Source organism: Paramisgurnus dabryanus, chromosome 3 (genome assembly GCF_030506205.2).
Source record: "Paramisgurnus dabryanus chromosome 3, PD_genome_1.1, whole genome shotgun sequence".
Lineage (NCBI taxonomy): Eukaryota > Metazoa > Chordata > Actinopteri > Cypriniformes > Cobitidae > Paramisgurnus > Paramisgurnus dabryanus.
This window is the reverse complement of record NC_133339.1, coordinates 17,857,124-18,001,302: the sequence shown is the minus strand read 5'-3', so window position 1 is coordinate 18,001,302 and position 144,179 is coordinate 17,857,124. Positions and strand designations below refer to the sequence as shown.

General features: G+C 37.5%; 4 protein-coding genes and 1 non-coding gene across 7 annotated transcripts; 2 read left to right on the top strand and 3 right to left on the bottom strand.

The window, feature by feature from the left end:
* Nucleotides 1-34,395: 34,395 nt before the first annotated feature.
* tmem104 (transmembrane protein 104) lies at nucleotides 34,396-80,476 on the bottom strand. Its single transcript, XM_065277943.2, has 10 exons — nucleotides 80,213-80,476; nucleotides 79,830-79,918; nucleotides 75,676-75,797; nucleotides 73,997-74,078; nucleotides 71,244-71,331; nucleotides 71,068-71,148; nucleotides 65,792-65,891; nucleotides 65,439-65,535; nucleotides 49,662-49,755; nucleotides 34,396-37,235 (listed from the first exon to the last, which is right to left on the bottom strand). Exons 2-10 carry the CDS (start codon nucleotides 79,872-79,874, stop codon nucleotides 36,472-36,474), a joined length of 1,473 nt encoding a protein of 490 aa, XP_065134015.1. The 5' UTR covers nucleotides 79,875-79,918; nucleotides 80,213-80,476; the 3' UTR covers nucleotides 34,396-36,471.
* Nucleotides 80,477-81,282: 806 nt separating this feature from the next.
* On the bottom strand, nucleotides 81,283-97,166 carry tnpo2a (transportin 2a). The gene is made up of 25 exons (XM_065277945.2): nucleotides 97,067-97,166; nucleotides 95,980-96,079; nucleotides 95,809-95,884; nucleotides 95,532-95,681; nucleotides 95,277-95,383; nucleotides 94,934-95,067; nucleotides 92,378-92,459; nucleotides 92,160-92,282; nucleotides 91,966-92,084; nucleotides 91,827-91,887; nucleotides 91,449-91,629; nucleotides 91,089-91,241; nucleotides 87,887-88,112; nucleotides 87,616-87,787; nucleotides 87,415-87,501; nucleotides 87,196-87,303; nucleotides 86,956-87,114; nucleotides 86,760-86,847; nucleotides 86,534-86,632; nucleotides 85,459-85,554; nucleotides 85,063-85,138; nucleotides 84,880-84,979; nucleotides 84,689-84,763; nucleotides 83,498-83,640; nucleotides 81,283-83,389 (listed from the first exon to the last, which is right to left on the bottom strand). The coding sequence occupies exons 2-24, from the start codon at nucleotides 96,076-96,078 to the stop codon at nucleotides 83,533-83,535; spliced, it is 2,679 nt and encodes an 892-aa protein (XP_065134017.1). The 5' UTR covers nucleotide 96,079; nucleotides 97,067-97,166; the 3' UTR covers nucleotides 81,283-83,389; nucleotides 83,498-83,532.
* LOC135769220 (small nucleolar RNA SNORD41) lies at nucleotides 91,708-91,777 on the bottom strand. The gene has a single exon (XR_010542382.2). It is a non-coding gene; the product is annotated as a small nucleolar RNA SNORD41 (small nucleolar RNA).
* A 2,079-nt stretch (nucleotides 97,167-99,245) lies between the features above and the next one.
* gaa (alpha glucosidase) lies at nucleotides 99,246-111,533 on the top strand. Of its 3 annotated transcripts, XM_065252931.2 has the most exons (20): nucleotides 99,443-99,571; nucleotides 99,658-99,907; nucleotides 100,104-100,255; nucleotides 100,442-100,607; nucleotides 100,682-100,778; nucleotides 100,868-100,987; nucleotides 101,063-101,181; nucleotides 101,566-101,697; nucleotides 104,319-104,429; nucleotides 104,550-104,663; nucleotides 106,559-106,643; nucleotides 106,728-106,845; nucleotides 106,946-107,079; nucleotides 107,219-107,370; nucleotides 108,104-108,252; nucleotides 108,333-108,474; nucleotides 109,700-109,798; nucleotides 110,306-110,470; nucleotides 110,562-110,714; nucleotides 110,930-111,533. In XM_065252931.2, exons 2-20 carry the CDS (start codon nucleotides 99,773-99,775, stop codon nucleotides 110,990-110,992), a joined length of 2,406 nt encoding a protein of 801 aa, XP_065109003.1. In that variant the 5' UTR covers nucleotides 99,443-99,571; nucleotides 99,658-99,772; the 3' UTR covers nucleotides 110,993-111,533. The 3 variants fall into 3 exon arrangements, with proteins under 3 accessions (XP_065109002.1, XP_073669957.1, XP_065109003.1); XM_065252930.1 differs by having other exon boundaries at nucleotides 99,246-99,907; XM_073813856.1 differs by lacking the exons at nucleotides 110,562-110,714; nucleotides 110,930-111,533 and having other exon boundaries at nucleotides 99,246-99,907; nucleotides 108,333-108,458; nucleotides 110,306-110,445.
* A 2,437-nt stretch (nucleotides 111,534-113,970) lies between these two features.
* tbc1d16 (TBC1 domain family, member 16) lies at nucleotides 113,971-142,161 on the top strand. The gene is made up of 12 exons (XM_065252933.2): nucleotides 113,971-114,098; nucleotides 117,971-118,177; nucleotides 119,045-119,450; nucleotides 125,773-125,961; nucleotides 126,571-126,718; nucleotides 126,938-127,102; nucleotides 127,762-127,910; nucleotides 132,212-132,346; nucleotides 133,773-133,959; nucleotides 134,888-135,067; nucleotides 138,309-138,455; nucleotides 141,357-142,161. The coding sequence occupies exons 2-12, from the start codon at nucleotides 118,003-118,005 to the stop codon at nucleotides 141,621-141,623; spliced, it is 2,148 nt and encodes a 715-aa protein (XP_065109005.1). The 5' UTR covers nucleotides 113,971-114,098; nucleotides 117,971-118,002; the 3' UTR covers nucleotides 141,624-142,161.
* The last annotated feature ends 2,018 nt before the right edge of the window (nucleotides 142,162-144,179 follow it).

Below are 144,179 nucleotides of genomic sequence, written 5' to 3'. Positions count from 1 at the left end.
CGGCAGGCAGAAACACAGACCGGCAGGCATACTGACAGGCAGGCAGACAGACAGACAGACATGCAGGCCCAGCAGGCAGACACGCCTACCGGCAGGCAGACACACAGAAAGACATGCAGACCGGCATGCGGACACGCAGACAGACCGGCATACACGCAGACAGACCGGCATACACACAAACAGACTGGCAGGCAGACACGCACGCAGACACACCGGCAGGCATACAGGCAGACAGACAGGCAGGCAGGCAGACACACAGAAAGACAGGCAGAAAGACAGGCAGACACGCAGAAAGACAGGTAGGCAGGCAGACACGCAAACAGGCAGGCAGGCAGACACGCAAACAGGCAGGCAGGCAGACACGCAAACAGGCAGGCAGACAGACACGCAAACAGGCAGACACGCAGACCGGCAGGTAGACATGCAGACAGAGCAGCAGGCAGACAAACACGCAGACCAGCAGGCAGAAAAACAGACTGGCAGCCATACACGCAGACAGACACACAGACAGACACGCAGACCAGCAGGCAGACACGCAGACAGACCAGCAGGCAGACACGCAGACAGACCAGCATGCGGACACGCAGACAGACAGGCAGGTAGACACGCAGAAAGACAGGCAGACACGCAGAAATACAGGCAGACACGCACGCAGACAGACCGGCAGGCATACACGCAGACAGACCGGCAGGCATACACGCAGAAAGACAGGCAGACAGACAGGCAGGAAGACACGCAGACAGGCAGGCAGACATGCAGAAAGACAGGCAGACACGCAGAAAGACAGGCAGACAGACAGACAGGTAGACACGCAGACAGGCAGGCAGACACGCAGAAAGACAGGCAGACACGCAGAAAGACAGGCAGACAGACAGGCAGGTAGACACGCAGACAGGCAGGCAGACACGCAGAAAGACAGGCAGACATGCAGAAAGACAGGCAGACAGACAGGCAGGTAGACACGCAGACAGGCAGGCAGACACGCAGAAAGACAGGCAGACACGCAGAAAGACAGGCAGACAGACAGGCAGGCAGACACGCAGACAGGCAGGCAGACACGCAGAAAGACAGGCAGACACGCAGAAAGACAGGCAGACAGACAGGCAGGCAGACAGGCAGGCAGACACGCAGAAAGACAGGCAGACACGCAGAAAAACAGGCAGACAGACAGGCAGGTAGACACGCAGACAGGCAGGCAGACACGCAGAAAGACAGGCAGACACGCAGAAAGACAGGCAGACACGCAGAAAGACAGGCAGACACGCAGAAAGACAGGCAGACACGCAGAAAGACAGGCAGACACGCAGACAGGCAGGCAGACACGCAGAAAGACAGGCAGACACGCAGAAAGACAGGCAGACAGACAGGCAGGCAGACAGGCAGGCAGACACGCAGAAAGACAGGCAGACACGCAGAAAAACAGGCAGACAGACAGGCAGGTAGACACGCAGACAGGCAGGCAGACACGCAGAAAGACAGGCAGACACGCAGAAAGACAGGCAGACACGCAGAAAGACAGGCAGACACGCAGAAAGACAGGCAGACACGCAGAAAGACAGGCAGACACGCAGAAAGACAGGCAGACACGCAGAAAGACAGGCAGACACGCAGAAAGACAGGCAGACACGCAGAAAGACAGGCAGACAGACAGGCAGGCAGACACGCAGAAAGACTGGCAGACACGCAGAAAGACAGGTAGGCAGGCAGACTCGCAAACAGGCAGGCAGTCAGTCACACACACAGGCAGGCACACAGACAGACAGACAGACAGGAAGCAGATAGGCAGATAAACAGGCAGGCAGGCAGACACGTAGACTGGCAGGTAGACAAACACACACACACACACACACACACACACACACACACACACACACACACACACACACACACACACACACACACACACACACAGGCAGGCACACAGGCAGACAGACCCACAAAGACAGACAAACAGCAGGCAGGCAGACACACAGACTGGCAGGCAGACAAACAGACACACACACACACACACACACACACACACACACAGGCAGGCACACAGACAGACAAACAGACAGACAGACACAAAGACAGACAAATAGCAGGCAGGCAGACACACAGACCTGCAGGCAGACACACATACAGACACACAAAGACAGAAAAGCATACAGACAGACAGGAATCAGGTAGGCAGACACACAGAAAGACACGCAGACTGGCAGGCAGAGCGGCAGACACGCAGAACGGCAGACAGAGAGACAGGCATGACACGCAGGCAGACACACAGAATGACAGGCAGACACACAGGCAGGCAAACAGACAGACACACAAAGACATACAGAAAGCAGGTAGGCAGATATACAGGCAGGCAGGCAGGCAGACACACAGACATACACACAGGCCGGCACAAAGACCGAAAGATGGACAGGGATGATAGATAGACAGACAGTCAGAAAAACAGACAGACAGGCAGGCTCGAACATAAATAAAACACTGCATATGCACACAACTACAGATGTATTTTATTAGTTGCATTAAGCATTGTATTTCTTCCTAGAGTGGTTTTCTAGACAGACAGACAGATTTAAAGCAACAAGCATCCATTATTACTGACAAGTATGCCGCATATGGTGAAGGTCAAAATGAAAGCACAACAAGATGCCACCTTTCCAACTAATAAATTATTGGCCTGTTACAGCAGTCTCAGTCAACCTGACGTACAGTACTGCTGATATACAGACTGAGGAAACATCTCAGAGCAACAAACAGTTCAGCTGTAAAGAAGGTCAGTAATATAAAGTAGCAGAACGTGACCACTGTGTGCCGAAGCGTAAACACAGGTGCAAAAACATTGCATCATCTATTATAAGTGATGCATAATGCACAATAAAACAATCAGTCATGGGCTTCAACGCTTCTGATTCAGCCTCTGCACAAATCAGTATCATTACAGCAGGTCAAGAGATTTAAAAAGAGGCTTTTCTTGGCTATGAAGCAGCACCATGGCCTGAGAGACCACACGTATACTGGCCAGTACTGGCACATCAAATGAGTCAAGTAAAACCCATTACCAGTAGATTCGTGCAAACATAAAACCTAAAGTGATAAATTACACTTCACCATCTGGCACTACAGCAGATGAATGTAGAGTGGCAAACCTTACCTCCCTGAATTCATTGAATCTGTTCCAAAGTTGCACTGGATGGACTTGTGGTCTTTTGGCTTTCATTTGCACATGGCTACAGGGTCGCTCATTTGTCATCTTATGGTTCAGTGGGGTCTTAAAAGTATTCAGTGCAGTTCCTCAAGAGATGCAATCCTGATGAAATACACCTGAGACTTTTAATGTAGGAATGCAGGATTACACACAGGGCACATTTCCAATCGGAAGTAATCATCCTAAAGACCTATTCCCTTCGAAGATCACTCTTGGGGTGGTTTCCCGGACAGGGCTTATCTTTGTCCTAGACTAAAATTTATGTTTAAGCGTACATAATAAAAAAAACGTGCACTGACATATCTTAGGGTGACCATACGTGCCATTCTTCCCAGACCCGTCCTGTCCAGGATTTCGGGTCCGTCTTTTGGAACTCGTATTTGTCGACCGCATACGTCATAGAGGATTATTATTATTATTACAGAAAAACAACCGTTACATTTTAAGGTAAGAATGAAACAATTGTAAATCTTATGTTTTTAACTGAATATGCGGTCAACAAATACGACTTTCGGAAGACACACCGAAATCCTGGACGGGATGCGTCCGGGAAGAATGGCACGTATGGTCACCCTAACATATCTTAACATACACTCACCTAAAGGATTATTAGGAACACCATACTAGAAATGCTGCCCCATATTGATAGGATAGCATCTTGTAGTTCATGGAGATTTGTGGGATGCACATCCAGGACATGAAGCTTCTACCACATCCCAAGGATGCTCTATTGGGTTGAGATCTGCTGACTGTGGGGGGCATTTTAGTACAGTGAATTCATTGTCATGTTCAAGAAACCAATTGAAATGATTCAAGCTTTGTGACATGGTGCATTATCCTGCTGGAAGTAACCATCAGAGGATGGGTACATGGTGGTCATAAAGGGATGGACATGGTCAGAAACAATGCTCAGGTAGGTCGTGGCATTTAAATGATGCCCAATTGGCACTACGGAGCCTAAAGTGTGCCAAGAAAACATCCCCCAAACCATTACACCATTGCATTAATGAGAAATTTAACAGGTGTTCCTAATAATCCTTTAGGTGAGTGTATATCAGTGCCATAGCTTTATCTCAAGATGGACACCAGTATAGTTTTTTGTAAGGTTTGTTTATAAAAACTACTTAAATTTCCTAAAATAACTAAGGCCTAGTCCTGGTTTATTCTAAACCCTGTCCAGAAAATCGCCCCACAATGATTGGCTACTACTTCAAATATATCCATGCAACTTATGACCAATTTTGTGGTCCAGAGACGCATATTTTATCATGGCATCCTGCTATGGAAAATGATACCAAACGTAGTTATATAACTAAGGCCTATTCCTGGATTAATCTAAATGTTGTCTGAGAAACACTATTGTGTCTCATAATGTGGCCGATTAAAATACACTAGGTGAGCAATAATCCGGAGCGAACCCTGTGGCACCTCCTTCCCAAAGTGCTCTTCAGAGGGGGTAATATCCTGTTTTGAACGTACCCAAAGACAAACAGACAGGATTTATCTAAGGCAAATATGAGGCAAATGTCAACAATATAAGGTTACAAAATTAATTGTGAAAATCTAGACGTGTACATTTTAACTAAGGTCTGCGTTTTCAGAATGGGGCAAGTTGTCACACCAAATCAGTATAAATAACCTAAAATAGTAGCTGGCCAAAATGTGCGGGTTTGATACAGTTGTACATTTCACTTGATTTTGTTTCATAATTCCCCCCCATTTTTTGCTGTAAAGGCAAAACATTGTGACGACTTACCCTATACTAACTGCCCTACAAAGGCAAAGCGCATTAACTATGCATTTGGTCAACATTGAGTTAAGTATTGAAATTGGCTTTGTGAGATCTGATGTAACTTGTGACAAAATCTCCTGGTTCAATTTTGATGTCCCATTTCAGAGAAACGTGTGCTAAAATTGCAGTAACATGTTTGACTGGCTGGTGTAAAAACATTTTTCTCGGTTTCAGTGTTTGCGTAGCTACTGCACTTAGCTTTTGGAGGGCAAAATGATAACTGATAAATTTTTTTTATTGAACTATATTTTCATTGTAGAACAACTATGGTGAAAAGTGTTTTTATTTCTTCCCCAGTCTTGGATCTAATGCAACTCCTTCAGTCTCAGTGTCTATGAGCATCACTCAGTGGTCCAGTGCAGTGACAGAGATGGAACAGAGCGCTTTTGGGAGACTGCATGGCTTCATCTTGTATGCAGGACACACACATGCAGCAGACCTCTGAGAGACAATGCAGTGTTGCTGACAGAAGAGTTTTATCACCAAGATCACATTCAGCTCTCTCTCTCTCTTTCTCTCTCTCTGATCCTTCAGTCCTTATGTTGTTGTGTGTGTGGACAAGTGCTAATGGCTGCAATGTCATGACAAATAATTATTAATTTACTTCAACACAGGCTACATATACAGTACACACAGACGACAAAACAGACTGAAATTTACATTTTTTACAAACTGTGACCACAAGGTAATGTCAGGACATTTTGTCTGTGACTTTGTTGGACTTTGTGTCTTCATACCTCTGTATTGTATAGTGCCAGAATGTTTCAGGATTGAGACACAGCCTGTGTAATTAATGCTGCATGTGTGACCCTGGATCACAAAACCAGTCATAAGGGCCATGGTATTTATATAAATTTTATATAAATAACTAAGCTTTCTGTTGATGTATTGTTTGTTAGGATACACTGTAAAAAGTTTGATCAATCTAAAAAAATATTTTAGTTTGTAACACCAAAAAGTTTTAATTCGCTGTAGGTGAATTTTTTAGGTTTTACCAATTGAAGTAATTTTTTAAAGGTGCAGTTTGTAAATTTTAGCGGCATCCAGTGGTGAGGTTGCAAATTGCAACCAACGGCTCAGTCCACTGCTCACCCCTCGTTTTGAAACGCATAAAGAAGCTATGGTACCTTTTTTTAGTAAAAAAAAGTTTGTCCGTTAAGGGCTTCTGTAGAAACATGGCGGCACAAAATGGTGACTTCCACGTAAGGGGACCCTCTGTGTATGTAGATAAGAATGTCTCATTCTAAGGTAATAAAAACATAACAGTTCATTATAAAAAGGTCTTTATACACCCATAGTTTTTTTATATTATTTAGCGTTTATATCAAGAGACACTTCAAAAAATTACACACTGCACCTTTAAGTTGAACCAACTTTTTACAGTGTATGACAATATTTGGCAAAGATTATTTAAAGGAACAGTTTGTAAGAAATGTATATCAATTAATCATGAAATGGCTCTGATATGTTACTAGACATTAAGAAATCATTTTCATTTCAAATAGTTTTATCACTGACAACAGTGGTCTGGCCAGGATATTGTCATTTAAAAAGTGGAGTTGCAGCCCTCAACTGATGTTTATGTTGTCATGTTGTGTATTGGCCACCAGTTGTGTGATTGCAATACCAGTTTTGGCCACAATCCTACATACTGTTCCTTTAAAAATCTGGAATTTGAGGGTGCAAAAATGTCTAAATTTAGCAAAAATCGCTTTTAAATTCGTCCAAATAAAATCCATAGCTACACTGTAAAAAAGCAGCATGACGTTAAAACAACTTGGTTTAGCAAGTCAATTCAACTATTTTTTGACCTGTGATAAATTTACATAACTTAGAAAAACAAATCAAAATTGTTTTACTTAATTTGTTACATAATAACATAATAATATATGTTGATTTGACAAAAATGCTGTATTGTTTTTATAAGTTTTTATATATTTACGTTATATATTTACAAAATATCTACTAAATATTCTGATGATTTTTGGCATAAAAGAAAAATCTATACAAAGTATTGTTGGTTCGGACCTTTGTCCACACTGAAACGCAGTATGACGTCATTGAAACTGAACATTCTTTAAAACCCCTGCCAGGGTGAGTATTTTAAGAAACACTGCTTGTGGTGTTGTCATGTAGACAGTAAAACTGGGGGTTTTGCCCTGCGACTGTAAGGATTTAACAAGGAATGAACCCAAATGCAGACGTAACAAAAATAGAGATTTATTGCACAAAAACAGGGAAAACAAAACCCACGATGCGATGGGGCAAAACAAGACAGGGAAAAACCAACACTAAACTAAGACTAAACTAGACATTAAACAAACAATAAATATACACTACAAATAACAGGCTAGACTACACTTGATTACTCTTGATACTCACAGATATAAACACAGGAATACATCAAGACGAATGCGCACAGTACATCAAACACAAGGACAATAAATAGGGAGAACTAATGAGGGACACAGCTGAAATCAATGACAAGTAAGGGAGCGGGTAAAAAGTGACGAGACCCGGGAAATGCGTGGTCAGAATAATTCAATACTAAAACCACGCATCTCCCACATAGAACATGGTACTGCAAGGACCCCGAACACAAAGACTAGATATAAATTAACACATGACTCTGACGGGTCCTGACAGCTACGTCACTTTTGTTAGGCTTCTGATTGGCCAAGGTGGCTTTACGATTTAAGTTATATCACTGCCTGCTGGTGTGGCATGCTCTTGACAGCGCGTGATCACGTGTTTTTGCATGTTCATGTATGCAGAGATTTTTTTTAAACCGAGCATGTGTGGAGGGGATTTTTTTAAACCGCAGGAATTTGTTACACAATTTTGTTACACAAATTTGACGCTGTGAGAATGAAAGGGACATGTTTTTATATTGACCAAATTAAATGTGTTAATGTATCTTTCGCACTCTATGGCAGGCAGGGTGGACAGATAATTACTCAACATGTTTAATCTGAAGTTAAGTTATTTACGCTTGCCGGCTGTGTACAAACGTTGCTTTGTTCCGCTATTTTGTATGGAAGTCTATGAGAAGTCTAGTTTGTTTTCCCCCAAAAAGGGGAGGTGACAAAATGTACAGTCAAATTCCCGGATGTGCCAGTAGTCTGTATTCACTCATTACCTCTTGTTTGTTGTCTTAGTGATTCGTTGTCTCTGCTTTGTGAATGGTTCTTGTCATGTATATATACCCTGTTAGTTCATTTCCTGTTTGTCAGTCAATGTTGGATATTACCTCTGTGTTTGCCTGCCTTGTGTTCCTGTTACCCTTTTTGGATTTATTAAAGACTTTAAAAACTGCGTTTGGATCTGCATCTTGCCCTGTCTCCAACCGTAACAATGGCATCCTGCCACGGAAAATGATGGCAAATAGTTTTGTTGCACAACCAGTTACATGAATTTTGTTATCTGGCAAACTTACTTTTCTTCATCAACAGCACAAAAACTACATCTAAAGTAAACAGTATAAACAACACATAAAATTAAAGCAAAATTATGGGCAAAACCAATTACTTTCTGGCATGATACATTTCCAGCTCGGAATGTTTTCCACAATATTATGGTGGAGTTCACGGGCACTGATCCCACACTGTAAAAATTTTTTTGCTGCCTTAATTTTTTTTTTGAATCAACTCAGATTAATAAGTCATTTCAACTTACTTTTATTTATCTTGAGATGAGTTGTTATAACTTATACATATCTTGTGAATCTGAGTTGATTAAACAAAAAACGTAAGGCTGCAAATATTCTTTGTAGTTCATAAATGTGATGCGACACAAGTTAAGGGCAGTTTAACTGTGTTACAGATGCGCTTCATGTGTGCGTGTATCTCATCTGACAGCACAAGGCTGGTTAAACTGTCTGGAATAAATACGACAGTCTTTTATAGCAGACTCATAACATTTATCAGCCGAGAAAGAGACGGTGCATAAGTTCACTGAACTCAGCGCAATAAATTTGAATAAAACTCAATATCAATCAATAAAAACCTTGCAGCTGTTATGTATAATAACAAAAATAAATCTGCTTATCTAATCTCTCACTGTGTTGTACAGTTTAGCTACTATTGATTGAAATAGTCAGCTAATGGAAAAATAAAATGCCACATTAGGCATCAATCATGTGATTTACAATGTTTTTCTTTATTGGATAAACCATATAAACTATTGCTTCTGCTACTGTACAAATTATACAGAAACATTTTCATCACTGCTTATTTATGATCAGCACCCCAGGACGTTGCAGGGAAGCATAGCTCCAGGTGGGGAAATTTTAGTCATTCATTTTTTAATCATCATTTATCTGTATTGCATTCTGTGGGGCACAGACAGAATATTATACTAGGCACTCCAAAGAAAGTCAATGAGGACTGGGTCTGTCAAGTTCCAAAACTACATCAAAGGCATCATTAAAACGCACCAAAGTACCATTAAAGTGGCCCAAATGAGTCATAAGGTATGAAATGCATTAATTTTTAAATGAATCATTAGACCACGAATAATTGAAACAAATCTGTATTATATTTTAGAAGCAAATAACAATTAGCCAGAACATTCTTCAATCATTTACCTTTTAGGTGCCATGAAAGAAAGTCATGCATGTTTGAAAAGACATGAGAAACAATTCAGGCAAACATGACAATTTTGGGATCAACTATTCCCTTAAAATGAACTTTTTACACATGCTTTATCCAAAGCAAAGGAGGTAAAAAAATGGTCCATAGCTGTCACTGGTACATATTGGTACCAAAGAGTGCCTATAAGTACCTCAAAGACTTCATATTAGCACCTCAAATCTACATATTGGTACAAAATAGTGCCTATAGTACCTCAAAGACTTAATATTAGCACCTCAAAGGTACATATTAGTCCTGAAAAACTTCTTATTAGTACCTCCAAGGTACATATTGGTACCAAAGAGTGCCCATTATTAGTATATCAAAGACAAATGTTAGCACCTCAAAGGTACATATTGGTACCAAAGAGTGCATATTAATACCTCAAAGACAAATATTAGCACCTCAAAGGTACATATTGGTACCAAATAGTGCCTATTAATACCTCAAAGACAAATATTAGCACCTCAAAGGTACATATTGGTACCAAATAGTGCCTATTAATACCTCAAAGACTTATTATTAGCACCTCAAAGGTACATATTGGTACCAAAGAGTGCCGATTAATACCTCAGAGACAAATATTAGCACCTCAAAGGTACATATTGGTACCAAATAGTGCCTATTAGTACCTCAAAGACTTATTATTAGCACCTCAAAGGTACATATTAGTCCTGAAAAACTTCTTATTAGTACCTCCAAGGTACATATTGGTACAAAAGAGTGCCCATTATTAGTATATCAAAGACAAATGTTAGCACCTCAAAGGTACATATTGGTACCAAAGAGTGCATATTAATACCTCAAAGACTTATTATTAGCACCTCAAAGGTACATATTGGTACCAAATAGTGCCTATTAATACCTCAAAGACAAATATTAGCACCTCAAAGGTACATATTGGTACCAAATAGTGCCTATTAATACCTCAAAGACTTATTATTAGCACCTCAAAGGTACATATTGGTACCAAAGAGTGCCGATTAATACCTCAGAGACAAATATTAGCACCTCAAAGGTACATATTGGTACCAAATAGTGCCTATTAGTACCTCAAAGACTTATTATTAGCACCTCAAAGGTACATATTAGTCCTGAAAAACTTCTTATTAGTACCTCCAAGGTACATATTGGTACAAAAGAGTGCCCATTATTAGTATATCAAAGACAAATGTTAGCACCTCAAAGGTACATATTGGTACCAAAGAGTGCATATTAATACCTCAAAGACAAATATTAGCACCTCAAAGGTACATATTGGTACCAAATAGTGCCTATTAATACCTCAAAGACAAATATTAGCACCTCAAAGGTACATATTGGTACCAAATAGTGCCTATTAATACCTCAAAGACAAATATTAGCACCTCAAAGGTACATATTGGCAGGGTTTAAATTGGGCCGGGGCCGTCCGGGGCTAAGCCCCGGCACATAGGCTGAAGGTCGCGCTCTGCTCTTGCCAGTGTACTCGCTGCGCTGGTGCGTGTGCACTGACGCGAAGGGAATAATGTGTTTTCATTCATTATGGGGCATACTTACCAACGCAAGTTCAACGATTTGCGCGAGCAGATTACATACAAAGTCAATGCAAAGACGCAACCAGGCGCATCCTCGCACGGGCGATGAAAATGACGCAAATTGGGCGCCGCAATTGCCGCGAAAACACACGCTTTTCCCTTTAAATGCGTCTTCGCGCAAGTTATGCAACTCAAGCAAAAAAACTCAGAACTTCAAGAACGCGCTCTCACGCAGAATCATTTGACGAGAGAGAGAGAGAGAGAGAGAGAGACAGAGAGAGAGAGACAGAGAGAGAGAGGTAATAATGGTGCCCACGTCGAGAAAACTTCATAGAAGACTAGAAACGTGTAAAGGATTAAAGTATGTATTTCACTCATCTAAGTAATTACATTATGTTAAGGATAACACTGGATATAACTATTGTATAGTTTAATAAAATAATGTATTTTGATTACACAAATCAAACCTAACTATATGATTGTTTTAGCTGCTGACCAGCATAGGGAATCTCTATGGCTAATTTCTAAGACATGTTGCTGATACAGTACTGTGTGTTGTACCTTTTCTTGTTAATTGAGTCTTTTGGGGTATCTTATGCCTAGAATTATTCAAGGAGGTTGATTCTTTTAACTTCCTTTAAAGTTTGATCAGTTGTGCATAATGACATGTGCAACAAATGGATATAGGGTGTCAAACTCATAGATTTGCATCATTTAAAATTCAGATGCTCTTTTTAAAATATTTTGGGTCAACCTCTGGCACAGCTTTAAAGCTGAAACTTATCAAATCCTATCAGAGGTCCAGAATGTCATTGAAACACACCAGTGGCTTTGCTATCATCAGTATTAAACATGTTACCCCTTGAAGTACCCCTCCCCGCAGAGCCCCCCCACATAACAAATCCCAATTTAACCCCTGCATATTGGTACCAAATAGTGCCTATTAATACCTCAAAGACTTATTATTAGCACCTCAAAGGTACATATTGGTACCAAAGAGTGCCGATTAATACCTCAGAGACAAATATTAGCACCTCAAAGGTACATATTGGTACCAAATAGTGCCTATTAGTACCTCAAAGACTTATTATTAGCACCTCAAAGGTACATATTGGTACCAAAGAGTGCATATTAATACCTCAAAGACAAATATTAGCACCTCAAAGGTACATATTGGTACCAAATAGTGCCTATTAATACCTCAAAGACTTATTATTAGCACCTCAAAGGTACATATTGGTACCAAAGAGTGCCTATTAATACCTCAGAGACAAATATTAGCACCTCAAAGGTACATATTGGTACCAAATAGTGCCTATTAATACCTCAAAGACAAATATTAGCACCTCAAAGGTACATATTGGTACCAAATATTGCCTATTAATACCTCAAAGACTTATTATTAGCACCTCAAAGGTACATATTGGTACCAAAGAGTGCCGATTAATACCTCAGAGACAAATATTAGCACCTCAAAGGTACATATTGGTACCAAATAGTGCCTATTAGTACCTCAAAGACTTATTATTAGCACCTCAAAGGTACATATTGGTACCAAAGAGTGCATATTAATACCTCAAAGACAAATAATAGCACCTCAAAGGTACATATTGGTACCAAAGAGTGCATATTAATACCTCAAAGACAAATATTAGCACCTCAAAGGTACATATTGGTACCAAATAGTGCCTATTAATACCTCAAAGACAAATATTAGCACCTCAAAGGTACATATTGGTACCAAATAGTGCATATTAATACCTCAAAGACTTATTATTAGCACCTCAAAGGTACATATTGGTACCAAAGAGTGCCGATTAATACCTCAGAGACAAATATTAGCACCTCAAAGGTACATATTGGTACCAAATAGTGCCTATTAGTACCTCAAAGACTTATTATTAGCACCTCAAAGGTACATATTGGTACCAAAGAGTGCCTATTAATACCTCAAAGACAAATATTAGCACCTCAAAGGTACATATTGGTACCAAAGAGTGCCTATTAATACCTCAAAGACAAATATTAGCACCTCAAAGGTACATATTGGTACCAAATAGTGCCTATTAATACCTCAAAGACTTATTATTAGCACCTCAAAGGTACATATTGGTACCAAAGAGTGCCGATTAATACCTCAGAGACAAATATTAGCACCTCAAAGGTACATATTGGTACCAAATAGTGCCTATTAGTACCTCAAAGACTTATTATTAGCACCTCAAAGGTACATATTGGTACCAAAGAGTGCCGATTAATACCTCAGAGACAAATATTAGCACCTCAAAGGTACATATTGGTACCAAATAGTGCCTATTAGTACCTCAAAGACAAATATTAGCACCTCAAAGGTACATATTGGTACCAAATAGTGCCTATTAGTACCTCAAAGACTTATTATTAGCACCTCAAAGGTACATATTGGTACCAAAGAGTGCATATTAATACCTCAGAGACAAATATTAGCACCTCAAAGGTACATATTGGTACCAAATAGTGCCTATTAATACCTCAAAGACTTATTATTAGCACCTCAAAGGTACATATTGGTACCAAAGAGTGCCTATTAGTACCTCAAAGACTTATTATTAGCACCTCAAAGGTACATATTGGTACCAAAGAGTGCATATTAATACCTCAGAGACAAATATTAGCACCTCAAAGGTACATATTGGTACCAAATAGTGCCTATTAGTACCTCAAAGACTTATTATTAGCACCTCAAAGGTACATATTGGTACCAAAGAGTGCCGATTAATACCTCAGAGACAAATATTAGCACCTCAAAGGTACATATTGGTACCAAATAGTGCCTATTAGTACCTCAAAGACTTATTATTAGCACCTCAAAGGTACATATTGGTACCAAATAGTGCCTATTAATACCTCAAAGACTTATTATTAGCACCTCAAAGGTACATATTGGTACCAAATAGTGCCTATTAGTACCTCAAAGACTTATTATTAGCACCTCAAAGGTACATATTGGTACCAAATAGTGCCTATTAGTACCTCAAAGACAAATATTAGCACCTCAAAGGTACATATTGGTACCAAATAGTGCCTATTAGTACCTCAAAGACTTATTATTAGCACCTCAAAGGTACATATTGGTACCAAAGAGTGCATATTAATACCTCAAAGACAAATATTAGCACCTCAAAGGTACATATTGGTACCAAAGAGTGCCTATTAATACCTCAAAGACAAATATTAGCACCTCAAAGGTACATATTGGTACCAAATAGTGCCTATTAATACCTCAAAGACTTATTATTAGCACCTCAAAGGTACATATTGGTACCAAAGAGTGCCAATTAATACCTCAGAGACAAATATTAGCACCTCAAAGGTACATATTGGTACCAAATAGTGCCTATTAGTACCTCAAAGACTTATTATTAGCACCTCAAAGGTACATATTGGTACCAAAGAGTGCATATTAATACCTCAAAGACAAATTTTAGCACCTCAAAGGTACATATTGGTACCAAAGAGTGCCTATTAATACCTCAAAGACAAATATTAGCACCTCAAAGGTACATATTGGTACCAAATAGTGCCTATTAATACCTCAAAGACTTATTATTAGCACCTCAAAGGTACATATTGGTACCAAAGAGTGCCGATTAATACCTCAGAGACAAATATTAGCACCTCAAAGGTACATATTGGTACCAAATAGTGCCTATTAGTACCTCAAAGACAAATATTAGCACCTCAAAGGTACATATTGGTACCAAAGAGTGCATATTAATACCTCAGAGACAAATATTAGCACCTCAAAGGTACATATTGGTACCAAATAGTGCCTATTAGTACCTCAAAGACTTATTATTAGCACCTCAAAGGTACATATTGGTACCAAAGAGTGCCGATTAATACCTCAGAGACAAATATTAGCACCTCAAAGGTACATATTGGTACCAAATAGTGCCTATTAGTACCTCAAAGACTTATTATTAGCACCTCAAAGGTACATATTGGTACCAAATAGTGCCGATTAATACCTCAGAGACAAATATTAGCACCTCAAAGGTACATATTGGTACCAAATAGTGCCTATTAGTACCTCAAAGACTTATTATTAGCACCTCAAAGGTACATATTGGTACCAAATAGTGCCTATTAATACCTCAAAGACAAATATTAGCACCTCAAAGGTACATATTGGTACCAAATAGTGCCTATTAATACCTCAAAGACTTATTATTAGCACCTCAAAGGTACATATTGGTACCAAAGAGTGCCGATTAATACCTCAGAGACAAATATTAGCACCTCAAAGGTACATATTGGTACCAAATAGTGCCTATTAGTACCTCAAAGACAAATATTAGCACCTCAAAGGTACATATTGGTACCAAATAGTGCCTATTAGTACCTCAAAGACTTATTATTAGCACCTCAAAGGTACATATTGGTACCAAATAGTGCCTATTAGTACCTCAAAGACTTATTATTAGCACCTCAAAGGTACATATTAGTACCAAAGAGTGCATATTAATACCTCAAAGACAAATATTAGCACCTCAAAGGTACATATTGGTACCAAAGAGTGCCTATTAATACCTCAAAGACAAATATTAGCACCTCAAAGGTACATATTGGTACCAAATAGTGCCTATTAATACCTCAAAGACCTATTATTAGCACCTCAAAGGTACATATTGGTACCAAAGAGTGCCGATTAATACCTCAGAGACAAATATTAGCACCTCAAAGGTACATATTGGTACCAAATAGTGCCTATTAGTACCTCAAAGACAAATATTAGCACCTCAAAGGTACATATTGGTACCAAATAGTGCCTATTAGTACCTCAAAGACTTATTATTAGCACCTCAAAGGTACATATTAGTACCAAAGAGTGCATATTAATACCTCAAAGACAAATATTAGCACCTCAAAGGTACATATTGGTACCAAAGAGTGCCTATTAATACCTCAAAGACTTATTATTAGCACCTCAAAGGTACATATTGGTACCAAAGAGTGCCGATTAATACCTCAGAGACAAATATTAGCACCTCAAAGGTACATATTGGTACCAAATAGTGCCTATTAGTACCTCAAAGACAAATATTAGCACCTCAAAGGTACATATTGGTACCAAATAGTGCCTATTAGTACCTCAAAGACTTATTATTAGCACCTCAAAGGTACATATTGGTACCAAATAGTGCCTATTAATACCTCAAAGACTTATTGTTAGCACCTCAAAGGTACATATTGGTACCAAAGAGTGCCGATTAATACCTCAGAGACAAATATTAGCACCTCAAAGGTACATATTGGTACCAAATAGTGCCTATTAGTACCTCAAAGACTTATTATTAGCACCTCAAAGGTACATATTGGTACCAAAGAGTGCATATTAATACCTCAAAGACAAATATTAGCACCTCAAAGGTACATATTGGTACCAAAGAGTGCCTATTAATACCTCAAAGACAAATATTAGCACCTCAAAGGTACATATTGGTACCAAATAGTGCCTATTAATACCTCAAAGACTTATTATTAGCACCTCAAAGGTACATATTGGTACCAAAGAGTGCCGATTAATACCTCAGAGACAAATATTAGCACCTCAAAGGTACATATTGGTACCAAATAGTGCCTATTAGTACCTCAAAGACAAATATTAGCACCTCAAAGGTACATATTGGTACCAAATAGTGCCTATTAATACCTCAAAGACTTATTATTAGCACCTCAAAGGTACATATTGGTACCAAAGAGGGCCTATTAATACCTCAGAGACAAATATTAGCACCTCAAAGGTACATATTGGTACCAAATAGTGCCTATTAGTACCTCAAAGACTTATTATTAGCACCTCAAAGGTACATATTGGTACCAAAGAGTGCCGATTAATACCTCAGAGACAAATATTAGCACCTCAAAGGTACATATTGGTACCAAATAGTGCCTATTAGTACCTCAAAGACTTATTATTAGCACCTCAAAGGTACATATTGGTACCAAAGAGTGCCGATTAATACCTCAGAGACAAATATTAGCACCTCAAAGGTACATATTGGTACCAAATAGTGCCTATTAGTACCTCAAAGACTTATTATTAGCACCTGAAAGGTACATATTGGTACCAAAGAGTGCATATTAATACCTCAAAGACTTATTATTAGCACCTCAAAGGTACATATTGGTACCAAAGAGTGCCGATTAATACCTCAGAGACAAATATTAGCACCTCAAAGGTACATATTGGTACCAAATAGTGCCTATTAGTACCTCAAAGACTTATTATTAGCACCTGAAAGGTACATATTGGTACCAAAGAGTGCATATTAATACCTCAAAGACAAATATTAGCACCTCAAAGGTACATATTGGTACCAAATAGTGCCTATTAGTACCTCAAAGACTTATTATTAGCACCTCAAAGGTACATATTGGTACCAAATAGTGCCTATTAATACCTCAAAGACTTATTATTAGCACCTCAAAGGTACATATTGGTACCAAAGAGTGCCGATTAATACCTCAGAGACAAATATTAGCACCTCAAAGGTACATATTGGTACCAAATAGTGCCTATTAGTACCTCAAAGACTTATTATTAGCACCTGAAAGGTACATATTGGTACCAAAGAGTGCATATTAATACCTCAAAGACAAATATTAGCACCTCAAAGGTACATATTGGTATGAAATAGTGCCTATTAGTACCTCAAAGACTTATTATTAGCACCTCAAAGGTACATATTGGTACCAAAAAGTGCCGATTAATACCTCAGAGACAAATATTAGCACCTCAAAGGTACATATTGGTACCAAATAGTGCCTATTAATACCTCAAAGACTTATTATTAGCACCTCAAAGGTACATATTGGTACCAAAGAGTGCCGATTAATACCTCAGAGACAAATATTAGCACCTCAAAGGTACATATTGGTACCAAATAGTGCCTATTAGTACCTCAAATACTTATTATTAGCACCTCAAAGGTACATATTGGTACCAAAGAGTGCATATTAATACCTCAAAGACTTATTATTAGCACCTCAAAGGTACATATTGGTACCAAATAGTGCCTATTAATACCTCAAAGACTTATTATTAGCACCTCAAAGGTACATATTGGTACCAAAGAGTGCCGATTAATACCTCAGAGACAAATATTAGCACCTCAAAGGTACATATTGGTACCAAATAGTGCCTATTAGTACCTCAAAGACTTATTATTAGCACCTCAAAGGTACATATTGGTACCAAAGAGTGCATATTAATACCTCAAAGACAAATATTAGCACCTCAAAGGTACATATTGGTACCAAATAGTGCCTATTAGTACCTCAAAGACTTATTATTAGCACCTCAAAGGTACATACTGGTACCAAAGAGTGCCGATAAATACCTCAGAGACTTAATATTTGCACCTCAAAGGTACATATTGGTACCAAAGAGTGCCGATTAATACCTCAGAGACTGAGGGCCCTATTTTAATGATCTAAGCGCATTGTCTAAAGCGCACAGCGCAACGTCTAAATCGGCGTGTCCGAATCCACTTTTGCTAATTTAACGACGGGAAAAATGGTTTTTGCGCCGAGCGCATGGTCGAAAAGGGTTGGTCCTATTGTAATGGGAGTATTTTGGGCGTAACGTGCAGTAAACCAATGAGTCACAGCTCTCATCCCCTTTAAAAGCCAGTTGCGCTGGCGTTATGTCTAATCCCTATTTAGATGACGGACTTTGTAAACTGAAAAACTAAGTGGAGGAAGAAGATCCCCAGTTTAAGATTAATGTTAAATAATTGTGTTGTTTTTCACTTGTATTGAAATTGTTATTTTTTTATTAAAACCTTTAAAACCCGTTTTCTTTTAGTCATGGAAGTAAAAAGCAGGCTTGTAATTGCTTTAAATGTATGGCTATCCAATATCATCAAAACATAATTTACAAGTATGTAAGATAAGGTTTGTACTCTAAAAAAACTTTATTTGTAACAAACAGGAGATAAAGAATTTACAAACGGCTCTCCTCACGTTTCAGCACTATGCACAGCGTTTTTTTAGCAAAGAGTTTTTTTAAGCATTACTTAAAAATGTTTCTCATCTCACCATATCCACAGGTACAGAGTCATCATATACAATAAATCCGTGAGGTAGCATTAAAAAAACATTTAAAAACAGATGCATTTGTTTAAAGCAAAGCATTTATTTACTTACCAGGCTGCAGGTGAAGCAGCTCTTTTTGTCTTCTAACGTCTCATAATTAGTCCTCATTTATGTCCAAGAGACTCAATAATAATCTTTTACATTCAATCCTTTAATCTTTCATATTTAAAAGCATTTTTGTGCTGCTGCGCATTCATGTACCTTGTGATAAGCAAACCCGCGTTGTCCATTGTGTATAGGCGCATTTTACTAATGCGCTCTTTAAATAACTTAAAACACATTGCGCCATTGACTTTAGACTTTAGACCAGGTTTTTGTTGGTCAATGGCGTAGACTACGTACCTCAAAACAAATATAAGTACCTCAAAGGTACATATTGGTACCAAATAGTGCCTATTAGTACCTCAAAGACTTATTATTAACACCTGAAAGGTACATATTAGTACCAAAGAGTGCATATTAATACCTCAAAGACAAATATTAGCACCTCAAAGGTACATATTGGTACCAAATAGTGCCTATTAGTACCTCAAAGACTTATTATTAGCACCTGAAAGGTACATATTGGTACCAAAGAGTGCATATTAATACCTCAAAGACAAATATTAGCACCTCAAAGGTACATATTGGTACCAAATAGTGCCTATTAGTACCTCAAAGACTTATTATTAGCACCTCAAAGGTACATATTGGTACCAAATAGTGCCTATTAATACCTCAAAGACTTATTATTAGCACCTCAAAGGTACATATTGGTACCAAAGAGTGCCGATTAATACCTCAGAGACAAATATTAGCACCTCAAAGGTACATATTGGTACCAAATAGTGCCTATTAGTACCTCAAAGACTTATTATTAGCACCTGAAAGGTACATATTGGTACCAAAGAGTGCATATTAATACCTCAAAGACAAATATTAGCACCTCAAAGGTACATATTGGTACCAAATAGTGCCTATTAGTACCTCAAAGACTTATTATTAGCACCTCAAAGGTACATATTGGTACCAAAGAGTGCCGATTAATACCTCAGAGACAAATATTAGCACCTCAAAGGTACATATTGGTACCAAATAGTGCCTATTAATACCTCAAAGACTTATTATTAGCACCTCAAAGGTACATATTGGTACCAAAGAGTGCCGATTAATACCTCAGAGACAAATATTAGCACCTCAAAGGTACATATTGGTACCAAATAGTGCCTATTAGTACCTCAAAGACTTATTATTAGCACCTCAAAGGTACATATTGGTACCAAAGAGTGCATATTAATACCTCAAAGACTTATTATTAGCACCTCAAAGGTACATATTGGTACCAAATAGTGCCTATTAATACCTCAAAGACTTATTATTAGCACCTCAAAGGTACATATTGGTACCAAAGAGTGCCGATTAATACCTCAGAGACAAATATTAGCACCTCAAAGGTACATATTGGTACCAAAGAGTGCCTATTAGTACCTCAAAGACTTATTATTAGCACCTCAAAGGTACATATTGGTACCAAAGAGTGCATATTAATACCTCAGAGACAAATATTAGCACCTCAAAGGTACATATTGGTACCAAATAGTGCCTATTAGTACCTCAAAGACTTATTATTAGCACCTCAAAGGTACATATTGGTACCAAAGAGTGCCGATTAATACCTCAGAGACAAATATTAGCACCTCAAAGGTACATATTGGTACCAAATAGTGCCTATTAGTACCTCAAAGACTTATTTTTAGCACCTCAAAGGTACATATTGGTACCAAATAGTGCCTATTAATACCTCAAAGACTTATTATTAGCACCTCAAAGGTACATATTGGTACCAAATAGTGCCTATTAGTACCTCAAAGACAAATATTAGCACCTCAAAGGTACATATTGGTACCAAATAGTGCCTATTAGTACCTCAAAGACAAATATTAGCACCTCAAAGGTACATATTGGTACCAAAGAGTGCCTATTAATACCTCAAAGACAAATATTAGCACCTCAAAGGTACATATTGGTACCAAATAGTGCCTATTAATACCTCAAAGACTTATTATTAGCACCTCAAAGGTACATATTGGTACCAAAGAGTGCCAATTAATACCTCAGAGACAAATATTAGCACCTCAAAGGTACATATTGGTACCAAATAGTGCCTATTAGTACCTCAAAGACTTATTATTAGCACCTCAAAGGTACATATTGGTACCAAAGAGTGCATATTAATACCTCAAAGACAAATATTAGCACCTCAAAGGTACATATTGGTACCAAAGAGTGCCTATTAATACCTCAAAGACAAATATTAGCACCTCAAAGGTACATATTGGTACCAAATAGTGCCTATTAATACCTCAAAGACTTATTATTAGCACCTCAAAGGTACATATTGGTACCAAAGAGTGCCGATTAATACCTCAGAGACAAATATTAGCACCTCAAAGGTACATATTGGTACCAAATAGTGCCTATTAGTACCTCAAAGACAAATATTAGCACCTCAAAGGTACATATTGGTACCAAAGAGTGCATATTAATACCTCAGAGACAAATATTAGCACCTCAAAGGTACATATTGGTACCAAATAGTGCCTATTAGTACCTCAAAGACTTATTATTAGCACCTCAAAGGTACATATTGGTACCAAAGAGTGCCGATTAATACCTCAGAGACAAATATTAGCACCTCAAAGGTACATATTGGTACCAAATAGTGCCTATTAGTACCTCAAAGACTTATTATTAGCACCTCAAAGGTACATATTGGTACCAAATAGTGCCGATTAATACCTCAGAGACAAATATTAGCACCTCAAAGGTACATATTGGTACCAAATAGTGCCTATTAGTACCTCAAAGACTTATTATTAGCACCTCAAAGGTACATATTGGTACCAAATAGTGCCTATTAATACCTCAAAGACAAATATTAGCACCTCAAAGGTACATATTGGTACCAAATAGTGCCTATTAATACCTCAAAGACTTATTATTAGCACCTCAAAGGTACATATTGGTACCAAAGAGTGCCGATTAATACCTCAGAGACAAATATTAGCACCTCAAAGGTACATATTGGTACCAAATAGTGCCTATTAGTACCTCAAAGACAAATATTAGCACCTCAAAGGTACATATTGGTACCAAATAGTGCCTATTAGTACCTCAAAGACTTATTATTAGCACCTCAAAGGTACATATTGGTACCAAATAGTGCCTATTAGTACCTCAAAGACTTATTATTAGCACCTCAAAGGTACATATTAGTACCAAAGAGTGCATATTAATACCTCAAAGACAAATATTAGCACCTCAAAGGTACATATTGGTACCAAAGAGTGCCTATTAATACCTCAAAGACAAATATTAGCACCTCAAAGGTACATATTGGTACCAAATAGTGCCTATTAATACCTCAAAGACCTATTATTAGCACCTCAAAGGTACATATTGGTACCAAAGAGTGCCGATTAATACCTCAGAGACAAATATTAGCACCTCAAAGGTACATATTGGTACCAAATAGTGCCTATTAGTACCTCAAAGACAAATATTAGCACCTCAAAGGTACATATTGGTACCAAATAGTGCCTATTAGTACCTCAAAGACTTATTATTAGCACCTCAAAGGTACATATTAGTACCAAAGAGTGCATATTAATACCTCAAAGACAAATATTAGCACCTCAAAGGTACATATTGGTACCAAAGAGTGCCTATTAATACCTCAAAGACTTATTATTAGCACCTCAAAGGTACATATTGGTACCAAAGAGTGCCGATTAATACCTCAGAGACAAATATTAGCACCTCAAAGGTACATATTGGTACCAAATAGTGCCTATTAGTACCTCAAAGACAAATATTAGCACCTCAAAGGTACATATTGGTACCAAATAGTGCCTATTAGTACCTCAAAGACTTATTATTAGCACCTCAAAGGTACATATTGGTACCAAATAGTGCCTATTAATACCTCAAAGACTTATTATTAGCACCTCAAAGGTACATATTGGTACCAAAGAGTGCCGATTAATACCTCAGAGACAAATATTAGCACCTCAAAGGTACATATTGGTACCAAATAGTGCCTATTAGTACCTCAAAGACTTATTATTAGCACCTCAAAGGTACATATTGGTACCAAAGAGTGCATATTAATACCTCAAAGACAAATATTAGCACCTCAAAGGTACATATTGGTACCAAAGAGTGCCTATTAATACCTCAAAGACAAATATTAGCACCTCAAAGGTACATATTGGTACCAAATAGTGCCTATTAATACCTCAAAGACTTATTATTAGCACCTCAAAGGTACATATTGGTACCAAAGAGTGCCGATTAATACCTCAGAGACAAATATTAGCACCTCAAAGGTACATATTGGTACCAAATAGTGCCTATTAGTACCTCAAAGACAAATATTAGCACCTCAAAGGTACATATTGGTACCAAATAGTGCCTATTAATACCTCAAAGACTTATTATTAGCACCTCAAAGGTACATATTGGTACCAAAGAGGGCCTATTAATACCTCAGAGACAAATATTAGCACCTCAAAGGTACATATTGGTACCAAATAGTGCCTATTAGTACCTCAAAGACTTATTATTAGCACCTCAAAGGTACATATTGGTACCAAAGAGTGCCGATTAATACCTCAGAGACAAATATTAGCACCTCAAAGGTACATATTGGTACCAAATAGTGCCTATTAGTACCTCAAAGACTTATTATTAGCACCTCAAAGGTACATATTGGTACCAAATAGTGCCTATTAATACCTCAAAGACTTATTATTAGCACCTCAAAGGTACATATTGGTACCAAAGAGTGCCGATTAATACCTCAGAGACAAATATTAGCACCTCAAAGGTACATATTGGTACCAAATAGTGCCTATTAGTACCTCAAAGACTTATTATTAGCACCTGAAAGGTACATATTGGTACCAAAGAGTGCATATTAATACCTCAAAGACAAATATTAGCACCTCAAAGGTACATATTGGTACCAAATAGTGCCTATTAGTACCTCAAAGACTTATTATTAGCACCTCAAAGGTACATATTGGTACCAAATAGTGCCTATTAATACCTCAAAGACTTATTATTAGCACCTCAAAGGTACATATTGGTACCAAAGAGTGCCGATTAATACCTCAGAGACAAATATTAGCACCTCAAAGGTACATATTGGTACCAAATAGTGCCTATTAGTACCTCAAAGACTTATTATTAGCACCTGAAAGGTACATATTGGTACCAAAGAGTGCATATTAATACCTCAAAGACAAATATTAGCACCTCAAAGGTACATATTGGTACCAAATAGTGCCTATTAGTACCTCAAAGACTTATTATTAGCACCTGAAAGGTACATATTGGTACCAAAGAGTGCATATTAATACCTCAAAGACAAATATTAGCACCTCAAAGGTACATATTGGTACCAAATAGTGCCTATTAGTACCTCAAAGACTTATTATTAGCACCTCAAAGGTACATATTGGTACCAAAGAGTGCCGATTAATACCTCAGAGACAAATATTAGCACCTCAAAGGTACATATTGGTACCAAATAGTGCCTATTAATACCTCAAAGACTTATTATTAGCACCTCAAAGGTACATATTGGTACCAAAGAGTGCCGATTAATACCTCAGAGACAAATATTAGCACCTCAAAGGTACATATTGGTACCAAATAGTGCCTATTAGTACCTCAAAGACTTATTATTAGCACCTCAAAGGTACATATTGGTACCAAAGAGTGCATATTAATACCTCAAAGACTTATTATTAGCACCTCAAAGGTACATATTGGTACCAAATAGTGCCTATTAATACCTCAAAGACTTATTATTAGCACCTCAAAGGTACATATTGGTACCAAAGAGTGCCGATTAATACCTCAGAGACAAATATTAGCACCTCAAAGGTACATATTGGTACCAAATAGTGCCTATTAGTACCTCAAAGACTTATTATTAGCACCTCAAAGGTACATATTGGTACCAAAGAGTGCATATTAATACCTCAAAGACAAATATTAGCACCTCAAAGGTACATATTGGTACCAAATAGTGCCTATTAGTACCTCAAAGACTTATTATTAGCACCTCAAAGGTACATACTGGTACCAAAGAGTGCCGATAAATACCTCAGAGACTTAATATTTGCACCTCAAAGGTACATATTGGTACCAAAGAGTGCCGATTAATACCTCAGAGACTGAGGGCCCTATTTTAATGATCTAAGCGCATTGTCTAAAGCGCACAGCGCAACGTCTAAATCGGCGTGTCCGAATCCACTTTTGCTAATTTAACGACGGGAAAAATGGTTTTTGCGCCGAGCGCATGGTCGAAAAGGGTTGGTCCTATTGTAATGGGAGTATTTTGGGCGTAACGTGCAGTAAACCAATGAGTCACAGCTCTCATCCCCTTTAAAAGCCAGTTGCGCTGGCGTTATGTCTAATCCCTATTTAGATGACGGACTTTGTAAACTGAAAAACTAAGTGGAGGAAGAAGATCCCCAGTTTAAGATTAATGTTAAATAATTGTGTTGTTTTTCACTTGTATTGAAATTGTTATTTTTTTATTAAAACCTTTAAAACCCGTTTTCTTTTAGTCATGGAAGTAAAAAGCAGGCTTGTAATTGCTTTAAATGTATGGCTATCCAATATCATCAAAACATAATTTACAAGTATGTAAGATAAGGTTTGTACTCTAAAAAAACTTTATTTGTAACAAACAGGAGATAAAGAATTTACAAACGGCTCTCCTCACGTTTCAGCACTATGCACAGCGTTTTTTTAGCAAAGAGTTTTTTTAAGCATTACTTAAAAATGTTTCTCATCTCACCATATCCACAGGTACAGAGTCATCATATACAATAAATCCGTGAGGTAGCATTAAAAAAACATTTAAAAACAGATGCATTTGTTTAAAGCAAAGCATTTATTTACTTACCAGGCTGCAGGTGAAGCAGCTCTTTTTGTCTTCTAACGTCTCATAATTAGTCCTCATTTATGTCCAAGAGACTCAATAATAATCTTTTACATTCAATCCTTTAATCTTTCATATTTAAAAGCATTTTTGTGCTGCTGCGCATTCATGTACCTTGTGATAAGCAAACCCGCGTTGTCCATTGTGTATAGGCGCATTTTACTAATGCGCTCTTTAAATAACTTAAAACACATTGCGCCATTGACTTTAGACTTTAGACCAGGTTTTTGTTGGTCAATGGCGTAGACTACGTACCTCAAAACAAATATAAGTACCTCAAAGGTACATATTGGTACCAAATAGTGCCTATTAGTACCTCAAAGACTTATTATTAACACCTGAAAGGTACATATTAGTACCAAAGAGTGCATATTAATACCTCAAAGACAAATATTAGCACCTCAAAGGTACATATTGGTACCAAATAGTGCCTATTAGTACCTCAAAGACTTATTATTAGCACCTGAAAGGTACATATTGGTACCAAAGAGTGCATATTAATACCTCAAAGACAAATATTAGCACCTCAAAGGTACATATTGGTACCAAATAGTGCCTATTAGTACCTCAAAGACTTATTATTAGCACCTCAAAGGTACATATTGGTACCAAATAGTGCCTATTAATACCTCAAAGACTTATTATTAGCACCTCAAAGGTACATATTGGTACCAAAGAGTGCCGATTAATACCTCAGAGACAAATATTAGCACCTCAAAGGTACATATTGGTACCAAATAGTGCCTATTAGTACCTCAAAGACTTATTATTAGCACCTGAAAGGTACATATTGGTACCAAAGAGTGCATATTAATACCTCAAAGACAAATATTAGCACCTCAAAGGTACATATTGGTACCAAATAGTGCCTATTAGTACCTCAAAGACTTATTATTAGCACCTCAAAGGTACATATTGGTACCAAAGAGTGCCGATTAATACCTCAGAGACAAATATTAGCACCTCAAAGGTACATATTGGTACCAAATAGTGCCTATTAATACCTCAAAGACTTATTATTAGCACCTCAAAGGTACATATTGGTACCAAAGAGTGCCGATTAATACCTCAGAGACAAATATTAGCACCTCAAAGGTACATATTGGTACCAAATAGTGCCTATTAGTACCTCAAAGACTTATTATTAGCACCTCAAAGGTACATATTGGTACCAAAGAGTGCATATTAATACCTCAAAGACTTATTATTAGCACCTCAAAGGTACATATTGGTACCAAATAGTGCCTATTAATACCTCAAAGACTTATTATTAGCACCTCAAAGGTACATATTGGTACCAAAGAGTGCCGATTAATACCTCAGAGACAAATATTAGCACCTCAAAGGTACATATTGGTACCAAATAGTGCCTATTAGTACCTCAAAGACTTATTATTAGCACCTCAAAGGTACATATTGGTACCAAAGAGTGCATATTAATACCTCAAAGACAAATATTAGCACCTCAAAGGTACATATTGGTACCAAATAGTGCCTATTAGTACCTCAAAGACTTATTATTAGCACCTCAAAGGTACATACTGGTACCAAAGAGTGCCGATAAATACCTCAGAGACTTAATATTTGCACCTCAAAGGTACATATTGGTACCAAAGAGTGCCGATTAATACCTCAGAGACTGAGGGCCCTATTTTAATGATCTAAGCGCATTGTCTAAAGCGCACAGCGCAACGTCTAAATCGGCGTGTCCGAATCCACTTTTGCTAATTTAACGACGGGAAAAATGGTTTTTGCGCCGAGCGCATGGTCGAAAAGGGTTGGTCCTATTGTAATGGGAGTATTTTGGGCGTAACGTGCAGTAAACCAATGAGTCACAGCTCTCATCCCCTTTAAAAGCCAGTTGCGCTGGCGTTATGTCTAATCCCTATTTAGATGACGGACTTTGTAAACTGAAAAACTAAGTGGAGGAAGAAGATCCCCAGTTTAAGATTAATGTTAAATAATTGTGTTGTTTTTCACTTGTATTGAAATTGTTATTTTTTTATTAAAACCTTTAAAACCCGTTTTCTTTTAGTCATGGAAGTAAAAAGCAGGCTTGTAATTGCTTTAAATGTATGGCTATCCAATATCATCAAAACATAATTTACAAGTATGTAAGATAAGGTTTGTACTCTAAAAAAACTTTATTTGTAACAAACAGGAGATAAAGAATTTACAAACGGCTCTCCTCACGTTTCAGCACTATGCACAGCGTTTTTTTAGCAAAGAGTTTTTTTAAGCATTACTTAAAAATGTTTCTCATCTCACCATATCCACAGGTACAGAGTCATCATATACAATAAATCCGTGAGGTAGCATTAAAAAAACATTTAAAAACAGATGCATTTGTTTAAAGCAAAGCATTTATTTACTTACCAGGCTGCAGGTGAAGCAGCTCTTTTTGTCTTCTAACGTCTCATAATTAGTCCTCATTTATGTCCAAGAGACTCAATAATAATCTTTTACATTCAATCCTTTAATCTTTCATATTTAAAAGCATTTTTGTGCTGCTGCGCATTCATGTACCTTGTGATAAGCAAACCCGCGTTGTCCATTGTGTATAGGCGCATTTTACTAATGCGCTCTTTAAATAACTTAAAACACATTGCGCCATTGACTTTAGACTTTAGACCAGGTTTTTGTTGGTCAATGGCGTAGACTACGTACCTCAAAACAAATATAAGTACCTCAAAAGGTACATATTGGTACCAAAGAGTGCCTATTAGTACCTCAAAGACAGATATTAGCACCCCAAAGGTACATATTGGTACCAAAGAGTGCCGATTAATACCTCAGAGACTTAATATTTGCACCTCAAAGGTACATATTGGTACCAAAGAGTGCATATTAGTACCTCAATACAAATATTAGCACCTCAAATTTACATTTTGGTACCAAAAAGTGCATATTAGGACCTCAAAGACTTAATATTAGTACATCAAAAGTACATATTAGTTCTGAAAAACTTCATATTAGTACCTCCAAAGTACATATTGGTACCAAAGAGTGCCTTTTGGAACTTCAAAGTCAAATCAATGCAGTTGGCACCAAAGCATGCATATTAGTAACTTAAAGGTACATAAATGGTACATATAGGGTACTGCTCCGGTGACGGCTTGGGACGATTTTTTACCATTTTTTCTGACAGTGTGTAGGAACAATGTTTTGTTTTTTCAGTGATTGTGAAGAACAATTTTCAAAGCAGACTGATGTAAAAAGTGGTTTGGTGCCCTGTTGTGATGAGACTTCCCAGCGCTGCCCGCTTGTGGCACAAAACTTTTTACAGTATGCGGCTGAAGTAAATGTTTCAGAGCAGATTGTGTAAACAGGAACCTACAACAAAGTCCGTACTAAAAAGCTAATTCTACTTGGGCCAGTCGGGTCACTGCCTATGTTTATAAACTCTTTCTGATAAAAAAGCAGCATTAGAACTATGCAGAATATGATTAAGATGGTTTTAATACAGTGTCACGTAAGAAAGCACAGCCATAAATCAAACGGTGACACGTTATTCCGGCTCTCGCCCTTGGAATACTCCAGTGGCAGCTGTCCCACTGTTGATCAATAGACAGTCAGATGCTTGGCATTAAAAAGCGCTCTATATTTATCTTCACCTTAGCTTTCAATACGGCAAGAGCTGAAGTCCTTGTGAACCTTTATTAAACATGATGAAATGCCCATCTTTCCATATGTTAAGCAAGAGTTTTACATTTTCTGAAGAAAATGGGAGTGGGCGTGCTTGTGCGAATATCGCTGCTGGGTGGTCTCTTTGCAAACTTTCCGTGATTAGTTTGGTCCCAAGATACAGTACGGTTCAGACCTCTACTTTTACCCGATTTTTCACCTGCCAAAAAACAATATGTTGCATGATTTTCCTGTGGCTTAACATGTAGATCATTGCATAACAGTACAAAGGTCATTCGATTTTCAAGGAACACATGTACAGTACTGATTAGAAAATGGACCTGGAAAGCAAAGTAAATTACTATGGATAAAAGCATCTGCCAAATGCATAAATGCAAATGTAAATATAAGCAATGACAGTGTTATTTGCCATAACAAGCATTACTAGCTCAAACTCTCAGAAATAATTGTACAAAAGCTGCCTAAAAGGTACATATTAGTATCATTTTGGTACCAAATGTAAACATATTGCATCTAAATGATTTTTAAAGGGTACTGCCTTAGTGACAGAGTTTAATAAGGTAACTGTTTAGAAACTCATTACTTGTCAGTGTTAAACATGGATTGGCTCTATGTTCTTGGCACATGCTGTTTTCTATTAGGTCTTGTTTGTGCAGCAGGTATGAATCAATATTCTTCTGTCCAATCAAGCGAGGAGCTCAACAGACAGGACTTCAATGAATGCAGGTAAGATTGCATGTACACGGCTGTATCGAAGAGATCGATTAGCTTGACCGTTTAAAGAAAGCACCATGCTATTATGGCCAAGACTGAAAGACCTTCACCCATGATTATCTTTAATGACCGAATCTCAGATATACAGCATCATGAAGACGTGAAAGTTCCTGTCATTCATGTCATAGTTAATGATGAGGAAGATACCTGACAGGTTGATCTTCATCACTAAAGTGCCGAAACACATAAAAATGGCACATTTCATGGTAGCGGGGTGCAAGCAGCAACCCGTTTGTCTTTCGCGAGCCTCTGTAAAAGTGGAATACATCAATGCAAATTAAATCAAAAGTGAAGGAATTAAATGGGACAGCTTTTGATTTACAATAACATATCGTGGCTCTTCACAGACTTACTGTAAGTGGACAGCGGTGCACTCAGCGAGTTTTGGAAAAGCTACTAAACAATCTAGTGTGAGTTGATCAAGACTCCACAACTCTTGTACGAGACTTAATAAATATTCAGGGTTCTGATATCAAAATGAGTTATTTGGAGTGTTAAATATAACCATCACAGAAGTTTGGACATATCTGAAAATATAAGCTGTTCACCATGAAATTAAAATTAAACACTTTATTGGAAAATTGTTTCTTATAAATTACTTTTTTATTTATGTGGCATCATAATCTCTAATAAAAATGTTTGAATCTCCTCCCCTCTTCGAAACAACCCCTCTTCACTTCCTGTCATGAGGGTGGGGCTATCGGAGACATGTTTCTGTCCAGAAGAAAGAGGGGGCCTTTTCAAACTTTTTCCACCTCTTTGTCTGATTTGCTCAAATTGAGTGGCCGATTTTTTCAAGAAGGAGGTTTCTCCAAGTACAGGTCTCTGCGGAACAAAAAAGGGGGGTTTCCCAATTTTGGGGTGTTTTCAGACAGAGATCAGTCACTCCAGAAAAACGCGATTATGCAACAAATCAACATGATTAAATTTTTTTCAAATATGCTGCACTTTCACAGCATAAATTGCAGATTTCCGTGCGCAAAATATGCGGGGCTTGCATGATTTTATATTCCCCGCATTTTCATAGCAAAAATCACATATATCTTAGCAGAAAGTTAAAAAATGTTGCATTTACTTCACACAAGCGAGCCATGTCCCCTGTTGCCATGGGAACATTATGAAGTAACGTGATTATGTGATGTGAACATCACTGAAAAGCTGCAAACAGGGTTTGCAAATTCTAGAAATTTTTGCAAGTTCCCGCAATTTCATCGCATAAATATCCCTCATATTCCATTGATTTTTTTAAAAGAAAACGAGTCGCAAGATCAATGATTTTTGCCCGAAACAATCACAAAAAACTCAGCATTTTTCCCTGAAAAGCCATGCACAATTATTTTTTCTCTTGATCAATGATTTATGTAAAAAAAATAAAGAAATCAAAAAAGAATGCAGCATGTCACTTTTTCTGATGCCTAAGTGCACCCTTACGAAAATTAACCATGGTTTTACTACAATTTAAAAAAACATGGTTACTGTTGTAAAACTCAAAATTGTAACCATAAAATAGTCATGGTTTTGACATCCATGGTTTTTAAAAACTATAGTTAAACCATGGTAAGTGTAGTAAAACCATGGGTTTGCTGATAGTGATCAATACACCAAAAAAACATGGATACTACACTTTTACCACAATAAAACCATGGTTAATTTTCTTAAGGGCAGACGTATAGAAACATTTTCTTTATGAATACGCCTAAAGGAAACGTGTGACATAATTTTAAGTTGCTAAAAGTATGGAGCTAGAAGAGTCTCAATAAAGATAAATGCACACATTACATTCACATATGCACACACAGGATTCATACATACACACGCAGGATACACAAATGCACACAAAATTCACAAATGCACACACAAAATTTAAGAAGCACAGAAGATTCAGAAATGCACACAAAATTCAGAAATGCACGCAAAATTCATAAATACACAACCAATTCAGAAATGCAAACAACATTTACAAATGCACTCAAGATTCACAAATGCACAGGACAAGATTCAGAAATGTATTTCTGATGCACACAAATATATCTTGATTTACAAACTGTTTTTGGTCTGTGAACTTTACTGCATTTGATGCCTTTTTTTAAACAGAGAATGATCTGCAACCAATTAGATATCTCCCTTGTTTTAGCCAATCACAAGAACGCACCCTACGTGGGGGATTGTTTACTTATAAGCCAATCACATGACCTTTAAGCTGGTTTGCCAACCGCCAATTAAACCGAAGAAGAAGAAGTTTACACAGCGTGATATGCACGTGGTGCGGGCGCGAGCTCACGTTAGCGCGGTGAAGTTCTGCCTGTCAGTTGGTTGGCATTTGTGTGTCGAGCCAAGTCAGGGGAGTCTCAAAATTCACACACAAATGCAGTAAAGTTCACAGACCAAAACAGTTTGTAAATCAAGATATATTTGTGTGTGCATCAGAAATACATTTCTGAATCTTGTCCTGTGCATTTGTAAATGTTGTTTGCATTTCTGAATTGGTTGTGTATTTATGAATTTTGTGTGCATTTCTGAATTTTGTGTACATTTGTGAATCTTCTGTGCTTTTTAAATTTTGTGTGTGCATTTGTGAATTTTGTGCGCATTTGTGTATCCTGTGTGTGTATTTATGAATCCTGTGTGTGCATATGTGAATGTAGTGTGTGCATTTATCTTTATTGAGACTCTTCTAGCTCCATATAAAAGGGAAGACAACTAAATATGAATAATGTCAGAAAAAATAACTTTATTGTGCCAAAATTACAAAAGAAGAAAGATCATTCGGTGTAATCTATAAAAAACTATGAAGTACTCTTGAATCATTCATAAACCATTTTATACCATGCCATAACAGTATTATGTTGTTGCGCTTCAAAATATGTAAATAACACAGAAAATGAGCAACAGAGCGCGAGAGGACTGTGTATTTTATTTATATAAGGCACTTAATTTGAGCCAATCAGACAAAGAGGTGGAAAAACACCTATTTCAGTTTGAAGACGCCCCAAAATTGGGAAAAACCACTTTTTGTTCCGCAGAGACCTGCTTTTCTAAAAAAATTATGATGTATGGCTTCTCAGGGCTACCGTACTTATTTGCTTGGATGGTTAAAAATGCCTAATCCCACCCCAAAATTGAGAAATGCCCCCTTTTTGGAGATCTATACTTCCCAGGAGAAGATCGCAGCGAGTAGCAATAAGCATCACTTCCAATGATCCAATAACTTCTGCATGGACAAAATCAAGTCCCGCCCCACATTTTTTCTAATTTCAGAAGATCTTTCACTCAGATATTCGTCACGATGCAGAAAAGACCTATGGTTACTTTAACATTGGTCAATGTATATATACATGCTTCCATCGCTTTGCTGTTGTCCTGCTTTAAAAATATTGCAAAGAACAGAATGAATTGTTTTTAAAAATACAACTAAATCTTTAATACACTTTCAGAGATAAAGGTCAAATGTTCAAAGCTGTGATTGGAACAGTACCCTTTAAAGAGGTTCTAATTTAGGTACTTATACATTTCATACTAATATGAACCTTTGCAGTACTAATAAACACTCTTTGTTACACAAAAGTACCTCTGGGGTAGGTGTACCCCACAAAAGTACCTTCAGGTAGGTGTACATTGGACCATTTTGACCATTTTTGTGTATACACTTGGGAAATCCGTGAGTTATTACATATTAGAAAAATACAAGACAATCCAAAAAATTATAAACAGCATTCCATCTTTATTTAAGTGAGACAATGATAGACATTATTATTAATTTAATAATGTGATTGTCAAGTATCTGAATTGACTTGAGAGAGTCATTTTTCAATGAGAGATTTAGGTGAGAGCAGGAAGATCCCCGGCAAAAGGCACATTTGTTTAGTTGACAAACAGACATGGACACAAAACAACGAGCATCATTTGTTAACATTATAACTACCTCACAGACGTGAAATCATTTATTTTTGTGCTCGAGGCAGACATGAACTCCAGTGCATGTCCTGCTGTATTAAACAATTACTTACAGTTTAAAATGGTAAAAATTGAATAAGCAGCCATTTGTTTTGTCCACACATCAAGCTCATGCAGACATATATTTCTTCAAAATCTAAACCCAAATCCAAAGCGGACGGCGTCATTTAAAATCAAGAAGCGGTGCTGAGCAGCGATCAGTTTACAACATCAAAGATGTCACTGAAGATCAAACACTGACAAAAACACAAAAGGAATGCGCTGTGATGCGCTGAAGGATGGAAACATAAAATAAAACTAGATTAAACTAAAATCGACACACAAAACCAAAACCCCCCCACCAAAAAACCCATACACAATGCAAGGCAGGGTGCCAAAAAATCTGCATTTAAATTCAAGCCAAACCACATGAAATACTTTACACTGATAACTACGCTCATAAAAATAAAGGTGCTTAGATGGTTCTTCACAGCAATACCATTTCTTTCAAACGTTTTTTTATGATCTAAATAACATTTATTCACTACAAACAACCTTTATTGAAGCAGAAAGGTTTCTTTATGGAACCTGGTGGGCTCTTCTATGCCATCGTGAAGCACCTTCATATTTTAAAGTGTATACTGCTCACTGTAATAACAAAGTTGGTTCAACTTAAAAAATTAAGTTAGATGGTTGCCTTAAAATTTTAAGGCATCCAGGTAAATTACTTTAAGTTAAACCAACAAATCTTTTTTTACAATGGCTTGTACAGAAAATCATACTAATAGTGTTCTGCTGAGCATGATAAGGTGCTCTGCATTTATGGTAAACATGTGTATATTACAAGACAAATTGTATCCACACAATATTAGGTTAATCTTTCTCTCCTACCTTAAAGGAAAACACCACCGTTTTTCAATATTTTACTATGTTCTTACCTCAACTTAGATGAATTAATACATACCAATCTTTTTCAATGCGTGCACTTAATCTTTGTACAGCGCGTAGTGAATGTGTTAGCATTTAGCCTAGCCCCATTCATTCCTTAGGATCCAAACAGGAATGAATTTAGAAGCCACCAAACACTTACATGTTTTCCCTATTTAAAGACTGTTACATGAATAGTTACACGAGTAAGTATGGGGGCACAAAATAAAACTTTAGTTTGGAGCCATAGGAATGAATGGGGCTAGGCTAACACATTCAAGAAGCGCTGTACAAAGATTAAAAGTGCACACATTATACAAAGATAGGAATGTATTAATTCATCTAAATTGAGGTAAGAACATAGTAAAAAATTGAAAACTGTGGTGTTTTCCTTTAAGGGTCTTTCAAAAATCCTGTACATGGAGAACATTTGGAAAGTTTCAATGCCTTGATGAATTTGCAGCTGAACTGAGACTGAACTCCAGGCACATCATTCACTCGTGTCAACATCATTCACGGCAGGAGACACTGTGAGGTGCCAGACGTGAATTAGGGATGCTGAAATGCCAAATGTGAGGTGCTACGATCTGAGCTGATCTCAGGCTGAGATTTGGAAGACTAAAATAAGGAAGATTTATTGTCCACTTGTCTTGCTTGATGAATATTACTACTGTGAATAATAAAATATTTGCTGTACATTTGTTTTTTTCCAAACTACAGTATAAGATCCCCAATCTGTATGTAACGACTATCACATTAGCATTCAACCTTAACAGCAGCAATTCTTTTGAAGTAATGCCAAAACTATATTTGGTCCCTTTTAGACACAAAATTAAATTAACTTCAATTACAGCTAATATCATTGTTTTCCCAATTAAAACAAAAACATGGCTTGACGAAGAAAATCGCATTTGTATTCAGTTCTTGGTTTCATTGAGGACAATATTAGCCGTGACAAACATCAGACAGAACGTTGCCCACACTACAACAAACCAAACCCAGAAACTGTGTCTGAAAGGAGATCTGTGCTTATTAATAACATCCCTTCCAAACACAGGTTCGAGATGGCGGCGACTCAAGTACACAAGGAAGGCCGGGATGATGTACTGAATGCCCGTGCCGGCGTACGCCCCGGTGATGCCCACCAGTGACTCCAGATCATGGGTACAGAAAGCCACGATAATGGGTGGAACTATAGTGATGAGAGGAAAAACGATACGATCCACCACCCATGGATATGTACCTCCATCCCGGTGAAAAAGAGTTTTCCAGTTATTGCGCAGCGTGACGGCTATTATGGGAAAGTTGGTGCTGATAGTGAAGACGGGGAACAGGCCCAGGAAATAGCGCAAAAAAGGAATGCCCAGAACGTCACAGTTATCGGTGAAGTTTAACGTGTACATGTCACGTAACAACGAGCTGTCGAAGCAAAATATAGCGGTGAAGGACAGCAGGCTGTAAAAGCACAGAATAAGGATGTAGTCGGTGATGACCAAGGCGCTCATTCGCTTTTTGTTAGAGATGGGCGTCACGAGGGAGGGCAGGGAATGCTGGCACATGAACGAGTAGACGCAAACCCCGAAGAGGTTGGGCACGCCTGCGATCTGTGCCACGGGTGGATGGCCTTCACCGTGACCCTTGCCAATGCGGATTAAAGCCAGGATAATCATCATGGTAAACGCTGAAATACACAGAGAAAAAATACATTATAAACATAAATAATTCAGATGAATTATCTTTTTTTAAATAATTCAGATGAATTATCAGATTACAGGTGTATAGTGTTTCATTTGCATGCTCTGAGGTGATTATACATGAAAATGGTTAAAAACAGTGGCTTTAGCGCCACTTAATCAGGAAGTGATGATTTTGCTCTCTTCAGCTCACTTGATGGAAACGCTGCTTTAATTGCAAATGTTTAAGACGATATTCAGATTATGCATAAGTTTAATACAGAACTTCGAATGGAAACAAAGCTAAGTAGACATCTCTAGAGTAGACTACAATAGATTTGCTCATTTATCCAGTCTGGAATAAAAGATATTGACTACACATTAACTCCGCTAACAGAGTAGTTTGTCAGGCCTGTTTTCGATTAAATGTGTGGACAATAGAAATGTGCGCTGTGTTAATTTGTCTAAGACCAGTTGTAAAGCTCTGCTCTGCTGCAGGCCAACACTGTATCAAACAAGAAACATCCATCAGAGGATTTACATTATTATCACTAAACACTGTGTGTAATAGATGTCTGATAGAAACAGCCACAGGACAGAAAGAGTTTCAAGTATTTCTATTAAAGCTGCTAAGTCCTTTTTTAATTATATAACTTGTATAAAAAAAATAAAACGCATGTCTGTCCTCATTTCTAATCTGATCAATGTCTGTGATCAATGCAGAACAGGGTTAGACTGTATAAGATGTAATGGGCTGATAGAAAATGCTGAGCTGGTTAGAATGGACCAATAACTCCTTCAGCTCATGTAAATGCATAGACAACAAGCTGAATGATAGCGAACACAAAGAGCTGATAGCAAAAACCCCAACTGCCTACTTCATCTCAATCAGCTATTGAATGTTTATAGAGAGCAACTTTCCATCTGGTCCAACACAAACATACTTTAGACCATCTGCATTAAAAGAATAGTTGACACAAAAACGATCAGTGTTAAAGGAAAAATTGATTGGATCCTTTTGAATACACAAAAAATGCTGGGTTATTTTTAACCCAGTGTTCGGTGAAAACCGCGGTGGTGCAGCGTCATCACAGTGGTGAAGTGTGACCCGCTGTAGTGTGTCTTCAAAGTTCGTGTGATGGCAAACGGCCAGTAGACTGAAAGTTAATGCACATTTGCAAGGGGGGGGGGGGGGGGGGGGTGCGCAAATGATATCACTGATGGTTTGGGAGCAGAACAATAAGGCAAGATATTCTTTCATGGTCAAGGTTGTGAAAAAGTATCAATGCACGCTACCAGTACACCATTAGAATACATTTTTAGCGTGGCTGGAAACATTATAACCCCAATAATGTTCCTTACTTAAACTGTGTGTTGTGTCACGGATGGATGTGCTACAATAAACAAGCACATAAGCGCAGATCCTGTACATTTTTATATTTCAAAATATATGTATGCATTATATATAAGACTATATGTTTGGTAAAGCACACCAATGGTAATGCACCAATAATATGTCCTACTTGTATGCACTCTTTGGGTACAAAGGTGTTTTTGAAAGGGTACCACGCCAATAACAGCTTTTGCAACCTTTTTTCTGAGGGTGTATATACTGTTCAAACATTGCACAATACTGAAAAGTATCAATACAAATTAAGAGCTTGGTTCCAAAACACGATAAACGCCTTTTTTTTTTATGAGTTACTGCCAAAAGCAGTATTGTATCTGGTCAGTATTAAAAATTAAATTCTTAATTGTACGCAAAATCCAATATCCGCCGTGTTATTTTGTCATCTTTTCTCCCTTTTTCCCAAATAGTGATAAACGGCACTCCTCCTTTTTTGCAGAATGCAATAAATCCGCTCAAAAAATCACAGCGCACCATTCCACGCATTGTAAACAACACAGAATCCTAGTTTTCCTCATCTACTTTGTACTTCGTGATCAACAAACTAACAAAACCAAAATAATACTTTGATGGCATTGATAAACCTGTGGTGGTTTTCTGTGATGGGAAAGAAACGTTATCAAAATCTAATAATTTACGTGAGAGGCACTCGAGAGATGGAAAAATGCCGGACTAATTTTTTTTACAGCTGATCGCTTTAAAAAAGGTTCAGCGATGACGTCCCAAGTATAACAGCAGCAATGAAAGTGTTCTTAATATGACAAAGTAAGTGTTTTGATTAATGTTTATTTTTTAATCAGTGTATACCACTAGTCAACTAAATACATATAACATGGCAAAGATGAATGCACATTTATAGATTGATTCAATAGATTTATAGAAATCTTTGATAATCAAATTATGGATTTTAATTTTTTATATTTTTATAACCTAAAGATGCTACGCAAAAGTTTGTTTAGTATTTTTCATCGTGTCAATTTATTGTCACACATTTTTACCAAAATTAGTCAAATTGGATTTATTGCGTTTTAGAACCAAACTCTTCAAATAATCACCTATACTAACATGCATTTACTGTAAAGTCGCAAAAAAGCTAAATCCATGATGACCACGAATGTATACATAAAGTACATACACATATTCATTCTATTATTTACATTCGCCCCGCGAATGAAAATCTCACCTGTTTTACAAAATCATAACAGCTGAAGTAGAGGACAAACATGGTCATATATATTTATGGAACTGAAATCACTGGAGGAAACTTTAGAGACAGCTAATGTAACCACTAGAAACCGTAGAGGACACAGCCACGAATGGACCGCAGCTGAAGTCGAGATGCTAAGCTACAGTCACAACTATAGAAGTCTTTAAAAGCATCCAACCAAGGAAAAAACTCAAGGGCACACTTAATCCAAATACTCCTGACATCTCACGACACAACTCAAGTCACTGTACAGATGCTTAACCTTCAGCTCAGAGGCCTTTGCTGTTTAGGGATGAGATGTGTTTCCGTCCAAGCACACATGGCAAAACGATTCATCAAACAAGCATCAATTCCCTCAGTGTCTCACTGAGGGCCAAAGAAAATGCCACTGGTACCTCTGTCATACAGTCTAATTCATCTTGATATGAAGAGCTCAGATGCAAAACCCTCCAAGTGCATCTGACATGTTTTCTTGTAAATGCAAATTTTTTACGAGACTCTCAATGGATCCTGCTAACAAACCGCAAGTTTTGAATGAGCATTTGGTTAATATCATCATCTCATTTTTGACCGAAGTGAGGCTTAGCTTTTGCATCTGAGCTTGATGCCAAGCGGGGAAAGGAGGATAAAATGGACCAATTCAAAGCAAACGTTTGGGAAACATAATGACGTACTTTAATATTTTCATTGGTTCTGGAACAACCTTTCTAACAATTAATCAGATATTAGGTTTACTGTATTTTCCAGACTGTAAGTCGCTCTGGAGACTTGAAGACAAAAAAACATATAAGTCGCAGTAGACTATTAGTCGCTAAACAATAACACACACAGGTGTTCGTACATTCACGTAACAAACAGTTATTACACGATACACAATTGCATGCTGAACATACCTGGAAGGTTGAATAGGCTAAATCAGTGGTCACCAACTTTTTTACGCCCAAGATCCCCAACCTAGGCCTTGATGAAAGGCAAGATCTACTAGGGGTGCGACGAGATCTCGCCAGATTAAATGTGTTTCGCGATATTACATGTGTCTCGCGAGATTTCTTGTGAAGGTGCTGGCCGTTTCTCAAATAAAAGACTGCATCCTTCAGAGGTCGCATTTTTAAACTGCATTTACTTTATCACTGTCTTATTAGAGACTATTAACAATTATAAAGTTTACTAATTATTTAGATAATCGCAAATTGTGTAATATGCTCACGACTTGCGAATGTAATGCTCAATTAATGATCTGAAATAAACCTTGATGACGTATGCAGCCTGCATATGTGACCTCCGAAGGATGCAGCTTTCTGTTTGACCCTTTTACAGTGCATGCATTATATTTGTCTTTTACTGCGTTTGCTTTATTGTTTAGGCTTCAAATAATGTTAGTTTGGGAACTCGTGTGAAGTCTGAGACGCGTTGTGTTTGTCTGTTGATCAGTGTCAGATGTGAAGTCTCGGCAGATTAAACCCTCACACAGAGTTTACATGATTTAATGTCTGCATGTTCTTGCACAAAAAATGACAGTGGCTGTATCATTTCTAGTGTAAAGAAATGGACATATTAAATATTAATATGGATTTAAACATTGTTTGACTAAAAATAAGCGTTTCTCTCCGTCTAAAGTGAAAGTGAAGACAGCGTCCGCGAGACGAGTCCTCTATCGCCCCCTGCAGGCATTTGTTATAATACATACATAATGCTTTTTATTTATAGGCCACAAAATGTTGCTTAATGTAACTTGGTTTTAATACTTTATTTGAACCAATTATTATTGCATCTTCGTTATTATGTAATTTTAAATGCTACTGCTCACCTGGGTCTATTTTTATTACCCCAAAATAACAAATTACTTCATTATCAGTTAGCAAAAAAATTGTTAGGGACAGTCCTTGATTAGTTAAAACATTTAAAAATAATGTGATTTCAGTTTCTTATTCATTTATTTTATCATTGAGGGTTTCTTAAAAAGTATAAAAATATCGTCTCGTCTCGTTCTCGTGAACCCAATCTCGTGTTTCGTCTCGTCTCGTGGATTAAGTGTCTCGTCACACCCCTAAGATCTACCCATCAAAGGGCCCAGACTGAACCTCCAACTTGAGGCGTTTTATTTATGCTAATGAATACTCCACCATATGCAAACCTTAGCAAAACTTATTTGTGGCGCGCTATGCTAATCCTTCTAGTCACTGTTTAAGTTCAGAGATAAGAAAAATGGTATCTAGTGGTCGGGATGTAAACTTCAAACAAAACAACGGCCATTAATCTGATTTTTTTTGTAAACTTTCGAATTGGAGTGGGCTCGATACAGTGTTGCCAAACAAAATGACACGATACTTACATCACATGTATCAATTTTTTAATACACGCCAAATATTTTCTTTTGGCAAACAAATGACTGGCTATTCAGAAACAAGAAATCAACAACATTCACCATTATTCATTTCTTTAGTCTTCATCTGATTCAGTTTAAATGAATGGAGCCATGTGAAAGGGAAATATAAAGGGTACACACGTATCCCCAATCAGCCTAAACTTAATTTTCTACCTGATATTTAAAAGAAGTAATTAAAGTTAAGCAAAACTCATTAAGGAGACAAATGTGACCATCAACATTCAGCCTAAGAAAGTGCAAAACAACTTGATCATTCAACGCGATTCACATCCTGAGTAAATCCACACCAGGCACAGCAGCCATGGCTATTATATCCAATGCAGAGCAATTGATGATGTTCTGCAGGCCAAAGCAAATGAGCGAGAGATTTTATGGTCTGTTAAGAAGAGTCGTGTATGACACTTTGAGGCTTGTCCATATTGCAAGCCCTGCTAAATGAGAGGCACCAATGCATTTTCCTTCAGAGCAATTTTCAGGCTCTCTGAGCTGAACCATTGCCCGGGGTATTCATTAAGGCACAGCTATATTTCAGAATACCTTTAAACTAAACTGCGGTGGAATATCCCGAGGCAGTTCTTTTTAAGACCTAACCTCTTTGTATCTGACCTGTAAAAACACCATAAAGTCCAGTTCCCAATAGAGGTTAACAGTGAACGACCCATAACGTTTAAATACTGGTAAAATCCTGAATGGATGCTGGAAGCCTTGTGTTCATCATGGAGGTCTGTTGGTATCTAAACCAAGATGCCTTATCTGTCAAGTATCTTGATTTTGGACACCTGACAATGCCATGTTGTCATCTGAAAAACAAATCATATTCTGAGACTATCAACCAGTCTATGTAGAAGCAACGTGAGATAAAGTCATTAATCTCCTCAGAGTAATCACAAGCTATTTGTTCCTTCCTCAACATTCACGCCAAATTTGAATTAAAGCCACAACCTTACTGATTCACTTCGCTGTTAATGTCAAAAGCTGATAAATGTTCTCTACTTCAACGCTGAGAGAAAAGCAGGTGATATTTTCCATTTAAATTACCCAAGCAATAAAACAGCTTTTAAATAATGCATGTGAAGACCCACGGCTCTGCATACGAGATGCCATGAATGTGTTTCTGGTAAACAAGTCTCGTCATGCATTTCACGCAAGCGAATGTAAAGAGCTGCGGTCTGCGAGACTGCTGAGCTTTTATATTTTTTCCGCAAGAATGAAGGGACAAAGGAGAAAAATGAACGACAAACCAGTAACTATGAACATTAGTCAGTAATAACTTAGCGTCAGGTTATCGTTGTTGTTAAGGTCATTACTGAGTGCCGTTTTCCCAGAATGTAAGGTCTTGGCAAAATGATGGGTAGTGGGTGGCATTGAGGCTGAAACACGGAGTGGCTCCCATGACGCCGACTGAACCGAGCCCCACTTACCACATCTCATTTGACAAAAGAGCGACCACGGTCTCTCCCCTAGTGCATTACAGGTGAATGGAGACACACAAGGGACGTGCCTGCTTGTCCTGCTGTCTGATGTGAGTAATGACTAGGAGCAAAGAGAATCATGGGAAACGGACGCTACTGAAAAGGGTGGATGAAAAACTGTTGATAGGCGACTTGTGTGCTCTGAAACATTTCTTTAAAAATCAGTATAAGATAAAGTAACAGTTCATCCATAAATCACCTTTAGCCAAAAACCTGGTGGATGTCCTCAGAAGACTTGCATATAATATAATAAAGATGGTATGGCAAAGAGCATGATCACTATAATAACCTGTCAACAAAGTTCACCCTTGTACCTAAAGCAGGAGTGCCTAAGCTCGGTCCTGAAAGGGTTAACCCTAATCAAACTCTGCAGTACACTGGCCTGCCAGGACCGAGTTTGGGCACCCCTGAACTAAAGGGTGCAGTACAAATTTTATAATAAATTAATGAATGTCATTAAAGGGGGAGTTCAACGGTATTTCATGCAATCTGACTTATTAACACAGTTTAAGAATCGTTTCCTCAGGCTAAACATAGGCAAAGTTTAAAAAAAGCAGAGTATTCCTGTGCCAAATGCACTTCACCAGGTTTCGTACAAGTTTCAGAATTTTTTCGATTACAGGAACTGCTGACGTTTCAGGGGTACGCTATTGAGAGTGAGTCGTCACGTGTCGATTTGGGCGGGGTCTGAGCCGGTCGGCCATGACGGTAGGAGACGCTATCGGTTGCCAAGGGCAACTTCACAGAGGCGCGACTTCCAGCACTCTTTAATTTATTATTTTGGCAGGACAGAGACGGATCTACAAATACGATAAAGAAAAGGAATAAAGCAATGCAAAAGATAAGGTGAAAGAAAAGGGACCTTATAGGAACACGCTCACATTGCCAACATTCAGAAAGTGGGAGGGGCTTTGTACCATGACAACAATGAGTTGCATGCAGTAAGACCTTTGTATTATTATTCACCTTGATACTGTAATTGCTGGTTAACAGACTGTACATTGAAGTTATGAATGTTTTATAACTTACTGTGAAGCAGCTGCGATGGCGATATGTCTTGCAATATGTCTTTCTTAGAGAAATTCTATTTTTATTTCGTCGCTGCCCAATGAAACTCACGTATGTCCAAAACGGTTACTTTTCAGGAAGTGAAAAAAACACTGTATTTGAAAAGCAGTTGAATGTAGCGTTGTCATACTTGGTACGGCATCTTTACATGTAACCATATTCTTGCCACATTTGACCAAAATTGAGTTTAAATGGACATACGTGCGTATTTTACAGTAACGGCGCATTCACACAGGGCGTAAGCGTTGACGCTTGGTGACGTCAAGCGTTGGCGAACTGAATTGTGGATTCGTCGGCGCCGCGTCAGTGCCGTTGCTTGCGGCAGAAGTTGAACATTTCTCAACTTTTCAAGCGTCAACGCGTGCGTCAGCCAATCATATCGCCTTATGCAAATAACCTAGGCAGAGCCAGCCAAGTACGTTTATAGAAGACCGGAGCTTGTGTTGAGGCCACAGTGATTGGCTGTTGGCCACGCTTCAGACAAGCCTTCCGTTAAGCGTTAACGCTTACGCCCCATGTGAATGTACCGTGATGGCGCATTCACACGGGGCGTCAGCGTTATCGCTTCCAATTCAATTTTAAAGGCGGAGTCCATGATGTTTAAAAGCCAATGTTGATATTTGAAATCACCTAAACAAACACGCCCCTACCCCAATAGAATCTGGACCTTCTGTTGATAGACCCGCCCCACACATATGCAACCCGGCATTTCATTTGATTTGATTGGCTATAAGTGTGTTTTGGTAGTCGGCCCGTCTCCTTTTCCAAAACATTTTTCAAACATCGTGGACTCCGCCTTTAATGGGTGATGTCATGCGTTGCTGAACTGAATTCTGGATCTGTCGGCGCCGCGTCAGTGCCGTTGCTCGCGGAAGAAGTTGAACATTTCTCAACTTTTCAAGCGGCAACGCGTGCGTCAGCCAATCAGATTGCCTTATGCAAATAACCTAGGCAGAGCCAGCCAATTAGGTTTATGGAAGAACGGAGCATGTGTAGCGGCCACTGTGATTGGCCACGCTTCAGACAAGCCTTCCGTTAAGCGATAACGCTTACGCCCCGTGTGAATGCACCGTAACGGTGGTCAATACGCGTTCTTCCGATCATTAATTAGAATGGCCAAGTCATGTTTCATATTGACAGATGAATATGCTTAGTTTATTAAATAGCCTACGTCTTAGTTTATTAAATACGCTTAGTTTATTTAATATTAATTATAAATTTATAAAAATGTCTCTTGCAAACTATGAAGGGACAATGAATCAATACACCAACATGGTAATGCTAGACAGATACTTTGTTTGCACAGTCCTACCGTAATTTTGTCACTCCTAGACGTACGTGGCGAAAGTCATTGTCTCACCAGGCTATGTTTATTTGGCTATCCAGTGCTGAGCCTCGACGAAACTTCACGAGACCGGCGAGATGCTTCCACAGGGTGGGAGATACGCGGCGTGATTGACACCAAATGGATATACGTGAAAATCAGATGACATGATTTCACAAAATTTCATTGGCCATTTAGATATGTGAAGCATACTGTATACGGAAATGAACCTGGACATTCAATCCGTCGAAAAATCTCAAAATCAGCAAAATGGACATACGTGGTTTTCATCGGACAGCGACGATTTGCTTTTATTTTTATCATTTAAATATGTAATGAAAAAAACAAGTAATGCATATTCTAAAGATGTAATTAAATCTAATTCAGGCTAAAAATAAACCTATGCTATACATGTGACAAACGACTAGTAATGTGTGACCATAACCCAGTACTTTGATTTATTAAATATATTTATATTAATTTCATAAATCCAACCACCCCAAACTCTCTTTGCTTTCTCTTTGACATGAACAAAGCTGAATGCACTTAAATATTACATTACTGCAATACTTGTGAAGATGACCCCCTTTAAAAGGGATTTATTAACATTGTGAGAGGTGTAGACTTTATACAATAATATGTATAGTATAATAACGATACATAGTGTAGGTCTTAAGATGATAAAGTTGATAGGTTTGTGTAGAAGCAGTAAAAGTGCCTATCTTTCTATTCCTCTCTTGCAGATTAAAAGAGCTTAATCCGTCATTATTTCAGATTCATATACTCTATATAAAGTATATAGATCCAGCTTACATAATGACTGTTTGACCGTTTGAGCTATAATTGCTCGTTCAGTGAAATGGGCTTGGCATTAACATTGGTTATTTGCTACCATCTTTGTAGCAAACATTTTAGATAGAAAAAGACGGTTCATTAATAATAATATTTTTAAAATGGGAGAAAGAAAGTGCAGCGCGTGGCCATGACCAGTTTTCCTCTGCTACTGTTTTGGTCGGTAAGTTCTCATCAGAAATAAATGCCAGCCTCTCTAACTACCAGTCTATAGTGAGTTAAACTTGGCGTATGTGTTCCATTAACACAGGCAGGGTTGTTTTTTATACTAATTACGAACTGCTAAGCATCAGACTACATCAGGGGCTCATGAATCACTGTGTGCTTTAACAGACACATTTGAAAAGGGCATCTAATGAGAATTACACAAAACAACTACAACCCCTCACTACAACTACAAACCCTCACTACTGCTAGATATTATATTATAAGACGTTTAAATTTATTAATGACTTCAAACCTTCATGTTAAACAAAATTAGGCATATGGACACATTTGTTAAGAGAGGTGGAATGTTACAAACAGTTTCAAGTCATTGGTAAAATTTGAACGTCTCAACGTCTAAAATTCATCAGGAAGCATTATCAAATAATTACTTCAGCCCTCTAGAGGTTCAAAACGCCAGGAGGAAAATGTAAACCGAGAAAAGATAAGATGAGAGCACATCAAGAAGAAAGACTACAGGGCAACCATTTTGATCTATTACTGTAACAAAGACACTGCAATGCAAAAAAGCCTGTGGCAATATGGACCAGTGACGTCTGCTTCATGAGTCACCAGTCACACATAATATATACATTGTACAAACAAGTCCGTATTGATTCTGATGTCTAACAGAGCAAGACCATTCTGGATAAACAGCATGAGAAATAACTGCACTGCTGTGAAGTTCATCCAGCAGGTTGTTGCTGAAGCAGGCAGGTTTCCGGTTATATTGCCATTTAATAGCCTGGTTAGCCAGACCTACATCAAGATGTAAGGTCTGGCAACTCTTCACACAAACGGCTCAATGCAAGGGGCGGGATATAAGGTTGTCCCTCAAAATGCCTCTGCACGCAATAGGATAGCACATCTTTCTTGCTTAAAAAGGACTTCAGTAGGGTTTATTTGCTCTTCTCTCAAAGAAAAACATAAGTCTAAGTCCTCCAGAGTTGCGGCCAAAGCCGCTTCAAAAGAAAGCTGTTCGCCAGCAGCAGCAGCCATTCTCTGTTTTCAAGTAGGAACCGTTGCAGCTCTGTCGTCATCATGTTAAGCCCGCCCCACAGACGCTACACACGATGTGATTGGCCTGACCAAATTTTGGTTTTTGGACCGGTTAAGTGTATTGTGAGTGCCTAGACTAAACCCTGGCAGCAAATATATTTTGCGGCCGCTAGGGTGCGTCTAGATTTCTAGGCTAGCCATTTAATGGAAAGTACATTACGAAACCGATGGCAGAAATCTGAGTGTATGTTCGAACCAGAACATCCACAGACTCTCATCACATTCCTTTATACACTGAGGGCCCTATTTTAAAGATCTAAGCACATGGTCTAAATCGCACAATGCACTGTCTAAAAGGGTGGGTCCGAATCTACTTTTGCTTATTTAACAATGTTGGGGCACCTAGTGCACAGTCTAAAAGAGTTGTTCCTATTCTCATAACGAGTAATGGGTGTGTTTTGGGCGTTACGTGCAATAAACCAATGAAAGTCTCAGCTCTCATCCCCTTTAAAAGCCAGTTGCACTCGTACCATGCCGATTCTCTATTTAGATGGCAGAATTTGTAAACTGAAAAACTAAGCAGAGGAAGAAGACCATCAGTTTAAGACTGATGTTAAGCATTAAGCGTAATATAGTCACTATTGACAGCTTTCTTCTATGAGATGAAGTGTTACATTAATACACAAAGCTTAACATCCGTTTCACTGCCCCATCCAGCTTCAATTCAAGATAAACCCTACGTCTGTGGAGCTTTCAGGAAATAAAACCATTTGCCCGATTCCATTCTGAATGTTTAGCCAATGGAGAGCTTAGGACTACCAAAGCGACATCAATGATTCTCATTCTCCTCTCATCGTGAATAAAAATATTGAAAAAATCCCGAGTTTTTATTGGTGCATTGTTTGTTTACACATGTCCACAGAAGTGGCGATTCACTTGCTTATGGTTTGCACAGCAGGTAAGGATGGGCTATTTTATTTTGGTCGTGTTGTCTGGTAAGTGACTGCCCAATCACGCCTGAGACGGCCTGTCTGGGCTGTCAGGTTGAGGTATGAGAGAGAGAAAAGGCAGAGATGTAGAGCGAGACAGTGTTATGATGAACGGACCCTAGCTACCAAACGAGGGGAACAACGTACTAACAATGATGGTGATCTCATAAGTGGCAGATTTGGAAGAAAAAATAAATACATAAAAAGCAAATTGTCTAATGGGGACACAATGAAAAAAAAACACATCGACAGCATTTTGGCAGGTTATGGTTGAAGAAGACTGTAGTTGTGCCACAGAGTATTATATATTACAAATGCTTTGTTTGTACAAGCTTAAATTCTTTGTGCTCTTGTCATGCACTGACATTTTACGGCTTTTACATTTCAAGCCATTTTACAGCTTTAAACCCGAAAGATGCAATTTGAATTTATAGTCAAAATGTTACGTTTTACTCAATTCTTTAAGCAAAAAGAAAAACACAAACAAGATAGAAAAGAAAGCACAATAAAAATAAGCCTACTTACCAATCCACCTCATAACAGAGGTGAGGATCTGGAGGTATTTGGTCTTCTGTGCATTGAAAAAGGTGAAGGGCCCCATAAGTAAAGTGAAGATGCCCTAAGATAAGGTGAAGACAGAAAGACAAGTCAATGAAATCGTAAAACCTTTCAAAGATGCAGCATTGTACAATGATGAACTTTCTGGAGTACGTTCATCTCCAAAACTGTATGGTATTACACAGTAGATAATTTTACATGAACCCTGAGGATGACAATCCAATTGTAATACTTTATACATTTTATACAGAAAGTTCCCTTCTAGTTAAGTACAGATAATGTGGTTGAAATAATCTGGTGGAGTGTGTACGACAAATTATGTTTTGCTTTACTTCATAATGCTACACATCACACGTAATGTTCTCATCAATATATCACAGCGTCGATCATTCACAAGAACTAGACAGTCTAGAATAAAAACAAGCCGTTTAGATATTAAAATAAAAAAGCATGTATACCTGCATGTAAACCCTTACATTTTGTTTATTTAAGCAGACTGTTTAATCATAGTTATGTTTTATGACAGCACTGTCTATATATTTTTTATATCCCTCAATTATGAGCTCTACAGGACAGCTGGAACAAAAGATGGCCTGTTACATATTTTGACATACTCATTGTGAGAACTAAAAAGTGCACAATGAGACCAGGACCAGACTAGAGCAAAGAAGGTCTAAACTGAATCAATTATAATTTAATGATTAATAAAATCTGATTAATGGTCCAAGACAGAGATTAACGCAGTCAATCACAATGAACTGTCGAACACTAGTCATCTTCCATTAAAGAGTGAATTACACATCGCATGGCCCTAAGTGACATTGGCCATATTTCATCTTGAAAGGTGAGGGGTGTCTGGATTTTTGTATATTCAGATAGGCTGAGTTAACAGTTCATCGTGAAACCTGAACATCTGTCCAGATAAAAGAGCTGACAGAGAGTCTGGCCTACAGCAACACGGAGAGAAAGAACAAAAGAACTGATTCATGTGCTGCTCCGATACCAGAGCTATAATAGGAAATTTAACAATATTTCTGAAAGTCAAAATGAGTACGAAAAGTATAGACGAGGTGTTGTTTTGCACTTGTGTGATAATTGAGAAGTCATGCGGAGATACAGATCTGAGGATAATCCAAATATATTTGATTGTTGAAACACTCTTCTATCCATCAGAAAAATAAATGAATGCAAATTATAAATAGTTGACAAAACAAAACCCTGATACCTTGTAAAAAGTATACAACTCTCAAGGTCACACCAGCAGAACCCTCTAAGAAACCTCTAGGCACCTGTAAAAGAGTCTTTAATATAATTTTAATGTACTACCATACAGGAAACGCTTTGAGGCATTCACATGTGTTGTAAAAATGAAAGACTCTTTTTAAAGATACCAAGCTTCTTTCACAGTGGGACGTTTATTTTCACAACATGAGGTTGATATGACTAGTAATTAAAAGCTAGCGTATTTACTTAAGAATTATGTTTTAAAGAATGTTTGTAATCAAGCAGATCTGGGGCACCACTGACTAAAAATAATACTATGGATACTACAGATCTGTTTGGTTATTAACATTTTTCAAAATATCTTTGTGTTCAGCAGAACAAAGAAATGTATACAAGTTTGGAACAACTTCAGGATAAATTTTTGGGTGAACTATCCCTTTAAAGTAACTGTTTCCCCACCATTGACGAGTTATCCGTCAATGAAGAGAAAACACTTCCCTGCCAATGACGATTATTTACAGGCAATCCATAATACCGCTATTGTCCACCAGGTGCTGCTCTTACGCAATTTATAAAACATGGAAGTATCACCCTAGGGCAAACAGCTGCATGTCCGTGTATGTTTTGAGGATCGCTCTGAATCTGATCTCTATCAAAGGTCTTTCACAAAAATTGAATTACCTCAGCTTTTTGCTCAAAATTTGGTGTTTTTGAAGAAACCTACGCATATTTGAGAGGTGATAAAAGAAAACTAATAAAGGTAGGATGAAACATTTATTTTTTGTTTGAAAGCAGAGAGTCTGTTCTTTAATTTTACATATTGTATGTTTATATATTTAAAGAAGAACATTTTCTGGAATGCATTAAACCAGGGGTGTCCAAAGTCGGTCCTGAGTCCTGCAGAGTTTAGCTAAAACTTCCCTCAATACACCTGCCTCAAAGTATCTTGTCTGCCTAGTAAGACCTTGATTAGCTGGATCAGGTGTGTTTGATTAGGGTTGGAACAAAACTCTGCAGAGACACCGGCCCTCCAGGAGCATGAGTGGACACCCCTGCATTAAACTGTTGTGAAAATAATGAAAAATGCTGGCGCTGGCTGGAAACTAAAAAAAAAAAAAACGCTGGTGGGGAAAGAGTTAAAGTAATTAATTTAAGAAAATATAGAAAATTATTTAAGAAAATTATTTTGTTGTGGTTACTTCCTAAAATAATTAAATCACCATATATAACAGCTGATATAAACCAGGCATTTTTATTTATTAAGGAATTAGCATGTAAGATTTAAAGTGCCCATATTGGGAAAAACTCTTTTCTGGGTTTTGGGGTGTTCTTTTGTGTCTCTGGTGCTTCCACACGCATACAAACTTGAAAGAAAATCCATCCATGCTGTTTTGAGTAAGATACAGGTTTCTGAATGTTCTCTGCCTTGAGTCTCAGATTGCACCGCTTTCAAAATCAGCTCCGTTGTGACGTAACTAGCCTTTTCGTCACATTCTGTTTGAATTTATCCGCCAACCACCCAACTCGCAGGTCTGCACCCACCAGGTAGCTACAGAGGACAGAGCAGTCACTTCGCTGATATATCCTCTATACTGTTATTATGGCTCACGGAAATAACAGTGCTATTTGGATATTATGTATTATACTCCCACCTACTTAAAAAAAAAAAAACGTTTTAACACGTGTTTATGTGTTCACAGGAACCTAAAGTGTAATCTCATATACAGTGTGTTACGACGCAAATAGTCCTCAGATTGTAGGCGATATTATACTATTACAAGACGTTCATGCGAAATCTGATGTAAACAACAGACTATGTATCTATATTTCACGGATTATACGCATTTGTGGACAAAAATGGTCATTGGATGTATTTTAATGGACTTATATAGATTATTCACACTTCTGAAACAGACTGGATTCGATTCGCGATCGTTATATCAACATAAAGGTAAGTTGTTACGTTTATATTTTGCATGTTGTCATCTGGACTTATGTCACAAAGTACAACATTTATGATGCTAGACCAGTGGTTTTCAAACCCTGGGTCGCGACCCTCTGGTGGGTCGCGGAAATTAAAAACTGGGTCGCCACTCGCCAGAAAGATTTCAAAAAAATGTTACTAAAATAATTTATTCAATTTTATTATAAAAACTATAATAATTACAACACACTTGAATAAAAGCACAGTAAAATATCTTTTAAATACACTAAATAAAAAAAATACTCCACCACTGTGTCACATGACCCATGTGCGTGCGCAGCTTACTGTATTAAATTCATAGACAGCAGATTAAATTGCGCGCGGGGTCACAGCCATTTTTTAAATGATGCAAGGGGAAATAAAAACTCCTAAATAAAAATAAAAATGTGTTTGGTCTGATTTAACAAAATATATATTTTGTATGTATTTGATTGGTTTGTCGAAAGTGAGCGCGGAAATGTTTAGTTGTTTGCTAAGCAAAGCGCCACCGTTACGACACGGTTGAGTTTTGCGGTAAGACTGACACGTTATGGTTCTGCTGTTATCTTTGAACTATTTTCGCTGCTGAAACCACAAAAACAGTCAACATTGCGTCTAAAATGTAAGTGGCTTAATATTAATTTTTTGTTTAGTGAACTGTCATGAAATCTGTCACATTTTCAACCGTGATGTGATGCTGCTTAACTGTATCATGTTATTAAAAACTTCACATTTTTACCGCAGTATGTTTAACCCACTTTGTCAGTGTTAACTCACTTTGTGTTTGCTGCACTTATTTGTTTAACTTAGCGTTATTACATTATGCCCTTTTGGTTGTCATTGAGACTAAAGGATGCAGAATAATTAGCGTGTTTTGGTGATTGTTATTGGCGTTTTAATCTAACGTTACTTGTCCCTGATAAGCGGACAAGCATTGATGTCGAGCCCTGCGACGTGTTTTTAGACTGCTTCAGTATAAGCTAGGTCCAATCTTTAAGACTCCTCCGTTGTGTTGCGTATGTCAGTTCTTCCTCGTTTTTTGCCCATTTTCATAATTAATGATATTATGAATTGCAGTGAGTTTGATCTCATTTGTGCCCCCTGAAAAAATGAAATGCCCATCCGTGAATTTGTGTCTGGCGTCGGGTCTGCTCATTAGGTAATACATACAGATGCGCGCGTGCACGTTTCACCGGGCTCACTCCACTATGACGGCTTTCGGCCCCGCCCTGCTTCATGCTACTAAGGGGGGGGGGGTAGAGTGTGGGTCGCATAATTTTTATTTTTTTAAATTAGGGTCGCTCCTAAAAAAGTTTGAAAACCACTGTGCTAGACCATCTGTATCTCAAAACAGAGACCATACATTGATGCTAAATCCGTAAGTTATACCTTTTAAACAATGTATAGTAATGCTAATATTATTCAAGTTTGTAGACAGTAGGCTATAAATTGTTAGCTGAAAAAAAACTGACATCATCCCGCCCACAAATTGATGCACGTCGAGTGGGTGAACTTGTGTGTGTGTTTTAGCAGTCATTTGCCATTGAGAACGACGAGGTGGCTAACCGCTATGCTAGTTAGTTTGCAGCGTGGTTTCTCCTGCAAAGCCAGTGACCAGCTACTGTACTTTTCGTTTTACAATTCTACATGAACTTACTAAGTAATAGTGTTTTGCCAAACTAACCAAGACCGGGCCTTATCGACCCTGCTTTTCTGACGAAGCTAACGTACCCCCAAGTCTCTTATCACTTTCTCAAGATACGGTCCGGACCTCCCGCTAGCTTCTAGCATGCTGTCCACAAGCAGTATACATCCCCCGCCGGGTCTTAATTTCTGTAATTTGCGAAAATAATGCATTTGAAAATGTTTTATAACGGGAATATGTTAGTATTGTCCAGGGAAAACGGGTGTATTGTTGAGACTGCTACATCACAATTTACTCTGGAATCATTATGTTCATGAGTTTCTTCTCCTGGAATGTACTTATTAGTGATACTTTTTTGCTTGATTTGTCTGTTGGCAATACATAAACCGTTAATAATAATATATAATACATAAAAATAATAATACAGTCTGTACTGCTTGCGATATCATGACATTAGTAGTGGGGCGTGATCAAAGGAGCAGCAGCTCATAAATATGTAATGACCATCTCAAAACGGCACAATCTGAAATGCACTGAAACAGAGGCTACTAGAGATGGGTAACAATCTTTTCCTACAAGCTACTGCGAGCAAACAACTTTTGAAACTAGTTTTATGGAACTCATACACCTATTTAACTTGTGGAAAAGCAGTCATAAGATGGGCACTTTAATAAATTATCGATCTTTGGTAAAAACTCCAGCATTAGCTATCTCACTCACACTGTACGTCTTACATCCTCAAATGGCCATAAAATGCCAAACGTAACCCCACATAGAAATTGAAACCAAAAAAGAGATTCTTTATGGGCCTAACGTAACATATCACCCAATCTCATGTCTGATGACCGAGCGTGCTGAAGCACCATATCTAGAGCTTGACTTATAACATATGCTACAGTTTCCGATATGAAATGGGATGCTGGCAGGATGGACACTTGACAGACGCTCCTCTACGCAAGTTTACGCTTATCCATTGCTCTTTTTAAAAAATTGTAGAGAAAATGGTGCAACATTGGCATGTTGGTGATGCATGCAAGCCTGGAAAGCCAAACAGGAAGAATGTTGGGCGTGGATGGCAGTAAAGGGTGAAAAGGAGAGACAGGGCCAGGCAGGAAGAGCAGCAGGGCACTGAGTGACTCAGACATGACATGGAAACAAAGAGAAAGACACTGTAAAACTATCATAAAATCAACCAAATTAAAACATGAAGAAAGAATAAAAACTGCGTCAAGGTCAAGTAAAAAGTATTCTCAACATAGCCCTGCAGGTTTTGTTTTTATTTCTTCTTTCTCAGGCTGTAAGTTGTGGTCAGTGGAGCATTTGGCATCTTTTGGATGACTGTAATCTTTCAAAGCTATATCAGATAACAAATTGAGCAATATGGAGTTCATTCAAATCCAACAACTTACTGAAAATAGAAAATGCAATACAGGTGAATGAGCTTGACGACAGATCAAGACTCGTGCTCACATCAATAAGTGAAATGAAACCACCAATGACAATGACAATGATATTTGCCAGCAGATGATGCGAATATTGTTTCAGCACAACGTGTCAAATTCAGGCTGACAAACATCTAAATGAGTGTGATGTTAACATAACCTATTAAGTTTCCTCATTTATAAACAAATAGCATCCTCACATTTGCAAATATTTTACACTTGAATTCAACAGTGGTGCCATCAACTGCTATTGATTACAATGATGAAAGCATTTAGCAAATGTTCGGCTTTTCAGGATCAACACATTGTGAAAGCAGGCCAGCAGAGACAGTGACAGGGGACAATCAAATTTCAATTTAGACTTTAAATTAGATTAGAAAGCGAAGACAACAGACTCATCGGCTCATTTCCATCCAAGGTTTTTGCAGAAGCTCATGTGGTAGCACAGAATGCAGGATTACAATTCAACTGACATTCACAAGTAAAACTGGGATTATTTTTCTAATCCCCACAGTGTCAAGATCTCATGCCATTTGTCTCCAGTGCTTACAGTGTAATCTATGTTAGGCAGGACATCTCGACAGGATCAAAACAGATAGACAGCTACACCATGAGTCAACACAACTGAAGGATTAAATAATGATATTAAACAATTTCCCCCAACACACAAGACAGTGGGATCCATCCGGTTTATGTGCGTGTCCTGCTTTGGTTTATTTTAATTTAATTGAGAATACCTGTCTGCTGGTATTTATGATATTGCCAAGAAATATGCTTCATCCTCCTACTTCTCAATATTTAAATATTACGCCTGGGTGATTCTCGCCAAATTAGACTTATGAGGTGTCATGAAACATTTTGATAAAAAAGTAAATGCTATCAAAATAAGAAGCATACAGTTACAAACATCTCTTTATGTACTATTTTGCACATGATATTTAAATGAGATCATACAAACCAATTTTGTTGTTTTTTCCACATTTAAGGGGTAAAATTTTCATTACCGCAATGTGTCCATGACTGGATTTGGTTTCTTTGACATGGAAATATTAATAATTAAAAAATCTAAAAAATAAAAAGCTTCAGTGCATGTTATACTATAAACATTTACAGTAAAGAAACATGTGGTATTTGGTGATCATTGGTAAATGTAGAGACAATAATAAGGAATATAAATGTATCCATGACCAATTTTCTCATCCTCTGCAACAATTTTCAATCATTGTTTAAGCCCCCAAGGAACTAACATTTAAAAAAAAAAATTAGTTGGAAGGAACATAATTGACTATGACACTCAAGATGGCTACCAACTAAGCAGTTCTTATTTTTTCTCTCCAGATAGAAGTTGAAATTTTGTTTGTTATCCCTAGACAACTTTTTAGTTCTCATTACCGAAACATGAGGTTGTAAATGCATATATTTCATGTAATATCATGTTGTGGTAATGATCATTTTTAATAATGATAATCTAAAAAATGTAAATATTTTTTAAATCCTGTAAAAATAATGGTTATAGTAAGTTCAGACCTTAATCTTATACGTGCAAAAAAATGTCTTCAAGGGCTTTATAAAAATTCTGATGCTGGACACCTTCTAATCTGGATTTCGTGAGATTCACCCACCTGTGTCCTTCCATAGTCTTTAAAAATATGGACGTTGTGTCCATGAAGCCAATAGTAGGCCATCTTGGCCGTGCATCACCTCGCATCCCTCGCGAATAACCGAAAATGGATAAAGAGGCGGGATGTTGGTGAAGCTGAGGTGGCTGGCTGGTTGCTGAAACCATGCCCGCCTAGATTGACTCTAGTGACAGCAGTGGCTGTTGACGTGTACAGAATTCATTATGAACTAACGTACCTAAAACTCATTGTTGAAAAGGTATACAACAATAGCTAACTTAGACTTTTCCTACCTATTGGCAAAATCTCCCCTTCAAAAGGTGTAAGAGGCAATAAATCACTGTAGAAAATCTTTGTCGTGAGGCGGGCGGCCTTCATTAAGCCTGGACGCTTCCATTACTCCAGCATTCACGGGTCAATGGCTTCCTCATGGAGGCATTTCGTAAAGAATCTCTTATAAAAGGTGCCATTCGTCCATTAGGAGTCATTTACAGCATGATTACACTGGCAACTATAGGTGTGAATCAAACCTAAAAGCTTTGAAAAACAGATGAAGTCACTGAGAAGCACATCAAGATCCCATGACGTGTTAAGGTTAGCAAAGCACCTTGTCCTGTTACCACAAAGCTTAAGGTCTGTTTAACGCAAGCTAAATAAAATTATTTATCACCACAATTGGGTCTGACGTGTCTTTCATGCCATGTCACTACGATTAGTTATCAGGACGGTCCACCTCAGGCAACCTGGGTAATGTGTTTTGGTCAAAGGCACAATGCTAAGAGCTCCTAGACAGTGAACCGGCAACCTATCACAGATCAGCAACCGATATATACAGAATCAAGCAAAAGTAGCTAAAGATGGTTTCATCTATTACGCGTCTGGTCGGTACTTTACTTCCGGTTTCAGTTTTTTTTTAATGGTCTGACTAGTTGCTAAACTGAACTCTTGAACCAATACCTACTAAAAAAAAAAAAGTTTTGGTTTCCTAGGTAATCTATGTGTGGTTTATTGTGGTAGTTATATTAATAAACTACTTTTAAAGGACTTTGATGTTATTTATTCCTAGCAGAGTTTACTGGAAGTTAGGTATTGACCATGAAAGCCGTTTGTTTATGTTGTTACTGCTGAAACAGTCTATATATACCAAAAATACAGTGACAAACTAAACATGAAATATTTGTATTGCAACAGGTTATACAAATGAATCAAATTCTCAGTTTAACTCTCAATGAAAATGAAGACAGTAGGTGTCTTGTTAAATAGTATCTGGTTAAAGTAACATCAGATTACATACAAAGTCAATGCAAAGACACAGATAGACATGAACTCGTGCAGAGCATTGCAAATTTCGCAATGTCGCAAACACACACTATTTGCTCGAAAAGTTAAAAATATTTTTTTTTTTTCATGTTAAAGTGCTATCATTTTGTGCTATCATGCTTCTATAAACCTAGAAAATTGGAAAAAGAAACTCCAGTAACTAAGTTTAGTAAACCATTCTCTGCAAGCATGTGAAAAAATAGGTAATTGAAATTTGGCTCCCCTTGTGATGTCAGAAGGGGATAATACCACCCCTTAATCTGCACTATCCAACTACGGCACTGCCATTTAGTGCAGGAACCAGCTCATTTGCATTTTAAAGGACACACCCATAATGGCACAATTTACAAAGTGGCAATTTTAACATGCTATAATAAATTATATGACATTTTGAGTAGGGATGCACCGATACCGGTATCGGGTATCGGCCTCGATACCACATTTTCTAAAGTACTCGTACTCGTTAAAAGTCCCCCGATACCTGGGATCGATATCACGGTCTGAGAAATGTCTATGTTTGAGCGGCGTGTAAGGGGTTAATGCCTCGTGTTGTCCAAAGAGGCAGAGTATACAACAAACTGGAAAACTAGTCCCTTGTTTTTTTGTTAAATTATATGACTAAAGCTGTTACCTGTAAATTTAAATCATGTTTTTTTATTAAGTACTTGGTATCGGTATCGGCAAGTACTGAAATACAAGTACTCGTATTCCAAAAAAGTGGTATCGGTGCATCCCTAATTTTGAGCTAGAACTTCACATATGTACTCTGGGGACACCAAATATTTATTTGACATCTAAAAAAAAGTCTTGTGAAATGTCCCCTTTAAATGCCCTCAAAATCTAAATATCAAACAATGACCAACTGTATGAAAACCATCAATGTTGGTTGTATGAATGACCTCCAAATCAGAGCAAAACTGAAGTCAACACCACTTTAATTAAGCTTCTACCCTGTCACAACCCCTAACCTTGTAATACAAAGAGGATAGGACCGTTTTTGTATTGAAGATACCAAAAAGGTCCTAACGCAGTTATCTGAAACCCTCCAGGCGTACAAAAGCTACCATCATCACAATGAAGGTCAAACAAATAGCTTCTGACTGTAGACACAGAAGGATGCTATGATAATGAGAGATTGTGCTTGTGGACATCATTTCATGGAAATCACGTACAACTTCATCCTGACACCCACAGAGGAAGACCATTACATCATTCTGCGATGTCCTTGGACCAGATAACCAGCTTTCCAAAACTGAGAACAATATTGTACACAGCAGGTAGCCCCTACTGAACATGCAAGCTGTTCACCATTCAACAGACTGGGGTTAAGCATGCAAGAACTACGCCTAAACTGACTTGAAGGAGTTAGACAGGCAATAATACAGCAGCTAGTTAGCGTAACAGCTAAAAACAATAATTGACAACACTCCAAAAACAAGCCAATAGGCAACCATCACAGTTTATTCCTCTGATATTCTGTCTCCATTTGCAACAAAATAAGTTAGGAAACATTTAGTTAGGTATTATCAGTAAGTGGCTGCTGGTTCCTATATTTGCCTCCTTTCAACAAGAAATATTTTTGCCTCGTAATCCGATTATTTAGCCTTATCCTGACATCCCCAGCACAAGACCATTACATCATTCTGCCATGCCCTTGAAGAAGAAGATAAATGAAATAAATCGTAATTCAAATCATTTACAAAGTGATAGCACACATCTTTACAAGCTGTCTGATTCAAGGCATAATTTATATCCGTAGCACAAAAGCTGTGATGAAAGCTACGCTAAAAAGTTTCAGACTAAAAGAGCATTAGCATAGTTCTTTAATCATAAGCATTAGTGATCGTATCCTCAGCAAGCTAATTACAAAACAAGATGAGAACATGTGACATCTGTGTTTGGAGCTACAGGCAGCGACATCAATTACTGCCACGTTTATAGCATTGTGACAGATGTATCCTTGCATATCCTACAGAGAACATAAAATCTGTCAGGTTTGCTACAGTCGTAACATATATATGGATCTGAGCTCAAGGCTGAGTGTCTTGTATCTGCAGGTGCTGTCTTGTCTTTCTCTTTTTTAAGTATATCCATCACATCGTTCAAGTCTTTGTGACAACACACTCCCTGGTCTGGTAATAATCTCAATCGTGACTGCTGGTCATTTACTCATTTCCCTTTCCATTCGAGTGATGGTTTTGGATTGTACCCCTCGGTATGCCGCTATTTTCTACCCCTGCTGTGCTAATATCCACTAAACCATCTGCGGTGTCTTATTCCAGCAGAGCGATTCACACCTTAGGAGCTTTCTCTGAAAAAGTTTCAACTATATCGTAAACTGGAGCAAAACACAAAACCATGGACCAAGGTATTGGTATATAAATAAAAATATTCAACAAATGTACTTTTTATTTAAAATTTCTCAACCTTGTTTTGCTTTAAGCAATCTATGTGCCACAAGCCTGCATGTACGAGAAAGCATGTGTTCCTAAAGACAAGAAATTGCAGTCTGGCTCTCAATACAGACATACTCTTACATACAAAATACCAAAAGCATTTAGTAAAACAGGTCCCGTTTACACCTGGCATTAAGATGAGATTTGGTTGATTAGATCACAAGCAGAGGATGCTAAATACTTGTGTAAATGGCGTCTTGAACAGTTTTGAACATGTCCACTTTCAACCACATACATAGGTAGTTGAAAATGCATTTGACTGGATTGTGCTTACTCTACCCCTACTGGTTTAGAAAAATTTATATTAAAGCTTTATTTGTAATGGCATAGCAAACTGCATAATGATATATTAGATACTAGCATAATATATACATATTACACTCATAAGGAGACAAATGTCATAGCTGCATACATACTTTTTATTTTTGCACGTTTCTCATCTTTCCCCTTTTCTAACCTGGGCACCTGATGGCTTAAGCCTATTTTCTGATCCGTAATTCAGTTTGTGTTGCATTAAATCTCCCGTTCTCCCTATATGGTGTCACCATTGGAAGCTGTGACTTGATGCGAACGAACCCTGCACATCCTTATCGTACTTCTGATTGACAGCTCTTTTCTGGTAGTGGGAAATAATCTGTTTGTACCATTTGTACCATTTTTGATCTATCATCGTTTGCCAGACGTTCTACAACATCTGCTTTAGTTTGTGTTTATTAACCCTTTAGTTTCACTTCATCACTCAGCTATTCCCATTAGAGGTATCTGTTAAAAACATTTAATTCATTAATAATCTAGTATGTGTTCATTTTCTGTCATAGTTTCTTCAAAATTAAGTTTTATTTGAGGGTTTTAAATAAAAATATTTAAATTTTCATAATGAAAATGATGCCCCTTTGATTGCCACGCCCTCTGTCCCACCCACTCGCCCAACCCTACCACCTTAACTAACAAATTTTTTGCGGGAAACCCTGCAACCAGATTAATTGATCACATGGTGACAATGAAATGATTTGACACGAGGTACAGATAAGCGATTTGAATCCGATAATGCAATCTGTTTTTTTCCTCGCCGTTCTGGAAAGCGTGGCTCATGGTTGCTTAGCTACGAAAGACGCCACGGGAGTGCGTTTTGGAAGAAAGAAACCTTGACTCGCTTTTAACATGCGTTTTTAGACATGACATGTGAACGGCCACAAGGCGTTGTAATGTAAATTGAAATTTCAGAAATCTGTTTAGAAACCATATCACCGTTATAGAAAAACATTTATGGCGAAATATATTGGTTTTGAATTATTGTTTAGCCCTAAAACAATGTTATTCCATCGGTCCTGGCTTATAATGCAAACCCAAAATGTTGGGCACAGCCTTTTGGCTATCATTGTAAAAACAAAAGCTGCTGCTGGTTCAATGAGACGTTATTGCTCATCTACATTTAAATTAGGTAACGAATAGTGTGACCACGTGTCTCAAAGAGTCATATGAAAAAGAGTGTTTGGTACAAAGGTTGCTTCCATCAACATGGTAAAAATAATTAGTTCATTTGTCAAGGACCCATAAGGTCAATAAGAGTGATCATGTACATCCATTAATCCAATTCGCTCTTCAGAGCAATTACAATCTCAATGTGACCAGAATGCCTCCATGTCCTTGTCCTGTCCATATACAGACTTTACATTCTCCCTAGATAGCGTTTTGGTATATAGCTCTTTAAATCAGACACTAAAATGAATTGAAAGCAGTCTAAATCCACTGATCTTCTTGTAAGCTTTGAGTGATCACGATGCATAAAATGCCAGTTTTACACAGTGAGGAATGTTAATGTCTTAGACGCTGTACTATTCTTCAGTGTTTTCTCTTTATTTTATTAAATGTAAAGCTGCTTTGAAATAATTAAACAATTATGAAAAGCGCTATATAAATCAAATTAAACTTGAATCTTATGTGCCAGACAGTATGCATATTCAAATGCCTGTTTTAGACAATCCAACTGGATCTTTAACGATACAGTATTGCTGTGTGACAGCTGTTAAGACAGAGATCGAATATATCTCAATGCTTGCTGTGAAGCTGGGATAAAGATATGACGTAATAAAAAAAAAATTGAATGCTTAAATGTTTGAAAATACTTTTATAATTGTGATTTCTATTATCATGCAAAATCGTGTTCATAATCGTGAACAAATCACCTCTGCTAATGTATGCGATTATGCCAAGCATCTCGGTGAAATACGGCTCTGTGTAGTAAATGCCGCTCCATTTGAAAGCAAGTGATGGTGATTTACTACTAATCACGAAACCGGCTTGCGACCCCTACAATACACATACAATTACTGTAAGGGTAAATCCAATATGCCATATCGCCACACTGAGCTCTTTAATGTGAAAAGCAAGAAATAAAAAAACGTTATACAACGTAAGACTACTGCAACTGGTGTGGAAAGCCATCTAAAGCACAAAAGCAGTCAAAGCTATGGAAGCATAGCAGCACCTGCTGAGGTGTGCAGACTGTTAAGTCCAATACACATTCCTAAAAACTCCTCAACCACAAAACATCCACAATATTCCACTTTGTGTGTCACGGGTCTGCCACTCACTCGGGGATTATAGCAATGTTATGTGAACACATAATATCCCTCTTAATCTTCCCTTTTCTTTAAAAAGCTTGTGCCGTGAGCCTGCACTAATGTAGAAGAGATCAATTCTGAATCCCATGGGGGTACACAACTGACCATTGCTAACAAATACTCAGATCACGTACAGATACAGGTCAAAGTCAAGATGCAACAAAATGCAGCAATGCAACAGCATTACTTTTTATATAACATTATAATCCTTATAATTCACTTTGCCAACTACAGATTTGAGAACGAAGCTTGCATAAAAATACGAGACATCCTAACGGCAAAATCCTGAATGTTCAATGTGATGCCTCAGTGAATTAAGGCCCACTGTAAATATCAAAGTCATTCGAAATACATTTTTCCTTTTAGAAATTCATTTTGACAATGCTTTTGTAATAGATTTTTGCAATGTCTCAGCACTAGATAATTTTGCAAGATCAGCACTAGATAAGAAATTAAGTTGATTCTATGTAGAGATTTTTTTTAAACAAATCAATGAAATGTAAATTTTGTTAGATAAAAATGTAATGCATAAGTAACAAGGACTTCATTCAAGTAAGATGGCATGCTCTCAACAAAACAGATGGTGAAAACAAGTGGATTCACCAGGGACACACAGTCTGATAAAGCTCATAAAGTCGATGGCTCAGACAGTCTTCCCCTTTGGACACGTCTTAAAAACTGGTCAGCTTTCCTCCATCACAACAGGTGAAAAAAGCAGAACGACTTTAGAGACCCTCAGTTCATAAACTGCCTGGATTAATCTTTTATCAAAAAAGAATAATGATTTATTTAAGGGCACGCCCAAACGAAAATTTATGATGGCTTTCTGGTCAAAAGGGGAAAGGTTTGTGAATGAAAACAGTGGGTTGAGTTTCCCAGCATAAAAGCATCAATAGAAAAACGATCTAATAAAGTAAATCCAATTACTCTCAATACGCAATATACATAAGCTAACCATGCATGACCTTATCCTAAAACCAATCGTGAAGGGAATAAATGTGCCTTATCAGTAAGGTAAGCACATATTGGCATAAATTCTAAAATCAGCATAATTTGCCATGGTTAACATGCGGTAAGAGGCTTACCCGAGCAAGAAGATTAAAAAAGCTAAAACAATGCTTGACAACTGGCAAACGGGAAAACCATCATTTCTAGAGAGATGAAGGGGGGAGAGTAAAATGAATCAGCACATCCATCAGCGTTGAAATGCAGAGAAATCAAACTGACGCCTTGTGCTGTACCCTCCATCTCAATTTCAAGGGCACATAAAACATCACCTAAAACACTGAGGATTATGAGATATTCCATGTTTTATCCGTCTTTCTCTGTCTCTTGACCTTAAGGAGAGTTGTTGCACTTTTGGCTGGTATGTGTCCAGCACCCTGCTGGTGTACAAGTACTGCCAATAAGGTGGGCATGTTTGACCATGTAACGGGAACTAATGCGCTCACCAGAAACACTCGGTAGGCGTCTATTCGTCGTACGGGTCCCCAGCACGACTCCGTGTCATTGTATTTCACACTTCCAGCGCTGCATGACTGATTCCCACTGTGAGGAACAAACAGACACTTCTGACCTCTTCTGCAAATTGACTTTAAGAGTTTAAAAGGTATACAATACATTGCATCATCATACAAGGTACACTAAAATTTTAGACTGCTCTCAGTGTGTCAGTGAAGTAGGGATTGACCAATCTATCAGCTTGGGAAAATTTATGGATGATATTTGGCAGTTTTGATAGTATTAAAAAGCTTGCATTAAATCAATTAATGTCAAAAACTAAAAATTGCAAGATGAGACTTACCATGCTACTTCCATCAGAGACACGGGTACAGCTGCCGCGTAAATAGCCAAATCTCCATACAGATATATGATGATGCAGATGTAGAACATGTTGACACCAACTAGGGAAAAAAAAATACATCTTTGTTTTAACCAATAATGTCTAGAAATAAAACAAACACTTAAAAAATGCATGGCTTTGAAATATCACTTTAGGGCGCACTTATATTATACCTAACCCAACTGAACCATGCCCGAGTGCGATTGTCCTCCCTGCCTATTCTCCCAGAGGAACACGCTCACACTGTACTTTTGACCGATCCGAGCCTAGGCATGCTTTTGTCATTAGGATCTGATTGTTTTGAAGAAAACAGGGAGTAAAGTGCTCTCTTAACACTGGAGCCCATCGTAATGTGTCTGTGTTTTTATCATTTGGGGTCATTTGGGGTGCGATGACACACAGCCCCTCTCACATGCCTGACATCATACTGCTTAGTTGATCTGTCGCTTGTGCAACTCAGACATTCACGTAACCCTGCTGCGAGCAAAAAGGTTTTTATGAAGGCGTGTGCGAGCAATTGACGTTTTTCCTTTTGTACCGCGCTTTGGCTCGATTTGTGATCACACTGCACTTCCAAGTGAACCGCGCCCGAGCCCACCTCTGCAAGTGAGCCAGGGTGCAATTAAACAAACGGCACAGAGTGATCACACTACACTCTTAGAACTAATGTGTTAAAAACAACACATTAGTGTTGATTCTGGGACAACACACTAACTGCGTTGTCCCAGAATTCACCCATCTCTGTGTTATTATTGAAACAACACATTTTGTGTTACTTTTAACACAACATGTGTTATATTTTAACACAAAATCAACACAAAATGACACATAATGTGTTAAAAGCTTACCACACAATGATGTGTAAAAAATTAACACATGCTTTCTAAGAGTGTAGTCAAACAAACCAGGCTTTGGGGGTCAAGCGTGCTCGGGCGCGGTTTGGTTTGGATAATGTTGAGTGCGGCTTTAGATACAAACATCTATATAATACAAATATCATACAAAGAAATAGCCAATTGACAGCGGCAAGATTTCCCAGAAGGTTCCTCTGAAGTTCCTCCCTAATGGTCTATAGTCACCAAATGCATCATAACAAAATAAATCATCCTAATTAAAGAAACAAGCACTTCATTATGAACATCCACCCTCTGCTTTTCTCTTCATTAACCCCACACTCCTCTTTACACGTTCCTACATCCATCCATCACTCAATCCTGCCGGTCTGAAATGAGTTTGAGAGCATTCATGATGAAAAAACTCACCACATCATACATTTATCATTCACCAAAGTTCCTATGAGGAACTTTCTCTCAGCTCAATAATAACTTTCAAGTTGACTGCAGCTATTACAACTAAATTTAGAAATAGCTACCGCTATACTCTTTTACAAGCTTAAAGAGTCATCTTCCCCACGATAAAAAAAGTGGGAAATATTGCTGTCAGCTTGCAGAAAACATTGAAAATTATGAACAACGAAGACAGTGGCGGGCTCATTTTACAATTCTTTCAGCACAATTTATGAAGGAGCTTGTTCGAGTTCATTGTGTGATATATGGACATGTTGATTTTTCATGAGAATATAAGCAGTTCTTGATTTAAATGGGAACACAATCTGCTCGCTTTATTATACCACAATTTAACATTTGAATATGTGATGAATGTGAATAAATAGCAACTGTTAAAAGTATGGATTTAACTTAGGGCTCAACACTATGGATTTTTTCTACTGGCCCAGTTGGAGAAATGGTTCAGATTTTTACTTGCCCTGCTAAAAATTTCACTGGCCTTACCACGAAAAAGCACTAAAATAAGAAAATTAAAAATTAAAAATTAAAATTAAAGCATGTAACCTTAAACAATAAGGTTACGACACCAAAAAACTACTGGCCTAAGACAAATAAACAGAAAGTAAAAAAATAATAATTAAATTACTTAAATAATACACAAATGCTATCACTTTATGTGCTAATGCACGATCTGATACTGTTAAGGCTTAAGTATAGTTTTTACGTATAGAGTGTGCGTGTAATGCAATTGTCGTCTTCAGAAGAGTGCGTGCGTACTTGTATGTACACCACCTGATTTTTAAAATCCTGTGTACATTGTATACATTAGTTGCACATGCGCTTACAGGCGATGCACAGCATTTTGTCAAAAAAATTATACTTTGCACGGCTGTGCATTCGACTGTGGGCAAGTACATCCGCGTAAATGTAAAAAAATGACAAAAAACAGCTTACCATCAAGCTTTATTTCTCAACTGTTGCATTTATTTAGGAAATAACAGCATGTTAACGAGGTTAATCGCTGCATTTTAGAACAATTTTGTGTAAACATATCCTTTCAAGAGCAAGAAAATGGGACCACAGGATTTGCATGTTGTCTGAATTATTACACATTGTCTAAACCCTTTATAGGGATAGGACGATTACCAGTTTCACGGTAAACCATGATAAAATGTCCTGACGGTTAGTATTATCGTTTAAAATTTAATTATCATAACAACCGTGTTTGATTACCGTGATTTTTAAAACTCGCAGTAAATCGTGTCTAGCCAGAATCAGTTTGACGCAGGCGTGCACATGCAAAATAGTTTTTGGCACAAGAAGGTGTGGCGGAAGGCAGTGATAGCGCTCGGGAGATTTTTCAGCGAGAAATATCGCTGCAAAAGGGGGAAATACGTCAAATCTGCTAAAAAATATTAATTAGAGATTAAATATTTTATTATCTCACTTGTAATTAACGCAAAGCTTCCACGAAGAAGAGTTTTACAGCAAGATGCTTTGAGCAATGACGAACGAACATGTTCAATTAAGGGTGACATTTAAGGGATAATGTATTGTATTCATTCATGGTTAACTTATTACATAGATTTATTTTTTTTACCACAGGAATAATTTCAGGGAAATGAAATATTAAATTGTGATTTTCAAAAAGAAAACTTGTTTAAATGTTTTCAGTGTGTGTATCAGTTCTTTTTGAACATTTCCATCTCATTTTAACAAAACCATGATCATATTGATAACCGTGATAACTTTGGTCACTATAATCATTATATGAAATTTTCATACCAGGGCTCCAGACTGCTACCAAATTGTCGCATTTTGCCACCAAAATTTGAGAGTGTGCCACTGAATTTTACATCTAGTCGCACATGTGCGACCAGTAAATTTGACCTTTTTTTTGTGATGTGACACTGAATTTAAAACAGCACATTGTACTTTCTGCATCTATCATCAAAGTATTAATACAGTGTATTACTTAGTAGAAAGGTGAATATTTGGTTAGCATGTTGATTTACGGTGTGTGCCCCTAAATTTTCTCGTTGCGCCCCTAAAATTTTCAGTTAGGGGCCACTGTGCTCCTTGTGAAAAAAGTTAGTCTGGAGCCCTGCAAACCATCCAATCCCTTTCCGGGTGCACTCTTTGAATGTTTGTGCACGCACAAAGCTTCTCAAACTGTGTGTGAGCAGTGCATTGATATCTTTTCGCATCTAGTTGTGCTTGAATATAATACAATTTCAAGGCCTAGAAGACAAATGCAAATGATAAACTTTCGTGACGATGAAACACTGGCCCATAATAGTTTTGTCAACGGTCCGAGAATCATTCACATTTGCCCTGGATCAAAAGGCACTCCTTTTCGTTGAGCCCTGTAAATGCAATATAATTTCTCAAAAACATCAGCCATCAATAAAAAATATGTAGTCAGGCAACATTTGTATAGTTGTCAGTCAAAATGCCAAACTCCCCCACATAATCTGACTTGTGGTTTAGAAAGACCCCCAACTTTTAAGTTTATTCAACAGTAATAGCAATGCTTGGCTTTGTTATTATTAAGACTAATCAATCCTCTATATAACACCAACCAAAGTCACCTTGTAATTATCCTGTAAGTGGGAAGTATACAGTATGTAAACTGCCCAGATAAACCAGTGGCCATGAAAGAAACCTTACAATTCCACATGCTGTTTAATTTTAAAATGATGGAAAGGCGACATTGAGACAGCCTTCCTGTTGTTCCTTTCAGGCAATATCTGCTCAACATTTAATTTTTAATTACAAACCCAACACTACACAATACTCGCTATAAATATTCTCTGCAGGAAATAACCTCTCATCTCCATTGACAATCTCAATGTCTATTCATAAACACTGAAGTCTTTACCTTCAGATCATTCTGGAGCATAAAAGCCAGTTGTTAATTTCCTTTATATGGCAGCTCATAGATTGATCAGCCCCATTGCCAAGACTGCAAAAGACAAGAAGCCGACTGAGTTCTTTTATTTTAAAGCTACAGGCGAGGCGAAACTAAAGTCACACTAACAAAACTAATTTCCTTCCTTCACTGTGAATTGCGTCTCATTGCATTTATTTACGATCAGAGTCCCTTACACGGCAGTCATTCATCTTTACCGAGCACACCTGTGTGAGGACAAAGTGACCACTTTGCCTCATCTCACGCTAGGAAAGGTCGGAGACCAACAGGCTATTTTTACACATCACGCTTAATAGAATAACAAATAATGAGCCAACAGAGAGAACCGTAATGTCCGCTCAAAGAAAGCTTGGTACTCTAAAGCTCCAATAGCCTGGTGGACATTGACGAAACATCCACACAGTTCATTAGCACATTGGCGCCTGTGCTGGTTTGTGGGTGGTGTAACAAGTGTGCCCCCTAATGGCTGACGTTTGTCATTACATGCTTTAGAAGTACTGGACATTTCTGATGGGGGTGTTGATGGTTGGAAAGGACGCCAAAAGCAATGCTGTTGAGATATTACATGGCTGCCGGGGTGCTGTTGAGTCAGCCTTTCTGCATTTCTCGTAAAACAATGCTTATGATGGTTTTAACCCTTAATGGAGCAGTAAAAAGTAAATATAGGACCCATTTAAAAAAAACTATATTCTGTCTTGAGTTCAAGGTGAACACTTTGTCATATTCAACAGAAGCAAGACTCTCATTACCCAGATTCAATCGTGCTTTTAATTTATATAATTGCAGATAACAGATTACACTCTACAGTGAGGTAATTACAACCAAAAGCAATTTAACTATTTCTAATTAAGACTCCATTAGCACCCCATGACCTTGCTCTCTGAAACTGACCATTAAAGAAAAATTTGCCGTTTGCCCTTCACAATGCAGCTTTTAAAGAGCTTGTTTAATAGCCTTATAAAATGAAGCGTCCAAACTCAAGTTCGCATTGTAGTGCACAATGACACAAAAGGTCTTACCTTTATTAAAAAACATGGATGCCATTTGTCCCATCTCAACTCTCTCGACAATGTCAAAGTGGTCTACGTTGGCTGCACGTTCTATAGGATTGAATGACAATATACCAACTTTAGTTAAAGAAGCTTTAAGTGCAAACACTTAGAAAAACACATTAATATCCAAAAACATTACTTACGGACAGAGAGAATGGGTCGTTTCTCAATGGGTCCTCGGATAATGCCATCATCATCTGAATAGTTTGAGCTAGAGTCACTGTCATCTGTCTGGAAAAGACATTTATAGTAACAAGACATCAACAAGATGTTTTCCCAACAGGCAGTTACAAAAAATTCTGCACATCCTAAATCCTAAAATATCCACCACTTAAAGTTTTGGGAAGCCTTTGGGAAATCTAAATAAAGTACTTCCTGTGTTTGTTGTATTTTAGTCTGAACTTTTCTATCCAAGTTCATCCTACTTGAAACCCACATTGTTTTAAATACTATAACGTGACCAAATAAATCTGATCATTGTATATTGAATTTGCTGTGGTAGACTGGAAAGGATCTCCCCAAATACTGGTCATGATCTGCTTACTTAAAGGGACACTTCACTTTTTTTGAAAATATGCTCATTTTCCAGCTCCCCTAGAGTTAAACATTTGATTCTTACGATTTTGGAATTCATTCAGCTGAACTCAAGAGTCTGGCGCTACCACTTATAGCATAGCTTAGCATAATCCATTGAATCTGATTAGACCATTAGCATCGCGCTCAAAAATAACCAAAGAGTTTCGATATATTTCCCTTTTAAAACTTGACTCTTCTGTAGTTACATTGTGTACTAAGACAGACGGAAAATTAAAAGCTGCGATTTTCAAGGCAGATATCTCTAGGAATTTTACTTTCATTCTGGCATAATAATCAAGGACTTTGCTGCCGTAACATGGCTGCAGGAGGCGCAATAATATTACGTAGTGCCCGAAAATAGTCCCCTGCTATTGAAAGATACTAAGGGGACAATTTTCGGCTGCTGCGTAATATCATTACGCCAGAATAAAAGTATAGTACCTATTTTTGAGCGCAATGCTAATGGTCTAATCAGATTCTATGGATTGTGCTAAGCTATTCTAAAAGTGGTAGCGCCAGACCCGGAGATCAGAATCAAATGTTTAACTCTATGGGAGTTGGAAAATGACCATATTTTCAAAAAAAATGTGGCGTGTCCCTTTAGCATAACAAAACTGTGTTTTTATTGCAGTTTGTGGAGCCTGGGCTGTCTACAGAGATCGTGTTTTTTTTACAGTTTGATCAGGGAACAGGCAGCAATCAGATAGTGTGGTCATGTCAGTCTTTATTACAAGCACAAATAACTTTTGGTGTGTTGCAAAAAAATTGAGAACATTAAAATCCATATACAATAAAATATTAATTACTTTAAAGACACTAACATTAAACACCTTAAAGGGGTGGGGATAAAAGAATGCCTACTAGTTGGTCTTTAAAGCAACACTATGTAGTTTTTTTTACCTTTAAATAATGTCTCTAAAATTATTTCAGTGATAGAACAACTTTTGACAAATTGTACTGTTGCTGTAACCTGAGCAGCCTCCTAGCTGCTACAAGCACACTCTGAAAGTGGCGGTGGAGGGTAGAGCACACAGCCCCGCCCCTCCCCCTGCCTGCAGAAGAGTGTCTGATACCAGGCACTGTTGCGATTCTCAACCACATGGGGGAGCTATAAGTCATTTTTACATGGAAACTACATAGTGTTGCTTTAAGTCTAAGTATATGGGTGCTTTTAATAAGAAAAATCAATAAAACAGATACAGATGCTTTTTGTTATATTTTGTAGGCCAGAGCTGTATTGTAGCAGTTGTCCACTTTCAATTCGCATAGACTGCAGAGTACTAGAAACAACCAGTGTCCTCATCACTGATCTATATAAATGACTGGATTGCGCATGACGTCACACTTGTGAAGCCACCGCGCCGCCATGTTGGTATACCCAAACGTTCTATTAAATCAATGGACGTTATCGGATTTTAATGATAAAACATCACTTTACTCGTCTTCGTTTTTATATGTGAAGTTACCCTGTACATTATAACAACACAAACGTCCAAAGCATGTAAATAGTTATTTACTGAAAGTTGTACATTTTGCGTTTTAAACAGTTATTATACATTCATCTTTATTACAGTATCAGATCAGCAGACAGACCGCAGCATATTTAGTATTAATGACAATAAACGTGCTCATTCTGAAATCTAAATAAATAATCATGCTTTGTACCGTATGTGCATGCAATAATTTGCTAGTTTTGTAATTATGTTATCTAAACTTACAAGTTACCTAAACTTATTTAGAGATATAACGCTGACCGTCACAGTGTAGCTGAATGTCAAAAAAAACTTTATTTATACCCGTGTCATTAACAAATGCAACAGACACACTCACATTAACGGTTTTTTATAAATCCATTATCCTGCCCGATTAAAACATAAACATTGCAAATAACACCAGAATTAACAAATAATTTACGTACACATATCCTAAAAATTAACCTTGTGTAAATGATACGTGGTAAAGGGGGTAAATTTTGATCATGATTTTGAATGGAAGTCAATGGCGCTCTCTGCCGGTTGGGTATACCAAGATGGCGGCTCGAACTCTGCGCTGGCTTCAAATCACGCAGTTACGTCAAGCGTTCTATGCGCAATCCAGTCATTTATATAGATCAGTGGTCCTCATTCTGAATTTGCTTCTATGAACAGCTTCTATTATGATACAGTATGTCTGCCTTAAAAGGCTCTGACATTGATAGGTCAGTCTCATTTAAAACAACATCGTCCTTCACATTAAAGTAATTTCCATATGAAATGACCTGAAACGGAGTAAGAACACAGCGTTCATGGTGAGTTCTTGTTAAATTGATGACATCACTCACCTCCTCCTGTTCTCTCCTCTTCCACCGCAGCTCAGCATTGGCAGCCGCCATAGCTTCTATTACAAACGTGGTGGTCATAAAACTGAGGACAGAGAGACAGACATAAGAGTTGAAAAAGGAACAAGACACTGCTCCATTTCATCTGTTTATTAAGTTAAAGAGAACAAATGAGATGATAATAAGGATGCACTCACATTACACTTAATAGGACCAAACCGTACCCAAATACGATTGTCCTCTCCCCCACCGATCTTGCACTCACACTACACTTTATGATCCATACCGGAGTATGCTTGTGTCATTAAAAGATGCAAGATATGCACAATGGAGCATGATGCACACTGCACAGATCGAATGGCGTATGACCTTAAAGTATCACGAGGGCAACTGGAATGCAGACTGCTCCTTATATGATTTTAATCTCTTGCGCAGTATATTTAACATCATAAACCGATCGGTCTGCACAGCGTTTATGATGTCAAACAAAACTTTGTTATTTGGGGTTGATTGGGATGCGGTGACACGCACCTGCATGTAATTGTGCTGCGCATATCAGCTTAAGCATACCACACACCCTGGTACGAAGCGATAACACTAGCCAAACGAAACGTACTTTGAGGGTCAAACGAGGTCAAATGTACTCGAGTACGGTACGGCTACCTAAAGCAAGAACTATAAGCAAATTTTAAGCCGGATTTTTGGAACCAAACATACTTTTTACACTTGGGTCAAGTATGCGGTACAGGAGAATGTTGTATGTAGCCTAGGAGATGCTTTGAAATTGTAACAATGTGCATGCTTCCAACGCCTGTGTGCACGTACGAGTCTGTGTACACGTGCTTTGCAAGGCTGTGCATTCAATCCATGCATGTACGTTCATGTACATGTAAAAACTGTACTCCGGGCACCAAAAACAAAATCCTAAAACTTTATGAAATCAAATTTTTATGAAATCAAATCCATTTTTTTTAGCTTCTGTTGTCTTTGTGAAAACAGACCAAAACAATGTATGACTCATACTGCACTACAAATACTTCATCCAATCAAATGCATCTACAATCTATTAGCAATTTGAACAGAAAGCTCTTTCAATGTGTCCTAGCCAGACATGCTATTTTAGTAAATATGTCAACATAGGAAAAAGCACTATATACATAAAAATACAAAATGGCCCTCTCCACTTCTTAATAGGTGTCTGGTTAAGCATGATTCATCAATGCATATTATGCTAAAAAGTGTCATAATATTTATTAAAAAATGTCAGCGCCTCTATAAGGACTTTTCTGTACGTGATACGCATTTCATCAAGCTCATTTGGACATTTCATTTCTCATAACCTCTATTTAAGGCCTGGGGCTGTCTGGTTTCTTCCCTCTGCTGCTTTACTGATAAACAGCTCCATCTAGTTTCATATAAACACTCATAACTCTGCCCACGGCTCTGTCACCGATTCAGACAACTGGCAGGTAAGCAGAGGTGATAAATGATTTTTGATGGCCACAGGACCAGTGGCAACAGTGACAGGGTTGAGAGGTGAGCCCAAGATGAGCAAGTGACAGAGAGAAATTGTCTGCGTGGAGAGCGAGTGAGAAAGAGAGAGTGAGAGATGGATGGATGGATGGATGGACGGACGGACAGACAGATAGACAAAGAGAGTGACAAGGACAAGGAAACCATACCTCATAAAAGCCAAAAAAGAGATAAGAGACACGCTGACAACCCATCCAGCTGCTGCGAAAGCTTTGGGCATCGTCAGAGCTCCAGTGCCAACGATTAGATTGAACATGTACACCAGACCAACCTACACAAAGACAAACAAATATAAGCAATCTGTAGAGGATTAAGAGGTTTTAGTGGACACAGTTACACATGAAATATAAAGGGACATTAAATATCACACAAAGGTCATGTTACTCATCTACCATCTCTGCTAATGCTATCTGTCTACTTCCCTTCAGAGCAGATGGACTTTTATCAGCAGTATGCAATGCATTACATATGATTATCCATTTAAGCAACAATGCATTAAGGTATACATTTTATGTGCAAGTGCTCTCTACAAGTAGATTTACACATTTGGCAGATGCTTTTATCTAAAGCGACTAACAGTGCACTCAGGCTATTCATGTTATCAGTATGTGTGTACCCTGGGGTCAAACCCCTGACCTTTCTGCTGTTAATACAATGATCCATCAACTCACAGGGTCCACAGGAACATCCTGATTACCTTAAAAGAAAACACTACAGTTTTTAAATATTTTACTATGTCCTTCCCTCAACTTTTTGATACATATGAATTAATAAATACCTCTCTCAATGTGTGCACTTAATCGCATTACAAAGGTGTCCATTTAACCTAGCCCCATTCATTCCTTAGGATCCAAACAGGGATGAATTTAAAAGCCACCAAACACTTCCATATTTTCCCGATTTAAAGACTGTTACATGAGTAAGTATGGTGGCACAAAATAAAACATAGCGATTTTCTAAGCGCATAAAAATAATTACTATAATGTATGGCGGATGAACACTAAGTATGCAGCACTTCGACTTCTAAAATTCATCCCTGTTTGGATCCTAATGAATGAATGGGGCTAGGCTAAATGGACGTGCTGTAGCTACAACAATTAAAGGTATACGGCCACATCTTGAATGCAGACGCGACTAAAGCCGGGGATACACTGCACGATTATTGGCTGTCCCAGACGAAAGATTGCCATCATGAAACAATCGTCACGATTTCTGTGATCGTGGCTCTTCATCGGTGGTCCTATGTCGTACAATGAGAGAGGTTCAAAGACGGCCGTTTTCCCGGTCTTGCATCCAAAGTAGGGGTGGGCCTATCCAATACTTTGGATCGGATATCGGGTCGATCCGGACCTTTTTTGCTGGATCGGGTATCGGAAAAACGGGGCCGATCCAAATCCGATACTGTGCGTTACTTGTGGTTGTTACTGTCATGCTACAGAAAAGTCAAACTATTTTAAAAGCACCATAAATGTTATTATAAACTATATTCAAAATCTTCCTAATATATTCAACAGCCTTATGCGAAAAACAAATGCATATATGAAGATATTTAAGGTCACAAAAACTGAATGGTTTGGTGCTCGCCGAGTTAATACACTGGAGCAGCGTGAATTAAATATGTCATACACACACACACACACGCACAAGCAGTATTTTAAACATCTGATTAAAAAGTCTTTCATGTTGTGACAGTTTGCGCAATTAAGTAAAAACGTACTTGAACTATTTATTTGCTCAGTCGTATGTCCACTCAAAAACAATTAATAAATATTTAAGAACACTTACATTCTTTAAACTTGTATCTCATTTTAAAAAAATTAACTTCACATGATATTCTCCTGATTTTGTGCAACATGTTTTGTGTGTAGGGCTGGGCAAAAAAATCGATTTTTCGATTAATCGTTTTTTTAAACGTGGTCGATTCAGAATCGATTCTCAAAGAGCAGAATCGATTTTTTTTTCTTTCATATATATTTCTGCAAACATTGAACGAAAGATTAACGTTAATCGAATTACTAGTCTTCTTCACTAGATGTCACCCTCTTTTTTGCCTAGCGCAATGTTACCAAGGAGCAAGAGGCAAGCCTGTCATTCATTCATACAGTGCTTAAAATGACGGTTTCAGGTGCTTCGTCTATTTTATTAATTACCCACTTGTAACCTGCTGTTCACTGTTCTTTTTATTAATTTAGTATTTGTATTAAATCTATATTCATTGAGTTGAATAGAGTATAAAAACCGGTCTGAGAACCAGAATCGAAAATTGAATCGAGAATCGAAATCGAATCGATTTGGTAGCTTGTGAATCGAAATTGAATCGATCTGGAAAATCTGAATCGATACCCAGCCCTATTTGTGTGTATATGTGTGCGTATATATATTTATGTGTTTATACACACATAATTCTAAATGGATCAAGAAAAATACTAGGATTGGATCGGGATCGGTATCATGATTAGGGCTGGGCAAAAAAATCGATTTTTCGATTAATCGTTTTTTTTAACGTGGTCGATTCAGAATCGATTCTCAAAGAGCAGAATCGATTTTTTTCTTTCATATTTATTTCTGCAAACATTGAAGGAAAGATTAACGTTAATCGAATTACTAGTCTTCTTCACTAGATGTCACCCTCTTTTTTGCCTAGCGCAATGTTACCAAGGAGCAAGAGGCAAGCCTGTCATTCATTCATACAGTGCTTAAAATGACGGTTTCAGGTGCTTCGTCTATTTTATTAATTACCCACTTGTAACCTGCTGTTCACTGTTCTTTTTATTAATTTAGTATTTGTATTAAATCTATATTCATTGAGTTGAATAGAGTATAAAAACCGGTCTGAGAACCAGAATCGAAAATTGAATCGAGAATTGAAATCGAATCGATTTGGTAGCTTGTGAATCGAAATTGAATCGTTCCGTAAAATCTGAATCGATACCCAGCCCTAATCATGATCACCGCACAGTGTGTTTGCTGCTACGACCCGCGCGCCGGTATTTGTTTACCACGAGCGCATGCTGGTGACGTTGCGCAACGTGTGACGCTGCCGCCGAAGCTTCCGTGTCATCATCGTACAGTCTACATGCCTCTCGTACCCGAGTTTAAAGGTAATGATCTTATAGGAGGGCAAAAATCGTGCAGTGTATTCCGGGCTTTAGATGACGCCATTACTGGACGGCACAGATTACCCTCAAAAGGCCTATGTTTATCAACGTGGACCCGTTTGGACTTGAAGTGGACCCCGTAACTTTACATTTGATTAACTGACAGATCTAAAAGGTTTTCTAAAATAACTGAAAATGTGTTACTGTAAAATGATGGACATATGCATCTCGGGCGGCTTCGGAGTGAGTAAATCATGGGTTTAATATCATTTTTGGCCGAACCATCCCTTAAAGTGCACATATTGAGAAAAGAGAGGTATGTATTAATTAGTCTAAGTTGAAGGAAGAACATCGTAAAATATAAAAAACGGTGGTGTTTTCCTTTAAAAGGCTTTTCTGTAGTATTTAAGCAAAGTGGGTACTGGACATATTTGGTATTTAAATAGTGAGGCAATTAACATACCTTGTTGTTTACCTATTTCATTAGTACTTGTTTAACAGGTGCTGTGTGCTACTGAAATATTTCTACCAGGGGGTGATGAATAAAAAAAACAGCAATGAATCTAAAAAAGGTTTGAATTAAACATACAGGTTTTTTTATTTAAATGTGGGTCATAAAGCTTTGTACATGTTGACAGATGAGAATGTTAGACTACAGAGTAAGCAAAAAACAGTTCGGTCTGGATCATGCATGCATTTTTGCTGATTCAAGCCATTGCAACACTGTTTCTGCTTTGCACATCACCTTCTGCCTGTTGTTGTAACATTGAAGCTGTCATGGTCACTTGCATGATCTCATTTTTCCTTTACTGGCAGTTAAATCAGGAAAGTGGTCAAATCACATGACTTGAAGTTAGATAGAAGCAACTAAAGGCTTTATGATAGCCTTACTTTTACAATTCAATTTTATGTTTTGACAAACCTATAATTCAACTGTCCTACACTGTTTCTTTAAATATTACAACTCAACTCTCAAACTATTTTAGGAACGCAGTAAGGAAACCTTTCAATACAGAGCAACAGAAGACACAAAATATCACGTGCATGACTTATTCACATGGTCTGTTTATGTTCTCTTTTTGAAGTTGCTGTAAGCACACAATACGTGGCATTCGGTACCGTGACATTACTGTAACATGCAGCTGAACTAACGTTACGCAGTGTGTGAACGTTAAAGTGGTTCAAGTAGACAAATCAATACTTACAAATGGTGAGTAAGGCTCCCCCGTCTCTGTAATGCCCCCCGCCATTTCGAAGATGCAAACGCAACACCCAAAACCGAAAGTTTATCACCCTGAGAGGAAACACAATGCCTTTTAATATTAAACAGCTTTAACATTCGTGGCAAATGGCCATAACTAAACAAGAATAACACGACAAGCAATATTCGTACTCGTTATGAACGGTTTACATTTCACTTAATTCGTTGTCAGATGTTATTTGCCAAATAAGTTACGTAGGCTCAACGTACAACTCAACTAAACAACCGATATACGATGCATTACTTGAACATTCCTCCGCAAAAATAACACATGAGATAGGGGTTAACTTCATAAAGTTGTCGTTATTTCAGACAGAACCCGTTTACCTGGCCCCGTGTCCAAGATATATATGAGGTAATAACTGTTGTTGTCAAGCGAAGCAACTGTCAGGAATGCACGAGACCGCTTTCCAGCCACGCAGCGCGTGTGAGAAGTAAAAACCCAATTAAAACCGCCCCATTGTTTCCTTATAGCTTATCTAAATTAATAAGTCGTTTAGTATGGGAAAACATATGCATTAAAATGATGAAGTACAGGATATGAGCAGAAAACATGGTTCCTGATACGGAGGCGGGGTGTAGCGGTCAGACACTATCGCTGGTTGGTTATAATCGATGACGGTTATTACGTAGTCTCAGCGAAAGTAAATAAAAAGTGTTCGACTTAACGCAGCTCTGCGCAGACCGATCGGCTTTTGACATCAAAGTACCGCGATAGCGATTTGAAAGCAGAGCATTTACATTGCTCGCGCGATACTTTAATGCCATACGCAGTCCGTTACCTATTTAAAGGGATAGTTCTCCCAAAAATGAAAATTTTGTAATAATTTACTCACTCTCATGTTGTAACACACCTGCATAAATGACTTCGTTTTAATGACCACAAAGGAAGATATTTTGAGGAATGTTTGAAACCAAACCAATCATGAGCCCCATTCACTTCCATGAGGAAAAATAATATTATGAAATGAACAGGGCTCATGTTCGGTTACAAACATTCTTCAAAATATCTTCCTTCTTGTTCATCAGAACAATGAGAATTTATACAAGTTTGTAAAATGACTTTTTATTTTTGGGTGAACTGTCCCTTTAAGATTTTCATTATCAGTTTTTTTCTATATCAGTGCAGTGCTGTTTTTCATTTGCAGTAAAAAGTTACTTTAATAGTGTTACTCCACTGTAGTAATATGCAGCTTTAAAGTGTTTAATAGTTTATCTGCAAATACATTTTTAGATTTTATCTCTGTTAATAACTGAGTAACAGTCCAGACCCTAATGATTATTAAATAAATTTACTTGCAGGTATTGCACATAAGTTTCAAACTTTATATCAGTGGAAGTTGCAAATTGATCAACACATTTGGAGTACCAAGCAGTTGAGAAGAAAACACGCTATATTTAAACTGAAAATGTTTATTTCCCCATTCAAAGATTTCAATACAAGTGATTAGTGAAAAACAAGTCAACATCCAAACTGATGAGGGAAAGATGAGAGGAAAAATCAATGCTTCAGCAGACTTTCTAAAAATCATAAGCCTAATGCATTTCTCCAAACTGAGCAAAACGAAATAAAATTCTTTAAACAAAAAGAAAAATAAATTCTTTAAACAAAAAGAAAAAATATTTGTGCATGCAAGCACAAAACAAAATATATTAAAAGAACTTTAAAACAAACCATTTAACTTAAAAAAAAAATAAAAAAAATAAAAAGACATGATAACTAAAGGAAACAGGTCTGCTTGGCAGCATAACATCATGACTGTAACAGGAGTTAATTCATCAGTGCACAACTTATAATTCAGACTTCCATTTTGCAAACTATTTACTAATTCAAAATATATAACCGCATGATTTTGTTAAAGATCTAACAGCGTTTCTAATATTAAAGGGCAATCGCTCTATTAAGCCCTAATTGTCTCGTTTACAATTTTGGGTCCTCCTGGATTAAAATGTGGCACTTTAAGTCACTTTCGCAAATCTTGGAAATACATGGCCTAGATTTTAACAGACTAATAAAAACAGCAGCTTAGAAAAATGCAAGAATTAAAAAATTAGATTGTCGGAGCTAGTGTTTAATGAGAAGATGCCTTTCAACTGTAAATTCGCAGACAAACACGGATATTGCTTTAACAGGCATTTACAACTAGTACAATGATATGAATGCGACCAAGACGGAAGGAAAAACGATTTTGGGACGGGGTATCCCTTCTCCAAATGCTTAAGTGTATCCACAGATACAGAACATCAAACACAATAAAATCAAACCAATGTTTTATGTAAAGTTTTATCCAACAATTTCCTCCAAACCTGCATTACTTCTAAATTATTCCACAATGTTACTGCCTAAAGGACAAGTTTGCATAATTTCAAAAACATTAAATACATTACAAGCTATAACATGATAGCTTAATGACCGACGAAATAAGGCTAAACTGGAGCTGATTTTAGAAATTGCCTTTGCTTGCATGTGATTGGTTGATAGTTGACTGAACAGAAATGGCTTTTGTAATACTAACAGATTCCCATCTTTGAGGAAAAACCTAAAAATCTTTAATAAAGAACGTGCATATCAACAAAACAAAGTTTTAAAATTATTTAATTTCCTATAGTTTTAAAATCAAATCTACAGTAAATTCTTGGTTCAGGTTTTCAAATGATTTTAATTTTACACATGATGCTCGCAAAATGAAAAATAAAAAAGCAGAAAGATAGAAAGCAGACAACAGCGATCAAATCTGAAACTAAAACTTATTACACTTTCTGCTCCCCAATTTGCGTTTCAGTTCGGCAGAAAAAGCTTCGTTTCATTACTGGCTACAGTAGTATTATCAACAAAGAGGAGGGAAATCAGTGTTTGTTAAATAATAAAATTCAAATGTTACGTGCAAAGACATGAAGCAGGCAGAAAATGCAAAAATATACTAAAGTTACTAAATGGTTGCAAAATGAATCTCTTATAACATCATTGATCACATGCATTGTCATTAACTTAAATGACCAATCTTCACAAATAACTTTTAAAGTGATAGCCCCCCAAATTTTATATTTGCAAAGAAAAAGGTGTGGTGGTGACTACAACTATCAAGCTTCAATTTTCTTTTCTTTTTTTGGTGAACTATCCCTTTAAGATAAATTTTGTTCAGGCACAGACTGCCTCAAACATGCCACTGAATGCATTGTTGTGTGCTTTAGGGATACAGCTGAGGCTGGTCTACTAGATGAGCATTTTAATTCGCTCCTTAAATAAGCAGCTGGTGAAATTTGCCTGAATGTTCCCTCGCTTCCAATCCCAATCCCTGAGCTTCTGGTTTAAATCCCAACCTGAACAGAAGCCAAACTCAGACAAGAAGTTGATTTCACATTAACTCTCTCATTTCCTCTTTTCACAGAGACGGAGGAAGTGGAGCCGACACAGATCACCAACAGTCCCACCCCTTTGTCTCCAACAACATGTCAATCTCACAAAGACATGCGTTTCTCCAGAAACCCTCCCATAGATTTAACCTGGAGGACAAGCAAAGAAATTAACTATGATAACAAAGAGCAAAAATTTGGGAAAAAATAACAGCACTATTGTTTAATGCTGTACTGAATAAGTGAAGTTCTGCTTACCTAACATGTACATCCTATGTAAGCGGGGTGGGCATCTACACACCATAGCAAGCTGAAAGTCTCTCCTTCAGCAGAGGTGGAAACTGTTCAGAGAACTGCTTCCAGTTATCGTCTCCTACCTGATCCTTGAAACCGTGCAAAATCTACATAGGATAAAAACAGACTGTTGAAATCCAAGGTAAGTTTAACTTCTAAAGTTTTTTTTTTAACTCTAAATAATCAAGATCCCTCAAGCAGAGGTTAAATTTGATGTACTAAATGTTAAGGGTTAATTACATAAAATAACCTAATATGAGAAATTCACGTTTAAATATTGTTTAAAATATTGTGTTGCCTGTGTATACACAACCACCTTGTAACAATAAAAATCTGCCCAAAACCTCAACAGTATCATGAGACAAGCTATTGATGTTTTTTTAAGCAAACTGACATCACTTTGAACACGCCCCACCCAAAACTGTCCTAACCCCACAATCTATTTTAAATCTTTACATAATTCATTTACATACATTTATTATAAACAATAAACTAAGGTGATTGATGTCTTATTTAAAGCAGTGTATGTTTTTGGTATAGATAACAATAAATGAAGGGAAGCAACAGCCCATATGCATAAAAGCGCTGCACAAACACAGCACTTTCTTACACAAAAACACCCAAAAATTACTTCAACATGGTATAATAAACGATTTCTAGGATTTTGGACCTGAAACTTTAAAGGCACATTCAGGGGACACCAGAGACTAATATTATATCTTGTAAAAAATTAGGGGACCTTTAATGCACATTGTGCAGGCCCCACCCACAACTGTCCAAAGACAACAGTTCATATTATCCAGTTTAAAATTGTACATAACTTTTTTTTAATCGAACGTTCAGTATGAACAATGAAGTAAGGTAATTGACTTATATAAAAAAAACTGTGTTTTTGGTATAGATAACAAAAATGGGGAGGGAAGCAACAGCTAATTTGCATAAAAACAGCACTTTTTCCTGCACACCCCAAAATTGCCTTTTCAACATGGTACAAAAAAAATTATTTATAGGGTTTTGGACCTAAAACTTTTTGGGCACATTCTGGGGATACAGTAAACTAATATTATATCTTGAAAAACATTATGAGACCTTTAATGCACACTCAAATGTCAAGTGTAATTGACAAAACTGCCCAGATGGGTAAATAAACTGTACCTTGTAGAACATGTCCCTCAGATCATCTTTGGGATTTACCCAGGAGGCCACAGCATCACAAAAAAAGATAAAGTCCTGCATAAATAAAAACAAATACATTTAAATTACTTTGACAACCAGTTAAAAACTACAATCTCACTTCTAATACAAAATATTCTTCAACTCTGAAAACCTCTTTGTATGAGTCTCACCTGCACCACTCCTCCAGGATTCACCCCAATCATCACACAAATGCCTCTGAATGCAGAGTCCTTCTCCTCATTGTCCCGAATGTTTCTGAGTGATGTGCACCTTTGACGCAAAAAAGTGACTTAAGATTTTAAAGTTACATGAAACTATTACCTCGACATTCAATGATATAATCGGTGTCTCACCAAGGTTGAACAAACTGCGGCAACATGGGCGCAACTTCCTGTGGACACACGTAGCCCAGCCGACCGATTGTGATGGCTGTTTTACAAGAAAAAGACAAGGACTTAGTATCACCCAAAAGACGTTACAAGCAATTAAAGGATTACACTACTTTCATTAAAAAATCCTGATAAGTTAATCAGCCCGTGTTATCAAAGATGTTTGTCTTTCTTTGTTGAGCCTACGGTCCTATCTAGTGAAATGATCACAACTTTTGTAAAAAAAAAAAAGGTACTTTTAAACTTGACCTTTCAACAGGTGAATCACATTTCGAAAGTCTGTTTTGGAGTTCATCACATGTGCAGGGTAGAAATAAGACAAGTTTAAACAATTGCCAAATAAAAAAACAAATCGCACACCTGTGTTTTCCAGCAGAGTCTTGGGTGTATTCGCTCTGTTGATAATTTCCACAAGGCTACCGAGAACCAAAGCCACAAACGGTTGCATCTCCGTACCTAAAAAACAAAACAAATACACGCATGCGACATGACAGGTAAGGCATCCTTAGTAGGCAACTCAAGATATATCAGATGTCAATAAAGGGCCATGACGGATGTCATGAAGTGCGACCTGCGGTAAAGTGCATGTGACAAACTATGAAAAATATAAAGTACAATCCTTGTAAAAGTACAATGCTTTAATGAATAAGCTGAATAAGGGGCACTTTTTTGTATATAAGGGGCACTTTGTGTGTATATAAGGGGCACATTATCCTTTTTCAAGTGCCAGGGTGCTTCAGAGCATTGCTTGGCATTGTAATGAGCCCCCAATGGCAGAAAAAAAACGGCACCCATGAACACGCACGTTTGTTAAGAAATGAACATCCAATGCTCATTTACATTTTGTATGTAAAATGCGCACATACCCACACATTCTATAACCACCGTATATACAATCTTAGTGGTAAAATACTGCTACCGTCACAGCCCTGGATATATAATCCAAAAAATTATGAACCCAACCATTCACACATTAAAATACGCCAGGGTTTCCCGCAGCACATTTCAGTTCGGGCGGCCCGCCTAAGCTTGGAAACCCTACCGCCTTAACTAGGTCTTCCAAAAAAAAAAATATATATTTTGCTGCACAAAAGGCCGTCAAGTGCATCTCAAAGAATAGTGCGTACGCACATCACACCGCGAGCGGAGACCCGCGCCACACGGCCGGAATGAGAAAGACGTGGTCCGGACCGTCAATGTCTGGAGGATAACTAGCCAGTTGACGTGCTTCACACCTTAGCGGAGGATTTTCTCGAATTTTAGAAAAGAACCGCCTTTTCCACTTTTTAAAAAAAATGCAATTGCGCAACACTCCTGATTGACAACTAGGAGGACTAATAGTCTTGATGATCCACCCAGAAAAAGAAAATCCTCCGCAATACCTCTAACTAACAAATTTTCTGCATTTGTAAATGAAAAGGCTGAAAATACTCACCCATCTGTATGGCGATCTCTCCAATGGCCCACGTGGCATTGTTGCACACAGATATGAACTCAGGGTTGAGATTGTGACCCAGTACAGGCATAAACTCAGCTGGAGAGGGTAAACGGACACCAATGACAAACTAACCATCACGACACACACAGAAGCAACAGTTTGCATGAGAAACCACTTCCGTGCATCAGCATTTCTTTAGTATGAGAGTCACACAGCAACTCACCGATACAGGGCTTCACATGGACGAAGCAGGCTTTGGTCAAGTCACCCAGCAGGGCGAAGGAACTCTGCCTCACTTCTGGCATGGTGTCCTTAAATTTACAAAGTATAAACATTGTTAGGCATTGTTTACGGTGCATAATTGTTATGTAGTATGAATTTGGAATGCGAAATGGTCAAAGCTAATGGCCTCTGCATACCTGCATGCATTGAAACAGGAGGGTCATGATGTTGCTGCGTGCAACCAGCTGGTCCACGTGACTGCCAAGTCCCTCAGCCAGACCGCTGAGAAGATCAAGGGCCACGATCATGAAGTCTTTATCAGGGGATTCGTACTGATCGGGGTGCTGACTGTACATCTACAACAACAATTCAATGTTTAAAATGAATTCAGAATTATCATTAAGACTGGCTCTTTTTAAACAAGCATACAAGCTGACCATGGCTTGAGCGAGGTTCTTCTGGACCAGTGTGACGCAGCGCTGGTAAACTGGTTCACAGTAGGGCAGAAAGCCGCTCTGGAGAGCTGTGGCCACTGAAGACAGACACTACAACAAGAAAAGTAAACTAAGTGACATCGTAAAATGTATTGCATTAACTTCTCTATATTTGGAAAAAGCACAAGTATCTTAAAAGTTGTATGAGCCATTTTACCATACCTCCAATAATGGAAATAAATCTTTATCTTCATCTTTAAGTTCATTCCACTTCTGAATAAGAGGTGGCATGAGCTTTTGGATGTACTCCTATTAAACAAAAGAGTTGCATGTGTAAAGATACATTTTAAAAAATCAGAATCAAATGTGAATGACAAAAAATTAAATTTGAGTTTGACTCTTTCACTCAAGTCAAAGACTCACCTGCTGGTTAAGGTGGTGACCAACAGAGTCGGCAAGCGTCCCGATGGCATCGTAAAGGATTAACAGGTTCTTATGTTGGTACTTGCCGAAGGCAAACACCAGTGTGTCCAGAATGAAGCTTAAGTAGGGAACGAGTTCTGTACAGGCTTCCTCTTCCAGAGTGGCAAATGCACTGTGGGAAAGACGTAAAAATGATATATATACACACCTCAGACTTGGCACCTTCAGATATAGATTTTTGCAAAAAAGCACATTCCCAGGTAACACACACCTGCAGGCTGCTTCCTGGACTCTTTTGTTGCTGTCGAGGATGCGTCTGAGCAGCTCCGTCATCAGTGGTTTGAGGTAGGAGTCGGCCGGCTGACTGACCACCCAGTGCGCATAGCGGCTCAAAGTCCAGCAGGTGATGGAGCGAACCAGAGCTTTCTTATCGCACAGACACCGGATCAGCTCGGGAATCAGCTCGGGCAGGTACGGCACCATATCCTGCATGCAGCCTGAGAACAAGAGAGAATAGACTTGCTTACTACTCATTTTTGCATATTTGGAATTGTAAAACCCACAATGCATTGCGTTTATTACTAGAGGTCTTCACGGGTGCACTTGGATACAAAAAACAGAGATCCGACGCAAGCAGGTTCGGTCTTTAGGTTAAACGTGTGCCTCGGACACAGGTCGGGTATAAAAATAGCAGCATCGTGTCTTAAGTAATTTACAATAAATGTGTTTTTGCCAAATGGACCAGAGACGACCCAAACTCTTTCACGTGTGCATCGAGTCTTTTCCAACCCGGACTCGGGTCTTTAAAAAAAATGTATAAACATCTGGTTCAGCTAATAAGTGATTCGGGTCATTTTGGGTTGAATACATTTCTTAGGACCTAAAAAGACCTCTACTTGTTACACCTTTTCATGGAAAAAGAGATCACTAGTGACATCAAAAACTCATTGACAACGACATGAAGACTAAAACCTTAAAGGATTAGTCAATTTTCTTTAAAAAATCCAGATAATTTACTCACCACCATGTCATACAATATGTTGATGTCTTTCTTTGTTCAGTCTAGAAGAAATTATGTTTTTTGATGTAAACATTTCAGGATTTTTCTCATTTTAATGGACTTTAATGGACCCCAACACTTAACAGTTTAAAATTGCAGTTTCAAAGGACTCTAAACGATCTCAAACAAGGCATAAGGGTATTATCTAGCGCAAAAAAGCACTTTTAAACCACAACTACACGTCGTCTACCGGTCCTGTGACGTGGCAGCGTAACCTCACGTAAAACATCATTGCTAAGAGGTCACGGACGACGTATGCAAAACTACGCCCCAGTGTTTACAAGTGTGGGAAAAGAGGTCGTTCTGACGTTGTTGTATGTCGAATAATACTAAATAATGTCTATGTGTCAGTTTATTGCTTAAAATGGTCCCCAAATGTGCGTTTCATATATGTAACACGTGACCTTTCAACGTCATTACGCAATTACGTGAGGTCACGCAGGCGCGTCACAGGACCAGAGGAAGATGAGAAGTTGTGGTTTAAAAGTGCATTTTTTTTTCTTGCCCAAAATGACAATCGTTTGGCTAGATAAGACCATTATGCCTCGTTTAGAGTCTTTTAAAACTGTGATTTTAAACCACATTAAAACGGTTAAGTGTTGGGTTCCATTAAAGTCCATTAAAATGAGAAAAATCCTGGAATGTTTTTCTCAACAAAAAAAAAAACATTTCTTCTCGACTGAATAAAGAAAAACATCAACATTTTGGATGACATGGTGGCTAGGGCTGGGTTTCGATTCAAATTTCAAGAATCGATTCGATTCCGATTCTCAAGATCTTGAATCGATTATCATTGTTCGATTCGATTCGATCCGATCTGATCCCATCTTCGAGATTTAGATAAGTGTTTTAAAAAAAAGCCCGAAATGGTGCAAGATAGGGGGGGATGACCAAAAATCTATTCCACAGAATGAGTCATTTTATTTCATGGTAACTGTATATTTCATAATATACATGTTTTTCAGTTTATATTGTTTTTGGATTATAAAAATGTGCAGTTATTTGCCACTCACTCTAGCTTTTAACTGCTCACCACAGTTTTAAAATATGGACAATTTAAAGTAAATAATGTTAAAGTGAAAATGCCCAGAGGATAACATCAAGTCTTGATAGACAGAATCTTGTTTTTAATTGAGTTATTAATTTTGTAGACTATTGAAGCTATAGTATGCATTGTATTTTGTATTTATGCATACATTACATAAAAAATAGGCAGTATGTAAAATGAACAGGTATAAATATATGCACAAACCTACAGACAGGATAAATACCTGTATATGAGAGTCGGAGCTCTAGATATATATATTATGACGGGTGCTATAATGTGATGAAGTCTGTTTTAAGGTCTTGATGCTCTTTACTTTCTATTAGACCTTAACATTTGCGTCTCTTTCTCGTCTTTCTGATCAAAGATGTTTGTACTATAAGCGAATTAGGCGTCAAACTAGACCACTCCAGCAGCGCACGTGTCACTGATATAAACGCGAGTTTTGTCTTAGCTTGCTTAAAGTTCAGAAAACTTTACAACTATAAGCATTATGTGTAAGAAGAACTCTTTTATTTGGTGTCCCGTTGCGCGCGCCTCAAGAAACCTCTGCCCGTCAGAGACCGGCTGCATGAGCACAGAGGGAGGGACAGAGAGAGTTTCGCTGGAGACCTGCGGTGGATTTACTGGCGCTTATTATAAAAATAACACAAATAACTCGTATATTTGTTATGAGTGGATTATTTTACATATAGATCGCAGCTTTGAGCATTTCTAGAGTTTTCAAAACAACCGCTTGCTTAACGTTACTTACTGCTATGTTCGTTGTTTTAATGTCCTTCCACCTCGCGCGCATGCGTGAATTCAATGACGCGGCAAGTTTAAGTTATTAATTATTAAATCGATTCTCTGAGTTAAGGATCGATCTTTAGAAATAAACATGAAAATCGATTCAGAATCGATGAATCGATTTTTTCAACACAGCCCTAATGGTGGCGAGTAAATTATCTGGATTCTTGGACTAGAAAATGGACTAATCCTTTAATATTATGCTACTTACACACCAAACGCGGGGCATCGCATTACTCGCTTTAGATTACTTGTGGGATTTAACTTTGTGTCATGCGAATTTTTAGCTTGAGTTGAATATTTTTAACTTGGGCAAAGAAGCGTTTGAGGTGAATAGTGCGGGTTTTTGCTGCAAACACGCCGCCCATATCGCGTCATTCGCATCGCCCCACGCAAGGACACGTCTGATTGCATCTTTGGCTTGACTTTGTATGAAATCATTATACTCTCGTCTGGTTTAAACCCACAGTTAAGGATAGACCAAATTTCTGTGTTGAAACCTATATTCGGTTACTTGAAATGATCTACAGATCCCAATAGTATTGCTTTTTACACCTTGTACCAGACTGCCTTTTATACCTTCAGCGATGGCTCCCAGCACCAGGATCCCAGACTCTTTCACGACCCAGTCAGGGTGGAACAACAGTTCCTTCAGTACTGGAAGCAGATGGGGCAGCAATTCATCACGAAAGACATTTGCCAAGACATCAAGCGCAGCCGCTGAACACTTGCCTAAAAAGAAAATGCAAAATACAACCACATTTCACTATAAACTATAAAAAAACTTTGCTATAAGCAATATAAGACACATGGAGGTGCTGTGGATCAGGCAGTATGAATACTTGAAAATCACTGACAGTCAAAATATTGTGTGTAATCATCTCCACAGACACCATCGCTATGCTTCCAGACTGAAAAAGCTTTCTATAATCAACTCACGTAGATTCCAGTCAGACAGACTGTCATCATCGTCGTCATCATCATCATCCTCATCTTCGCTGTCCGCCCCTTCACCCCCTTCAGTGCTCTCATGGCGAAGGGTGACGGTACGAGACTTGTGAAAGCGCGGCTTGATGTCTTGTTCGTTGTCCGGGACGGCCTCATCCTCCTCCACGTCACCCTAAACCGGGAAGACAAGGTCAAAAGTCATGGACTGTTTCTGGACTGCAAGTACAGTGATGAATGTGAGCTCTAGGCCTTGGATCAGACAGTATGAATACATGAACATCATAGATGTGTCTCAAGATTAAAGATATCGTCACATCCAAGATCTTCCCGGTTGTAGAACTTTTAAAAGAATATAAACAGAAAACAAACCTTAAGCAAAATGATGTCAATCTCCGAATATTTCATGCCGTTCACCAAAACGGGGACTAACCTGAGGGTAGAAGAAGAGCTTTAGCTGAACATTCACATATTGAAAGTATACTGTTTATCATATTACAAGGTCACTTACTGTGCGAGGTGTCCAGATACGGCTTCCTTACAGATGGGCTGCTCGGCCAACGTAAGCCAGAACTCGCACGCCTCAAGTGAGACATTCTCATCCGGGTCACGTGTGCGTTGCAACATGTACTGTAGAAAAAAGCATCATCAGCCGCTTTGATTGGTCAATACACAGAGTTAAAAAACACAGGCGGGTCAACTTACCTCAACAATGCTGTGCATGTGCGGGATGAGCCGGTCAATTCGAACCTCCAGAAGCATGACAAGAGCCCGGCACACATTTTTCCTCACTTCACAATCCTCATCGGTGGCCAGTGCAAACAGACTCTGGAGTAACATGAAAGAAAAGACAGGAAATTAATTACTTAAAATCAATAGGCATTTAAACTCAACATTTTGTAACTGGAGGACACTAAAAGTACCTCGATAAATGTGTCAATGTTGTCCATGAGGGCTTGTGCTCTTCCGATAATAAACTGGTTCACACAGGCAATAGCATGAGACCTGCAGAGCCACAGAAATAATATTAGATTACAACACTTTCAAGCATATAACCAAGTCCTTTTTTTCCAGGACATTAATTGAAGACATGAAAATGCCATTACTGGGTGTAACTATCACTATTGTAGTGAAGAATGTGATTGGTTTAAACTAAAGGGAATAGATTTCCCATTCAAGTAGATAGGACTTTAGTATTGCATGAGTAAAATAACTGCCCAGAGGCAGGGCTGTCGCAGTAAAGGAATTTCCCTTAAGGTGATTTTTCCGTGGCGTGGTATGCGGTTTTACCGCCTTCATTTATTAAAAAAAAAATTTTTAACTATTATTTAAATTTATAACAACGAGGTGCACTGAGGTAGAATGCAAGGGTGTTACATGTCTTTCCCCTAATAAAAAAATTTACACAAACTACACTGTAGCTAAATAAATATTTTTTGAAAAACAAAAATAAATGAAAGATCATTAAGCTTGTTGTTATGTGTAAATGTACACAGTCTCCGTCATACAGAACACAGCAGTGTCTTAATAAAAATTTTAATAAGCTAGTATTTGTGCATCTGTAAATCTACAAAATATATTCGTAAATAAATTAACATGTATCTATAAATTATAAAAACTTAATCATTATTTAGGCTAAATAAATCATCTTTTTCCAAATCAATCAATTTTTTGTCATTTAGATTGTCATCATTTCAGAACAAGTTACATATCATTAAAATCTGACATTTTTCATGTTAAAGTGCTATAATTGGGTCCCCAGTGCTTATATTAACCGAGAAAATGTGAAAAAGATCAACCCATTAACTTAGCTTTGGTAGACCATTCTTTGCAAGCATGTGAAAAAATGGGTCATTGAAATTAGGCCCCCCTTGTGATGTCAGAAGGGGATAATACAGCCCCTTAATTTGCACTATCCAACCATGGCACTGCCATTTAGTCCAGAGATCAGCTCATTTGCATTTAAAAGGACACACCCAAAAACGGCAATTTTTTTCCCTTTAAAGGAACAGTATGTAAGAAATTTATATCAATTAATCATAAAATGGCCCTGATATGTCACTAGACATTAAGAAATCATTTTCATTTCAAATACTTATGTCACTGTCAACAGTAGTCTGGCCAGGATATTGTCATTTAAAAAGTGGAGTTGCAGCCCTCAACTGATGTTTGTGGGTCATTTTGTGTATTGGCCACCAGTTGTGTGATTGCAGTACCAGTTTTAGGCACAAGTTTTGTTATTGCAATACCAGTTTTGGCCACAATCCTACATAATGTTGCTTTAAATGCTATCCAGCAACTTACATTACTTGGAGTGTGGTAATATGGAATTGTCGTTACTGCGAAAGCGCAACACAGAGGCATTGCAAAGATGGCCGCCGAGTGGCACGACTTATACTTTGTTGTACTTCGGCAAAATATCTAAATTACTATAAGATGAAGTTAACCTCAAGCATCAGAGATACTCATGACGTCCATCATCTTTCAGACAAACACATTTGGAGTTGTTTTAGTAAATGTCCTCGTTCTCCAAGCTTATAACGGTAAAAAAAGGGATCAGGGAACAACTTCTGACTTCTAAACCCCAAAAAAGTGCATCAATCCTTCATTGAAGTAATCCACACAGCTCCAAGGGGTTAATAAAGGTAGGGAATAGATGCGATTTTGATTTTTTTGTTGATAAAATTTTTTAACTAGATTCCGGTAACAATGCAATCTTTGATTCACTAGAGTCGCTGCGCAAAGTACCAATGACAACCAGCGATCACTGTGCTAAAACTCTCGTGAATTTTCAAGATGGCATCATAACTGGAAGCTAGTTATGAATTTCTGTATGAATTTCTTTTTTCTGATGAACACAAAAGAGGAGATTTTGAGAAATGATGGTAAACACACAGCATATAGTGTCCATTGACTTCCATAGTAAGAAAAAATGAAGAAAATATTTTGATAAATGATGGTAAGGACACAGTTGACGGTATCCATTAAATTCCATCATTTTTTTATTCTTACTATGGAAGTCAATGGACACTACATGCCGTGTTTTTACCATCATTTCTCAAAATATCTTCTTTGTTCAGCAGAAAAAAAATTATTCATACATGTTTAGAACAACATGAGGATGAGATGATGACAATTTTCATTTTAAGGTGAACTATCCCTTTAATAATATGGTTATTTTTCTTACAAAATCACATCGATTGCTTGAGGATAAGTAAACCATGGGATAACTTTTGATATTTGGCTGGAGTATCCATTTAAAGGGATTTGCTACACTATTTATTACTACACTAATTACTGGTTTCCCTACCCATAAGGTCTTATGTTCATCCAAGAACAATGTTTCAGATGCAAAGATTATTATTATTATTATTATTATTATTATTACTATATTTAAATCATAAAAAGTTGCATTACGATACCAAACAGGGTCGTTTGGTCTTAAAAAAAAAAAGGATGAAATATTTATTCCACCCAACCTGATCTTAGGGCTGCAATGCTTGAAAAACTGCAGAAATTTGGGAATCATGATGTTGAGAGGTCGATTAAGAGCATCGCTGTCCAGAAGCTCAGACGAGTCCTCACAGATCTTCTGCAAAGCTCCAAACGAACCCTGTGTGTAAACATTAAGACATGTCTCACCCAATTGACATTAGGTTTTAGCATCTAGGTCAACTTGCCATTGCATTTCCATATATATATTTGCATAAGGAAACGTGCAGGACAAAACAAATTAAGAAACGCAGGACGGATGAGTAATGAGAAACTGAAAAGAATAAATAAAAGTTAAAGCAGAAGTGAAGAGCTCAGAAAAGCACCGACCTCACAGGTATTGTAGTCCTCAGAGTTGAGCATGTTGCAAAGCTGGGGCAGCAACTCCGGCCATGTCTGCAATTCACCTTTGGTGGAAATTGTCGTAATGAGGATGCCTAAATATACAGAGGGAAATAATTATTATTCAAGACTGCATACTGAACTCAAACTGGTAGAAACTGCATTTAAGTTAAATATTGTTAAACATTGTCCGTTGCATAGCCAAGTTATATGTACTTTCAAGTTGATGGAGGGCAAACTCACCAATTGTGGCCCGGATGAGAGGGGAAGGGTCTCCGATGCTGTTCAGACATTCCTGCTTGATAAAGTGCGCAACTCCAGGAGGGAAGTTCTGATAATGAACTTTCACATTGTTCTTCAGTATCAGACCACTAAGAGATCGAGTGGGCTCATCTGTAAAAAATAATAGACATTCATTCATTCATTCATTTATATAGAAAAAGTGTAACTTACCGAAACCCTCATGGTTTGAAGTACTATTTTATTTTCAAAAAACACAGCTTATGTCACAAAGACCCACCTTCAGTTTTCAGTCTGGTCAAAACAAAGATGAGATAGTTGTTGAAATCAGGATACTGGTTCAATTGCTCTAGTTTCTGCAAAAATATATATAACAAAAACAAATGATTAAAAGAGTCAAAAGACGTGATTCTTGACTAACATTAGTTTAACCACAAATGAAAGTCTATACCTGTTGTACAGATCTCTGTGTGGCTGTGTCCGGGGACTGCGAGTCTCTCAAAAGTTGGAGGACCTGCTGTAGGCCTTGTTCATCCGGCTGCCACTCCATCCTGCACACAAACAAGGTCTTCACCAACTGCTTTCTCTTATCAGTATACAACAACATCCAACACAACTCATCTGCACCTCAAGGTCAGGAAACTTCAGTAGAGCAACTACTTATTTTAAATCGAGACATTTGTGTTTTGACTATTGAGTTCCTCTTTTATTGCAACAGCTGTTCCTTAAAAACTACACCTTGTGTAGATCATGCATATATTACACTTACGAATATATTGTAGGCAAATGTATCTATGACTGCTTTGTTGAACAACATATTTAATCTAAGTTAAGACGTGCAACTTGAAAGCATGGAGAAGCAGGAATGCACATGGTTTTGCATACGGTGCAAGGCCTAGTCTAGTTAAAACCGTCTAGTAGTTCAATACCAAAGCAACGGAAGCAAGAACGGTGGCTTTATTGGAGATTTAGGAATGGTGGGCAAGTCCTTTATCATGAAAGAACATAACACAAAGGCGGAAACTGTGGAAATTGTATTTCAAATTTAAGCACAACCCCCACGCCGCACTCCGCCTTTTTTAAGACAAATCACGATCTTTATAATCTTAAATATAAATAAATAACTTTATCTACAATCAAGTATCTTGTTTATATGGTACTTATATGGTCAAGAAATGCATGATTCGGCCATTTTAAAGTTAGAAATGCAAATAACTTCGATGTCGTAATCTTCGGTCAGGATGTTGATCTCGACCAAATATCTTGCGTAATAATAATAAACTAATGATTGTTAAATCAAAGATAATCGTAAAAACATCAATTCTAAAAAAAAATAACTATTTTCAAAGCAACAAGTAATAGTCATCTATCGCAGGCAAAACTGAGTCATGCGCATGCAAGAAGTGAATTGTTCACTTTGAGACGTCATCTAGCATTGCCAGTTCGGTTCTAATCTATATTATACCTCATTATTGGGTCCAGAACTATACATATTTTATTGTCTGATATATAAATAGAGCTCGAACATGATCACTTACACATGCCGCGCGCGAAGGCCTGCGGGTCAGTTCGTGCAGCGTGGAGCTCGCGCTAATCTCTCGCAATGGCACTTTCAAACACTTCCGCAGCGAAAGCGCGAAAGGAGGAAGTGACGTATGACTTCACGGTTTGACGTGAAAATTGCACATTTTAAATTATTTTTATTTATTTGATACAAAATAATTTAAACATAAATGTCAACTTTTTGAATCCTCCATTGTTGTATTATATTTAGAACGAATTAAAACATTTCTTATTATATGTATTAAATAATGAATGGTTCTGATCCATCTTATTATTATTATTATTATTCTATTTAATGTTTACGGGTTTTTTTTTGTTATATATACTTTTCTGTTATTAGCATAAACACTTCCCGGAGAATTATGTTCACAATTAACAACACGCTGAAAGTTTTTTTTTTCATTAATTTACGAATTGAAAGTGAATCTAGAGCAAGTTAGATATCAATAGGGAATGTTAATGTACGTCCCCGCAGTGTTGCATTATGGGACGTGGGCGCCATGTTTAGAGGCACCGCCGACCGCTATGCCATTTAATTGTGTGTGTGTTAAGCTAAAACTAGGTAAACTTGAAGAAGAACCGAAGAAATTGAGGAGTTTAAAAGAAAAAGATAAGGGACCCTATCGGGAGAAACTAAGTGCTACTGCCAAAAAACTTTATTTGGACAAATATACAACAGATCCACAGGATTTAGCAGCCCATGACTGGATTACGGATCCAGACGCACTACCTCCGCTCACATATCTGTTATTATTACCTTGTTTTTGGATTGAGTGCATACACTTTGCAGGAGTTTAAGAGCTATAAATCCCTTCAAGCTCATAGTAAGATGACATTCTTCTTTCGGAGTCTTATGACGGTTGGCAAACCAGCTAAAAGAAATATGCCATTTACTTACAATGTATTAATACCTAAGTATCTTAATGATTCTATAAAAAATATCCGTTGTATTCTGTGCAATGAATCAACACATGTTCATAAGATGGCACTTCTGTTCTTGGCCAAGTTATTAAAACAAACAAAATGCTAAATATTTAGCTAACGTTATGTCATTTTAAAGAGTCACAAGCAGTGGGTTTGAGCAGTTGCATTTAATAAAAAATATTTGTTATAATCGTCAAATTTGTCTAAAGATTTATTTTTATAACTCATGTGGTGAGGTTAATCAGAAATGAATAAATTAAGTTACATAATTTACATTTACAAGTTAGTTTGACAGTGTTAGCATATAAACAAGACAATTTAAGTGGTTCTGCTTTTATTAATCACAAATTACTGAATGACTGAAAATGCAGCAAACACACTCTCGCTGATGCAGGGATTTTTTTTGAAAAGTAAAAGTTTTTCTTCTGATTGCGGCAGGTAAACCACGCGATCCGGCGTCTTTTAGTCAGCTCCTCCACCGGCTTCCCCCAAATAAAAGCTGAAAAAACGTATTCCGTTGTTCAGTTTCCTCCCTGAACGATCGTGTGACCTGCTGTGGCAGTTCTTGATCGAGCAGTACTGACCAAACATATCGAAGTTTATTAAAATCTCGACAGAAAATACAAAAACAACCTCCAACACACTAACTCAAATACAGCGGGATAGGAGGCGATCCTGCAAATATGGCGGATTACTCATAATGCCACACGGCGTGACGTCAACTCCACATTCCCTATAGGCTAGAAAGTATTAGACATAATAAGACATCAGTTTTAATTAGGGCTGTCAAAAGATTAATCGTGATTAATCACATCTAAAATAAAAGTTTGTGTTTACATAACATATGTGTGTGTAATGTGTATAATTATTATGTATATATAAATACACACACATTCATGTGTATATTTAAGAAATATTTGCATTTATATACTGTATAAACATTTATATAATTTATATTATATAGAAATATAAATATTTTATATATAAATATAACCAATTTTTCTTAAATATATACATGACTGTGTGTGTTTTTATATATAAATATTAATTATACACACTACACACACATATGTTATGTAAACACAAACTTTTATTTTAGATGTGATTAATCACGATTAATCTTTTGACAGCCCTAGTTTTAATACTTCAGTAATGCTATCTTCGAGGCCCCTTGAGTTGGGCATGTGCGCATGCGTCATACATTTTTCTCCAGTCTAGATATAACGTTGGTTTCGAGAGCTTGGAAGATGCGTAAATTGTTGATCGGAACGGCTCTGTCGAGAAATATCTCAGTTTAATTCGTTGTTCTTTTACTTCATACTTTCATTTTTAGATATGACATTATTTTTTGAAGCAGGCTTGGTTGTTTTTGACTTCCGTGTTTAATGCACTAAATGGCCAAACTTTGTTATGGACTTCTGCACAGCTCTATTATACTGCTGATCCTAATATTGTTGATATATGGGCTACTTACCCTGGCACATGAAGCCTTTTCAACCTCAGGTGAAATAAAGGGTTCAAAACTTTCATACAGAAATGTGAAATCTCAAATCAATGTAAGCAATACTTCAGGTCCCAGAGATAAATACTCTGATCAGTGTGGTTTACCTGTGGAGAGCCGTATTGACTGTGCTCGTGATAGATCTTTAAGTCAGGATGCCTGTGAGAACAGAGGATGCTGTTATGTGCCCCTACCACAGTCTGGATTCGGTGGGCCACCATGGTGTTTCTACCCAGCCTCTTACCCAGGCTACAAAATGGGGGACCTGGTACCTACTGAGAGGGGCCAAAGGGCCACTCTGACCCGTTCCACACCCTCTTACCTGCCCCGGGACATCTCCACATTGCAACTAGATGTGATTGCCGAATCTTCAGGTTGTCTGCATCTTACTGTGAGTGATGCTGTTTTTGCAAAAACAAATATTAAATATTTTTTATTTAAATTAATAGTTACACTTGCCTTTGAGTAATAGAAACATAAACTGTCAAATAAGTTGTATATTGAGTTACGCATTTGAAATTAATTTTCTTTTTTCCAATCTTTAAATACACTTACTCTTCTGACCTATCATTTTCACTTAAACGCAGATAAAGGACCCTTCATCTCCACGATATGAGGTCCCGTTTGTGACCTCTCATCCCAGGGGCCCCCGTGACACACAAAACCCTCTCTATGAAGTGGAGTTTCAACCAGACCCCTTTGCTTTTATTGTTCGCCGCAAGTCAAATGGGCGTGTTCTGTGAGTGTAGATTTGAATAAAATGTTAAAACTGCACAGGTTTGTGTTACAAATAATTATAATTTTTTATGCAAGCAAGATTTCTCATTTTCCACCTTCAGACTGTGGTGCGAGTTTTGCACAGGCAAAAACTGTATTGTTGGCAGTTGTCACTAAATGCAAATGCTTTGAATGTTGGCCCTCCTAGTCTGAATACCACAGTAGGACCCCTCCTGTTTGCGGATCAGTATCTACAGCTCTCCACCTGTCTTGCTTCCTCACTGATATCTGGACTGGGTGAGCATTACACCCCCATCACGCTGGACCTCAACTGGACCTCTGTTTCATTATGGAACAGAGACATGGCGCCCCATGTAAGACCTACATCTCCTTTAACTTCCTCCTTGTTCGCAGTGCTATATTTAACATTTCATATGGCCCTTTGTAGAGAAATGCCAACCTGTATGGCTCTCATCCTTTCTTCATGATCCAAGAAGGTGATGGACAGGCACATGGAGTCTTTCTTCTCAATAGCAATGCAATGGGTATGTCCAAAACCATCATATTTGATACTGATTTTATTCAGTTTAATATGATATTAATGGAGGTCTCTAATTGTGTTTGGCAAATGTAGAGGTGCTGTTACAGCCCTATCCAGCATTAACTTGGCTAACCATTGGAGGGATTTTGGACTTTTACATTTTCTTAGGGCCGAGTCCACAGATTGTGGTCCAACAATATCATGAGATCATAGGTATATAGTGGTAGATTTTACATATTTGAGCTTTTTATCTGCAATGCAACTTATTTTTTTTTTAACTTATTTGAGGTTTTCCTGCAATGCCCCCATACTGGTCACTGGGGTTCCACCTCTGTCGATGGGGCTATACTTCAACCAACATCACAAGAACTGTGGTACAACTCATGCGCCAAGCCCAGTTCCCTCTGGTATGTAAACGTAATAAATAATGTCTAAGATTGTGGATTAAATACTGGCATGCTTGCATGCTGTATAGTATGTACGGTTGGAAAGGGGAATTTTGGAAATATTCCAAATTGGAAACTTAAAGGTAATTTATAGGAATTATTTGAAAATAAAAGACGTACCTCTGCAAAAAAAAAATTAAATCCAAGTTTATTTGCATTAATTCCCATATATTCCTGTTAATTCCCAAGGAAAGTTTCCAGCCTTGAATATTCCCAGAATTTTGCAACCCTAATAGTATCTATCTATCTATCTATCTATCTATCCGTCTATTTGTCTATCCATACATCACTTTATGCATTATTTATTTATCACTTTATTTATGCCCATCCTATTTGTGCCTCTAGGACGTACAGTGGAACGACCTTGATTATGCGGAGCAAAGAAGAGTTTTCACTTTTGACCCACAACGGTTTGGGGATCTGCCCCAAATGGTTCATGAGTTCCATCAGCTGGGCTTGAAGTATGTGCTTATACTGGTAAATGGAGAACAAACTACTACTGTACTACTTCTTTTTCTAGTTGCCAACAGGAAGTGACTCAAACATGCTTGCATCTGAATTCATCACTGGTCAATATATTTGGTAAGTGATTCTGTGTGTTGTGAGAGGACTATGGGGCGCCATGGAGTAGGGGTGATGACCGACAATGGAGAGAGACTGGCCAACCTTTGTGAAGAAAACGACTTGGTCATAGGAGGGACCCTTTTCGAGCATAAGGATATCCACAAACTCACATGGACGTCACCAGACAACAAAACACACAATCAGATTGACCACATTATAATCAATGGCCGATGGAGACACTCCCTGCAAGACGTGCGAGTGATGAGACACGCAGACATCGGCAGCGACCATAGTCTTTTGGTGGCCAAGGTGACTTTGAAACTTAAGAAAGCGAGGATAGGGAATTCCAGAAATCAGCGCTTCGATGTGGCCAAGTTGAAAGATCCAAAAGTGAAGGAAGAGTTTAGGTTAGCTCTAAGGAATAGGTTTAGTGTTCTAGAAAACGAGACAGCTGTGACCATCGGAAGTTTCAATAGAGCAATGAAAGACGCAGGAGAAGAAGTTATAGGCTTGAGAAATAGCAAGAAGACAGAGTGGATATCAAAAGAGACGTGGAATCGCATAGAAGAGAGAAGGCAGATTAAGAAGAGATTGCTGGACTTCAAATCACCACGACTGAAAGAGAGGATTTCAAAGGAGTATAGAGAAAAAGACAGGGAGGTAAAGAAATTGGCAAGGAGGGATAAGAGAGAATACATAGAGAGGTTGGCGGATGAAGCAGAGACAGCGGCAGAACAGAAAGATATGAAGACAATGTACCAGATCACCAAGAAGCTGAGGGGCGAGCATGGACAGTATCATGACCTTCCAGTAAGAGATGAAAATGGAAGGCATGTCACAGTGGAGAAGGAGAAGTTGAAGAGATGGAAGCAACACTTTGAGTCCATCTTAAACCGCCCAGAACCATCAGTACTCGCTGACATTCCTGAAGTAGAAGAGGACCTTGACATCAACTGTGGTGCCATCACTGTTGAGGAGGTCAAACAGGCCATCCTCAAGCTGAAAAATGGGAAGGCACCTGGTGATGATGGAGTGTGTCCCGAAATGCTAAAGGCAGAAGACATCAAGACACCTCAACTTCTTTGTCATATTATCCAAACAATCTGGGATAGTGAAGAAACACAGAATGAATGGAAAACAGGAATCATTGTCAAAATTCCTAAGAAAGGAGATTTGGGAAACTGCAACAACTGGCGAGGAATCACCTTACTACCCCTCACCTGTAAGATCTTCAGTCACATCATCCTTCAGCGTATCACAGCAACTGTGAACGGCATCCTACGTCAGGAACAGGCAGGTTTTAGAAAAGGCAAGTCATGCATTGACCACATCTTCACCCTGAGGCAGATCCTTGAGCAGTCCCATGAGTGGAATGGACCCCTTTATGTGGTCTTTGTAGACTTTGAAAAAGCTTTTGACAGCCTGCACCGAGTATCCTTGTGGAAGATCCTCACAATGGAATCCCCCAGAAACTTGTCAACGTCATCAAATCCATATACAATAATTTTGAGTGTAGAGTCATACACAACAATCAGCTCACTGAATCATTCAAGGTGAAAACCGGAGTGAAGCAAGGTTGTATCCTCTCGCCAATCCTCTTCTCACTGGCCATTGACTGGATCATGTGCTGCACCACAGAGGGCAGGAAACAAGGAATTCAGTGGACGCTGACTTCAGTGCTGGAGGACCTGGATTATGCTGATGACATTGGATTGCTGGCAAGCAGACACCAGGATATCCAACAGAAGACACAACAGTTGGCACAGACAGCAAGCAGTATAGGTCTACGAGTCTACACGGGGAAGACTCAAGTGTTGAAGAAGAATATCAGAGTAGGAGACTCAATCAACATTAATGACCAGCCTCTGCAAGAAGTGGATGAGTACATATATCTGGGTAGTAGGGTCGCTACTGATGGAGAATGCACAAGGGAAATCATCACAAGAATCAGCAAGGCCAATCAGGCTTTTGCAATGCTAAAGCCTATCTGGAGGACAACTAACCTCAGCATCCACACGAAAATCCGTATCTTTAAGAGCAACGTGTTAAGCGTCCTTTTGTATGGGGCAGAGTGCTGGAAGACCACTGTTACCATCGAACGCAAGCTTGAAGTTTTCCAAACCAAGTGCCTGCGACGAATCATGAGGATCTTCTGGCCTAACATTATCTCAAATGAGGAACTCCGGCACAGATCTGGCACAAACACCATCACTGAAACCATAGCAACACGTCGATGGAGATGGCTTGGCCATGTCTGCAGAATGCCCCCTGACTCGCTACCAAGGGTGGCACTGAGATGGACTCCTCAGGGAAAAAGGAAACGGGGCCGACCCAAAGAGACCTGGCGTCGAACCGTGGAGCGAGAACTCAAGTCCAGAGGGCTCACCCTGCAGACCGCTCCCGCAACAGCAACCGACAGAATAAAATGGTGTTCCCTTGTAGTCGCCTCAAGCACCAGACGGCGTAAAGAGGATTGAATGAATCTGTGTGTTGTAAAGTAATTAAAGTATTGTGTTAATGTGATTATGTATTAGGACCCAGGCATCAGCAGCACAAGCCCTCCTGGTTCATACAAACCCTTTGATGATGGTCTGAAGAGGGGAGTATTTATCACCAACTCCACTGGACAGATCCTTATTGGGAAGGTTAGTGCATTGCCACACATAAACTCATGGGAATTTTACTGTCAATACAAGTTAAACAAGACTCGTATGTTTTGTTTCCAGAATTATTTGGGTATATTATTTGTAATATTTTCCAACCAGGTATGGCCCGGTCCAACTGCATTCCCAGATTTTTCCAGTCCTACAACTATGGACTGGTGGATGGATTGTATCAGACTCTTTTACTACAAGGTTCCTGTGGATGGACTTTGGATAGTAAGTACTTACGGATGAATATACAGGGTTCTCACGGGTCTTTGAAATCCTTGAAAGTTTGTGAATCTGGGGGAAAAAATTCAAGGCCCTGGGAAGTTTTTGAAAATATACATAAATAGATACAGGTCATTGAAAGTGCTCGAATCTATTTTATGCAAGAGGTTTTCTGGGAAAAAAATCCATATTATTCCCTGTGTAGTGTAGGATAATATCATAAAAATTCAAGACTTTTTAAACACACGTGCTAAACTGTTCACTTTAAATGCTTATATCTTCTGTATGCGAATGTTGATTTATACCAAAATGCTTTTTTGCATAGTTGTGTTTGACACATGAAAACGTCTCGGGTTACGTATGTAACTGTTGTTCCCTGAGAAGGGAACGAGACGCTGCGTCTTCCTTGCCATACTTCCTGGGTCCCTGTAACGCCGTCTTTGGCAAAATTTCAGATAGCGATATACTTCCTTGCTCCCGCGTCACCCTGTCTTTGTCGTTAAGCCTCACCATTGGTAGAATTTGATATACACATTCAGACGCACTTACTTCTGGAGGCGTCCCCAAAGTGTCACCGCAGTGACGCAGTGCTGACACTGTATCTTAAAAGGTAACACAATGTAACCTTGCTCTGGCTTGTAATGTGTCCCCACATTTAGTTTTTGAACTTAAGGGTATTGGACCTGGAAAGTCCTTGAAAGGTTCTTGAATTTGAAGTTAACTAAGGTGTGGGAACCCTGAATATATACATAAACAAATTTGTGATTTTTTTGGGCAACAAAACATTAATACATGGATTTCTGCTTTGCATTTAGTCTCCTATCACCCCATCCAGGGCTCTGAACCGGTTCAAGGAACGAAAACGAAAACCGGAAACGAACGAAATTTTAACAGGAACAAAACGAAAACGAAAACAAAATCAATTTTAATCGTTCTGAACAGAAACGTTTATTTAAAATTACCATTAACCGGTTAATAACGTTATTTTATCGTTTTCTTTAATATTGTACTTATCAGTGACCAATCATGATTTGAACAGTACAACATGTGACTTTGACGCATCAAGCGTGAGTGACTTTGACACATAGCGTGAGTGACTTTGACACATAGCGTGAGTGAAATGCCCGCGCAGCAGTCATCGAGTCTCCGGCCCGATAGCATTTGTCTTAAATAACCACAAAGCTACCCATCAAATGTTCAGAGGTATGTTTAAGTTAAAACTTGCTTGGAAATATGAAGATGCAAACTGTAACTCAAAAAAGCCAGGGGACTTATACCACTGTCAATAACTTTTTAGATGGGTCGCCACCAAGAAATTCCTTTTCGTTATTATTTTTCTTACGACAAGCTGTCTTAACAAGTCTGTCTGCAATATTGAATGATGTGGGGGAGAATAACAGTAGCCGGGAATCACTGAGGTAACTTACAGAGGCACATTTAACATAAACATCCAGCAGAGTATGCTGCGGGTTCAACCAGAAAAAGACATGGTTGAAAACGGGTCGTTTTTCAGCTGTTTATACTTAAAATGAATGCAGGTATTTCTTTTGTGGTTTTAACAATTAATGAAATGTTGAAGTTTAGTTATATCATGTGTTATGTTATTATTTTTGTGTGAAAATTAGTCTGGATGCATGCATTTGTTAAAGTATAGCCTGAATTAAAATAACGTTATTAACCGGTATTTTTTCTAAGTAAACCGTTTTCGGAACGTAAATGTTCAATGAGGAACGCAAAAACGGAAACGTTAAAATATCGATTCTGCTCGGAGTGAAACGATTGATAATTTTTTTCGTTTTTAAGCCCTGACCCCATCTTACAATTTTTTTTGCTGGGTTACGAAATATTGTCCTTTACTTATTGTATATCACATGCACCTACTGATATAATTCTGCCCACAGGATATGAATGAGCCGGCTAATTTTGTCCAGGGCTCTGTGAATGGCTGTCCTGATACAGACTTGGAAAAACCACCCTATACCCCTGGTCAGTTAGTAAACTCCATAGTAAACACTGACTGTCTTATTAATAATACATAGCCTGTATGAAGAGGTCTGTCTTGTTCTGCAGGTGTGATAGGTGGCCAGTTAAACTCAGGAACACTCTGTATGTCCGCTCTGCAAAATCTGTCCAGTCATTACAATCTTCACAATCTCTATGGACTCACTGAGGCCATCGCCACCCACAGGTCAAAGAAATATCTAAAGTTTATTGATCAAATATCAGTTGGTTGATCTTACCAGCTTTTAATCACTAAATATTTTAAATATAATCACTCTGTATTTCAGGGCTCTGGTAAAAGTCAAGGGCACTCGACCGTTCGTCCTCTCCAGGTCGTCTTTTCCAGGACTGGGACGTTTCTCTGGACACTGGACAGGAGATGTGCGGAGTGACTGGGAACAACTGCGCTTTTCGATACCTGGTGACATTGTTTTTAAAGTGGACCATAGCAACCTGTATTTTTGCTTAGTATCTGTCTAAAACATGCTATCCAACTTCACTGTTAAAGGAAAAACTTTGCATTGCTTTTTTATTATCCATGTTTTATGTGTCTGTATCAGGTGTGCTGCTGTTCGGACTCTACGGGGTGCCGTTGGTGGGTGCTGACGTGTGTGGATTTGGTGGGGACACCACTGAAGAGCTGTGTGTGCGCTGGACACAACTGGGAGCCTTTTACCCCTTCATGAGAAACCACAATGACAAACCCAATGCCGTGAGATATAGATGAACTCTTTACAGTCTGTGAGAGAGACAGCTGATTTATACTTTATGCAAGTATGCAAACACAAACATTAAAGCCACAATATGTAGGATTTTCACCACTAGAGGTCGCTATTACACAATAACAAATGCAAAGCTGAAAAGGATTATTTAACCAAAAATGAAAATTATGTCATTAATTACTCACCCTCATGTCATTCAAAGCCTGTAAGACCTCCGTTCATCTTCAGAAACACAGTTTAAGATATTTTAGATGTAGTCCGAGAGTTTTCTGACCCTTTATTGAAAATGTATGTACGGTATACTGTCCTTGTCCAGAAAGGTAATAAAAACATCATCAAAGTAATCCATGTGACATCAGTGGGTCAGTTAAAATTTGTCAAAGCATCGAAAATAAATTTTGGTCCAAAAATAACAAAAATTAAGATGAATGCAGAATGAAGATTACAATGCTTTGCGATTGTATATTGCTAGCTGCCTGAATAATACCACTAGTTTATTTCTATAGGCTTTTCACAAATTAGCATTGTAAATACAGTTAGCATGAAGATTGTCTGAGTATTAAGGTTTGTTACAGCAAGAACACAAGACAATTCGCAAAACATTGCCCATGCATTTGTATCTGTGTCCTTGCATAAAGTATATTTCTGACCTAACTGAATATTTTCATGTATGAGTTGTACATTTACGTATATGTAAACATGTTCCATATTGTATTCTTTCAGCCGCAGGAGCCTTATGTTTTTAGTCAGCAAGCCCAAGATGCCATGAGGACTGCGCTATTGCTGCGCTACTCTCTGTTACCTTTCCTCTACACGTTGTTTCACCACGCGCACACCTCCGCCAGCACTGTGGCTCGTCCTCTATTCCTTGAGTACACACTCGTGATCTATAACTGATTCTTTATCTCAGTTTAGTTTGGTTCACGTTTCAAGTCTATGCTTTTTATTCCAGATTCCCTGCTGATCCAAATTGTCAGACCATAGACCGGCAGTTCCTGTGGGGCAGTTCGTTGCTTATCAGTCCGGTTTTGGAACAAGGAGCGGTAGAGGTGTCCGCCTATCTTCCTCCGGGGACTTGGTACAGTCTGCACAATGTAATCTTACTTTATATACAGTTTAAAACCTTAAATCTTAAAGCTTAAGTCTGTAATTTTAGCTTTTTATCAGCATCTCTGTTTGAAACAAAGTGTAGATTACTTTACATACTTCTATTTACATATGTTGAAAAAAACTGTAATTTACCATAAAATCCGACCCGACAGTTCAATTTATAAATCATTATTATAAAGGCTGATTAATACTTCTTTGTCATAGGGTATGCCAACCAACGCTATCTCATGGCAATTCGTATGTATTTTACAAGGTGGCTAATTTGTACGACCACATTTGTAATTTTTTTAACAATTTGCCTTGACCCCTGTGATGTTGGGGTTAGGGGGTGGGTTTTCGTTATTGTTTTTTTTTTATGATAATCGTATGTTTTTGCACGATTAACTTATGATAACTTATAAGAATATGTAAAAATTCTGGTGAGATCAGGTTTGTTTTTCAGTTATAATTTTGCTTCAGTGTTCACGTTGACGTGCAATTACACATGAAGACCACTAGTAGGCACTGTCTATGGGCATGTTAATGGTTTAATTGTGCATACACACCAGACGCGGAAGAGGCGGCAAGCGCGAGTGATTTACATGTTAAGTCAATGCAAAGACGCGAATAGGCATCCTGCCGCACGAATTGCGTGGAATGGAGCGTTTCCGCGGAAAACGTGTGAGTTGAAAAATCTGAACTTTCGCGGACTTTCGTGCCGTGGCAACCAATCAGGAGCTTGCTCTAGTAGTGACGTGATTACAGGAAGGCAGCGGAGTCGCAGAAGCCCCTCCCATGATGCAAATTTCCTCGTGAATGTCTCAAATGACTAGAATTTCACATGTGGCTTGCACGTGCGAATGAAGCGAGTAAACTCAAAATGTTCAAGCGTCCAACTACGCGCGAATAGCGCGTTTTTGCCGTCTCTACCATGTCTGGTGTGAACGCACAGTAACCTACAATATCAAGGCAAAAGCCGAAAAAAAGAAGCAGCGTGTTGTGTACAATGTTGGAGAAGAATCAGCAGTAATGCATATATCGCTCCTTCGTTTTTTGTATCAGCGTTGCAAACAGAAATGCGTATGAGAAAATGCAATGCAGATTTTTATTACCTGAGGGGGAATTTTTTTTGCAAGTTTTAAAAGTTACAGTATGTTTTCATAGTACAATTGATTTCATTTGGGGGAAATTACTTTTCTATGATATTAAAGCTTTCATATTTTCATATAGGGGAAAGCATATAACAGCAAAGGCCAATATATTGTATTTCCTGCTTCATTGGACACCATTAATGTTCATGTGAGAGAGGGAAGCATTATCCCGCTACAGGTAATGTAAAAGCTACATCTAATAATATTTTTTTTGCTGTCCTAGTGTACCATGGATATATACACTAGATGTCGCTTTGGGGTTCCAAGCATGCGTCAAAACCGCCACCATCTTGGAACAGGGGTCTTGTCATAGGAAGGAGCTACATAACGCTGCTATCTCCGCCTGTACTTTGAATTCATGGACGATGCTGGGCTTTTGTGCTGCGTATGGATGTTAGGCCTACTAGCACTATGCATTATATTTATAAAAAGCAGATTTTCTAAATATCAAAACTCAAAAAAAATTTAGAAAATCGCATTCATTACGATTTATGGTGATTTTATTTCCGTTACACCTTTGCCTACATGGACGCTGATGCATTAAAAAGTGAGGGGCTCCCAGGTTTCTAGATGGTGACTCAATTTGACGCATTCGTTCCAATGAACCGCCGTAGCCAAGGCGACAATTAGTGTATATATCTATGCTACTGTACTAAGATAATTTGCTATGTGTGTTTCCCTTTAGGCTCCTGCATTGACTACTACTGAGTCACGCAGAAACCCTTTCATTCTGCTTGTGGCATTATCTGTAGAAACATGGAGCAAAGGGGATCTCTTCTGGGATGATGGAGAAAGCCTGGAGACTTTTGAACGGGGAGATTACTCATATCTTTACTTTTTTGCTAAAGAGGTAGAACGAATATAAGATTCAGTTTATGCAAGATTATGTGTCGTTTAAAATAATATTCATTATCAGTTTAATACATTTTTGTATTTCCTAGTCTTATTTGGTAGGTAAGCCAGTCAAATTAAATGGATCTCTTGACCATTTGGTCCTGGGTGAACTGCGCGTTTTCGGGGTTCAGACTCCGCCTACGGCTGTATGGGCCAATGGGAAAAAGGCTTGTGACTTCTCGTACAACACAGACACAAAGGTAAGCAACCTGTGACCCACGTTTGGTTTCTTGACATCTAGATGGGTTAATAATAGGCCTATTGCCTGGTAGGGTAGTCATGAGCAAAGCATGGGTTTCCAAGGGCTGGGATGTCCATATTAGGTCCTTTATATTATTACAGCAGTTCGAAATTGGTTTAACTAAACTTAAATAATATGCATAATTTTGCAAAAATGTGTATTATGTGTGTACAGGTTCTTACGGTGCCTGACCTGGACTTACCCATGACTGCAATGTTCACAGTACAGTGGAGTTGAGGAAAGCATAAAGCATAAGATCTGTGCTGTTATACTACCATGTAAGATTGATCTTTTAGATGAATCAGCAAGGGTCAATGAATGTTTTAAGCATCACACCTAGCCAATGCTGTACTAGTAACCTCCGATGATAAAAGAAAACCCAGAAAGGAAGAAATTGGGGATTTGTGCCATACCATGTGCCTTTGGCAAAGAATGGCAGCTGACAAAGTACACTGGATTTGCAGTATTTTCATCAAAGATAAGCTCATGTAAATATTTGATATATTATTAATTGTATTTTTAGCCATAAATCATATTCTAACATGAATTGTTGTGGACTGAGGCGATCGACTACAGTGGCCCATAAAATTTAAGGATCAGTACTACATCGTATCAGTACAGGTTGTGGAGACACTGGTATCATTGTATGTTTGTAATAAATACATTGTTTCCCTGCTATTGCATTGAAAGGAGACAACGGTTGACACCATTGACAGAAGTGTTTTACAATTGTGCATTAGGTGTCGCTGTTAAACATCTATTAAAAGAGTACAACATATTTGGACCCAAAGCAAAAATCCTTTTATTTATTTATTTATTTGATAAAAATGAGCAAAATGCTGGCCACTTTTCAGAAAACAATGTCATGAAGAGTTAAAGGGATAGTTTACCCAAAAACAAGGCTTTAAACCGGTTCACTGAACGAATACGAAAACCAGAAACTTTTGATGTTTTGCAAGGAACAGAAACGAAACCAGAAACTTTCTAAAAATATATGTTCGGAACAGAACCGTTTATTGAAAATAATTCAAAACCATGGTGTTGTTGTTTTTTTTACAAATGTAAAGTGGTAGAAAGTTTTGCCACCACAACTTTAAGTTAAACCCAACCCTTTAGTTTCTTTTAAGACCAGCAAGGATTAAAATACATTGTGCCAAACCACAAACAACATTTGGCTGTAAAACGTCAAACTTTAAGAATTAATGTTATGTATGATGTTATGTAACAAACATAAGAAAAACATATTGTAGGAGCATAAGCGTATATAAGTGTATTGTAACAGACAGATAAATATGCATTTACACAGCTATTTTCATTGCATAAATGTTTAAATTAATGTTTAAAATAAAATGATGGATATAAGAAGTTCAAATGTATTAAATCATGGGTCTTCAACAAGGGGTCAGGGGCCCCTTGGGGGTCCGTGGTGGTATTACTGGGGGTCCCCCAAATATTATTTGAATTCAATAAAAAAAATGAAATTAGACATTCATGAAAAATGCATTGATGGATGATGGATATAAGAAGTTCAAATGTATTAAATCATGGGTCTTCAACAGGGGGTCTGTGGTGGTATTACTAGGGGTCCCCCAAATATTACTTGAATTCAATAAAAAAAATGAAATTAGACATTCGTGAAAAATGCATTGATGGATGATGGATATAAGAAGTTCAAATGTATTAAATCATGGGTCTTCAACAGGGGGTCTGTGGTGGTATTACTGGGGGTCCCCCAAATATTATTTGAATTCAATAAAAAAAATGAAATTAGACATTCATGAGAAATGCATTAATAAACTAGTAACACAAATGATAAAAAGAACTTGATTGAAATGAATGTTCCCATATATAATATAATAGTTTACTAAAATTAAGGTTCCCTAATATGTAGTTATTTAAAATGTAATTTTAATTGCAAATTTAAAAGTATGTTAACAGTATGTGTCTATTTATACAAAAACATTTTTTATATATATTTGTAATGTAACCATCAAAACAAAAAATATAAATCCAGTTTTAATTTGATACATGTATTAGGGGTCCTTGGTCCTCCTCTTTATCCAATAAGGGGTCCTTGGACTGAAAAAGGTTGAAGACCTCTGTATTAAATAGTTGACATTTAAGCTGCATTGATATAACAACGTTAAATACATTACATACACAATTATTACATTTACATAAAATAAAACTATTTTATGCAAATTTATATAAACTGATGTATAAAAGTTTTTTTGGCATGCACAATAGTTAATTCCACCGAAAATGATAAAGAATGTATCACTTTTACTTTTAAAGCAATCGTAGGCTTTAAAGAACACTTTATTAAATAAACGCAAATAAATTCTGAAGAACTCAAGTGAATTTTTCTGATAACTTACAGTTCATCTTTTCATTAAAAACATCATCAAAACAGCAGCGTAACAGTGACGCTGCAGCGCCCTCTTGTGTAAATTTTTAGCTTGCCATGCATGATTAACCTGTCAACTGAACATTACAAACTTGCTCTTGAAGGCACACCGACAGGATGTTTGAATGTCTGTCTCTCACATCTAACCCCATTATTTTCCATCCTGGAGTCTTTGCTAACGATCTGATGAGTGAACTGAAGTGTGTTTGTATAGGAAGAGTTGGAAAAAAATAGTTTTGGTGCGCCTCGAGGAGCAAGCAGGGTTAGGTTGGTTACTGCTTACATTATTTCTGGGTATCCTTATTTCTTCACAGTGAAGACCAACAGACGTGACAAAAAAGAAAGCTGATACGTATTTAGAGTTGCAAATATGTAAAGATTTACTTTTTTATGTTTAATAATGTTAGTGCTTTAATTTTTGTGAATCAATGAAATACATACATAGTTATATAGTGTTTTGTTATTTTTTTTAACAAATGGACACTAATTAATCAAAAATAAAATACAAAACACACAATTACAACATGCGTATTAGGCTTATATAAAATATATGAAATATTCTTAATGCAGTGTTTTTCTTGTTTGTATATTATTTATTAAAAACCAGCCCTCAAACACACACATTTTACCATTACATTATTACGTAGGCAGACATTCATAAACGTTTTTTATTTTGGCAACAAACAGTTATTGATAGCACATCAAAACGCTCTGTAACAGAAGCAATCATCATCATAAATTGAATCAACACGCGACCAATGGCCTTGAACGTCGCGTTTGGTTCCGGAAGCGGCGGAATGTCAGTGGGCGGGGCTTCGCATCGCAGCGGCGCGCGGAGTGTCACTGACAAACGTTCAACGCAGCCCGTATCTAAAATAAACGAGCGCTTATGATATGGACGAGCAGCAGAGGTTTTAATCGTTTCTTGTGCTGAAGGTAAGCTCGCTCTCTCTGCGCGTTCCCTATGACTTGTGCGTTATATGACTGACATTATTTGAAGTTATTCGTGCACCCGTCCCATATGGATCCAGCAGTAGCCAATTATATCTCTATTATAACGGGTCGCGCGGTTTGCTGTCTGTATTTATTTATAGGCGTTATGTGGCGCGTCAGAGTGGGACAAACAGATGTACATTAAAATATAATTGTGATATGGGTCAGTCCGTCCCATCAAAGGACAGATGATCGGATACAGGCCCGAGCAGGATCGATAAACACATGTCTGATCTTATGATGTTGCATTTTTTATGAACTTCATTTGATGACGGGGTATACACGCACTGTTAACGTGGATTAATATGATGTTTCAATTTTTTTACATGATAAAATACTGTAGTGTAACCTACTTTAGTAAATACAAAAGTAGCCTAAATTGTCTTATATTGTTATAATAATTACCATTTAAGTACTATAGTATTCTGTAGCATTAACTACATGTGCAGTATAGGCTATACTTTAATATTTACATACTGTATGGTCCAAAAACACTAGGAATCTCAGAAAATGGTTTTAATTGTATTTTTTCAAGTGAGTTATAACTCTTATATTTTTTAAATCCCAAATAAATTATGTAATAGGTTTCTGATACATTAAATGTAGAATTAAATGTACTAAAATGTTACAGATTTTCTTTGTATTCCCATCATGTTATACAATCTATAATATTTTGATCCTACAGGCTGAATCAGAATGAATTTAATGGTTTAATAAAGAAAAAATGCATAGTGATTTTGAAACTTTGCTGCATGTTTTAAGGGCATTTTATTAAATGGCCTTCATCCAATTGGGATTTGTACTTTTTGTTGTGTTTTCCTTTATTTTTTATACTGGGTATCGCCAGTGGTTCAGGTTTTTACTTGCCCTGCCAACATTTTCACTGGCCCCATATTGCATATTGAAAATAATGATGTAAAAGTCAAATATAATTGCATACCTATACATTTTATTTATAATTTGTTAAGACAATTTCCAATTTGAAATTTTACAATAACTTGCAAGGGTGTCCACAACAACCAATAAGGTACTAGAAACCTCATGACATTGCTGAGAAGTTAACGTTGCAACATTTCAAATGTGTCTAAAGGTAAAATTGCATATAGAAAACATACAGGCAAATGGCCACAGGCAGAAAAATATATTTTAGATGGGATGATACTGTTTACTGGCCCGAGCGTCTCTCACGCTGGCCCCGTGCCATTGGGCAGTCCAGTTCTAAGAAGTTTAAAAATTGCAAATGCTTTCATCTGTGTAGATTTGAAAGTGGTTGCAGAAGAAACACATGCTTGCACTTGTAACGCACCTTCTGATAGCACAACATCCCATTTTCCCTTTAGTGTAGTGCCAGGATGTGGTATGTTTATTCACTGCCGTCGTGTTTGCACTGTATTTATGGCTTCAAGGTATGTGTGAACTGCAATTGTTCATGTAAGAAAAAAGAATGCAATATACTGTAACTCAATCCTCGAAAAAAATTTACCAAACAGGTTTGCTGCTCACAAATTGCCCGAATGCCTGAAATCGTATAGGTTTGTTTTGAAAAGTCCGGAGAATTTCTTTGCAACTGTTCAGTTGTGAGTCTATTTGTTAAATCGTTTCAGTTGAGGTTTGTTTTAGTATTCCTTATATTGTGCAGTTTTTTTTTCTCACCAGTTTTTTGTTTGCAAAGACCTCTTTATTTTGTCTAGCATGACAGGAAACCGATCTCTAATCAGCAAAACGGAGTCCCTGCCACACTGTAAACCAGTAGAGGAAGTTCTGGGTAGAGTCATGATCACAGGACAAAACTGAAATCACAAAACTGAAGGAAATTGCAACAAAAGTTTACCTCAGACTTGAGGAAGTTTTTGTGTGGGACAGAAGTGGCACAGCATATTTTGTTATTTGTTTATGCTAACCTTTTACTTCAAACAATCCAACGGTCTGACACATTCAATTTTTAGTGTAATTAAATATTAACATTGCCAGGGTTAAACTATGTAAGATGTTACAGGTAGCCGTTATGGCGTTGCTGTGTGGTTATTAAGATGGTTTTAGTGAAGTAGGGCGGGGCAATATTGACAAAATTCTTAACAGTATACAATATCTTTATTTTCAACAAAGTCCAATGCAAGTCAAAGATGTCACAATCACCTTATCAAAACAGTGTATGATAAAAATAAAATTCAAAGACAGGGTTGTCCTCCCAGTTAAAGGGCACCTGTTATGGCCTTTTTACAAGATGTAATATACGTCTCAGATGTGCCCAGAATGTGTCTGAAGTTTCAGCTCAAAATACGCCATAGACCATTTATTATAGCATGTTCAAAATGCCCCTATTTGGGTGGGAGAAAAAACACGCTATTTAATGTCTGTACCTTTAAATGCAAATGAGCTACAGCTCCTCACTTCCTTACAAACAGACAGTGAGCGCTTTTGGTTAAAAATAAATCCGATTAATACAGTCTGAGAAAATAGTATCTAGTGGACAGAGTACAACTCGCTGAGGATGGATACTATGGTAGGACTGTTACCGTGGGCTTACACCAGCCACGTTTGAGGCGTCAAAATCGGGTCTAGTTTGCGTCTACATTTTGAATGCATTCGACAAAAGCAAGCATTTGACGCGCGTCAGAGGTGAAATCCGCTTCTTGTGGGAGGGGCAAGTGCTATGCGGTTGTCTGTTTGCAAGATGGCTGATGTTGATTGTGCATTCATCACGAGAGTTACAGGTTTGTATTTGGTCACCTTACTAAAAACGGCGGGAATGCCGCGGGTCGATAAACGCCACGTGACTCAAAAGTGAAATGTGAATTACAACTTACCAGGTTGCCCAATGTCCTCACTGACCCTTCCAAGTGAGGGCATTTTTATTCCTGTCTCTATAGAAATAAGAACTTGTGTCGTATATCTCCGGGTGACTGTTCACGGACAATATCAAGCGTTCCTCCATGTTGAATGAGTGACTCCGGGGCGGGGCTGCTGATTGGTTAACACGGCGCGAAAATCCGGCAAAGTTCACATTTTTCAACTCGGGCGTCAGACGCAAATTCATCTGAAACGCAAAATGCACAAAAAGCACCATTCGCACGTACCGCGCCAGGCGCTCAATTTGCGGGAACTAGATGCATGAATGAGGCGGAATCGTGTCCGCCGCGCTAAACGCCTCATACGCGCCACGAGACTTCCAGACCTCACATTGATAAGAGAATCAAAACGGCATGTCTAATGAGACTGCTTTGGTTTAATGTGGTTTAAAAAAACGAGAAGAAAAGGAGCTGGTGGATTTTTTTCCATTGTAGGATGATAGTGTGCCAACACACATGTCCAAATTTTGCATAATAGGTGCCCTTTACATTTTTCTGTGGTTCCTATAGGGTACTTACCTATGTCATCTGATGATATTTTCACAACAGTTTTATTATTCTAGGAAGAATCTGATCGATTAGAAAACAAATAGCACATCTCTCCTCAACAAGCTTTATTGATTGACAGATTTTGAGCATAATGACGACCCAGTAAGAGATGGCAGGGGTTGACGAACCATAAAGTGTGTTTTATAAGCAATCTGACTTTTCTTTCAATGTCTGGCACACAAAATCTTCCTTCTGTTGAAAGGATAATATGCTTGGCTGTTGCTTTAAGTTTGTTAAGTGTGTGCGTGTGTGTTTAAGGTGTGACTGTGTGCTCTACTACTCACCAATAACTATGAAGTTAGTCAGTAAACTAACATAAACGTGTTATATCCACATATTTTATTTGTAACACTTAAAATAACTAAACTACACCTCGCTCTCTCGCTCCCCCTCTTGCTCTCTCACTCTCTTTCTCAGAGGATGGGAGCAGTGAGAGGTCACTGGAGGAGATGTCATTCGGTCGACTCTTGCGACGTGCATCCTCCAAAGCATCTGATCTTTTGACGTTTAACGTGGGCACGGGGGGTTCACGGACCGTGCTGGACGGAGAGGTCATCTACTCCAAAAACAATGTGTGTGTGCACCCGGCCGAACCACTGCCCGGACTGCCTGAGCATCACCCAGGTACCATATGCACATGTTCACAAATCTTGACACGTTTATTTAAAATTATGCATGCAGTGCTTGTGCTAGCAGCAGTTTTTAATGAAATGTGAATTATTTTCAAAGTTTAAAGGGATAGTTCACTCAAAAATGAAAATTCATTATTCAATCATTTTCCTTCCATAGTAGGAAAAAAATACCATGGAAGTCAATGGTGCTTCTGATCGGTTTGGTCACAAACTTTCCTTAAAATATCTTCTGTTGTGTTCATCAGAACACAGACATTTATACAGGTTTGCAACAACATGAGAATGAGTAAATGATGAAAGAATTTTCATTTTTGGGTGAACTATCCCTTTAAAGGGGACATATCATGAAAATCTGACTTTTTTCATGTTTACGTGCTAAAATTGGGTCCCCAGAGCTTCTATCAACCTAGAAAATGTAAAAAAAGATCAACCCATTAACTTTAATTTTGGTAAACCATGCTCTGCAAGCATGTGAAATAATAGCTCATTGAAATTTGGCTCCCCTTGTGATGTCATAAGGGGATAATACCACCCCTTAATCTGCATTATCCAACCACATCACTGTCATTTAGTGCAGAGATCACACACCCAAAAACGGCACATTTTTGCTAACACCTACAAATTGGCAATTTTAACATGCTATAATAAATTATCTATATGCTATTTTGGGCTTAAACTTCACATACGTACTCTGAGGACACCAAAGATTTATATGACATCTTTAAAAAGTCTTGTGAAATGTCCCCTTTAATGTTTATTAAACTCAACAAGTGGGACATGATGATACCATATACGTCAAATCATTTGATCAATCTCAGTTTCTCAGTATAATGTATTTTTTAATTCGTCATTTTTTTAGGTTACTTGTGCGTGCACCTGGAGAAAGATGAGACTCTCGGCTCCACCCTCATCCTCACATGGGTGCCCAATTCCCGCATCCAACGGCAGGACGAAGAGGCGCTCCGCTACATCACGCCCGAAAGCTCGCCTGTCCGCCGCAACCCCCGCCGCCGAGCCCACCGGGGTCACTCTCGCCCCCCACCCGCTCCCGAGGAAGACGAAGAAGAAGATGGGGTGGAGATTCCCAACCAGCAGCTTTCGGAGGAAGGCGACGAAGGCTCCTGCGATCTCTCCGCGGATGAGGTGAGTCGAGACAGCACTCTGGGATCCGACTCGGACACCTTCTCATCGCCCTTCTGCCTGTCACCCGTCAGCGAGGCTCTGGGCGAGAGCAGCTGCTCCGTCTTTCTGGATAATGAAAGCAGGTGAGAAAAACTAAAATGATTTTGTATCTGCTGGATTTAAACATAAAGTTTCTTTGCTGAATGCACAAAATGGTTTTAAACTACTCTGAAGGCGGAAGTGGTCTGGCAAGGGGAAAATCACCAAAAGAAACCAAAACTCAGCCCATTTCCTTCAAATTGGCACGATTAAATGCAAAAAGTATTTAATTCACATAAATAATGTAAAGAGGGCACATATATTTATTTATTTATTTAATATTTATTTATTTGTTTATTTTGTATTTATTTATTTATTTATTTATTTATTTATTTATTTATTTTATATTTTTATTTTATATTTATTTATCATTTTTATTTTATACTTATTTATTTATTTTGTATTCATTTATTAATTAATTAATTTATTTATTTTGTATTTATTTATTTATTTTGTATTTTTTTATTTTATATTTATTTATTATTTGTATTTTATATTTATTTATCATTTTTATTTTTTATTTATTTATTATTTTTATTTTATATTTATTTATATTTATTTATTTTATTTATTTATTTTGTATTTATTTATTTATTTAATATTTATTTATTTAATATTTATTATTTAATATTTATATTTATTTATGATTTTATTTTATATTTATTTATCATTTTTTCATTTATTTATTTATCATTTTTTATTTTAAATGTATTTATTATATATAAATAATATTACATAAAAAAATTATATATATATATATAATATTTTTTTTGAAACTGAAAGTTACAGTGTTATTCTCCTCTCAGACCTTTTGGATTGAAGTTGTATATTTATACAGTATATTCAGTATATGAGTACTGAATGATGTTGAAGGTTTTTCATTTGCAGTTAGATGTTTGCATGTCTCTGTCATGTACGTGCCGTGATGTTGTTACATGCCATGATGACCGTAAGTGGAGACGCTCAAAGCTTATTTATAATTCATGGATCAGCTCAGAATGGCTTTAATAACGTACTGCCAGGCATCATGTGTTACTGAACATTACATCTACAGCATCCAATAAGAATATGATCTGCTATAGTTTGCTGTATTTTTAATGTGTCCACATGTCTGCTCGGTTAGTTATGTTCCTAAAACAATACTTACTATTGCTCAGGGATTTTTTTAAAGCAGTTTAAAACAAACCCTCTAGCCACAAATATTTAATCGATTATTTACAGCAGATTTTAGTAATAATAGAGTGCTGTGGTAATGACATATTTTTTTTGGCAAAACCCAGTTAGCATTTTTAGCTCCTCCAGTTCCATCATCCCGAAGTTAACGGTTTTTTGAATATGGGTTTTTTGTTTAAGATCTTGGGTTAACATAAACCCAAAGATATTTTTAGGTTTTATTTAAAACACACCGGTAATACCCTCACTTGTGACTTTGAAAAGCTCTAAGGCAAGGGTCTTCAAACTTTTTGTAAGCAAGGGCTACCTCAATGGATAAAATAATCTGAAGGACTACTTTTTTAAAATAGTCTACTCAAAACTATTTATTTTACTTTTTATTATGTATGATGATTCCTTTTATCATCATACTCGCTTGTTATCATCATAATTTATTCATTTATTTAATAATCATTGTTTAAAATGTTAACATACATAAAAGAAACCAAGCTTTAAAAAAAAAAAAAAATATATATATATATATATATATATATATAAATAATAAATAAATACACATAAATCCATGTGTATGTATTTATATAAATACACAATAAATACACAATAATTATTTTTTAGTAAACACCTTTTAGACAAGAAGTTGTGTTCATCTGTGAAGATTATCTTGTTTGACAAAACGTCTAAGTGTCAAACTTTAACACAGCGCTTATTTTTTTGCGATAATCCAAAAGTCTATGAGGAAAATGGATTTCGCAAAATAGGTGCCCTTTAAAGGGGACAGAGAATGAAAAACCATTTTTACCTTGTCTTTGTTGAATAATGGTAGTCTACCCACATTCACGAACATACAAAATGTGCTTGACATGCTAAACATCTCAGTCTCATAGAAATTCCTCTTTTAGAAATGTCAGCCAGAAAACGGCCCAATCTGAAAAACTGATGCTTATGACATCACAGGCATCTCACTGCCCCTCCACTTTAAAATAATTGGCTAGATTTTTTGAGTGGCAGCAAAGTCAGCCAATCAGTAATGAGATTGCAAGTTAAGCCAGTAGGGGGAGCCAAATAGGTGCAAAACCACTTGTTTAAAATCCCCCACTCTAATAGAGCTATCTGAGAGAGGTTTTTAGGAAGCTTCTAAGGCATTACAGACCCAAAAAAAAAAATTGTCTACATGTCACATCACAGAACAAGGATAAATACTCCGTTCAATCATTCTATGTCACCTTTAAGTAAGTTTTTCTGTGGTTTCTAGCTACTGGCCTATGTTAGAGCAGTAAAACAATCTAATGATATTTTCACATCACTTTATATATTATATAAAAAACTGATCGAATAGAAAACCAATAGCACATCTCTCTTCAACATGTGTTATTGATTGACAGATTTTGAGCGTAATGGTGACCCAGTAAGAGATGGCAGGGGTTGACAAACCATGAAGTGTGTTTTATAAGCAATCTGGCTTTCTTTTAATGTCTGGCACAAAAAATCTTCCTTCTGTTGAAAGGATAATAACTAAACAACACATCTCTCTTTCTCTCTCTCTCTCTCTCTCTCTCTCTATATATATATATATATTAAATAGAGAAACGTCTAAGTGTCAAACTTTGTTGAACACAGAGCTTATTTTTTGCGATTATCCAAAAGTCTATGAGAAAAAAGAATGGGCTTTTGGGCAAGGGAACCCATGTCCCGCTTACTTCCAGGTTGGCCTACAAAAATTTGCCATCCCTGCGACACTACACATTTTGTTATGTTGTGAACAATGGAATACTATTAAATAGGTTAATATCTGATGAATATTATTTGAGTTGTATTCTCAGGACAGGTAACACACAAACGATGTATAGATGTATAGACAGTTTCATCGGACATGCGTGCGTTGTTATGGTTACTCATCTGAGCAGAACTTCACTTCCGGTCCCCATTTGTTTAATGGTCTGAATAGTTGCTAAACTCTGGAACAAATACCTCGTTGAAAATAACTAATGTTTTGGTTTACTAAAGACGAGAGGAGGCGGCGATCATGGAAGATCATATTAGTATTATATATACAGTTAAACCAACACAAACACAACAGCAAGTCAGAAAAAAGGGTGGAGGGTTTTATGTTGTTATATGTTTGTTTACCATAATAAAATGATGATAAACTTTAAGGGGTTTTGGATAAAATTGCCTAACATATAAGGACAACTGATGACACACGATCAGCCTATAATAATAATAATACAATCTTAGCTGAAAGACATAAAGTTAATGTACAGTTTAATGCCTTCCTATATATTTAGGTTGGAGTTGTACGTGTAATGCTGCTCTATGGCCACATGGGGGAGACATTATAGGCTTATATGCTGAAGCCTCTGAAGGTTTGAGCAGGTTGGTGTTGGCAGGGTGAATTTAAAGTCTAATCTTCTACAGAAGAGCCGATAGCAGATTCCCTCCCCCAGCTGCTTCATTTAGCGCTCTGTCTCTTTAGCGGTTTCCTCCGTTTGTTATTTGGTCTGAGCGGCGGGGCTGAGGCCAGGACATAGGGCAACCCATCAGAAAATAAATAATATTATGTTTGACTGACTGTTTCATTCTTCACTGTTGCTTTGGGTGGAGGACGGTTTTTTTTTTTGCAATCAAAGTCTTTTGCTTCTGCATTATTTTTATATTTAGCATCAGTGTTTCTGACTTCTCTTTCATTCCTTTTTTTTTACTTCTCTTTTTTTCTTACTTAAACCATTCCACACACTGTTGCGGGGTGCACCAAGGCTCCCCCGCCGTATATTGGGCCCCATTTAGAATCGAAAACATAGGGGAAACGTAAAACTAGACTTCAGGATGGTAGAAAAAAACTATAAATCTTGCTGTCAAAAATCACAGAGTCAGCTCTGGATTTGAGGTCATGTTTTGCTAAGGATGATGTAATGCTCGTGTGTTAACAGTATTTGACAGCTCTGGCTTTCTGTGACATTAAGCTCCAGGGGCATTTTGTTTCAGTAAGAGCCCCCTGGGGCAATTCCTATCCATGTGGGTGTTCAACCTATGAAATAAAACCAGCCCAAAGACACACCGGTACAAGCTAAGAGTCAATAAAAAGGTCAAAAACAACCTAGAATGCTTTTGTATTGAATTGTATTGTCACTATAATAATTAAAAAGTTTAATTATAGTCAATTATTTGCCTTAATAACAGCATTTATTTGAGCTAAAAGAGTCCATATGTTTGTGCAAAACCATGCATGTTGGTCCATTTACTGAATACATGTGCTCAATGGTAATATAGAAATTTGCAGAATTTAAAATATTTTTAACCAAACTTATTTTTAACCTGTTTATTTCAGGGTGTGCATGAGGGAGATATTTTTCAAACCCCACTACACTGTTAAAAGTGAAAAGTTGAATCAACTTAAAAAATAAAAAATTTCACTTAAAGTTTTTTTCTCTTTAACATATAAGTTGAAAAAAAAAGTCAAGTAATTTTTAAGTTGATCCAACTTTCTATTCTTTACAGTGTATGTAGATCAGTTTCAAGTAATTTTATTTGCTTCAAATTACAAATGGTGTCTCTTTGTATTTTCTCACGTTATCGAATGCCACTGTGAAACTTGCAGGACGGCGGGGAAACATAGAGAGAGTGTAACTGTGCACCGTAGTCTCTATAACTCTGACCTGATTCACCATATGGCTTCGTGTGTGTGTGTGTGTGTGTGATCCGGCTGTAACGTGAAGTCTCCTCTCGAGTACCACATGACCCATAAACATTGGGCTCCCAGAATGCATCTGTGACGGTTAGAGAAGGCGAGTGTGAGAGAGACGGAGGTCTCACGGCTCGGGTTACAGTCCTGGCTCTGTTACAGCAAGAGGCCGAGAGCCAAAGAGACGCAGTGAGAAATCGGATGGAGGGCAGGGGGAAATTGGCTGCCAGGCTGCTTGATTTGTGTCTCCTCTCGACTCCTGCCAACACAATAACCTCCCGGCATTCCTTTCATTCCTTTTCCTTTCCAATGTATTCACACACGTATCCACACTTACAGCTGTCGTCGAGTTTGGCCCTGGAAACGGTCATTAACTGTACAGTGACTTGCCGAATTGAGTTTTCTTGTGAGCTGGAATATGATAATCAAATCTTATCAAATAAAAGTTAGATGTACTTTAATAAGTATGTTTTGCAGTGAGAAATAATTTGATGAGTAATGTGTGTGTATTTTATTTTGTTTTGTGTCATTTTGTGCTCCAAGTATTCATACAAGTTCGAATTATGTCAAAGATTATGGGTGGTCCCCCATCGATCAACATTTTTTGTTTGTCCTGGATCAACGTTTTAATCTAAGAAACCCCTAATTACCCTTAACTCAAACCCTAACCATTTTTACCCATCAATAAGTTTAAAATGATCTTTTGTGATAAAAACATTTTAAAACCCCCTAACCTATCCTAAATCTAACAGTCTGTCAATTCTTCCAGAAAACAGCGTGAGGTGCACTTGAAAGTTTATATTTATTTCAGACAGAAATCTTTTGGATTCGTTTTTTGCGAAATTGGGACAAATAATGGACAGTATCGCTTTGTGGCACGCTAGTTTGAAATTCGTGTAGTATTTTACTTTTAATGAAAAACAGGGGACCGCCCTAATTTACATTTTTGTTCTTTATGGGAGTCCCTCAATGCTTATATAGGAGGTCCGGGACACCCCTGCCTTAAAAAAACGTAATGTGTGGTTGTACTAAATGCGATAATACATTGATGTCATACACACATGCATTTATCTGTAAAAAGTAAAATATGGATTTTCTTAAAAATTAGTAAAAAATATTAATGGATTACTTTAATTAGTAAATACTTTTTTTTACTTAAATTTCTCACTTTAAGTGAAAAATGCAATTTTATAAAGCCTAATGTTTTATGTGTTACCAATTGAAGTAATTTTTTAAAGTTGTGTCACCTTAAATTTTTCATCTGAACTGAGAAAATTTTAATTTATAATATCATTAATTAAAAATATAATATAATTTTTTAGTGTTACCAATTGAAGTAATTTTTTTAAGTTGTGCCACCTTAAATTTTTCATCTGAACTGAGATTTTTATTTATTTATAATATTATTAATTAAAAATATAGTATTATTTTTTAGTTACCAATTAAAATAATTGTATTAAGTAGATTTATAAACCTTTTTACAGTGTATTTATATAAAAAATTGTCATTTTCAGAGAATGTGATGAACCCATGGCTCACTCTGCAAGCTCCGCCTCCAGCCTGGACAGTCACGCCCCTTCCGAGAGCAGCCAATCACAGGGCGTTCGGTGGGAGGAGCAGCAGAAAGTGATGGCTTTAGAGCACCTATGTGGGGTTTTCAGGGTCGACTTGGGTCATATGAGGTCATTGCGTCTGTTCTTCAGGTCAGTCCAGATCCTACGTGCCTCCTTAAAACCCTTGCATGAACCTTTATTTTAATATCATTTAATAACCTTTCAAGTGGCAACAAGCCAAACAAAATAATAAGTTTATTTTCAAACGCATCACAGTATAATTTAATACTCTCTTGCTTTCTTTATTACTTTTCATACTGAGGCGCAGGATCTTTTTCATAAGACTTGATGTCTAATATATTCAATTCACCCTTCTTTATATTCTCTCACCTCTCTCTTTTCATGTTTGGTAATTTCGTTACATACCTGTATAATTGCAACCTAAATCATTATTCCCTAACCCGAGGCTGGATTCGTTCGCTGTGGTGAAATATTTCCGCGGCATGAATACAAATCGAATGTTTCTGTGATGTTATGAAATGAGAAAACAATGTAAAAATGTTTTATTACTAACTAAGAGTCATAAAAGAAATGCAAACAGCGCATACGTCATTATAACGATCCACATACAGTAACGGCTTATAAACCCCAAAACGCATCCTGCTTCGGTAGTAAACTTATATCCTGTTATCTTCAGGATGTGGGTTTATTTTGGTCTGTTTGTTCAGACGGCTCTTGTAAGTGTGTTTGTTTTTTCAGCGATGAAGCGTGCACCTGCGGACAGCTGGTCATCGCCAGCAGAGAGAGCCAGTACAAGATCCTTCACTTCCATCACGCAGGACTGGACAAACTGGCCGAGGTGTTTCAGCAGTGGAAGTGCTGTAGGGAGACGCAGCTTAAAGATCAGGTTCGCGCCACATCTGGCGTTATTTCACACATTTTTATTTAAAGCACGAATGCTCACATGCATGCATCGCACTCTTAAAAAGCAAAATTGTTTATACATATATCACCAAGAACAAAAGCATGGTGGACTAATTTTCATTTCTTTAGATATTAAAATAATTGCATTATTCATATAAACTGTAAAATACTCACAGTTTTGCCCCTTTTTTTTTCAATGCAGGTGTCAGATGAGAAGTCCTGTATGCAGTTCTCCATCCGCAGACCCACTTTACCCTCCACCGAGATGCATCCAGAGGAGCGAATGTACCGCCGGCTGGACGTCAGCTCTTGGCTCCGTCATCTTAACAACAGTGGCCAAGTGCTGGAGGAGTACAAGCTCAGGAAGGTCAGATTTGAGTGACTGACAGCTGTTAATCTTATAGGTCATCAATATTTGATTTTTTTGGGTTTTCTGGTGTACCTCCAGACCTGAAAAACCTCTTAGGTTGGCCTAACTGGTTGGATGGTCTAAGATGGCTTCGTAGCATGCTTTGTATGTTTAAAGGGATTATAAGCAATTTTGTAATGGTTTAGACCCCTTGGCCAGGCTGAAAGACCAGTTAGACATTCTGTGTGTCCCCTACCTACACTAAAGCAGGACTAAAGAGCCTTCAAGATGTTAAATAATTATATTTTGCATTCATTATGGTTTTAAACATCATTGTAATGTCCTTCAAATTACAAATTTAAATGTAAGGTGATGTGAAGAGCAAATGTGCTCATTCCCCCACTTTCACAGACAAGGCTTAAGGCTAGACTAAAACACATGTTTGAGCTGTCTAAATTGAAAATAACTGGCGCTGACGGATCTTAAAATATGCCAGTGCCATATGCCAGTCTCAAGATACACACCAGTAACATCTTTTTCTATGGCATGTTTATTAAATATGCTTGCTTAAACATTTTAATTTTAACTTAGGCTTAGTCCTGGCTTTAGCTATGCTTTGTCTGTGAAACCAGGCCTTTATGTTTAGGGGTTGATTTAATGTTTCTGTGTCCTCTCAGGCGATTTTCTTCGGAGGCATTGACCCATCGATCCGTGGCGAGGTTTGGCCCTTTCTGCTTCACTACTACAGCTATGACTCCTCATCTGAGGAGCGTGAAGCATGGAGGCTTGAGAAGCGCGTGGAGTACCAGGAGATCCAGCAGAGAAGGTTCAAACTTAAACTTACTTTCAGTTATTAAGCATTTTCTATGTGGTGGACTAAACTTTACTTCTACGAAGTTTCTCAAAGATCGTCATTTACGTATAGCTATTATTTTAGTACATATACAATACGGGTCAAAAGTTTGGAAACACTCGACTTAAATGTTTCTCATGATCTTAAAAATCTTTAAATCTGAAGGCTCATGTTTAAAAGGGACATTTCACAAGACTTTTTTAAGATGTTACATAAATCTTTGGTTTCCCCTGAGTGTGTATGTGAAGTTCTGGCTCAGAATACCATATAGATAATTTATTATAACATGTTAAAATTGACACTTTGTAGGTGTGAGCAAAAATGTGCCGTTTTTGGGTGTGTCCTTTAAAATGTAAATGAGCTGATATCTGCACTAAATGACAGTGCCGGGGTTGGATAGTGTAGATTAAGGGGTGGTATTATCCCCTTCTGACATCACAAGGGGAGCCAAATTTCAATTACCTTTATAATTATTATTTTTTTCACATGCTTGCAGAGAATGGTTTACCAAAACTAAGTTACTGGGTTGATCTTTTTTATGTTTTCTAAGTTGATAGAAGCACTGGGGACCCAATTATAAAGTCAGAGATGTTCCCCTAAATGTTTGAAATTTCTTTTGTGGACAAACATATATGTGTGCCAACATCACTTGGTAACACTTTAAAATAAGGCTGTATTTGTTAACATGTGTTACTACATTAGCTGACATGAACTAACAATGAACAACAGCATTTATTTTTACATTTACTAATACATTTTTAAAAGTTTTTATTGTTAAAGGGGTCATAGCGTAAAAAATCTGACTTTTTCCATAATAAGTGCTGTAATTGGGTCCCTTCTATCAACCTAAAAAATGTGAGAAAGGTCAAGTCATTCAGTTTTGGTAAGCCATTTTTTATAAGCATGTAAAAAATTTGGTTGTTCAGATTTTGCTTGTTTCGTGAGATATGTAGCAAGGCCAATTACAATAATACCACCACTTATTCTGCACTATCCAACCAGAGAAAGAGAGAGAGAGAAAATAATTGACAACACAATTGAGTTTCAATTGCAATAAATCACCAGGACACACCCCAAAACGGCACATTTTAACATGTTATAATTAATTATCTGTGGGGTATTTTGAGCTAAAGCTTCACATAAGCACTCTGGGGACACCAAAGATTAATTATAAATCTTTAAAAAAATCTCAAAATATGACCCTTTTAATATTAGTTAATGCACAATGAACTAACATAAACAATTGTGTTGGCATTAACTAACATTAAAGATTAATAAATACTTAAATTGTATTGTTCATTGTTAGTTTATGTTAGCTAACGCATTTACTAATGTTAACAAATATTCCTTATTGTAAAGTGTTACCAATATCTTTCATTAGAAAATTACTATTTTATTTAAAAATAATTGTATTTGAATAGTGAAGAAAAAGCAGCCAATAAAAGCTCAGAATGGATGTAAACTCCTTCAATAAAGTTTAAAAAGGGTGAGACTTTAAGAAAATTTTTGATAAAATCTCATGATTTTGCTTATTCTATGGAAACAGTGACTACACCACATATGATATAATAATATGTGACCCTGGACCACAAAACCAGTCATAAGTTGCATGGGTATATTTGTAGCAGTAGCCAACAATTGATTGTATGGGTCAAAATTTTAAGTTTTATGTCAAAAAATATTAGGATATTAAGTAAAGATCCATGAAGATACTTTGTAAATTTCTTACCTTAAATATATCAAAAATGTATTAATCATTAGAAATATGCATTGCAAAAGAATTAATTTGGACAACTTTAAAGACAAATTTCTCTGTGTATATACACTCACCTAAAGGATTATTAGGAACACCTGCTCAATTTCTCATTATTGCAATTATCTAATCAACCAATCACATGGCAGTGTGGTCCTGGTCAAGACAATCTCCTGAACTCCAAACTGAATGTCAGAATGGGAAAGAAAGGTGATTTAAGCAATTTTGAGTGTGGCATGGTTGTTGGTGCCAGACGGGCCGGTCTGAGTATTTCACAATCTGCTCAGTTACTTTGATTTTCACACACAACCATTTCTAGGGTTTACAAAGAATGGTGTGAAAAGGAAAAAAAACATCCAGTATGCGGCAGTCCTGTGGGCGGAAATGCCTTGTTGATGCTAGAGGTCAGAGGAGAATGGGCCGACTGATTCAAGCTGATAGAAGAGCAACTTTGACTGAAATAACCACTCGTTACAACCGAGGTATGCAGCAAAGCATTTGTGAAGCCACAACACAAACAACCTTGAGGTTGCAGAAGACGACCCCACCGGGTACCACTCATCTCCACCACAAATAGGAAAAAGTTGGAAAAAAATTGGACAGTTGAAGACTGGAAAAATGTTGCCTGGTCTGATGAGTCTCGATTTCTGTTGAGACATTCAGATGGTAGAGTCAGAATTTGGTGTAAACAGAATGAGAACATGCATCCATCATGCCTTGTTATCACTGTGCAGGCTGCTGGTGTAATGGTGTGGGGGATGTTTTCTTGGCACACTTTAGGCCCCTTAGTGCCAACTGGGCATTGTTTAAATGCCACAGCCTTCCTGAGCATTGTTTCTGACCATGTCCATCCCTTTATGAGTACCATGTACCCATGTCACAATGCTCAAATCATTTCAAATTGGTTTCTTGAACATGACAATGAGTTCACTGTACTAAAATGCCCCCCACAGTCAGCAGATCTTAACCCAATAGAGCATCTTTGGGATGTGGTGGAAGGGGAGCTTTGTGCCCTGGATGTGCATCCCACAAATCTCCATCAACTCCAAGATGCTGTCCTATCAATATGGACCAACATTTCTAAAGAATGCTTTCAGCACCTTGTTGAATCAATGCCATGTAGAATTAAGGCAGTTCTGAAGGCGAAAGGGGGTCAAACACAGTATTAGTGTGGTGTTCCTAATAATCCTTTAGGTGACTGTATATTTAAAAACACATTCATTAATACTTATTGACTAAAAAACTTCTATTTTCTTCTGCTTAAGAGGCTTTGATCTGTGCTGCTGTATGATGCTATGACTTTTGCAGACTAGTTCATCTGTAAATGTGATGGTTTATTGTTACCAGCCTCAGTGTCTCACCATTGATTGTCCACCTGTTACATTGATAATCTGATAAACAAACATTTGTAATTCAGGATTCTGTTTGGGTTAAAGGCTCATGTATTCATTCAGTCTCAACATTATGTACCGGACCTTTAAATGAATTTATCATTGTAATTTAGCAGAAGATTTGGAACTTACGCTGTTATTTGATTGTTTTCAATGCTAATGGCATACGTGGTCTGTTTATACGACGACAAGTAAAACCTTCTGCGAGTCTCTGTGGGATTTTCTAGCGGTAAACCAAACTAAAACCAATCGATAAATGTGTGCAGATGTAAACACGCTGTGGCTTAATGTGCTTTACCTGAAACAATTAACTCCACCATTAAAATCATTGTCAAGCCATTGATAAAACACTTAAAAGCCTAAAGCTTCATGTTTCACAGAGTCGGGGAAGATCATTCGGACACCTTACTGACTCTAATGTAACCATCAGCACAAATGTACATAGTACAGTGCTTTTAAGTGTAACATTTTAGTTTCCAAGCATAATATAAATATATTCATGTGTACCTTTCTTATTTTTATATAAATGTGCCTATAAATATTATTTTTACTTTGCTGGAATATCAAGTACAATTTAATTCATTTGAAAATATTTATATATGTAAATCGGTGTGGAAAAAGTGCGCTGTAAATATACACAGAGTATTTCAGTGGCCTTGCTGAGGTATTGAATTACACGTGTTTAATTCCAGTAATGGCAACACACTTGCAGTTATTTATTTGAATAATGACTAAGGTCGATGGTGTGTACTTTGGGAGCGTTGCTGAGCACTGTGTCTAACCCTCGCGGGGCTGCAGAAGGGAATTGGAGAGATGTGGGAATAAGTTCACACAAACACGGGTCTCGAAACACTTACATGAAGTTGCATCAGGTCTAGCAGTTTGATTCCAGAAAACAAACAGTGTTAATGAAATCCCACCTGCTTGTTATGCGAATGTCTATAGCCGGAGGGACCGCCAGTTTTTAGGATGGGAATGATAAGCTGTTGGACATGATGTTACATACGTATTGTGTTTTGGTCACATTTTGTTTCGATTTGTATCTCTTACATTTTTCATCTTGACTCGAATCTTTCTCCTCCTTTTGCCTCTCTGTTTATTTTGGTTGTGCTCTTTCGTTCTCTCCACAGGTTGTCCATGAGTCCAGAGGAACACAGCGAGTTTTGGAGAAAGGTTCAGTTCACGGTCGATAAGGATGTTGTAAGAACTGATCGAAGCAACATGTTTTTCAGGGGCGAGAACAACCCTAATGTAGAAATCATGAGGTTAGAGCCTGTCTGCACACCATGGACATCCATCTTTTAATAAAAAATGATTTGTTTATACTATATATATATATATATAATATAAAATACTGGGTTATTATCCAGCATTGGGTCAAAATAAATAATAAACCCAGAAAATTTTTATATTTGACCCAACATTGGGTTAAAGCAACCCAGCATACTGTATGCTAAATTACGTCCCAAAGGTTTGGGTGATTCTCGCGAAATTAGACTTATGAGGTGTCATGAAACATTTTGATAAAAAAGTAAATGCAAAGTAAGAGTATCAAAATAAGAAACATACAGTTACAAACATCTCTTCATGTACTATTTTGCACATGATTTCAAATGACATCATACAAACCAATTTTGTTGTTTTTTCCACATTTAAGGGGCCATTTTTCATTACCGCAACGTGTCCATGACTGGATTTGGGTTCTTTGACATGGAAATATTTATAATTTAAAAATCTAAAAAATAAAAAGCTTCAGTGCATGTTATACTATAAACATTTACAGTTAAGAAACATGTGGTATTTGGTGATCATTGGTAAATGTAGAGACAATAATAAGGAATATAAATGTGTCCAAGACCAATTTTCTCATCCTCCACAACAATTTTCAATCATTGTTTAAGCCCTCAAGGAACTAACATTTTCAAAAAAAAATGTTGGAAGGGACATATTTGACTGTGACACTCAAGATGGCTACCAAGTAAGCAGTTCTTATTTTTTCTCTCCAGATAAAAGTTGAAATTTTGTTTGTCATAGTACCTAGACAACTTTTTAGTTCTCATTACCGAAACATGAGTTGTAAATGCATATATTTAATGTAATATCATGTTGCGGTAATGATAATTTTTGGTAATGATAATCTAAAAAAATTTAATAATTCTATAGGAAATATTTTTTAAATCCTCTAAAAATAATGGTTATAGTAAGTTCAGACCTTAATCTTAAAAATTCTGATGCTGGACACCTTCTAAATTTGGATTTCGTGAGAATCACCCGGTTGGGTTCATCCCTTTTTGACCCAATGCTGGGTCAATGATCATATATATGAACATCTTTTGAACATATAACATACATCGTTATTGTTTTATCAGTCAAACCTAACATATTTGTATTGTAAAGATATCACAAATATAACACTCATCATGTAAACATTTCACACAATTTTTTTTTGTATTTTAGTAGCAAGAACTATGATTATACAGTCCAGTCGCCTGTGTTTAAATACTTTATGGAGTGACTGTAGCTGTTTCTCGAAATTTAATCAGCCGTGGCTATTTCAGTTAACGTGTAATAAATCTCTTTCATCCCATTCAGTCGTATGACATGGACTAATTCAGTTATTCTCCAAATCCCGTTCCAATTATCTTACATGATTAATCTCTCAGTCAAAGTTAACAGAGGGTTTCTTTGTAGACGAATCCTGTTGAATTATGCGGTGTTGAACCCGGACATGGGCTACTGTCAGGGTATGTCAGATCTGGTAGCCCCCCTTCTGACGGAGGTCCAGGACGAGAGCGACACGTTTTGGTGCTTCGTGGGTCTCATGGAGAACACAATCTTCATCAGTTCTCCTAGAGATGAAGATATGGAAAGACAGCTGGTAAGAGTTTCAGATTGGGCCGTTTTCTGGCTGACGTTTCTAAATGAGTCTGAAATGTTTAGTATGTCTAGCACTTTTTGTATGTTCGTGAATGCTGGTAGACTACCATTATTCAACAAAGAAAAGGTAAAAAAACAAGGTAAAAAAAATCTCTGTCCCCTTAAAATGTGCATCAGCAGTTAAATATTAAGGGTCACTTTTTCATTTCCTATTAAAGGATTACTCCACTTTCATAAAAAAATCTGATAATTTACTCACCCCCATGTAATCCAAGACATCTAAATATCCCAACTGAGGCATAAACCTACTGAAAAATCCAGCTAAGAAAAAAAAGTAATAAAAAAAAATTTAAAACTGTTATATTGAAGCATATTTTATTGAAGGATAGAAGGATTGGCAATACTGGGCTCTGATTGGCTGCTTTTTCTTTATAATTCAGATTAATTCCCCTGTTTCAAAAATTTTGATTTTTTTTGTAATTAGGCAAGGCAAGGCAAAATTAATTAAATTAATATTTTGCCTTTTTTTTATAAAACATTACAGTTTGAAACACATGGGGGTGGTTTCCCAGACAAGGATTAGACTAAGCAATAAATGTAAAGCTGACCAAACTGAAAACAACTTGCACTGACATATCTTAAAATACATCAGTGCTTTTTGTTTTGCCTTAAAAATGCACACAAGTAATGTTTTAGAAAGGCATGTTTGTCTAAACTAGTTATATTTCCTAATTAAACTAAGGCCTATATAATTAAACTAAGGCTTAAGATATGCATTTAGATCAAAATGTTTTCTTGTGAAAAATTTTAGTTAGGTAAGCTTATTGAATAGTTGTACATAACAGTATACATTTTTGGATGAAATTTTTATTCTCATTCACGCTATTTGATTATTACTGTACATTTAATACTGACGTCTCTGTGTTCAGATGTATCTGAGGGAGCTGTTACGGCTGATGCTACCACGGTTTCACCAGCATCTGACCCGGTTGGGTGAAGATGGACTTCAGTTGTTGTTCTGTCATCGCTGGGTTCTTCTCTGTTTCAAGCGCGAGTTCCCCGATGCAGAAGCTCTGCGCATGTGGGAGGCCTGCTGGGCTCACTATCAGGTAAATCTGAACTGCTGATCTCAGAACAGCACTTGTGGTCGGATCTTCTTGCAAAACTGTTAAGAGTTTGTGGTTTTTGCTTATAATCATAAGCTAAAAAAAAAGGTTTCGTACGAAGTTAAATTCGGAGGTTAATTTAGGTTAGACTTTTTGCTGCGCTAATACTGTATCACCCAGTTAGTCCTAGGCTAAACCACATGTTTGCTGTCTCAACTGAAAATAACTTGCACTGACAGATTTTAAAATATACCAGTGCCATTGATTTTTGTCTCAAGATACACACCATTAACAACTTTTTCCAAGACATGTTTATAATAGATGTTTAAACATCTTAATTTAACAAAGGTCTAATCCTGACCTTAGCTAAGCATTGTCTGTTAAACCAGGCTTATATGTTTTGTACTAAAGCTCATATATTCCAGTCTTACTGTAAATAAGTGAGAAATTATGAAGAATCCATTAAATCATACACATATACACATTTAAATAAGCAACATGTGTTTTTGCTTGGGTTTTAAGTAACACAAGACTTTATAGATTCAGTTAAAAACATCATGACTCCAAATGTGTATTTCCCTTTTTGACTTCTCTTATTCTTTTCTCCTTTTCACTTATCTCTTTTCTTGTGTTTTTATGGTAGTCAGAAAAATAGAAGTGACAGCATCAAGAAGTAAAAATATTTTTGTGTGCGTGTAAAAATTGTTTGTCTTTCGCAGAAGTTAAGAACGTCTTTAAAGAATTAAAGGTGCAATGTGTAAAATTTTGTCAATATATTGACAAAAATCCAATTTTATTTACATAACTATGTTTTCAGTGGTGTGTAATGAACTGTATTATTTTTATTAACTCCATTTTTATCTACATACACGGGGGTCCCCTTTACGTGGAAATCGCAGTCATGTTTCTACAGTAGCCCTGAATGGACAAACTGTCAAGCACGTTTTATCATTACGTTGTCTCAGACGATGACATTTTTGTCCTGTGGCGGATACTTGTAGCTTCTCTATGCGTTTCGAAAGAAAGGGTTGAGCTGTGGACTGAGCTGTTGGTTGCAATTTACAATCTCACCACTAGATGCTGCTAAAACTCCCTGACTGCACCTTTAATTTTTTCTTTTTGTAAGATTGATTTTTTTTTTTTAAATACAGATTTTCCAGCTCCCCTAGAACTGATTTTTACCTTTTTGGAATCCATTTAGCCGATCTTCGGGTCTAGCGCTACCACTTTTAGCATAGCTTAGCATAATCCATTGAATCTGATTAGACCATTAGCATTGTGCTCAAAAATAATCAAAGAGTTTCAATATTTTTCAGATTTAAAACTTGACTCTTCTGTAGTTACATCGTGTACTAAGACAGACGGAAAATTAGAAGTTATATTATTTCTATAGACCATTTCAAAAGATGTAAACAACACTGGTCCAGAAGCACTTCCTGTTTCAATTTGTGACTGTTTTTTTTATTTCACACATATATCATTATCTTTAAGATGTTTGTTTAACTTTTTGACTCAGTTCTATGTGTTCTGTTGGTTGTATTTTATCCCAACGTTTATCTAGTGTTAAAAAACTGAAACAGGAAGTGCTTCTGGACCAGTGTTGTTTACATCTTTTGAAATGGTCTATACTATTTATAGATATTTCTAGGAACTATACTCTCATTTTGCTGTAATAATCATGGACTTTGCTGCTGTACCATGGCTGCAGGAGGCGCAATGATATAACGCAGCTGCCGAAAATAGTCCCCTTGGTAACTTTCAATAACAGGGGACTATTTTCGGGCACTGCGTAATATCATTGCGCCTGCTGCAGCCATGGTACCACCAAACCCGGAGATCGGCAGAATGGATTTTAAAATGGTAAAAACTCATCTTTAACTCTAAGGGAGCTGAAAAATAACCCCACTTTCAAAAAAGTGGAGTGTCCCTTTAAGAGCTGGTTAAGCATTATGTTAGCAACACAAAGGTGTTATAGGTTCGATTAAAGGAACACACATGGGTAATTCTCTCGAAATCCAGATTTAGGTGTCCAGCATCAGAATTTTTAAAAAGCCCTTGAAACCAAATTTTTTTTTGAACATATAAGATTAAGGTCTGAATTTACTATAACCATTATTTTTAGAGGATTTTAAAAATATTTCCAATAGAATTATTTAAATTTTTTAGATTATCATTATCAAAAATGATCATTACCGCAACATTATATTACATTAAATATATGCATTTACAAACTCATGTTTCGGTAATGAGAACTAAAAAGTTGTCTAGGTACTATGACAAACAAAATTTCAACTTTTTCTGGAGAGAAAAAATAAGAACTGTGTGAGTGTCACAGTCAATTAATTTTTTTCCAATAATTTTTTTTAAATGTTAGTTCCTTGAGGGCTTAAACAATGATTGAAAATTGTTGCGGAGGATGAGAAAATTGGTCTTGGACACATTTATATTCCTTATTATTGTCTCTACATTTACCAATGATCACCAAATACCACATGTTTCTTTACTGTAAATGTTTATAGTATAACATGCACTGTAGCTTTTAATTTTTTTACATTTTTTAATTATAAATATTTTCATGTCAAAGAACCCAAATCCAGTCATGGACACATTGCGGTAATGAAAATTGTCCCCTTACATGTGGAAAACAACAAAATTGGTTTGTATGATGTTATTTGAAAACTGTATGCTTCTTATTTTGATACTCTTACTTTGCATTTATTTTTTTATCAAAATGTTTCATGACACCTCATAAGTCTAATTTCATGAGAATCACCCACATACTGATAAAATGTATAGATTGAAGTCACTTGATAAAAGCTTCTGTCAAACACATGAATGTAAAATATAAATTCATCACTTTTGCTATCCTTCCATCTGTCTATAGCTGAATTTTGTATTTATCTTGAATTGGTCCTTAAATGCCAGCTCATTGGAGAAATCCGAGAAATCTGCTAATTCATACCCATTAGATAAACGTATGGGTGTCTGTATCGCTTTAAAGATCTCGGCCGAGTGTCTAATGAAGAGGAGATGCTAATTAACACGCTTCAACAGAATCCATTTGCATACATTGGCATGCAAATATCGAGGTGATTTCGGGGAGCAAAGTGGTTCTTCCCCGTCTTACCCCTCATTTGCATGTTGGCATTTACTGCCTTGTAATTGGCTGTTCGAGGTTACCCTGTCGTTTCATTGGCTGTGTTCAATGATGGTTTTCTATGTTTGTATGCATGTTGTTCGACAGACGGACTATTTCCATCTGTTCCTCTGCGTTGCCATCATTGTGCTGTACGGTGATGATGTCACGGAGCAACAGCTCGCTACGGATCAGATGTTGCTGCACTTTAGTAACCTCTCCATGCACATGAATGGAGATCTGGTGCTGAGAAAGGTACACACACACACACAAACACACGCTGACCCGTGCTCATGGTTATGCATGGTGTGGTCTTTGTGTCACACAGATGTGATGAGATCCTCACTGCTCTGTACAGAACATTTTATTCTCACAGTTTGTACTTGAAACCTGTTTTGAATACTATTTCTAAATGTTCTTCATTTTAATGTTAGTAATTATGTAAGGGTTTATTTTATGTCATTAAGTTTTACATGCGTGATCGGTCTAGGTTTGGCTATTGTGGCATTTCTTCAAAGGAATAGTTCACCAGAAAATGAAAATTCTTTACTTAATCAGTTTACTCTTCCTCGGGCCATCCCAGATGTGCTGTCTTTCCTCATTTGAATGATTTGAACAAATAATTATATAATAGACATGGCAAAGCTCCAAAAAGCAAAATGGTAAACGTTTTATCTCACAAACATATCGCTTTGCTTTATTACGTCTATAAATTTGGCACGTATATCCAATGCTATACCATTGAGTATAGGAACACTATTCCGGCCCCTATTTACCGGACTATAAATCGCTCCGAAGTATAAAGGTACATTCACATTATAGGCGACTTTGTCGCTGTGTGTCGCTCGTCTTTTTCAAAAGAGGCGTTTCTATATCTGGTTGTAATAAACAAATGAGTAACGTCTACTCCAGTAACTGATGAGAGACGGTGACGTGAACTTCACAGCTTTGTTCTCATTGATAGTCACTCCTGAATTTCGATCATAATTTGCAAAAGTTAAACATTTCTCAACTTTTACGCGCGACTGGACACGCCCATCCAGCCGTCACCAGTCACTGTCGCTCGTGTCGCCGGATGCTGTCGAGCTTCCTTTGAAATCAATGAGATCGCTTCGCTCTGCTACTGCTAGTCGCTTATAATGTGAATGTACCTCAAAGGAATATTCCATTTTCTTAAAAGAAAAATCCAGATAATTTACTCACCACCATGTCATCCAAAATGTTGATGTCTTTCTTTGTTCAGTCGAGAAGAAATTATGTTTTTTGAGGAAACATTGCAGGATTTTTCTCATTTTAATGGACTTTAATAGAGCCCAACATTTAATACTTAACTCAACACTTAACAGTTTTTTTCAACAGAGTTTCAAAGGACTCTAAATGATCCCAAACGAGGCATAAGGGTCTTATCTAGCAAAACGATTGTCATTTTTGACGATAAAAATAACAAATATACACTTTTAAAGCACAACTTCTTGTTTAAATCCGGTCGTGATGCGCGAACATGACCCCACGCAATACGTCATGACGTCAAGAGGTCACAGAGGACGAACGCAAAACTCCGCCCCAGTGTTTACAAGTGTTGAGAACGAGGACCGTTCCTACGTTGTTGTATGTCAACTGATACTAATTAATGTCTTTGTGTCAGTTTATTGTTTGGTCTGCAAATGTGCGTTTTATATATGTAACACGTGACCTCCCTACGTCACTACGCATTTACGTTAGGTCGCGCTGGACCGGATTTAGACGAGAAGTTGCGCTTTAAAAGTGTATATTTGTTATTTTTATTGTCAAAAATGACAATCGTTTTGCTAGATAAGACCCTTATGCCTCGTTTGGGATCATTTAAAGTCCTTTGAAACTCAGTTGAAAAAAACTGTTAAGTGATGAGTTAAGTATTAAATGTTGGGCTCTATTAAAGTCCATTAAAATCAGAAAAATCCTGCAATGTTTTCCTCAAAAAACATAATTTCTTCTGGACTGAACAAAGAAAGACATCAACATTTTGGATGACACGGTGGTGAGTAAATTATCTGGATTTTTCTTTTAAGAAAATGGAATATTCCTTTAAGTCGCATCAGTCAAAAATGCGTTTTGAAGAGGAAAAAATATATAAGTCGCACTGGACTATACGTCGCGTTTATTTAGAAAATGATTTTTTTTAAATCCAAGCCGAAAGGCATCACCAAAAAGGTACATGTAGCATCAATTGTTCAATTATAATATCATAAAGCGACGAAAACACTATTGTGCGCAAAGAAAACAAAACGAAAGATTTTATTTAACAATTTTTTTCTCCTCCCTGGTCGTTCAGTGTGCATCCACGAACAGACTACAGCGCATTCTGCTGACGTAGTTGACAATTATTTATTTCATTTATTTAAGCCATTATGCAAAATTGTAAACAATACTTAAACAGCCAATATAAATGAACAAATTACAAGTAATTTATTTTTCAGTGTCTGTATGCTGGTGACTACGTAGTCTGTTCATGGATGCACTAAGAAGAAAAATAGTTATGTAAAATCGTTTGTTTTGTTTTCTTTGTGCACAAAAGTTATCTTGTCGCTTCATAATATGATTATTAAACAGCTGATGGACCTTTTTGACGATGTATTTCCTTCTGTACTGGGAAAACAGTCTATGGGACAGTCACAAGCCCCCGGTTTTCATCAGTAAGATCTAAAAATGTGTTATGAAGGCAATCGAAGGACTTTCTGGTTTAGACTGATGCAAGGGTAAGTGATTTATGATAAAATTGTAATTTTGGGGCGAACTAACCCTTTAACCAACTGGAGTCATTTGGGTTACTTCAATAATGGATATTGAGCTTTATCATATAGAGATCCAAATAAGAAGATAACATGATGGCATGTTATAATAAAATGTGTTAAATTGTGAAAATTTAAGGAAATTAAGTCACACATCTGCATTGGATGGTATAAGAGGAAGGAAATTAATTAGAAAACTATTCCTGTAAACTTATGAGCTCAACTGTCTACTTTATATTTCACGTCTTCTTAAGCCATTTGCTCTTTTGTTTGAGGAACAAACCAAAACCAAAGTTTCCCTCTTTGTTGCTTTATTCCTGATACATTTCTTTGTATGGATAATTTTTCCCGGTCGTTTATGCCCCATCTCTTTCATTTCTGATTCTAGGCCCGTAGTTTGCTCTACCAATTCCGCCTTCTTCCCAGAATTCCCTGCAGCTTACACGACCTGTGTAAACTGTGCGGTCCGGGAATGTGGGATAGCCGCTACATCCCTGCCGTCGAATGTTCCGGAGAGCATCCCGACTCTCAGAGCTGCCCCTATGGAGGCACCGCCTCAGCCGACAGCTCACCTTTACCCAGCCCCAACCAGCCCAACGAGGGCAAAAGAAGCTCCAAATCACGAGACATCTTCACCTTCCGTAAGCACTCATGACTCGAGCGAGACTCTGGAACTTCATTACCCACAATGCATCATTCAGAGCGCTGGAATTTCAGGTTTTCATTGCTTTCAGCAGCTCAACATCTGGTGTCAAACACTGCCTTGACCTTAAATACCTTTGGGAACCGATGTTGACGGATCCAATGCAGTTCAGGGGCTTCTTTATAAGCTCGTGAGGTGGAACAGATTGGATTATGTCACGTTATCAATAATTCACAGGTACAATAATCACAGACAATCTTCATTCATCTTTCAGAAGGCCGAGTCTTGTGGACTGATTATTTTCGGTTTTGGTTTTTTTGTAATATATACTATGTATGCATGTGTTAATGCTTGTGTGTGCAGAGTTGAAAGGTTTTTCAGGTTTATTTTGGTCACATTTCTGCTTGTTTTTGTTCAAATTCTGAGCAAAACACAAATATGAAGGCTGTTCTTGTTCAATCTGTTATCAGGAGGTCTGTGATATCACAGCATTATTGTTTGACGTTATCATGCCTTTCATATCCTCACAATAAATATGATTATATATGCAGGAGCAGATCTTCCTTTCACAAGAAGTCAATCACAAATACTTTTATATGATGTGTTGAAGGTAACCAAGCCTGAATTTATTCTGAAGTCTTGCCAAAGCGGGTTAATGTGAATAAAGGTTACAGCAATAATAGCAAACAGTAAGATAAGCGTTGAGATGCAGATCTTGACCTTTCACTCACTTTTCACAATCTAATGAAATCCCAACGGATAAAATCAAGTCATGTCCTTTCGGTTTCACTGAATAGCCTCTTTGACTCTAAAACATCTCGCATTAGAGAAGAAAAATCGGTTGAGCTGTCTCATAAATTTATTATTGTTTGAAACTGCACAAAAAATTAAAAAAGCTTTTGATTATAAATATGTATTAACATGAACTCTTATTGGTTCATGTTAACTTTATATACCATGGGTCTTCAACAGGGGTCCAGAGACTCTTGGGGGTCCGTATTGGTGGACTGGTGGTCCCCCAAATATTGTTTGAAAAGCATTTTGTTCCCATAATAAAAATGTGTTTTATTAAATTAAAAGGTAACACTTTACAATAAGGTTGTATTAGTTAACATTAGTAAATGCATTAAAGGGATAGTTCACCCAAAAATTCAATTGTTGTTACAAACCTGTATAAATGTCTTTGTTCTGATGAACACAAAGAAAGATATTTTAAGAAATGTTTGTAACCAAACCGTTCGTGGACCCCATTTACTTCCATAGTATTCTTTTTTCCTACTATGGATGCCAATGGGGCCTCTGATCGGTTTGGTTACAAACAGTCCTCAAAATATTTTCATTCATGTTCATCAGATCAAAGAAATGTATATAGGTTTGTAACATCATGAGAGTGAGTAAATGATGAAAGAATTCTTTCATTTTTAGGGTGAACTATCCCTTTAATTGACATGAACAATATAGTTTTTCAGCATTTATTAATTCTTGTTAATGTTAGTTAATGTCAATACAGTTATTGATGTTAGTTCACGGTGCATTAATTAATGTTAACAGATACAACGCTTGATTTTATAAATATATTAGTAAATGCTGAAATTTACGGAGCCCCTAAAGGGGACATGGAGCAAAAATTAAATAAAGTTTAGTTTCATGTGCTCACGTGAAATTTTTATGTGCTCACGTGAAACTTTCATGTGCTCACGCAAAACCTTCATGTGCAGAATTTTTTTTAAAGTTTTGCATGGTCACGTGAACGCGCGATAGTAAACTTTAAAAAAAATGTGCACATGAAAGAAAGCTGCTTTGAAACAATTGACTTTTGTGAAATGCGCTATATAAATTGAATTGAATTGAATTGAATGAAACTAGCCTTTAGATTTTTTTACTACAATGTCACCTTAGGGGCTCGGTAGAAATTAGCATGAACAAATATTAATAAATGCTGTAAAAGTATTGTTCATTGTTAGTTCATGTTTGCTAATGCTTTTTGTAATACAAATAAAACCCTAAAGTGTTACCAATTAAAATGTTATGTAGTATGCCAAATACCGTTATTTTTCTGTAATATCTTTGTAACGCAACCACTATAACAAAGTATTTGTTAAAAATAATATACAGTCATAATTTAATACATATTGGGTGTCTATGCTCCTCCTCTCTATCCATTAAAGGGATAGTTCACCCGAAAATTAAAGTTCTGTCATCATTTACTCACTTTTTTATGTTGTTACAAACCCGTATAAATTTCTTTGTTCTGATGAACATCAGAAGCCCCATTGACTTGCACTGTAGGAATAAAGAATGCTATGGATGTCAATGGGGCCTTTAATCGGTTACAAACATTAAATAAAATATCTTCATTTATGTTCATCAGAATAAAGAAACTTATACAGGTTTGTAACAACATGAGAGTGAGTAAATGATGACACAATTTTCATTTTTAGATAAACTGACCCTTTAAGGGGTTTTTCACCTGACCCCTTAAACTTAAAGGGATAGTTCAACCATTAAGATATATACTAATATATATATGCCGGTGACTTTTTTTCAAGGGTGCACGATGCGAAGTTC

Coding starts and splice junctions, on each gene's coding strand:
- tmem104 (XM_065277943.2), bottom strand. CDS start 79,874: ATGGCGGGGGGCATTACAGAGACGGGGGAGCCTTACTCACCATTT. Junction 71,332..73,996: donor AGAGGAGAGAACAGGAGGAG/GTGAGTGATGTC, acceptor TGTCTTTTCCAG/ACAGATGACAGTGACTCTAG. Junction 49,756..65,438: donor ACGCCTACCGAGTGTTTCTG/GTGAGCGCATTA, acceptor ACCTTATCTTAG/GGCATCTTCACTTTACTTAT.
- tnpo2a (XM_065277945.2), bottom strand. CDS start 96,078: ATGGAGTGGCAGCCGGATGAACAAGGCCTACAGCAGGTCCTCCAACTT. Junction 92,085..92,159: donor ACATGCACAGCATTGTTGAG/GTAAGTTGACCC, acceptor TTTTTTCTACAG/TACATGTTGCAACGCACACG. Junction 87,115..87,195: donor AGAACCTCGCTCAAGCCATG/GTCAGCTTGTAT, acceptor TTGTTGTTGTAG/ATGTACAGTCAGCACCCCGA.
- gaa (XM_065252930.1), top strand. CDS start 99,410: ATGGCCAAACTTTGTTATGGACTTCTGCACAGCTCTATTATACTGCTG. Junction 100,779..100,867: donor TCTCAATAGCAATGCAATGG/GTATGTCCAAAA, acceptor TGGCAAATGTAG/AGGTGCTGTTACAGCCCTAT. Junction 106,846..106,945: donor GAGGCCATCGCCACCCACAG/GTCAAAGAAATA, acceptor TCTGTATTTCAG/GGCTCTGGTAAAAGTCAAGG.
- tbc1d16 (XM_065252933.2), top strand. CDS start 118,003: ATGTCATTCGGTCGACTCTTGCGACGTGCATCCTCCAAAGCATCTGAT. Junction 127,103..127,761: donor AGGAGTACAAGCTCAGGAAG/GTCAGATTTGAG, acceptor GTGTCCTCTCAG/GCGATTTTCTTCGGAGGCAT. Junction 135,068..138,308: donor CCTGCTGGGCTCACTATCAG/GTAAATCTGAAC, acceptor GTTGTTCGACAG/ACGGACTATTTCCATCTGTT.